This window comes from Watersipora subatra, chromosome 10 (assembly GCF_963576615.1).
Source record: "Watersipora subatra chromosome 10, tzWatSuba1.1, whole genome shotgun sequence".
NCBI lineage: Eukaryota > Metazoa > Bryozoa > Gymnolaemata > Cheilostomatida > Watersiporidae > Watersipora > Watersipora subatra.
In genome coordinates this window covers 22797472-22941650 of record NC_088717.1, presented here as the reverse complement: position 1 = coordinate 22941650, position 144179 = coordinate 22797472, and the positions used below count along the sequence as shown (strand labels likewise).

At 33.8% G+C, this 144179-nt stretch overlaps 5 protein-coding genes across 5 annotated transcripts; 1 reads left to right on the top strand and 4 right to left on the bottom strand.

Annotated features, from left to right (window-relative positions):
* Positions 1 to 43452: 43452 nt before the first annotated feature.
* Positions 43453 to 43995, bottom strand: LOC137406884 (zinc finger BED domain-containing protein 5-like). Its single transcript, XM_068093487.1, has one exon. It carries the CDS (start codon positions 43993 to 43995, stop codon positions 43453 to 43455), a length of 543 nt encoding a protein of 180 aa, XP_067949588.1.
* A 355-nt stretch (positions 43996 to 44350) lies between these two features.
* On the bottom strand, positions 44351 to 44803 carry LOC137406883 (protein FAM200C-like). Its single transcript, XM_068093486.1, has one exon. The coding sequence runs from the start codon at positions 44801 to 44803 to the stop codon at positions 44351 to 44353; it is 453 nt and encodes a 150-aa protein (XP_067949587.1).
* Positions 44804 to 44923: 120 nt separating this feature from the next.
* LOC137406882 (uncharacterized) lies at positions 44924 to 102752 on the bottom strand. Its single transcript, XM_068093485.1, has 5 exons — positions 102646 to 102752; positions 61292 to 61408; positions 52897 to 53025; positions 46122 to 46173; positions 44924 to 44961 (listed from the first exon to the last, which is right to left on the bottom strand). The coding sequence occupies exons 1-5, from the start codon at positions 102727 to 102729 to the stop codon at positions 44924 to 44926; spliced, it is 420 nt and encodes a 139-aa protein (XP_067949586.1). The 5' UTR covers positions 102730 to 102752.
* On the bottom strand, positions 63249 to 72138 carry LOC137406478 (uncharacterized). The gene is made up of 5 exons (XM_068093062.1): positions 72048 to 72138; positions 71171 to 71215; positions 70468 to 70533; positions 67456 to 67500; positions 63249 to 64297 (listed from the first exon to the last, which is right to left on the bottom strand). Exons 1-5 carry the CDS (start codon positions 72124 to 72126, stop codon positions 64110 to 64112), a joined length of 423 nt encoding a protein of 140 aa, XP_067949163.1. The 5' UTR covers positions 72127 to 72138; the 3' UTR covers positions 63249 to 64109.
* A 19278-nt stretch (positions 102753 to 122030) lies between the features above and the next one.
* On the top strand, positions 122031 to 125257 carry LOC137406881 (uncharacterized). The gene is made up of 4 exons (XM_068093484.1): positions 122031 to 122103; positions 122753 to 123874; positions 123987 to 124512; positions 124684 to 125257. Exons 1-4 carry the CDS (start codon positions 122031 to 122033, stop codon positions 125255 to 125257), a joined length of 2295 nt encoding a protein of 764 aa, XP_067949585.1.
* The last annotated feature ends 18922 nt before the right edge of the window (positions 125258 to 144179 follow it).

Genomic DNA, 144179 nt, shown 5'->3' with positions numbered 1-144179 from the left:
AGTTAAAACATCCATGGACAACTCCAAATAATGTTCATTTACATAACTAGGTAGTACAGTGATAACAATCTATGTACTTTAAACCATCTAATATTTCTGTTTTAGCATCTATATTCTATCTTCTTCTATATACATAAAATTAATGTGAATGTATATCTGACCCTCCAGCTATAGATCTTAAAATCTGGATATTAAAGTTCTGTTTCCTGATGGCTTTGAACTCTCTACGAATACATCATCAATGTTCATTTGCATACACTCTGCCACCGAGCCACCGGGACTTAGTGATCAGTGGCCCTATCATTATATACTAGCATATATTACATATAGCAATATTATAAATGATTTACAATGAGGGCCAGATTTGTTGTGTTGAAAATTAGGGGACCAACCTTGGCGGACATTTGTTACATTTAACAGCAATTAGTTTAGATAAACTTCACCGAGACAATCTGTGTTTCATATTTTTCATGCTTTTTCATTTTAATTTCAGCTATCCGAGGCATCTATTTTGGTTCGTTTGAAACATGCATAACAAAATGTCATTGAAATTATAACTGAAATTTAATGATCACCTAATTTCACTTATTCAACACTAAAGTTTTTGTAACAGTTGAACAGAAGTAATTGTACTTTTGCGTACAAATTACATTTGAAACATTAAAGAATAACTCATCATGGCAGTTTCATATTTATATAATTTTTAAACACAACTACAGAAAAATGAACAAGTACTAGGCATATCAACAAGTGCAGGGCTCATTTAAAATCGGACAGTAACTATAAAATTGATTGATTTTAAATGTTTAACACGCGGGTAACAGCACTTCTGCCCAATTTATTAACCTTTTGAACCCTGGTCGTTTTTTGTCATTGCGTATCAGTACACCTAAGCAATCTGTCCAACAATCCAATGTTTTTAAACTTTTATTAATTATAACTAAACATGCTCATAATACAATGATATTTGGTAAAACATTAGTAAAAGGTCGAGCAACCCACAGCAAATGCCATCAAACAGAAAAGATCAGTTTAATCAGTTCTTCTGGTTTTAAAGAAAAAAATGCTGGTGCAATGCAGAAAACTGCTAGCTAGCTAACGCTTGTAGAAGGATCCAGAAAAGTTGCTACACTAGTTTTTCTTGTATGAAATGTGCACAAGAATCAATGTGACCATACGTACAAAGTTTGTGCGTATTTATACCCTAGAAGACAGGGCTTTAACAAGAATCAGAAAGTAATGTGAATGCGTCAACTATCTTGAGTAGCTAGTTACATGAGTAACATACATACTATGACTTGTATTCATGTAGAAGATAACAAGCCCACCTGCAAATACATGGTTAAACCAGAAAAGAAAACATAAAATCAAAAGGAGTATAAATAATTATTAAAATTCTGAAGAAGAAGTTTCTTAAGGGAACGCTTTGTTGACATAGAAATCATTTTCCTTCGTTTTGTAACGTTTGTATCGGTCTCAGATTCCATAGCTAATAAATTAAATGTAGATACTTGTAGTTATATACGTATGCTGACTTAAAAGTTTATAGTAAAAGATATTATAACACTACAAATGAATATTTGCTCTCACTTGTGTATTTTACACAAATTTTTCTACGCGAATTGCTGACATGAGAGAAGTCGATTATCGTTGTCTCTTCAAACGTTCTGAAAATGTTTTCGGCAAACTATAAATTTGTGTCTTTTTTTATTTCGACGTGCGTTATGAGCACACCGACCACCAAATTTTAACTCGGACAAAACATTTCTCAGTCGTATGGTGAAATAAAATTCGTACAACGAGGTGAAAATGTCACGTTTGACTTTGTAAGGCAAAAAATCGTATATCAGGATAATCGTGTCTCGAGGGTGCACTATACTTTAAACCATCTAATATTTCTGTTGTAGTATCTACATGTATATTCTATCTTCTTCTTCTTCTATATACATGAAATTAATGTGTCTTAAAATCTGGATATTAAAGTTCTGTTTCCTGATGGCTTTGAACTCTCTACGAATGCATAATCAAAGTTAATTTGCATACGCTCTACCACTGAGCCACCAGGACTTAGTGATCAGTGGTGCTATCATATACCACATAATCCATGCGCGTGCTAATTATTTTAGCCTTATGTTTTCACCAAATATTTTGAGTTTGGTCATCTCGGAGCTTGAATATAAATTTGGCTCTCGACCAAACCAGAGCATGCGCATTTCAATTAACAAAGCTCCGGAAATGCATGGGAACATTCGCTAACAAACAGAGAAGCATTTTATGATGCGTAAATTCTTTACAAATTCTTTAAAATTCTTTGATGTCTCAAGAGCCAAACGTACAAAATGCTTACTTTTGTTTTCTATTTCCATCATCATAAAACACCTTTTATTAATAGTAAACACACTCTAAATTAGTGATGGGCCGGTATAGGGTTATTCGCTCTTACCGTTACCGAGGGATTCTCGGTATCCGAGGAAATCAATCATTTTCGGTGACAGCTATAGTTATCCGCGGCCGGTTTGATATGATCGGGATTTATCCGTAAAAGCCTATCGGTAAATGGTTATACGGATATCCGGTTAGATTTTTAAAACGCTTCTCTGACGAACATGCTAATCTCAGAGCGCATTGGCGAACAAATTCAACGAAAATTGCCACGCTTACCGTATCTGCTATTATATTATGTACATTGATAATGCCACCAGCCTCGAAGGTTTGTGAGTTCTCCAAAGACGGGAGGATGTATAAAGATTAAAGACTCTAACGGCACCGCACTCTAATTCGACTGCGTATAATTATGTGATTACATTACCTGATTACAATATGAGATAGTAAGATTTATGTAAACTGTTTCCATATATTTAACAAAGAGAGCCCCTTGCCATTATCTACCTGTACTCTATTATACTTAACGGTTGTATCAATAACTATATTTTTAATAGAATAAACAATAAAAACATATATCATGAAACTTATATTCCCATCTTTCTTTTCTTTTTTGGCTTGCTAAAACAAGGAGTCTCCTTGCTGTAACAATATACTGCTGACTAAAGAATGTTTTTTGCACAACGATAAAAGCTGTTCGAGACAGTTACGGTTTAAAGTTTAAACCATTAAACTTTAAACCATTTAAAGTTTATACACAGTTTTCTGTAGTCAAGCAGATTGTTTATAATATATCTGTATAGAAAGAATAGGATTATTAATAGTCAGTTGAAACACCCATGGACAACTCCAAATAACTTTCATTTAAATAACTAGGTAGTACAGTGATAACAATCAATGTACTTTAAACCATCTAATATTTCAGTTGTAGCATCTATATTCTATCTTCTTCTATATACATAAAATTAATATGAAAGTTTATCTGACCCTCCAGCTATAGATCTTAAAATCTGGATATTAAAGTTCTGTTTTTTGATGGCTTTGAACTCTCTACAAATGCATCATCAAAGTTCATTTGCATACGCTCCACCACTGAGCCACCAGGACTTAGTGATCAGTGACCCTATCATTATATACTAGCATATATTAGCTCGAATATAAATTTGGCTCTCGACTAAACCATAGCATGCGCATTTTGATTAACAAAGCTCCGGAAACGCATGGGAACATTCGCTAACAAACAGAGAAGCATTTTATGATGCATAAATTCTTTAGAAAAAGGGAGGAACCATCTGGGATGACGTCTCCTCTACCGAAGAAATTTGCTAAGAAGGTAACACCTCAAGTAGAGTTACCCTAAATTTTTTTGGAGGACGATTCTCTTTCAAAGATGTGAAGTAAACGTGCCATTGCTGTTTATATTTTCTTTTTCCTAGGATTTTTGATGTAACTGATCAGTTGCACTTTTTCCTGTTTCATTATAAACTCTTGCATTTTAGTATTGTATCTTAACCTTGTATCATTATATCATTATCATATCATTAAATCCTTATACACTAGCATATATTATATATGCAAGTATATATGTTGAATAGTATAGTATATAATGTAGTAGTAGTTAATAGTCGTATAGAATGTTGAAGAAATACATGGGATAAAATGTTTCGGATTTACAACAACTCGGTTTTCGAACAACCTTCCTACGCGTCGCTGGAAGTGATGAAATTTTTAATTTACAGTGGTTTGAAATTTTTAATTTAGTTGGCCTGCACGAAACCTTTTCTTCAAGACATGAAGTTTGAAAGCTACAGTTGTTTGAGAAAGTTTAAAAACCTTTACAGTTGTTTTTATTTTCTCTCCTAATTTATTTCAATTACACAAAACCCTTTTCTCATGGTATGTAGTTTAAATGTAAGAGTGGCAGAAGTTGTTATATGTTAAGTAAAAACAAATTATACTTGATGATACTAAATTATAATTACATGAAAATAAAACATACTTTTTCATTACCTTATTTATTAAATAATTTTCCATTGTAATCATAGCTAAACAGATTATATTTAGCCATTACTCGCTAATGAACTCACATTTTCATTTTAAACACATATATAGTTTTATTTTTCTTCCAAATTTATTTCAACAAAAACTTCTTCCATAATATAAAATTTAAAAGTTGTACGTAGTTGTTTGAAAAAGCTTGAAAATCTTTACACTTGTTTTCTTTTTCCTCTTAATTCATTTGATCTGCTTATAAATATTTTGTCATGATATGAAGCCTAAAAGTTAGAATGGTAAATGTTGTATACGGTATGTTATATAAAAATAAATTTTCTGTCCAAACACTTTTTTATTACTCGGGCAACGCCGGGTAGTACAGCTAGTCATAGCATAATTATATATTCCATAGATTTGACTGAACACTTGCAGTAAAGGCTCACATAATATGACTTACGTTGCAGGTAGTCCTGTGAGTTCACAGTTCCACAAATTAAGTGACTCCAAAAAGTTGAACTGGCTGACTACTTCTGGTAGACCATCAGTGAAAGGATTATTTACTAGATCTAGCACTTTCAGCCTAGTAAGAGTGTTCAACCTGTAAATCATATAATACCATGATACATTTATGTTAAACCTTTATTTCTAAGTTTATAATATCTGCTCACTAATCTATATATAAATCTCAAGGTTTGTCATCTGGATGTTATTATATGTCATTCACTGTCTATCCAGCCACTGCTATTAATATCTTGGAATGAAAATTTCACTTCACGCTGGATTTGAACTCCCGAAGATTGTAACCACTAGTTTGTAAATACGCACATCTAACCACAAAGCTACACAGTTCTTACCATTTGGTTGCTCTTACGTTATACTGTATACCCATTTCATACTTGTACACTCTAAATCATGTAGTGATTATTACATTGCACCCACGAGTTACGATGCCCATATTATAAAATAGTTATACAATATCCAGAGTAAATATTGTATACGGTATATACAATAAATACTGTATACAATATATAATGACAGCTTCAATATATGTTCAGTCTGACAGCTGTCTAGTTGGTGTATTTCCTGTTAGCATATACAGTAGACGCTCCTATAACGTAATCCACCTATAATGTAAAATCCACATAATGTAAATAATTTATGTAAAGATTTTGCTTCATACAAAATCAGCAAATGGTCAGGTCTGTGCAAGTTCTTAAAGTCAATTTTATTACCGAGAACATTGTAGTTAGACTGCAAAATATAGCTTTATCTGTCAGCTCAGTTAAGAGAAAACTGATGTACATATAGCACTATCTCCATTATATGCACAAGTTCCGTGACAGCCTAGTTTGGCATATTACACCGACATAATACAGAGGCTAAGTAGGTGTGCAATTAATCAAATTTACTGTGTGTTCTAAGTGTGTGTTTTAAGTGTGTTCACGGTAAGCCATTTCAAGGTCTAGCTTATCGTGGAGTTGGCTGCACGTGAAATTTATAGCCAAGACAAAAATGTTTCCTCATCACAGAGCAATGGTTCCACCATTTAAAACAGGTGCAACCACTGATTTAGGTGCTGACTTCACTTTTTGCTACTATGACCAGCTGACTTGGACAAGCTAACATCAGAATCTTGCAAGTAGTTATTGCTATTACAAGGGGTCTGTAGCTGACAATAAAGTTGCTGCCAGTTTCTGACAGCGTTACGTGTATAAAATTACACATTAATTTAGCAGGGCAGTTAACAACTTTAAACATTTAATATTCCATGTGCAATGAATGAGTCAGGTACCATACAGAGTACCTACAATAGCTGCCAATAATCAGGGCTGGTTGAAATGATTTGTGCCCAATAATTGACCCATGAGGTGACAACTTCTAGTAACTGTAACAATCCAAGTATAGCAAATAATAAACAAATAATAAAGAAACCAGTTTGGTACTGGATGGAAATCAAACAGAACTTTTATCAGATTTCTCGAAAAAGTTGCTATGAATTTTTTTCTGTAGTCAAGCAGATTGTTTATAATATATCTGTACAGAAAGAATAGGATTATTATTAGTCAGTTAAAAAATCCATGGACAACTCCAAATAACGTTCATTTACATAACTAGGTAGTACAGCGATAACAATCAAAGTACTTTAAACCATCTAATATTTCTGTTGTAGCATCTATATTCTATCTTCTTCTATATACATAAATATAATATGAAAGTATGTCTGACCCTCCAGCTATAGGTCTCAAAATCTGGATATTAAAGTTCTGTTACCTGATGGCTTTGAACTCTCTACGGATGCATCATCAATGTTCATTTGCATACACTCTGCCACCGAGCCACCGGGACTTAGTGATCAGTGGCCCTATCATTATATACTAGCATATATTACATATAGCAATATTATAAATGATTTACAATGAGGGCCAGATTTGTTGTGTTGAAAATTAGGGGACCAACCTTGGCGGACATTTGTTACATTTAACAGCAATTAGTTTAGATAAACTTCACCGAGACAATCTGTGTTTCATATTTTTCATGCTTTTTCATTTTAATTTCAGCTATCCGAGGCATCTATTTTGGTTCGTTTGAAACATGCAAAACAAAATGTCATTGAAATTATAATAGAAATTTAATGATCACTTAATTTCACTTATTTAACACTAAAGTTTTTGTAACAGTTCAACAGAAGTAATGGTACTTTTGCGTACAAATTACATTTGAAACATAAAAAATATCTCAACATGGCAGTTTAATATTTATAGAATTTCTAAACACAATTACAGAAAAATGAACAAGTACTAGGCATATCAACAAGTGCAGGGCTCATTTAAAATCGGACAGTAACTATAAAATTGATTGATTTTAAATGTTTAACACGCAGGTAACAGCACTTCTGCCCAATTTATTAACCTTTTGAACCCTGGTCGTTTTTGTCATTGCGTATCAGTACACCTAAGCAATCTGTCCAACAATCCAATGTTTTTAAACTTTTATTAATTATAACTAAACATGCTCATAATACAATGATATTTGGTAAAACATTAGTAAAAGGTCGAGCAACCCACAGCAAATGCCATCAAACAGAAAAAGATCAGTTTAATCAGTTCTTCTGGTTTAAAAGAAAAAAATGCTGGTGCAATGCAGAAAACTGCTAGCTAGCTAACGCTTGTAGAAGGATCCAGAAAAGTTGCTACACTAGTTTTTCTTGTATGAAATGTGCACAAGAATCAATGTGACCATACGTACAAAGTTTGTGCGTATTTATACCCTAGAAGACAGGGCTTTAACAAGAATCAGAAAGTAATGTGAATGCATCAACTATCTTGAGTAGCTAGTTACATGAGTTACATACATACTATGACTTGTATTCATGCAGAAGATAACAAGCCCACCTGCAAAGACATGGTTAAACCAGAAAAGAAAACATAAAATCAAAAGGAGTATAAATAATTATTAAAATTCTGAGGAAGAAGTTTCTTAAGGGAACACTACAGCCAAATTGTCATTCGTTAAATTGCTACTTTGTTGATCACATGCAGCAATTCCGGAGGTTGGAGTTGTCTCCAACCTCCAGAAAATGAATAAAATATGAAAAACATGCCACACAAGAGATAACAAATATATACTATACATGCATTGTTTTAATGTTCCAGTCCAAATCAGTAAATTAAACACTTGAAATATTTCTGCCAATGTGGGGTTTTTTGTATCTTCTACTTTCTGGCCCTTACTAAATGGTTGCTCCTTTTGAATGCTGATCGCGTGCATGGCCTTCTAACTCCTTTAAATCTTCAGTCGTAAGCTCCTTCGTGTGCTTGTTTTAATGGAGTTCTTGTTTTAATAATAATTGTAAATGCTGATTGGTCGCGATCGTATTCTTTGACAATGGTAATAATACGGGTGCCATCTTCTTATTTTTGACATCAAACTTTGTTGACATAGAAATCATTTTCCTTCGTTTTGTAACATTTGTATCGGTCTCAGATTCCATAGCTAACGAATTAAATGTAGATACTTGTAGTTATATACGTATGCTGACTTAAAAGTTTATAGTAAAATATATTACAACACTACAAATGAATATTTGCTCTCACTTGTGTATTTTAAACAAATTTTTCTACGCGGATTGCTGACATGAGAGAAGTCGATCATCGTGTCTCTTCTAACGTTCTGAAAATGTTTTCGGCAAACTATATTTTGGTGTCTTTTTTTATTTCGACGTGCGTTATGAGCACACCAACCACCAAATTTTAACTCGGACAAAACTTTTCTCAGTCGTATGGTGAAATAAAATTCGTACAACGAGGTGAAAATCTCACGTTTGACTTCATAAGGCGAAAAATCGTATATCAGGGTAGTCGTATCTCGAGTGTGCACTGTACTGGGTCCAATCACAGTATTGTGAAACCAAAGATGTGATTTTTAAATTTTATCATAGAACCAAGTTTTACACATCATTAGAAAGCTAAAAGTCCAAACTTTCCATAACTAATAATGATTTTTAAAAATAATGAACGATTTTCATGAAATTGAGAAAATTAAGCAGCAAGAGACGATTATGTGATCATACAGGGGACATTGATTTTTTTGGATTTTTTTAGATGCATATTTTAAATTGCAAATTGTGTCACCAGGAACCTCTTAATCCAATTAAGTTTCTATGACTGGAAAAGTTTCCAAAGTTCTAACCTTAATAAATCTTGCTTATGAGGCGTTCCAAATACATGCGTGTCCCTTGTATGATAATTTGGGCACCATTTTTTGGTTTATTTGAAAACAAATCATGTGAAAAAATTTCTAGTTAGGATTTTCCGATAGTACCATGAGAGGTTCATGGTGGCATGTTTAGTTTTTTTAAATAATTTAATTACTTGAGAAATTTGAAGAAAATAAATTATCAAACAAGGGACAATTTTATCATACAAGGGACATCTACTCTTTCATTCCCTTACTATACCTCATGAAAATTGTCTAAAGTAACATGGCCATCTTTGCAATGCTACTATTATGTCATGAATATTCATGACACAATAGTAGCGTTGAAAAGATGGCCATGTTATTTTAGACAATTTTCATGAGGTATAGTTAACATACATACAAAAGTTATTATACTCGGCAGTCTGTAACTTAATTTTAAATGGTTAGTGGTTTCTTAACCATTGTTGGTGGAGGAAGGCCATAATCTTTTCTGTACCCAACATATTCCCAGCCTAATTGCACTTAATCCCATTATGTCGAAATTTAGTTTCTCGCGATCTGAATAGTGATGGCTTCATGAGTTGGCATTGTAGGCAACTAAACATAACTAGTTGAGTTAATTAGTTCCAATACAATTAATGTGGCTGTCTCTAAATATTTTCTCAAAGCATTGTCGGCTTGTGATTGCCTGACTGGCTACCTTAATAAATAATCCCGTCAAGACACTGCTGCTGGTCAATGCAATAGAACAATTACTATTCACCAGCTGCCAGTCTCAACCAGAATGTCGACGGTAAAGGTTGTCAAAGACAGGCCTGCAGCTCATTGTGCCGCGCAAAGGAAATATATAGCTAAAAAGAAATCGGAAAATCTAGAGCTGTACAAGGCTAAGCATTCGCAACAAGTACGCGAGGCATGGGCAAAAGTAACAGCCAGCCTTACAGAGGAGCAAAGGGCTACTCGAAGAGAGAAGGAACGGCTCAAGAAGGCTGCTCAGCGTCAGAAGGCTCGTGAGCTGAAAGCAAGCACCAGTAATCAGTCAACACCAGGATACACAACTACTCAAGCATTTGCTAAGTTATAACAAAATCAATCAGTTCAATTGCATTGGTTTTAATTAATAAGAATTGTGTTATAAAATTTTGACTGCGATCACTTTGTAGCAAGTACAAGTATCAAAGGTTAATAACCAAGTGCTCTAATTTTTTACAGGAAAAGCATCACGGAAGGTACAGAAGGCAAAATCCCCTACTAAGCGAGCAATAGTTCTGTAGAAATAGAAATGGAGAGAAATGGATGTGGCCCACCCCAAGAAATATCGAAGTCACCCACTCTAACTTTATCCTCGATATTAACCCAGAGCTCATTCCATGCGACAACAATTGTCGAGCCTATCGGCTGCTGAATGCTGAGGCAGTCAAAGCTGCTTACAGTCAATATAAACGTAAATACATGTAAATTTGCAAGGTGCATGTCCTTGTGATCTTATTTGTCATTTCTTTATCTAATTTCCAATATTTATCTAAGATATTAATTATTTATCGTTTTTTGACATGTCTGGTCACTTCCTGTAAACTCAACATTTTTTAGCTCTATAGTTTTAGTTTTGGTTTCAGTGCATGCTAGTTTTAGATGTAGTATTCCATTAAAATGGTTGTAGTTTCTTTTAGCTAGATACTTTACTGTCTATTAATAAAATATGTGGAAAAATCAAGTGATCCGAAATGTCCCTTGTATGATGTCCCTTGTATGATCAAACTTAGTGGTAAATAATCTGTGGTTTAATGAGAACCATTAATGGAATCTGTTAGTTCTTTCACACTGAACATTGAAACATACATAGCAAACATCAGCTAAAAGGAATTTAAAATGTGATCATATACTTCACAGAGTTTTCAGCCTAAAATTGAAGTTTCGCTCTTAGCGATTTTTCTGCGTCCCTTGTATGATGGGCCTTAATTACCTTATAATTATGGATTGACTTAAGCAATTTTAAAGTTTTTTGTCTTAAACTGTTCATCCTACTGAACTGCTTCAGCATGAGAAAATTGGTTACCAAAATCCAAAAACTCAAAGCACAATTCTAGTTTAAGTGCTTCAGGATGTCCCTTGTATGATAACGGAATTACTGTGACTTTACCCTACTTTAAGCCATCTAATACTTCTGTTGTAGTATCTATATTCTGTCTATACATGAAATTAATGTGTCTTAAAATCTGAATAATAAAGCTCTGTTTCCTGATGGCTTTGAACTCTCTACGAATACATCATCAAAGTTCATTTACATACGCTCTACCACTGAGCCACCGGACTTAGTGATCAGTGGTGCTATCATATACCACATAATCCATGCGCGTGCTAATTATTTTAGCCTTATGTTTTCACCAAATATTTTGAGTTTGGTCATCTCGGAGCTCGAATATAAATTTGGCTCTCGACCAAACCAGAGCATGCGCATTTCAATTAACAAAGCTCCGAAAACGCATAGAAACATTTGCTAACAAACAGAGAAGCGTTTTATAATGCATAAATTCTTTACAAAAATTGCAGAACCATCTGGGATGACATCTCGTCTACCGAAGAAATTTGCTAAGAAGATAATCCCTCCAGTTGAGTTACCCTAAATCTTTTTGGAGGATGATTATCCTTTAAACATGTGAAGTAGACGTGCCATTGTTGTTCATATTTTCTTTATCCTAAGATTTTTGATGTAACTGATCAGTTGCACTTTTTCCTGTTTCATTATAAACTTTTGCATTTTAGTATTGTATCTTAACCTTTAATGTTTTTGATGTTTTAAGAGCCAAACGTACAAAACAGTTCCTTTTGTTTTCTATTTCCATCATCATAAATAGAACACCATTTATTAAAATTAAACACGGTCTAAGTCTACCCCTTTCTATTTATAGCAGGGGTGTCCAAACTTTTTACGAAGTGGGCCAGAATTGTTGTGTTAAAAATTTAGGGGACCAACCTTGGCGGCCGTTTTTTACATTTAACAGCAATTAATTTAGATAAATTTTACCAAGACAATCTGTGTTTCATATTTGCTTTTTCATTTTAATTTCAGCTATGTGAGGCATCTGTTTTGGTTTGTTTAAAACAAGCATATCAAAATTGCATTGAAATTATAATTGAAATTTAATAATCACTAAACTTCACTTTTGTAACACTAAATTTTTTGTAACAGTTCAACAGAAGTAATTGTACTTTTGCGTACAAAACACATTTGAAACATATACTAGAAATTCCCCTGTCATACAGCCCACGACCAAAGAGATGGCCAGAGATATTGGCAAAAAAAGAAAGGGTACTGATGGTTGAGAAATGCAATATTAGCAATCAAATGGCTCTGCAGTGCAATAGGATAACTGCAATGGTAGCTGTAATGTACTGGGTGTGGGTGTTATTATATACAACAATAAGCAATAATGAATGGAAAAGATGTTTATATTTTCCCCCTGCAATAGGAAAAATGCAATATTGGCCAATATTAGAAGTAAAATGCACTGATATTCTTAGAATAATCAATTTTATTAATATAGTAATAATAGAAAACCAATACACAATTTTGTTTACATTTCAAAACGTCATAGGTAGCACTATCGAGAAGTTGTGGTATTTATATAGGTTTTTAGAAAATTTATTTAAAAAGTGTTTGGTCATGACAAACAACAACATTGAAAGGAAAATATTACACGTTTATATATCTCCCTTGCAATAGGAGAAATGCAATGTTGGCCAATATTATAAGTAAAATGCACTGATATTATTAAAATAACCAATATTGTTAATATAGTAATACAGCAATAATAGAAAACCTATGAGCGTTCACGCGTCTGGAAGATTTCTGCAAACTGCAGCAAAATAAAAGCTGTTATAAAAGTGTTATAAAGCTGTAGGCCTAATTTACTGTAATGTATGTAATTCAACAACAAGAAAGAAATATGTTTATTATAACTCTGAAATGCAAAATTAGAAGCAAAATGGCAAGCTACTGTGTACTATACACAGTTTGAAAGTTGGCTGCGTTGAATGTAGAATGGTTTTGATAAGCGATCTTTAACAAAAAGCGAGTTGGAGCATTTACGCGTCTAAAACTGTAGCAAAATAAAAAATGTTTTCGTCATGAAGGGGCGTTGTAGTTCGGCCCTAGCTAGTACATAAGTTGTAAAGAATGTCGGCTAACGTTTTAAATAATGAAACCTTCGGTGATTGGACAAAAAACACAGGCTGATAAACTGTGTACCACAATTTCGTACCTGTAAATCGGTCTACACCTCAAACGGTCTACGTTTATTACAGAAACCTTCGAATAAATTCGATTACAAGTACAAAATACCATAGACTGATGAAATGAGCACAGTTTTCTCGTGAAATGCGCACTGCTAAATAGTTCTACTATCTGTCGCACGGCTTTATTGGCGTTTCAATTTTCGGTCTTGACTTTTATTAAACCGAGCTTTTCAAGCGTTTTGTAGTAATTTTCATCCAAATTAATCTGTCTATTTGGGTATAATCCAATTAGATGGGTAAGTTTAAAGATAATACCGACGGTTTACAAAGACTTGGTAACATATTCAAATAGGTTTAAATGTGTTTTGTATCGTTAATATACTTTAACGACTTTACATTCCGATGCTTAAATTTGTTGATGAAATTTTTAGCCAAGGGTTCGTCTCATTGTTGATGAATAATTTTCGTAAGTTGTGTGCACATGCATTTATCATAAAAACTCCCACACTTTGCTCCGCTCGTTTGCTCGTGGGATTATAGTTTATAGTATAGTTATAGTATATACTTTAAACCATCTAATATTTCTGTTGTAGCATCTATATTCTATCTTCTTCTATATACATAAAATTAATGTGAAAGTTTGTCTGACCCTCCAGCTATAGATCTTAAAATCTGGATATTAAAGTTCTGTTTCCTGATGGCCTTGAACTCTCTACGAACGCATCGTAAAAGTTCATTTGCATAGGCTCCACCACTGAGCCACCAGGACTTAGTGATCAGTGGCCCTATCATTATATACTAGCATATATTATATATGCTAGTATATATGTTGAATAGTATAGTATATAATGTAGTAGAAATTAATAGTCGTATAAAATGTTGAAGAAATACATGGGATAAAATGTTTCGGATTTACAACAACTCGGTTTTCGAACAACCTTCTTACGCGTCGCTGAAAGTGATGAAATTTTTAATTTACAGTGGTTTGAAATTTTTAATTTAGTTGGCCTGCACGAAACCTTTTCTTCAAGACATGAAGTTTGAAAGTTACAGTTGTTTGAAAAAGTTTAAAAACCTTTACAGTTGTTTTTATTTTCTCTCCTAATTTATTTCAATTACACAAAACCCTCTTCTCATGGTATGTAGTTTAGATGTAAGAGTGGCAAATTTTGTTATATGTTAAGTAAAAACAAATTATACTTGATTATACTAAATTATAATTACATGAAAATAAAACATACTTTTTTATTACTTTATTTATTAAATAATTTTTCATTGTAATCATAGCTAAACAGATTATATTTAGCCATTACTCGCTAATAAACTCACATTTTCATTTTAAACACAAATACAGCTTTATTTTTCTTCCTAATTTGTTTCAACAAAAACTTCTTTCATAATATGAAATTTAAAAGTTGTAGTTGTTTGAAAAAGCTTGAAAACCTTTACAGTGGTTTTCTTTTGTTTCTTCATTCACTTCAACTGCTTAAAAATATTTTCTCATGATATGAAGTTTAAAAGTTAGGTTGGTAAATGTTGTATACCTAGCTGTACTACCCGGTGTTGCTCGAGTAATAAAAAAGTCTTTGGACAGAATATTTATTTTTATATAATATACCGAATACAACATTAACCATTTTAACTTTTAAACTACATATCATAAGAAAATATTTGTAAGCAGTTCAAATGAGTAAGAGAAGAAAAAACTACTGTAAAGGTTTTCAAGCTTTTTCAAACAACTACAACTTTTAAATATTATATCATGAAAGAATTGTTTTGTTGGAATAATTTAGGAAGAAAAATAAAACTGTAATTGTGCTTAAATGTAAATGTGAAATAATTAGCAAGTAATGGCTAAATATAAATTGTTTAGCTATGACTACAATAAAAGATTATTTAATCAATGAGGTAATAAAATGGTCCATTTTATTTTTATATAGTTATAATTTTGTATAATTAAGTATAATTTATTTTTATTTAACATATAACAAAATTTGTCACTCTAACATTCAAACTACATATCATGAAAAAAGTGTTTTGTGTAATTGAAATAAATTAAGAGAGAAAATAAAAACAACTGCAAAGGTCTTAAACTTTTTCAAACAACTGTAACTTTCAAACTTCGTGTCATGAGGAAAAGGTTTTGTACAGGACCACTAAATTAAAACTAAATGAAACGACTGTAAAGTTTTCAAACCACTGTAAATTAAATTTCATAACTTTCAGCGACGTGTAAGAAAGTTGTTCGAAAACCGAGTTTCATTTTCTCATGATATGAAGTTTAAAAGTTAGAATAGTAAATGTTGTATACGGTATGTTATATAAAAAAATTTTTTCTGTCCAAATACTTTTTTATTACTCGAGAAATGCCGGGTAGTACAGCTAGTCACAGCATATTTATATATTCCATAGATTTGACTGAACACTTGCAGTAAGGGCTTATATAATATGACTTACATTGCAGGCAGTCCTGGGAGGTCACAGTCAGACAAGTTAAGTGACTCCAATAAGATGAGCTGGCTGACTACTTCTGGTAGACCATCAGTGAAAGAGTTATATGATAGATTAAGTCCTTTCAGCCTAGTAAGAGTGTTCAACCTGCAAATCATATAATCCCATGATACCTTAATGTTAAACCTTTACTTCTAAGTTTATAATATCTGCTCACTAATCTATATATAAATCTCAAAGTTTGTCATCTTGCTGTTATTATATGTCATTCCCTGTCTGTCCAGCCATAGCTATTAATATCTTGGAATGAAATTTTCACTTCATGCTGGATTTGAACTCCCGAAGATTGCAACCACTAGTTTGTAAATACGCGCATCTAACCACAAAGCTACACATTTCTTACCATTTAGTTGCTCTTAAGTTATACTGTATACTCTTTTCCCACTTGTACACTCTAAATTATGTATTAATTATTTTAGCGCATCCATGAGTTACGATTTAATGTTATAAAATAGTTCTACAATATCCACAGTAGATATTATTTACGGCATATACAATATATACTGTATACGATATATAATGACAGCTTTAATATATGTTCAATCCGACAGCTGTCTAGTTGGTGTATTTGCTGTTAGCATATACAGTAGATGCTCCTAGAACGTAAGCCACCTATAATGTGAAGTCCACATATAGTAAATAATTTATGTAAAGTTTTTGCTTCGTAAAAATCAGCAAATTGTCAGGTCTGTGCAAGTTCCCAAAGTCGATTTTAATAACGAGAACATTGTAGTTAGACTGCAAAATATAGCTTTATCTGTCAGCTCAGTTAAGAGAAAACTGATGTACATATAGCGCTATCTCCATTATATGCACAAGTTCCGTGACAGCCTAGTTTGGCATGACAGACCGACATAATACAGAGGCTAAGCAGGTATGCAATTATTCAAATTTACTGTGTGTTCTAAGTGTGTGTTTTAAGTGTGTGTTTTAAGTGTGTGTTTTAAGTGTGTTCACGGTAAGCCATTGCAAGGCCTGGCTTATCGTGGAGTTGGCTGCTCGTGACATTTATAGCCAAGACAAAATGTTTCCTCATCACAGAGCAATGGCTCCATCATTTAGAACAGGTGCAACCACTGATTTAGGTGCTGACTTCACTTTTTACTACTATGAGCAGCTGACTTGGACAAGCTAACATCTAACCATTGCAAGTAGTTATTGCTATTACTAGGGGGCTGTAGCTGCCAATAAAGTTGCAGCCAGTTCTGGCAGCACTACATGTATAAAAATACACAGTGATTTGGCAGGGCAGTTGCCAACTTTAAACATATAATATTCCATGTGCAATGAATGAGTCAGGTACCATACAGAGTACCTGCAATAACTGCCAGTAATCAGGGCTGGTTGAAATGATTTGTGACCAATAATTGACCCATGAGGTGACAACTTCTAGTGATTGTTACAATCCAAGTATAGCAAATAATAAACAAATAAAAAAGAAACCAGTTTGGTAATGAATGGAAATCAAACAGAACTTTTATCAGATATCTTGAGAAAGTTGCTATAAATGGTTTTCTGCAGTCAAACAGATTGTTTATAATATATCTGTACAAAAAGAATATGATTATTAATAGTCAGTTAAAACATCCATGGACAACCCAAATAACTTTCATTTAAATAACTAGGTAGTACAGTGATAACAATCAAAGTACTCTAAACCATCTAATATTTCTGTTGTAGCATCTATATTCTATCTTCTTCTATATACATGAAATTAATATGAAAGTTTGTCTGAACCTCCAGCTACAGATCTTAAAACCTGGATATTAAAGTCCTGTTTCCTGATGTCTTTGAACTCTCTACGAATGCATCATCAAAGTTCGTTCGCATACGCTCTACAACCGAGCCACCAGGACTTAGTCATCAGCGGTGCTATCATATACCACATAATCCATGCGCGTGCTAATTATTTTAGCCTTAGGTTTTTTACTAAATATTTTGAGATTCGGTCGTTTCGGAGCTCGAATATTAATTCAGCTCTCGACCAAACAGCATGCGCAAGCATGCTGTTCGCTCGAGCAAACAAGCATGCGCATTGCAATTAACAAGGCTCCAGAAACACATGGAAACAATCGCTAACAAACGGAGAGGCATTCTATGATGCATAAATTCTTTACAAAAAGGGAGGAACCATCTGGGATGATGTCTCCTCTACCGAAGAGATTTGCTAAGAAGATAACCCCTCCAGTTGAGGTACCCTAAATCTTTTTGGAGGAGGATTCTCCTTCAAAGATGTGAAGTAAACGTGCCATTGTTGTTTATACTTTCTTTTTCCTAGGATTTTTGATGTGACTGACCAGTTGCATTTTTTGCAGTTTCATTATAAACTTTTGCATCTTAGTATTGTATGCTAACCTTTAATGTTTTTGAAGTTTTAAGAGCCAAACGTACAAAATTTTTACTTTTGTTTTCTATTTCCATCATCATAAATAGAACACCTTTTATTAAAATTAAACACGCTCTAAATCTACCCATTTCTATTTGTAGCAGGGGTGTCCATACTTTTTACAGAGGGGGCCAGAATTGTTGTGTTTGAAATTTAGGGGACCAGCCTTGGCGGACATTTTTTACATTTAACAGCAATTAATTTAGATAAATTTTACCGAGACAATCTGTGTTTCATATTTGCTTTTTCATTTTAATTTCAGCTATCCGAGGCATCTATTTTGGTTCGTTTGAAACATGCAAAACAAAATGGCTTTGAAACTATAACTGAAATTTAATGATCACTTAACTTCACTTATTTAACACTAAGGTTTTTGTAACAGTTCAACAGAAGTAATTGTACTTTTGCGTACAAATTACATTTGAAACATAAAAAATATCTCAACATGGCAGTTTAATATTTATATAGTTTTTAAACACAATTACAGAAAAATGAACACGTACTAAGCATATCAGTGAGTGCAGGGCTCATTTAAAATCGGACAGTAGCTATAAAATTGATTGGATTTTAAACGTTTAACACACAGATAACAGCACTTCTGCCCAATTTATTAACCTTTTGAACCCTGGTCCTTTTTGTCAGTGCGTGTCAGTAAACCTAAGCAAACTGTCCAACAATCTGAAGTTTTTAAACTTTTATTAATTATAACTAAACATGCTCATAATAGGGGGTCCTCCCATGTTTTGTGACAATTCTGACGACCCGACGACAGGGATATTTAAAAAGTGACAGACGAGACAACCATTTGTCAATGTAGGTGACGATGATTGTGTAAGTAGCATTACTGAAGGTACGGCTACACGTAACAAATTTTTCGTTGGTTCTGAGTTCTGGCCGAAATCACGAAAAACGCAGAATTAATCGGTCGAAATTCACAGAATTATTTGAGCTGTGCATGCCCACCGAGTTCGTCGACGAAACACTTTTAACAGATTAAACAAATTATTAGTGAGCACGATTCTAGCAGCTTTAGCAATTAGTATAGTCCAAGACATATATCGCGACACACAATAAAAGTACGAAACCAATTCAACATAGAACACACAATGTAACTGTTTAAGTTGCGCTATAGTTGGTTAACGAGCACGACTCTAGCAAATTTTAAGATATATGTAGTCCGACAACATAATGCTACACACAAGAAAAATATTACGGAAATTCACCATAGTAAATACTATGCAACCGACTTGATTGCACTAAAGATGGCAACATTTTCTACTACAAAACTTTTGCTGCTAAAAAGGAAATATAATTACAAAATGAACAATTTATAGCTATAGCGTCCAAACAATAAATACATACAGTAACGCAATCTAAGCAGTTGCATTGTGTGTACTATGTTGAATTGCACTTATACCTTTATTGTGTGTCATGATACGTCTCTTGGACTATACTAATTGCAAAAGCTGCTGGAATCAAGCTCGCTAGCACGATTCTAGCAGTGCAGAATAATTCTGTGTGTTTCAATCATTTCGTGATTTTGGTTAGAAGCAATGAAAAATTTGTTACGTGTAGCCGTACCTTTACTAATTTATTATTTGTCCATAAATCAACACGTTCAACCGAAACTTTACTAGTTTGTGTTTGAAGCATCTGGCCCAGCATTTATAGACTGCCATATAATTAAAGTAGACAGCAATTAAATGCCACGACATTTACAGCAAATCCGTTTCCAAGTCTGTGTCTGACAGTGATTATGAAAGACAATCTCGGTCTATTTTCAGTACAAGAAATGTAGCCCTAAAAACCTAAGACGGCTGTCACTCTTCGCGGAGTAATCAGCAACGCTCCCAAACATCACTCATAAGTTTGTGAAGGTCACTGGTTGAGCCATGCTTTTGGTTAGCAGAAGTTCAAACTGAGCAAGTTTCAGGTTTTTAACGCAACCCAGTGCCACCAGAATGGATATTTGTATTCAAATAACGAATGTGAAGAAAGAGGTTGTTTTGGTTACCAACTTGAAAAAGGTGACAGTGATTTTAAAAGTGACGACAGTGATTTTAAAAGTGACTATTCTGACGACAACTTTGTGTGGTGGGACCCCCATAATACAATGATATTTGGTAAAACATTAGTAAAAAGGTCGAGCAACCCACAGCACATTCCATCAAACAGAAAAAAACAGTGCGTCACCATTATTCGGGCTAAAACTATAAAAGCTCATAAGATTTTCAAAAGCTTGTAAAAGCATTTACTGTAACATCATATCCATTGAGTAAATGTTCATCATCATTTCATGAAAATGAAATGATGATGAACATTTACTTGATGAACATAAATGGTGACGAATGTAAATGATGAACATTTACATTCGTCACCATTGTTCTGGCTGAAACTATAAAAGTTTGTAAGATTTAAAAAAAACTCGTGAAAACATTTACAGTAGCATCATATCCATTGAGTACATGTTCATCATTATTTTATGACTCAAAATATACTGGTAAATTATTTAGTTAGTATAATAATTTTTTTATTTGCATCACACATTTATGACCTACCAACAAATGAGTCGTATCAATTTTTTCAGGATACCGCTCTAATAAAATTTGTTAATAAATCGAAGAAAGTAAAGATATTTGAAAACTGTTACAAATGGATGAGGCACTTCTGGTCAAACATCCTGTGCAAGAATTAATTCGATTGGTTTACGCTGTTACTTAGAAACTGCTTTTGTAAACAAAGCCAAGAGAATGTCAGAACTCCGGCCGTTAGGGACTTTGACACACCCTATGCAATGCTGAAAAATTGGCCATTACGGTTCAAAGGGTTAATTCTACAGGCGGGCGAGACGTCATTGATTTTATGACAGAGGATGCGAGTTGCATAAAAATTGCCCGCGGGCCGGATTTTGGACATGTCTGATTTATAGTATACAGTATGTTGTGTGTGTGCTCATTGTTGGTTGCTCGTAAGTACAGATCAGAAAAAGGAAAGGGAACACGCAGCGAGAAGAAATGGAACTTTATTAAATTTGTAACCGGAAGAAGGAGACAGGAAACTTTCAGTGTAATAATAACACGAATAGAAAATATTGCCGCATTACTTCTACGCAAATATAATATTGTAAACATAATATATTTTTGGATTGTTATTCAACACCCCCCCCTTCAATCCAACATACATTATCGTGGCCATTATGTCGGTGAGGGTAGCGTTGGTGTATCAAGCATCTGTATTTTGTGTCGGGATACTGGTTTGGTCATAGAGTCCGCTGGATTACACTGAATCGCAATATAGTTGTAGGTGATATTCGTCTGTTCCTTTACGAAATAATAGCGTACATCTATGTGTTTTGTTCTCGAGTGTTTAGCACCGTCCTTTGTGAGTGCGATGGCTCCTTGATTTTCGGTGTCGAGTGTTGTCTGTGCCGATTTTCCGATACCTAGTGGTGCACATAAACCTCGTAGAAATAGTGTTTCTTTAGTTGCTTCAGCTAGTGTCAAGTATTTTGCTTCGCAAGAAGATAGCGCTACTGTGTGTTGTTTTCTTGTCTTCCAGCTGATAGGTGCGCTTCCGAGGTCGAATACATATCCGGTTGTTGATCGTCTGCCGTTGATGTCTCTAGCCACGTCCGAGTCCGTATGTCCTGTTAGCGTTCCAGGTGTCTTGGTGAAATGAAAGTTGTGTGTGAGAGTTCCTTTGATGTATCTGAAAACCCGTTTAACAGATGTGGTGTGTGCCGGTTCAGGTGTTCCAGAAATTGTGACAGTTGAGATACTACCCAACTTATATCGGGACGTGTTGCAGTCATCAAGTATATCAGGCTTCCTATGGCTTGTCTGTAGGGGAATTTTGTGTCTAGGAAAGCGTTATGTTCTTTGTCGGTTGGGTTGGTAAGTTGAAGTCCCATTGCAGCTGGTGTATAGCTATCCTTCTTTGATGATGTTGAAGTGTACGCCGTGTGAAATGAGTTTGGAGTATTTAGGTGTGAATGTGATCTTGGCGCCCGAGTCAGTTGCTGCCCGTACAGAGAAGAGATTAGTAGGAAATGTCGGAGCAAGTAGGGTGTCTTTGAGTTTGATCTGTCGTTCAGTACCGTGGTTGTCAGTGACTGTGAACACAGCCACTCCTCGTGCAGTAGCCAGTTGGTTGCTCCTTCGTTCATCGGCTAGTTCGAGGTAGTGTTTGTCTGGTACAAAGTTGGTGTCAAATGTAATGAATTTGTCAGGATCGTTGACAATGTGTGAGGTTGCGCCACAGTCGACTAGTAGTTTGTCTGTCATGTGACTGGTCTTGTCAGTAGCAGTGCAGGTCTTAGAAATGAATGTGAAGTCAGGTTGATTGGATTGTGCAGTAGCCGTTTTGTGTTCAGTAGTAGGTTTGGAGTCGCCCCGCTTCTTTTTGAAGCAAACTTTAGCAATGTGCCTTTTTGGAGGCAGTAGTTGCAGTTCAGGTTAGTTTTAGAGTAGCGGTCTTTTGTTGTGAGAGTAGTGTTGCCACAGGCCAAACACATTTTGTTGTTGTTGTTGTTGTTGTTTGATGTAGGTCTGCTTGGTAGATGATGAGGTTGATGTCTTCTAGTATGAGATGTTTTTGTCTTCATGGTGGTAGTAGTAGTAGGTCATAGATTGTCTGTATTGGCAAAGTTGTGTAGTGCTGCTTTAAAGTCCGATAGAGATTTGTGTTGGTTCAGTTGAGTGTGTACGACTATAAATGGTTTGAATGAGTCTGGTAGTCCTTTTAAATCATAGCTATTAATAAGTTGTCAGAGACTGTCTTGCCTGCTGTCTTGAGTCCAGTCGATGCTCTTTCGGCCCTAATAATGTAGTCAGTAATGTGTTCAGTTTCAGTTATTTTTAGTGTAGTCAGTTCTTCACATAGAGTTAGTACACGTGGTGTTTCAGTGCTTACGTGGTGTCGTCAGAGTGTGGCCAGGGCAGCTCTGCCATTATTCTTATTGTCATTCATTATTAGTTCCAGCGATTTTTCGTCTAGTACCTGAGTAAGTTCGGCGTATGCTCTTCGGTTCCTGCTGGCGAAGTCCGTGTCGCCTTCTTCATTCTCTTCTTTTGGCTCGATGGCCTTAACCAGCTTTTCGTCTATGGTGTATAGGTAGTTGATGAATCTTGTCTCCCATATGTTGTATGAGTCAATATTACCATTGAAAACTGCCCTCCTGGGCCCATAACCTGTTGTGTGTGTGCTCATTGATGGTTGCTCATAAGTACAGATCAAAAAAAGGAAAGGGAACACGCAGCGAGAAGAAATGGAAATTTACTAAATTTGTAACCGGAAGGAGACAGGAAACTTTCAGTGTAGTAATAACACGAATAGAAAATATTGCCGCATTACTTCTTCGCAAATATAATATTGTAAACATAATATATTTTTGGATTGTTATTCAACACAGTACAGCTTATGGTGTAAAATGTTGAAGAAATACTCTACCGAAGTTGATTTCTTGCCTTGGAACGGATCACATAATTTAGTTTTATTTTTTAATGGGATAAAATGTTTCGGATTTACAGCAACTCGGTTTTTGAACAATCTTCTTACACGTCACTGAAAGTGATGAAATTTTAAATTTACAGTGGTTTGAAATTTTTAATTTAGTTGTTCTGCACAAAACCTTTTCTTCATGACATGAAGTTTGAAAGTTACCGTTGTTTGAAAAAGTTTAAAAACCTTTACAGTTGTTTTTATTTTCTTTCTCAATTTAATTCAATTACACAAAACCCTTTTGTCATGGTATGTAGTTTGAATGTAAGAGTGGCAAATTTTACGTAAAAACCTTTACAGTTGTTTTTATTTTCTTTCTCAATTTAATTCAATTACACAAAACCCTTTTGTCATGGTATGTAGTTTGAATGTAAGAGTGGCATATTTTGTTATATCTTACGTGAAAAGAAATTATACTTTATTATACTAAATTATAATCACATGAAAATAAAACCTGCTTTTTTATTACCTTATTTATTAAATAATTTTTCATTGTAATCATAGCTAAACAGATTATATTTAGCCATTACTTGCTAATGAACTCACATTTTCAATTTAAACACATATATACAGTTTTATTTTTTCCCTAATTTATTTCAACAAAAAACTTATTTCATAATATGAAATTTAAAAGTTGTAGTTCTTTGAAAAAGCTTGCAAAATCTTTACAGTGGTTTTCTTTTGTCTCTTCATTCATTCGAACTGCTTAAACAATTTAACATTCCAACTTCTTTCATGATATGAAATTTAAAAGTTGTAGTTGTTTGAACAATCTTGAAAACCTTTACAGTTGTTTTCTTTTTCCTCTTCATTCATTTGAACTGCTTACAAATATTTTCTCATGATATGAAGTTTAAAAGTTAGGATGGTAAATGTTGTATACGGTATGTTATATAAAAGAATAAATTTTCTGTCCAAACACCTTTTTATTACTTGGGCAACGCCGGGTAGTACAGCTAGTCATAGCATATTTATATATTCCATAGATATGAACACTTGCAGTAAAGGCTCATATAATATGACTTACGTTGCAGGTAGTCCTGTGAGTTCACAGTTAGCCAATTTAAGTGACTGCAATAAGTTGAGCTGGCTGACTACTTCTGGTAGACCATCAGAGAAACGGTTTAATGATAGATCTAGCACTTTCAGCCTAGTAAGAGTGTTCAACCTGCAAATCATATAATCTCATGATAATCTCAGATCTTACCATTTAGTTGCTCTTATGTTGTACTGTATACCCTTTTACCACTTGTACACTCTAAATTATGTATTAATTATTACAGTGCACCAACGAGTTACGATGCCCATGTTATAAAATAGTTCTACAATACCCACAGTAGATATTGTATACGGCACATACAATATATACTGTATACAATATATACTCTCTACAGTACATACTGTACATAGTCCATTAGAGTGTTACATTGTCTTGCAGATCGTAACCACTAAATAAACTAAAGCTACTGTATACTGACCTTTTTATCCACACACTCCTAAGCAATAATTGTTATTATTAAGTCAACAAATTCATAATATTTTCCTTTGGGTTTTCCAGTTTTAATAATTGCATCATTACCAAATCATGTTTTGCTACAATTACAATGAAAACCATGTTTTCATCGTAGCATTGTAGTTTACATACTCGCTATTTATTTCACATTTACATCCATGTGTTTTTTTAATTTATTTCAGTAGCTCAAAAAACTTTTTTCCAAATAATTTAAGCTTTTTTTAATTCTGATTATAACACATTAATTTATATAGAGTTCCTGGTTGTTACCTTGCACTCCACAATCATTAAATATGAACAAAATCTGTTTCTCTTATTATTTACAGCTTTAAAATTATTTCTTTCAGTAAAAATTAAATCTCTACTCGGTTTTATTTAAAGCATCTTTGTATGAATGTTACCTATTTTTTATTCTATGTATATTGTAATATAGATATAGTACATATTAACATGGGCCATTTCCTTTCTTCAACAGACAAATATTCAGTTCGTCACACCTGTGTTTCCCGGGAGTTCATTACAGTGCTCGCTTTCTGCATTAGCTTACACATATTTCCTTGCAACCTAACAAATTAGTAACCCGTGATTGATTTCACATTTTATAACAAACGTGGTTACAATACTACTTTACTGTACTATCATGTAAAATTAAAAGTATCAACTATTCCTCACCCTTTTATATTCAAAAGATAATTATTGCATTTGTAAAGGTTTTTTTATTTTTGAAGTTTATAAAATGTTTTTAAAGTTGTTTAATTATTATTATTTCAAAGTTGCGTTATTTGAACATAAATCAAATATAGTGTTTTAATAGCTGCTGGGTTATTTGTTATGTAAATTATTTAGATCTGCACAAAAGGCCATTCTCATGAACCGTTTTACAGAATTTTTATTTTTATTAACAAATTGTTCACATAAAAAATTTCGTGTACAAGAACCAAATGTTTGAGATACTCCTAATTGCATACAATTTTAGTGGTTGATATGCCTACTAAGGAATCCATCACCCTAAAAATGGTTAATGAGTCATTTGTCTACCTCTTGGGTGGTCTGGGAATGACGCATATCCACAATTATTAAAATCTATAAATAAACAGTTTCATATAAAAGTTAAAATAATAAATGTTACATAACTATGTTACCTTTATTTAACATAGTTAAATAAAGTTAACTATTTGTGCAAAGACCTTTTTATTACTCGAGCAACGCCTGGTATTCACCTAGTAATTATACAGAATATAAAACATGTTGTGATTATATATTTCTATTTACTATATGAAGATTACAGATCAATTTACTGATTAAATTTGGTAATACTACAAGCTTAAAAACCCTGTTATGACAATTACCATCTGATATGGTTACACTATAAATATAATAGTAGGAAATATTCATGAATGAAATAGACTTGTGAGCCATTGGTCAATCAAGCCAACTAACACGCTCTCCTATAACAATCACTGCGTTTTAATTGATTTAATCCCTGGAAGTATAGAACAGTCAAATTGGGCCTAACAATCATTGCTCTGAGAATTCCAAACCAGTCCCTCGGACGTGTAGATTAGTTTTAGCATGAAATAATTACACGCATCTATTATTTCGCAATATTTCGCTAGTTTGCTAGTTCAGCTCAGTTTTGTTGTTCTCCCACTTAGCTTCCTTATTCAGACTCATCTTTAACGCTGTTTAGATTTTTTTTATCTATAGCGAATAAATGGAATCAATTAAATTAATCATCAATCTCGGTTATCATTTGGAATTTTCTACAAATTATATCCTACAAGTTACATCATTTATCCTATACACAGTTATGTTATTATTTTGTATAATATGCATTATGATTATTATATTAATCATAAAAATAATCATAGATATGATAATAGATGGGTAGAAAAATCAAATCAAAAGTTATTGCTTTTTTTTCTTACAGCAAGAGCAGCACGGTCAAGTTATTCTTTTTAAAATTATTGCTGTAGTAAATTTACAGTTTGTTAATAGTGACGATAATCATGAAAATCAACTGAATGCTGCAGTAGGTACACAGTAGAAAGAAGATGAATGAACAAAAATTCCCATTCCTATTTCTTATTCTAAAACAAACTGCTAATCACGGATATCGTATAATATAGCTGCTAGTGCTAGATAGTGCTAGATAACACTGATGTGTTATACATGCTAGATAGCAGTGATGTGTTACACATGCTAGATAGCAGTGATGGGTTACACAGGCAAGATAGCAATGATATTAGACATGCTAGATAGCAGTGATTTGTTACACATGCTAGATAGCAGTGATGTGTTACAAAGGCTAGATATCAGTGATGTGTTGCACATGCTAGATAGCATTGATGAGTTACACAGGCTAGATAGCAGTGATGTGTTACACATGCTAGATTCTCAGAATAGACAGCAGCACTCATCAGGCTAACAGTTATAGACCTTTTAAGCATCAACCCTCAAAGTATGCATAAATTTTATGCAATCAATTGTAAGCATCAAAATCTACATAAATACAGTCAAACATGGATAACTCGCCCTCGGATATCTCGAACACATGGTTAACTCGAATGGTTTCTTTGGTCCATTCCCACGTAATGATAAATTGCTTTAGATAACTCGACCTCAACTCTGTTAACTCGAACAGTTTTTTGCCCAACGGCTACCAAAACGGTTGTTATCGCTTTAGAAAATCACTTTATTCCAAGCCATAGAGGTAAACCTCAACTTTTCGTAATTCATAGGCGTCGTTATTACCACCATCGGCAAAATATTTTTTGTCAACGACTTTTCTAAAGGTTTGGTGAAATTTGATTTTTACAAAACATCCGCTTAGCGATGGCCCATCGAAAGCAAGAAAATGTGAGGTAACCTTCGCATAAACTTCAAGAAAAATCGGCAAAATTGATCTTGGTTAATATGCTCAAAAGAAAAAGATGTCTTTTTTCTGAGGGTTCGATCAAGTTTTGCCATTTTTAATCTAAAAAAACCTCCTGGCAATAACATCACCTCAAACGACAAACCAATCTCAAGTGATAGAAAAATATCTATACTTTTTGATTAAAAAGTTATACACTTTACATTAGAAGAATTAATTTGAAACAAGCCAATTATGCTTTTGATTTTTATTTTAGTTTGTATATGTACATGTATCTACTAATAAATAAATAAATACATGGACTTGTGACAGTGCTCTGATAACTTGAACGGTCTGATAACGCGAACACTTTCGCTCAGTCCCGTGAAGTTCGAGTTATCCATGTTTGACTGTATATTGTTTAAGGTTCATGGTAGGCAAAACTTTTTCTTTATTCAACGAACGATATAAAACTCATGACACTACAGATTTCTGTAAGGGACATTGACATAACAAGAGCTATTACTTCTTTATTGCAATAGCTTTTGTTCTGTCAATGTGTCCATGGCAGAAATCTTTCACAGCTGATTCTGTATCTATTTCAACATCTTTATATTTGTATAATGTTAGAAGATTATTTAGACAGCCTGCCCCATGGTGCTCCTCATCAATGTTTTGATCCGCTTCAATGCAGAAAAGGATCACTCACTCAGTGCATTAGTGGCAGGCGAAACTAATACTAACCTAGTGAGCCTCTCCACCTAGTCGCTAGTTGCGATAGACTAGCGATGAAGCGGAGCGATGAGCTAAGAGCGATGAAGATGAAGCGAGATCGATGAAGCGAGCAATGAACTAATTAACGCTATTTTACTAGCAACTATAGCGTTAGTTGCTAATTGTTGAAATTCTAAGTGAATGCGCTTAAACTGCAATTCTTAGTACTTAGCCGCCGAAAATCATTAAAAAGTTGGGGCGCCTCAGCCGTCCAGCCGATCCAGGGAATACAGGCCTGTCAGCGCTTCATATAAATGGGCCATGGATAGCAATAATGTAAAATGATTTTGCGGGCCAGATAAGATTACAAGGCGGGTCGGATGTGAGTTTGACCCATGTGAGTCTGAAGTATGTCCTGCACATTTCAATGTTACATTTTACTGCGAATCATAACCAACAAATGTTAATATACAATGGGAATTACCCTCTCCTGTACATATACATATTTACTCCACAATATTATTATCATAGCGACAACATACTCTATGAAGACAATCGTCCTTGCTGGATAACAACATTTATACTAACCAATTATACTCAACGGAATAATATTAACCAATTAGAAATATTATACCTAACTACATCCTTTCTTTCACACACATGCACAGAGGAATGGCGCCACAATAATATACTGCATTTATTATATCCTGGATTATATGGTTTAATCACACTACTTCACATCATCATGGCTGAAGGTGAGCAAACATCAATAATAAATACACTTATGTTTCCTAATAACTTGAAGTTTATAATATGGTTATTTCGACAGTTTTAAATCCTGAGTCTTTCCAGCGCCTGAATAACAATAGTAGTTTATCTGTAACTTGAGATCAGACTGATGAGTAAAGAAAGTGATTTCCTTTATATAGCAATTTGTTAGCTTTATAGCTATAAAAAGCATACATGTATGTATGAAAAAGCTTTAGTAAAGGACAAAGATATAGCATTTAGCTTTTCAATGATAGAATAATTGATTTCTTTGCTTTCAAGTATCTTAACAGCTTCTGGCCAGGCAAAAGGCCTGTATTAGGTCTGATCTCAAATTACAAATAAACTACTATTTTACTATTTATTATTCAAACACTGGAATAACTCAGTATATCAAACCTTTGAAATTACCACATTATAAACTTCAAGTTATTGAGAAACAAAACAGAAGTTTATTGGCCACAAAGATGGGGTTTCAAAGTCATTATATTAAAACCATTCAAATAGCTCAGGAGATAAAAGAAGCAGCCAGAGTTGCCAAGGAAACCGTTTATGGAAAGCAGCCAAGACTGATCAACGTTTTCAAACCATCAACACAACAGCACAACCGACAGGAAGCAACTAGACCATTACCTTGTTGGGATACTTGAAGGCAAAAAAATCGAGTATTATATTATTAAAAAGCTAAATGCTATATTTTTATCATTCATTAAAGCTTTTTGATACTTATGCTTTTTCTAGCTATAAAGCTAGCAAACTGCTATATAAATGGAATCACATTATGTACTCATCAGTCTGATCTCAAGTTACAAATAAACTATTACTGTTATTCAAACACTGAAACGACTCAGCATTTCAAACCTTTGAAACAACCACATTATAAACTTCAAATTATTGAGAAACATCACACACACACACACACACACACACACACACACACACGCACACACACGCACACACACGCACACACACGCACACACACGCACACACACGCACACACACGCACACACACGCACACACACGCACACACACGCACACACACGCACACACACGCACACACACGCACACACACGCACACACACACACTAAATATACTAAAGTTACTGTAGGTAACTATAGCTACTAAGGTCAACATACTATTTTGTTACTAGTGTTTATTATCTACAGCAGTTGTATAAAAGTTTGATGATTTTTATCAGGGGACGTTTGCATTATCGAATTACTATGGTTTCTGTACCCCTACATATGGTTTTTCAATCATACAATGCAAACTTTGGAACAGATTAAAACCATCTCCTGATGATGCACTGTAAGAACATGTTTTCCACCAATTACAAGTACGAACACAGTGATTTTGCTGTCAATCTCTGCAGTTGCAGCCATCTATCTAGGGGTTATATTCTCTCAAGTGGAGAGAACTTTTCATTCACTACTTAAACAGGGAATCGCAATCATTTATTGCTAATCGTTTTTGACCAGTGCTGACAATAAAAATGCTGCCCACCGAGACGAGTTGTTTGTGTCAAAGTATAACAAATTAAAAAGCTACAACAAGACAGTTAACAGTTTTAAACATAAAATATTCGACATATAATGTATGAGTCACCACCTGAAGCTATGACTAGACCACCCAGAAAACTCATCAAAGAGCAGGTGGCAACCATATACATATCACGGCCAAGTTATAGATAGAGATGCCCCGATTCTAATTTCACCAGCCGATTCAGATACCGATCCGATACACCGATTCTTATTGAAAAATAATCCGATTCAGATACCGATTCAGATCTTGTGTTTTGCATATATATTTGCTAATTTTATTATGCAAACATAATGCAAAGAAAATATAAATATTGATGTATTTGTTTTTACTCATGAAAAAAAGATATACACGTATATATAGTCACATACTGACATTATGACAAACCATGCATCTAGTAACAAAACAGTCCATGTATCTTGTAATCTGCTATTAATAATGGTAATTAATGTTAGTGGTACAGCTTTCTCTGTGATAATGAAGTCTCTCTTCTACTGCTGAACAAACTGCTGCACCTGTACAAGGTTAGAGCCAATAAATGTTTCTCTTAATCACCGTTGGTGACTTAATTATCTCAGCGAAACGTCTTTATCTTTCATAGCTATCGATGTAGCCAGTCGTACTGAAGAAGGACTCACTTGCCACAGATGATGGAGGACAGGCTAAATACCGATAGGCTACTGAGTTTATTTTATGCGATGCAAACGATACATCATATCATCAGGATCAAAAGAGTTAGATAACTTTATGCATTGACTGCTCAAATTACTTTCGTAATGCTAGTACATAGAAATATTACGCCATATTCTTGTTTCCCATCATTGTGTTTCTGTTTGTGATTGGCTGCAATAAATCATATAGCTGTAATTGGGAAATACCGCACTCGGTGATTACGTCCTGACTAAAGCAAAAAGACTCCTCAGCTGTGTTGATGTTTATTAGGCTATAGACATGAAATAGATTGTGTGACAGGCCCGGAATTCATTAGGTAAAAGTAGGAAACTTGCAGCTGATGATCTTGATTAGTGTAGCAGGCTAAAATACTGTTTTCTGCTAAATAGTTGATCTGTAAAAAGTATCTGAAGTTTCCGATTTTTTAGGAAAAGATCGGCGGATACCGATTTAGATACTTAACACCCATATCGGCACCGATACCGATTCCGATATTAAAATCGGGGCAACTCTAGTTATAGAGCAATCTAACAACTGGAGAGCATAGCCACCAAATACTATGACATACTATATAACCCACAACTACGAAAAAGCTACCAGATGTTATGTTAAACTATATAATCAATAACTAGCAGGGATCTACCAGATACTAGGTTAGACTATATAATCCGCAATTACCAAAGGGCTACCAGATTCTATGTTAGACTATATAATTCACAACTACCAGAGAGCTACCAGATACTATGTTAGACTATATAATCCACAATTACCAGAGAGCTACCAGATTCTATGTTAGACTATATAATCCACAACTACCAGAGAGGTACCAGATGCGCTGTCAGACTATATAATCCACAACTACCAGAGAGCTACCAGATACTATGTCAGACTAAATAATCCACAACTACCAGAGAGCTACCAGATACTATGTTAGACTATATAATTCACAACTACCAAAGAGCTACCAGGTACTATGTTAGACTATATAATCCACAACTACCAGAGAGCTACCAGATGCTATGTTAGACTATATAATCCACAACTACCAAAGAGCTACCAGATACTATGTCAGACTATATAATCCACAACTACCGAAGAGCTACCAGATACTATGTTAGACTATATAATCCACAACTACCGAAGAGCTACCAGATGCTATGTTAGACTATATAATCCACAACTACCAAAGAGCTACCAGATACTATGTCAGACTATATAATCCACATCTACTAGAGAGCTAACAGATGTTATGTCTTATATTTCAGGGACCAATAACTCTGAACCGGTGGTAGAAACTTCATGTAATCTTTCAGTATTGAATCATGTATTTTTATCTCTACATCTTTTTCATACCTCCACAAGATACGACAAATTGATAATATCACTATTAGATGGACCTCCTGAAAATGATCCATACTGGAGAGCACACCAATCATGAACTGCTAATGTGTTTGTAATGTTAATGATATAGAGATGTAATAACAAATTAAATAACTTTGAAGTGAATAGCGAATAATAGAATCTTAACCCCCAAGTCTTGCACTTAAAAGTTAGATAGCTAGCTGAGGAAGATGGCTCAGCTCAAAGTGAGACAACCTAAGTGACTCTAGTGATCTCAGCTGCCTAATTGAAGAGGGTAGACCTTGGGAGAAGTTATTGTATGATAAGTCCAATGACTTGAGCTCAGTCAGTGTTTTCAACCTACATATAGCATAGGGTGAGCATTTTATCAAACAGGGGAGAATACACAGCTGTACCTAGCAATAAAATTCATTTTTAATTTGTTTTAATACTAAAACAAGTATCTGCTTTAATAATAAAAAGTATTTCAATTATTATCCCTGAATTTATTAAAATAAAATATATTCAAGCTAAACAAACTATATTAACTTGTCCCTGCAAGTACAAACATACAAGTGTTGGACAAACAGTAATTATATTAGTGTTTGGAAAACTTAGTTACTTTTAATACAAAATAACTTTTTACACATGAATCCAATTTTAAATCATTTTCCCTCACTCACTGTAACCTTCGAGGGTCAATGAGACATTGTCAGGGGTAGATAAATCCTACTTTACAAATGGATTTGCCTGACCGCTATTCGTAGAGACACACTTGCTCTAGTAAGCTTAAAGACTCATCTACCAAATGAAATGAATGAACTCTCTGGTATCATCTACTTACTGTAGACCCGAACTGACTCAGCACATCCTACCAGTAAGAATTGAATCGTCTCTATTTCCAACAAGCAAAATGACTCGAGTCAAAATATTTTGAAAGTTTTATAAATAGTTAACACACTCATTTCAGATCAGAATTTACAAACAATAAATAATTTTAAATACAAAGCAGTAAACTTTAGGAATGGATACAGTTTATATCAAAAATTCAAAAACTATGAAATGAACTTTCACAAAATCTTGTAACTAAAAGTCTAACACACATATTGTGAAGACAAAAATCTCCCAATAATAAATTCCACTACAATTGTTTATGATAGTCTAAACAATGTTGTAATAATTGATAATAAAAATCTGAACCATATATCCTATCAACGTCAACAGTCAAGAACTTTTCATAAAAACTATTAATGAACACCATATTTGACAAGAATATGATGAATATAAGAATCCAGACTGATAGAGCAATGGCAAATGGTACAATTAACTTGATTCTTGACCTATGTAGGCATATTTTAGTTTGTGATGAATTCCAAGAAAATTGGAGTCGTAAGGAGTTGTGAACTGAAAATGAGAGTGTTAACACATTTATAAACTGTTAATAATGAGACAGAGCTATGGTTAAAAGTGTTATTAATTTATTCTGTAGTCAGCCCACTAAACAAGCATCAGATGAATTAATACGCTGTATAATAGTTATCTGTAAATACCTCAAGGGAAAAGATTCCTCTGGAAGGTCACACAGGGTGAGGTGAGTCAGTTTTGGAGCAACTTGACTAAGGTCAGGAAAAGGCACACATTTTACAATCATATGGGTTATATAATTCTCCCCCAGCTCCTTTAGGATGTATTCATTAGTGAGTCTGTGTGGGAGCTGCCCTGAATTCTCAGAAGGAATATCATCCCCAGTGTGCCGATACCAGATACCTACAGAGAGTATCACAATTCACGAAGTCATCAAATCTATTTAATAAAATACATTATATACACATGTAACCTTTAGAACCTATAATTGTTACATCATCTCTTTACAAATTACAATAAGATTTCAACAGCTGGTTACTCAAGAAAGAGCATGTAAATATTAAATATCTAAATATTAAAAATTGGTATAATATGGTATGCCAACTGGTAATGCAAGAAAACTTGCGATGCAAGAAAATTCAGGAAATTTAAAAGTGGCTCACACCGTCTAAAATTTTCATAGTTGATCATTTTTAATAGAAATATGTTCATGAAATTGTATTTTTATATGATGCAGTTGACATAACAAGCATCTAACTGACTCCCATGATTACACAGCTAGTTAATAAAACCAGAGAGAGCACAACTATGTAGAGAGCAGAATATCTAGAAGCTTCTCACAGGGTAGTCTTTTCGTCAAGATTAAGAAAGATAATTCCATATTACCGATCATATTGCCTGATCTAATTCTTCTCAAACCCAGTTCACACTAAGTGATGTTTGAATCCAATTAGAACTACGTTGTTGTTGTAATACCTGTAATTGAACGCCACCTTTAATTGAACGCCACTTCTATTTAAGCGCCACTATGGAAGACTTGTTGAAAAATAGAGTGCCATCATTTAATTGAATGCCACTTCTATTTAATCTCCGCGTCTATTTGACTGACACTATTTGACATTCTTAACCTTTACGAACCCATAACAGCAAGTGATCAGTAAAAAAGTGTCCACAGCAATGTGCTAACAATGGCTCGAATATATTAATAACAATTAATTCGTTTGTCATTTCTGTTCCAATACAAGTCTGTTTTCCAACTCCAAGTCTTTACGTTATAACGTTAAAAACTTTGATTGCAGCACCATAGAAACAATTAGTACATGTATCAGGCTAATAGTTATTAGCTTAACACGGTCTTGATACTTTGACGGATACAAAAAAGTTTTTAAAAACTACGATGCTTTGAACGACTTCCTCCAAACACGATTGCAACATCCGGTTAAAAGTTATTCATTATTTTCGCAAAAGGTTTTTAAGATAGAAACTCGTAAAAAGTTCTGCCTGCTAAAAAAGTGTTTGAACACTAATATTGACAAGTTCAGCAGTGCAGAAAAGTTCAGGTCAGCAGACACTGTGGAAGCTATTGAACAGCTAGAAGATAATGAAATGATTACATATGAAAGCAAAAATCAGAACGCAACTGGCCGAGCAAATGATGTAAATATTTTTGAAAGAAAAATTTATATTTATAGTTCTGCATGTCTTATAATTATGGTTTGCTTATGTCACTTGTTCTTGAATATATATTTGTAGCATTTGATAGACTACTATTATAAAATTATAAATTGAAAGATTTATGGCATATTGATTGATAGAAGTGAAGAGTTGAAAAATAAAGCACCGAATAAAGGTGTTCAAATAAAGGTTTTACGGTAACTATGCAATCATAAAGTTATATTCACAGACACACATGTAAGGTTTTCTCATGACTACTTAGTCTCAGTACTGAACTAGACTTTATACCTATTACAATAGACTCTACCTATAACAATAGTCTCTACTTATAACATTAAACTGTACCTATAACAATAGACTCTACCTATGACAATAGACTACCTATAACATTAAACTCTACCTATAACAATAGACTCTACCTATAACAATAGACTCTACCTATAACAATAGACTCTACCTACCCTACAGGATGAAAATATTCGTTGGTTATAAAATTCGCGATTTCGCGAACAGTCAATTCCGCGAATTATTAACTTCCGTGAACTAATTAGTTCTATTTTTAATCACAAGGGAGAATAACTACTGCATCAAATTAAAAACAAGCCGCTAGGCTAGTTTTTAATATAAATACTAAACGTAGTTGAGTTCTAAAACATTTTTTAAAATCATTGCCTGGGCTTTGAGCAAACACCATTGCCAATGCATCACATTTCTTTACAAAATTATTCAAGGTTGTCACAAAATATGCAGAATGGCGTCATCGCAAAAATAGCTGCTAGGAAAAAGTCATTGAACTCAAAACCCCTGGAATGGTAGCGGTCAGTCGTGAGTACGAAAATCCCACCGATGCCATTTTCACCTACCGTTTGAGTTAATTTAATTGTGTTCAATGTGAGAAAAAAATCTAATTTCAGATTTAGCAGCTATGGAAGATCACGAATACACCGCTAAATCAAAGGAACAGACTACTGAGATTACTCGTAATAATTTATGTAAGAGAGAAAAGGGTGTAGGTGCACAGTGCTATTGCTATTCCATGAACTGCAAAAACTGTACGAATGGACTTTCAAAGAAAAGGGCATGACATTTGACAAGTGAGTCACTTCTACTACTAGTTATATTACTATTGCTAAAGTCTATGGCTACTACTAGCTGTGCTACTACTAGTTAGTACTGCCACTAGTTAGTTCTACTACATTAGTTACTGGGTGAGTGAGAGTCGATCAGTGTCACTACTGAGTTTACGAGTTTGACTTTATTTTGTCGGTGATTAGATAAATTTATAAGCTAGTGAGTGAAATGTTCTTCCTTCAGAACGAAGGTTTTTTATTATTTAAACTTGGAATTCTTTTTATATTAATATTTTGGAACTACAAATCATTAGGTTATTTCTAAATATTTATATTTGAAAAAAATGTTTGTAGTGCCTATAATATTATTTATTGTTGTACCTGGATATAGCTAGCCGTAATGAGAAAAGAGTAATAATACTATTGTTATTACTACTGTTGCTAACTAACTACTACAGTTTCATTTTAATTTTTAGATTTCCAAACAAAGCAACTGAGAACTCTTGTTATTTACAATGGTATCGCAACCGCAGAAGAGTGAATAAGCCTGATCCTTGGGCACTTATCTGCAACAAACATTTCAATGATCCATGTTTTGACAACAGGTTAAAACGTTCGACTGAAGTCATTTAAAGGTAATACTTTTCAATGTTGAATGATGCTTTCCAATGATTGAATTTAAAACCATATTGTCAAGCACAGTGCTGCAAGGTTGTTCGACTTAAAGTAGTTTAACCAAACTGTAATGACTACGTCAGATAAATAAACCGATTCCAATCTATGGCGGCTTTTTGTTTTTGAGCTTTTAAGAGCTTGTAATCACTTGTATTTTTGCTTATTTTATTAGTTGTTTTGTTGTATATTAAGGGTACGATGTTTATGTGAATAAGCCATTCATTTTTGTTGATTAATGTAATTGTTATAATTGATGCTTTTGTTTAGGTGGTTGAAATAATAATCCTACTGTTACTCAGTTTAAGACTGCCTTTCGCAAACTTATCAGCAAATGTGGTGCAAAATCAGATGCTGGTAAGACAGGTAACGTTACTGCTCAAAACGAGATTCTCATCATACAGGCTACTCCAGAAGTTTATCAGTTTGTGGAACTCAATGATTTCAGATGTCAAATTTCTGTTATAGGTAACACTATAGTCTATATAGCTGGCTATATTGTGCAAAAGCTAACTAAAGTGCTGTCGTGACATTGGCCGTCAGTCGCTAGTTACCACTAAGTCAAGTATCCAGTACCGACATCTCTATAATTTACTCGAGCTACAAAACAATGGAGGATTGATGCGTCCATCAGACGGTGTCATCAGGATCCTGCTAGTTGCAGATCAATACTTTCGTATTGATACAAAGCCAGATCCACTCCATTGTGTGGTGTATTTTATCGGTAGTGTAAGATCTAGTGATATGTTATGCCTTGGGAAACACCTTACGGATACAGCAGATGGCATATTCAACCACTGCATCATTGATGAAAAACCTTATTCAGTCCTTTTATGATCTCTGACAGCATCATTTTGCTAAAATACTACACTGAAACTGCAATGTGCATCTTTGTGGCATACAATACTAAAGTAGTACTTTTTAAAGGCCAGTAACAATGTAATCACTGTAATATTCATCTGCAGCTGTTGTTGCGCTGTTATTCCTAATCTGATTTGGTTCTAAGAAACTCTGATGACCCTTGGCTCAATATTCAGTGGTATACAAATGTCCTTTTACACAGTTTCTGTAACGCGTATGTTGACATTTAGTGATCTGATTACACTAACTCCTGTATTTCTTTGTTTGCATTATTTTGATTATCCTCTATTACAACTGTTTTTAATTTTTGTTTAGTTGTTGCAGTAGTTCATTTCATCTTTTACAGATACTGTATTATACATATCATACATTCATAAGTTATCATCACTTAAATCTTGAAAACAGTTTCTGTTTTGGCAGCATACATATGTGTTGTTTTTATCGAAATACTCCATGTGCTAAGTTTTTCTATTTGCATTTATGCATATGTAATATAAATTTTAATATAATGGAACAGTTTTTATTTGCCTGAGTATATCATTTGCTGGGTTTATGCATCTGTAATACAACAGTTTGCATGAAAAACATGGTCCATGAAAATCTATTTTACATATACAATGTACTTATCATTTGATATATCCCACTCCATATGTTATAAATAGGTTTTCTTTTATCAGAGTACTCTAAACGTTGTATAGGAGGAGTTTTCATTAATACCCAACTGGAAAATAACTATTCATTATGTACATTTCTGTCATTTTTCACTGTTTGTTTACAAACGGAATTAGCATTAGATTAGCTCTCCAATATGGCGCATACGTTACGTATTACTATCAACGTAACAGTCACGTGATTGCCATTCCAGGGGTTTTAAGTTCAATGGCAGAAGTACTAAACGTAGCCGAGTTCCAAAACTTCATTAAAATCATCGCCGGGCTTCGAGTTTTATTGCCACTGCATCGAACTTTACAAAATTATTCAAGGTTTTCACAAGTTATTCGGCATGGCTTCGTTATCGCAAAAAATCTCTCCTAGTCTTTTTACACTGACATCAACTCCATCAATTTCTAATACCAAAGTTGAGGACAATCATGATTCTGATCTGGACATTATGGTATGTATTTGATTTGCAGCGCAAATACGTTTTTCCATATTAAACTGCATTAGTTAATTCTTTTGTTTCATAACTGATCGCTTTCATCAAATACTTCAGCTATTGTTTTTGTACTTCCTTAAAACTTATTAATATTTTTACTTTTTGTGTTTACTGCAGATTGAGAATGGAACAACCTACTCCAATTACAAAAACTAGAGACAAGTAGTAATATTTATCAAGGCAGGAATATTGGCAGAGAAGCAACCAGTCAACCTAGACACCTTCATTGACAACAACTCCTTAATATCGCCGCATGCAAATATGATTAAATTATATATTTTTTTCATGTATAGATATAGTATAATTTATTACAAACTTGAGTGTACAAATAAAATATTTCAAAAACAAATAAAATTTTACAAACGATGAATGGAGTAAATATATACACTTTAGTCCATATGGCGGTTGTCTAGCAATAAAATTAAACTGATACTCTTGATAAGTGAATACTAGCGTGTAATGGTGCTCTCTGACTAGTTATTTTGGTAATAGCAGCTCTGTCGCTGTCACTGTCTTGGGTAGATGTTAAAGGTGATTATCTCGCTAATACATGACTGGTAAAAATGTTATCATCAGAACTTTCCTCGTGGCTTACTATTGCAAAGTTCTGCCGGTTGACCAAAGATTTGTGCTTGTAAAGGCGCTTTTGTTCTTTTTTCAAAAACAGATATATTCTCCTCCATAGCAGCTGTGGTTACTTCTACCTCATTTTCAAGATCTCCCTGAATGATTGGTGATCTTCTAAGAATGACATCTACCACCCTTGCAGTCATTGTGCTTCCGTGTATGATGAAATATCCCTCTCTCACACTAAAACAAATAACGAAGTGGTAGGGATGGAAAAAATAAATATTGCGTTTTACCGAAGAACCGAAGTAAGATTCAACTAATTTCGAAAATGGTTTTAAAAAAGCTCATTACTTACCACAAATGGTTGGTTCATCAAAGGCCTCAAAATCGATGAATATTCGTGAAAACATCAGAACGCAGCAAAAAACTTATAGCTGAGCACGATCGACTCGTAGTTGTAAGCTAAACAGAAACCGAAATGCGCAATGAGCGCATGAGTAGGCTTAACTCTATTGTTATCCGTAATAAAGTTAACTATTCCTAAAGAGTGACAGTTTTCAGCCGCGAATAAATTAATCCGCGAATATGCAAGAGATTTCAATTTTTGCAAAATAAAACTCAGCGAATAAATTCATCCTGTAGGGTATAACAATATACTCTGCCTATAACAACAGACTACCTATAACAATAGACTCTACCTATAACAATAGACTCTACCTATAACAATAAACTCTACCTAAAACAGTAGACTCTACATATAACCATAGACTCTACCTATAACAATAGACTCTACCTATAACAAGAAACTATACCTATAACAATAGACTTTACCTATAACAAGAAACTATACCTAGAACAATAGACTCTACCTATAACAATAGACTCTACCTATAACAATAGAATCTACCTATAACAATAGACTATACCTATAACAATAGACTACACCTATAACCATAGACTCCCCTTATAACAATAGAGTCTACCTATAACAATGGACTCTACTTATAATGATAGACTCTACCTATAACAAAAGACTCCACCTATAACAAAAGACTACCTATAACAATAGACTCTACGAATAACAACAGACTCTACCTATAATGATAGACTCTACCTATAACAAAAGACTCTACCTATAACAAGAGACTCTACCTATAACAAGAAACTATACCTATAACAATAGACTCTACCTATAACAAGAAACTATACCTATAACAATAGACTCTACCTATAACAATAGACTCTACATATAACAATAGACTATCTATAACAATAGACTACCTATAACAATAGACTCTACCTATAATAATAGACTCTACCTAAGACAATAGAGTCTACCTATAACAATAGACTCTACCTATAACAATAGACTCTACCTATAACAATAGACTCTACCTATAACAATAGACGCTACCTATAACAATAGACTCCACTTATAACAATAGAGTCTACCTATAACAATGGACTTTACCTATAATGATAGATTCTACCTATAACAAAAGACTCTACATATAACAATAGACTCTACGCATAACAACAGACTCTACCTATAATAATAGACTCTACCTTTAACGATAGACTCTACCTATTGCAATAGATTATACCTATAATGATAGACTCTACCTATAACAATACGCTCTACCTAAAACAACAGACTATGTATAACAATAGACTCTAACTATAACGATAAACTCTACCTGTGACAATAGACTCTACCTATAACAATAGACACTACCTATAACAATATACTTTATCTATAACAATAGAATCTACCTATAACGATATACTCTACCTATAACAATAGACTCTACCTATAACGATAGCCTCTACCTATAATGTTAAACTACCTATAACGATAGCCTCTAACTATAATAATAGACTCTACATATAACAATTGACTTTACCTATAACAATAGACTACCTATAACAATGAGCCCTACCTATAACGATAGACTCTACCTATAACAATAGACTCTACCTATAATAATAGACTACCTATAACAATAGACCCTACCTATAACAATACACTCTACATATAACCATAGACTCTACCTATAACATTAGACTCTACCTATAACAATAAAATCTACTTATAACAATACACTCTACCTATAACAATAGACTCTACCCAATAACAATAGACTCTATCCAATAACAATAGACTACTGATAACAGTAGACTCTACCTATAACAATAGACTATACCTATAACAACAGACTCTACCCCAGTGGTTCTTAACCAGAGAAGAATTCCCCGAATTTCAATCTTAGCTTTCAGTTATGAAACTGCAATGCTTTGAGAAACTTTTCAAGTCAAATCCTAAAATCACTCCGGCTATGGAGTTAAATAAGGACCTAAATTTTAAGTCATATGCTACAATATTTTTATTTGATGGCAATCATCACCAGAAGTTAGATCATGGTTTCTATAACAGTGGAAGAGTGATCAATCAACCACAAAAATCAATAAGCTTCCTGTAACCTTCACCTCTATACTTCAGTTCAGTGGTTCTTAGCCTTTTTTGCCCGATTCCCCTTTTTCCCAACCTAAAGACAGAAATTCCCTGCCTCTCCCAACTCCTTCAAATAATGCACTGTAACTAGATAGTGAACTTTATTTACATATATAACTTATATACATATATATACATCTATAGATGCATTTATTACAGTCATATTTACATGGAATATCAAAAATGAATATATACTGGAACTCAATATATCTATCAATGTAAGACAGTCAGCAGACTAGTGCGATTTCTGTGTTTGTTTGGAGCTGACCAGAATTTTGATGTTAAGAGCTGTTGTGGATAGGGCACACAATAGGTCAGCTTCTACTTTCAGACGGTTTCTAGATTTGCTATTTATGGTTAACATTGCTGAAAATGCTGACTCGCAAAGATATGTAGAAGCAAATGGTATGAGCATCTTGAAAGTGGCCAGGCTTATGTTGAGACACAATATTTGGGCCTGAACTCAAAAGTGCTCTATTAATAGCTTCTTGAAGTTGTCTTTCAATGCGGAGTTGTTTGTCAGTTCCAAAAACTCCTCCTGAAACTGTTCCGGAATCTCGTGGATATTGCGCCTGAAAGGGTCTCGAGTCAGGCTCATCAATTGCTCTGTCTTAGGATCTATTTTTGGAAAATATCTCTCAAACTCTGCTATCAAGCTGTTTAAGTGATGCTTTATGTCGGTTAGCAAAGAAGCAGAAGGAGCTTTCTTGTCAACTAATGAATGCAGAACTGGAAATGAAACTCTTACATTCCCAGTAGCCAGTCTTTTCACCCAGAGTTTGAGCTTGTCCTTGAGTGCATTGAAACTATCACTTACATTCAACACATTTCCGTCTCTACCTTGCATCTTCATGTTCACTTCATTGATTGAACCAAATATGTCAACCAGGTAAGCAAGACACTGATGGAAGCCTTCCACCTGTATTGAAGCCAGTAGTTTGGGTTTGTTATGAGTTTTCAAGAACTCATTGACCTCTGCTCGTAGATTGAAGAAACGCAGAAGCATGTTACTCTTTGATAACCATCGAACTTCGGTGTGGAACCATAGTGACGAGTGCCAGCATTCATATCTTCGCATAACTTGTGGAAGAGACGTTTTTGCAAGGCAGAGCCTTTGTTAAAGTTTACTACTTTAATCACTGAAGAATAGTGTTCTTGCAATCCTTTGGGAAGAGTTATTGCAATGGGTACTCACCACTAAATGATTCTTTTCTTATACCAACTGCGCAAATCCAGCATGACAGCCAAGCATAGCTGGAGCACCATCAGTGCAAACTTCAATTAGTTTGCCCAGTCCAGATGTTCTTTGCTGAAGAAGTTGGAAACCAGGTTCATAACATCAGCAGCTGTGGTGGTCTCTGTTAGAGGACTGCAGAACAGAAATTCTTCCTCAATTGTCTCTCTGTGTACATAGAGTGCAAACACCACCAGCTGTGAAATGCTAGCAACATCAGTGGACTCATCAAGTTGAATGGCAAAATGGGAGATGACTTGATCTTTTCAATTACTTGCCTCTTTATTTCCTCAGACATATCATCGATCCTCGATTTCACTGTGCTGTCTGAGAGGGATAAATCAGCTATCTTTTGAGCGGTTGTGTCTCCGAGAATAATCTTAGTACACTCCAGCAGACAAGGTTTAACTAATGTTTCACCAATGGTAGGTGGCTTCTTATCTCTGGCGATACGGTAAGACAGAGCATAGGATGCTTCGGTAATGGCCTGTGCTTGGATATGAAAGCTGCCAGTGGAATCCAGTTTTGCCCGCTTGAGTTCTCTCTCTTTAGCTTCAAAGAACGGCTTTAATTTATCCATGTGTTCTGCATGTTTATTTCTTAAGTTTTGTGGTATTATTGTGTAGTATTGTTGAAGTATTGTGGTACTTCGATGCCAGTTTTGATCATACAAGTGAATCCATAGTTAAAGTAGGAATCATCATATGTTCGTCTTTTTGTCTTTGACATTTCTAACACCTACAATATAGGATATGCAATCAAAATATTTAAGTATGTTCAATATCTACATGAGCAAAACGTCATACATATGTTAGGCTACAGAGCAAATTGTCAAAATGTTATAAGTTTATGCAAACCAAATCGGTAACTGAACAATTAATATTTTAGGTATGTATATGCATGTGGTGTAGCAATCCTTACCTTTTCCGCAGTTTTAGATCTTGGCTTTGTTGAAACAACCGAAATTCATTCACTTCTCGCTGCCCTTTATATAAAAAAATTGGTGCCACGCAAATCCCCTTTGGCAAACTGTCAAATTCCCCCTTAAAATCCCAAAATTCCCCCTGGGGGGATTCCTCCCTGGTTAAGAACCACTGCAGTCTAGTTCATTGAAAAAGCCCTGCTATGAATGAAATATAAATCTTTACTTTACAGATTTACTCATCTTTAAAAATATCAACACAACCCCAATGCTTCTTACCTGGTTGTCTCAAGTATGAGAGTTTATAATAGTTGAACTACTCTCTAATCAACTGTTCGTACAATAACTGTTATACCACAACTTACAAATGTATTCAGCAATGTTTAAAATATTGTATTAGTAGTAATTGTCAGTAATAAAAGAGATTTGATGATTTTTTGATGTCTGGTAGACAAGCTTCAACACAAATAAGTTACCACTATTTAATCTTCTTAGAAGCGAACCTGATGGTGGTTCTTTACGAAATGAAAGTACATTCATTGGCTGATGAAGTTCTTTTTGATTGTTATCGGCTAGAGAAGATCAATTGGTTATGGAACTGTTTGAAATTCAGCCAACTGTTTGTCAACATTCTTATATAAGATTGTTCTGAATTACCAGCTGATCAAGTTTCACCAAAATCTAATGTAATCGCAACTTAAAACAATAAAATGGTGGGCTTTGTTGAACAATGATGCCCAAAACATGAAACATCAAAATTCAGTAGGAAAGAGTAAGGAACGTGCAGCTGGTGAATTTTACTAGTGTAGCAGGCTAAAATACTGTTTTCTGCTAAGTAGTTGATCTGTAAAAAGTATCTGAAGTTTCAGATTTTTTAAGAAAGGATCAGCCAATACCGATTCAGATACTTAACACCCATATCGGCACTGATACCCATTTCGATACAAAAATTGGTGCAACTCTACTTCTAACTCACCTTGACCATCCTCATAATCATCATCATAAAGACAGAAAGGATCATCATATGCCTGCAAACATATGATTATACTTGTGAAATGTTCATTTCATAAACATTTCACAATTGTAAATGTTCACCAGCTTTTGTTGCTAAAACCAAAGTTTAGTTATATTTACGTTAATGTTTGTGGAATATATCACAAATATTTAATATTTACCTATTACACAGAGTTAACCACTATGATGATTTAAAATAATGCTTCATAACATTTAGGTCATCGTTATTCACATTTTAGTTACATTTGTCAGCAAGTGATTACCTAATCAATGACCAACTGCTGCCATATTCAGTCAATAAGGTCAGAATAACTGTCAATGCTAAATGAAGGTGAAAGATTAGAGTTCCTAGACTGTGATTCAACAAATATAAAGCAATGTTGTCTGGTTGTAATAACTAATATTAATGATTAAAATGAGCATACTCTGCAGCATGTTAAAGTTGACACGCATCACACCTGGCAAAGAGCGGATGATTCCGGATTTGTATACACATCACACGGGACATTAAAAATACTAAAGGAGATACAAAATGAGACACAATACAAAATTGAATGCTTGTTATGTATGTTATGTTTGTCGTAATATGTTGCATTAGTCTGGTGGCCACAGGGCATTATCGTGTCAACAGGTGGCAGAAGATGGGGTCTATGGTAGCTTGACACTTTTAACGTGTTTCTAATTTATTCATTACTAATTTAGTTTCCTACCGCTATTTTAGTTGATAAGCTAAGAGTAATTGGCCATTAAATGGTGAGTAGTTATACAAAAATAAATTCAGTCAGAATTTGCAGTCAGTCGGACCAGCTAATCAGAGCCGTAGACCAACATTTACGTCATATTGTAGTACGGGGTATTAAATTACCCCGATATCATTTAGGTTTGTAGTCAGTTTCCTGTGTCGCCGAGTGACCGTCGGCGTTTGTAGTAATGATCGAAAAGTTTAATTTACTAATTCTAATAGATAAAAGGTTGTTCAACGCACTAACATGTTCAACACTGCATCTTTATGGCAAGTCTGATTCTACAAGTGAAGCCGATGCCAGATACAGGCTGTTAATATATAACCAAATGATAATGCATGTAATGTAAAACCATATGTTGTGCATGTACTATGAAACCATATGATTGTGCATGTAATGTAAAACCATATGATAGTGCATGTAATATATAACCATATGATATTGCATGTAATGTATAACCATATGATAGTGCATATAATGTAAAGCCATATGATAATGCATGTAATATAAAACCATTTGATAGTGCATGTAATATAAAACCATATGATAATGCATGTAATATAAAACCATATGACAGTGTATGTAATATAAAACCATATGATATTGCATGTAGTATAAAACCATTTGATAGTGCATGTAATATAAAACCTTATAATATTGCATGTAATATATAACCATATGATAGTGCATGTAATATATAACCATATGATATTGCATGTAATATATAACCATATGATAGTGCATGTAATTTAAAACCCTAGGATAATGCACGTAATATTAAACCATATGATTGTGCATGTAATGTAAAACTATATGATATTGCATGTAATATAAAACCATATGATTGTGCATATAATGTAAAGCCATATGATTATGCATGTAATGTAAAACCATGTGATAATGCATGTAATTTAAAACCCTAGAATAATGCACGTAATATTAAACCATATGATTGTGCATGTAATGTAAAACTATATGATATTGCATGTAATATTAAACCATATGATTGTGCATATAATGTAAAACCATATGATTACGCATGTAATGTAAAACCATGTGATAATGCATGTAATGTAAAACTATATGATATTGCATGTAATATAAAACCATATGATAATGCATGTAATGTAAAACCATATGATATTACATGTAATATATAACCATATGATAGCGCATATAATGTAAAACCATATGATAATGCATGTAATGTAAAACCGTATGACAATGCATGTAATGTAAAACTATATGATAATGCATGTAATTTAAAACCCTAGGATAATGCTCGTAATATTAAACCATATGATTGTGCATGTAATGTAAAACTATATGATATTGCATGTAATATAAAACCATATGATAGTGCATATAATGCAAAACCATATGATAATGCATGTAATGTAAAACCATATGATAGTGCATGTAATGTAAAACCATATGATAGTGCATGTAATGTAAAACCCTATGATAATGCATGTAATTTAAAACCCTAGGATAATGCACGTAATATTAAACCATATGATTGTGCATGTAATGTAAAACTATATGATATTGCATGTAATATAAAACCATATGATAGTGCATAAAATGTAAAACCATATGATAATGCATGTAATGTAAAACCATATGATAGTGCATGTAATGTAAAACCATATGATAGTGCATGTAATTTAAAACCCTAGGATAATGCACGTAATATTAAACCATATGATTGTGCATGTAATGTAAAACTATATGATATTACATGTAATATATAACCATATGATAGCACATATAATGTAAAACCATATGATAATGCATGTAATGTAAAACCGTATGATAATGCATGTAATGTAAAACTATATGATAATGCATGTAATTTAAAACCCTAGGATAATGCACATAATATTAAACCATATGATTGTGCATGTAATGTAAAACTATATGATATTGCATGTAATACAAAACCATATGATAGTGCATATAATGTAAAACCATATGATAATGCATGTAATGTAAAACCATATGATAGTGCATGTAATGTAAAACCATATGATAGTGCATGTAATGTATAACCATATGATAATGCATGTAATTTAAAACCCTATGATAGTGCATATAATGTAAAACCATATGATAATGCATGTAATGTAAAACCATATGATAGTGCATGTAATGTAAAACCATATGATAGTGCATGTAATGTAAAACCATATGATAATGCATGTAATTTAAAACCCTAGGATAATGCACGTAATATTAAGCCATATGATTGTGCATGTAATGTAAAACTATATGATATTACATGTAATATATAACCATATGATAGCGCATATAATGTAAAACCATATGATAATGCATGTAATGTAAAACCATATGATATTACATGTAATATATAACCATATGATAGCGCATATAATGTAAAACCATATGATAATGCATGTAATGTAAAACCGTATGATAAGGCATGTAATGTAAAACTATATGATAATGCATGTAATTTAAAACCCTAGGATAATGCACGTAATATTAAACCATATGATAGTGCATATAATGTAAAACCATATGATAATGCATGTAATGTAAAACCATATGATAGTGCATGTAATGTAAAACCATATGATAGTGCATGTAATGTATAACCATATGATAATGCATGTAATATATAACCATATGATAGTGCATATAATGTAAAACCCTAGGATAATGCACGTAATATTAAACCATATGATTGCGCATGTAATGTAAAACCATGTGATAATGCATGTAATGTAAAACCATGTGATAATGCATGTCATGTAAAACTATATGATATTGCATGTAATATAAAACCATATGATAGTGCATGTAATTTAAAACCCTAGGATAATGCATGTAATATAAAACCATATGATTGTGCATATAATGTAAAACCGTATGATAGTGTATGTAATATAAAACCATATGATAGTGCATATAATGTAAAACCATATGATAATGCATGTAATGTAAAACCATATGATAGTGCATGTAATGTAAAACCATATGATAATGCATGTAATTTAAAACCCTAGGATAATGCATGTAATATAAAACCATATGATTGTGCGTGTAATGTAAAACCATGTGATAATGCATGTAATGTAAAACCATATGATAGTGCATGTAATGTAAAACCATATGATAGTGCATGTAATATAAAACTATATGATATTGCATGTAATATATAACTGTATGATTGTGCATGTAATGTAAAACCATATGATAATGCATGTAATTTAAAACCCTAGGATAATGCATGTAATTTTAAACCCTAGGATAATGCATGTAATGTAAAACCATATGGTTGTGCATGTAATGTAAAACCATATGATAATGCATGTAATATAAAACCATATGATTGTGCATGTAATGTAAAACCATATGATAGTGCATGTAATGTAAAACCATATGATAGTGCATGTAATGTAAAACCATATGATAGTGCATGTAATATAAAACCATATGATAATGCATGTAATGTAAAACCATATGATAATGCATGTAATTTAAAACCCTAGGATAATGCATGTAATTTTAAACCCTAGGATAATGCATGTAATTTTAAACCCTAGGATAATGCATGTAATATAAAACCATATGATCGTGCATGTAATGTAAAACCATATGATAATGCATGTAATATAAAACCATATGATTGTGCATGTAATGTATAACCATATGATAGTGTATGTAATGTAAAGCCATATGATTGTGCATGTAATGTAAAACCATATGATGGTGCATGTAATGTAAAGCCATATGATAGTGCATGTAATGTATAACTGTGCTGACTTTCAAACTTCTTCAAAGGCAAAATAATATAGCCCAGATTCATGGACAGTGACACGCAGGCAACTTAATTACTGCAAGTCTAATATAATAAATGCTGTTGTCGTGAGGTTTGTTCTGGAAATGAATATTAGGGTCACTTGAAGGTTAATTGACAGAATTTTAAAATATCTCAATATTTACGCATGTAATCATGATACTACATTGTGCAGGAAATATTTTACATGTATGAAAAAAGTATTGCTAGAAACACACAGACAATCAGTTTTATAGACAAAAGCAATGAAAATGATCACTCGGAGCCCAATGTATCAAACGCAGGTCATCAAACTGAGTTTGGCCTGCAGGGTAATTATAATTTACTCACAAGACCATACCAAATGAGCATTAGAACTTGCCCGCTGTACATACTGTGCCCCTAGTACTATAAATCCCACAATGCATTGCTAGTAACACATCGAGTAATAGTCAGCTTTATTTCAATATTCACTAGTACCCAAGCAGTTTAGTGTTCTGTGAAAGATTATCAGGTGTGGTGATAAAGTACAAGGAATAAGTATCTGCACAGTTATTCTGGAATACTAGAGACCATTTTGATTGGTGCAGGAGTTAGTGTGTCCGGCTAGTAAGCTGAATGTTACCAGTTCAAATCCTGTGGAAATTAATATTTTATTCCAACCTCCAGCCGTGGCTTCTTACAAATGATGGAACAGACATGGTTCCCATTATAGTAAAGACTACCGCAGCAGCCGTCAGAACTACTGTAGTTGGTGTTCAGATACCCATAAGAAATAGCATAAGGAAGACGGATGATGAGAACTGGGAAAATAAGATATCGAACAAGGAGCAAGGCTGGAGTTGGAGTACATGTTTACGGAGGTAGCTAGAGAACTTGTGTGAAGAAATTGCTATTAGTATTTTCTTTTCTGAAGTAAATGTAGCCTACCTTTGCTAAATAAGAAAATACAGGTTACTTACCACTTTATTTATCTGATTTTAAGGGAATATACTTGTTAGGTTGTTGGTAGATTCTGTTGAGTTCACTTGACTATCTGCGGTACTTTTACAAGCTTTTAATGAACTTTGTAGCAGTTGGGCTCTTAGCTTGTAGCTATATTATTTATTTGAACCCCAGCCAGTTAATTTTGATACCAAAAATGAATTATGAATTACGATGTAAAAATAGCCGATGTTTGAACGCAAGACAACAGCACTTCTGTTGGCCCTAATTCGTATATGTTTTCTCCTATCTAGTCGACATACTATGTTGTTATGGTTACCCAATATGGTAAATATTTATAATACGAAGTATTATTACAATTTATACATCCTACATTAACATTCTATCTGCGGTCATTGAATTACACCCATCGGCATGTACGTATATCTTGCGGATAAAGAAGGAAATTTGTAAGAAGAAAGTATTTCTTCCCTCTCACAAACCGGAAAGTTAAAAAAGTGTCCATATAAATTAGCTATTATTGTAAGTCATCTGTTTAAACCTAATTAAATTAAAAATAAAACCTGCTTAAATCAGAGAATATCCAGCTTGCATGTGCAACACGTAGTGTTTGCTAGCTAGAAGTTCTCACCTCACATAATTATGAATTTTAAAAAGTTAATCATAAAAATTAGCTAATATCGGAAGTCTTCTCTTTAAAACTTATTAATGTATGCTATGCTTTTATGGATGAGGAACTTTAAGGGACAGTTTTTATATTTTAATACAAGTATGTACATGTAGCGTAGCGGTTGTTTCCGGTCGTAATAAATTTTTTCGCGATATCGTCCTAACAAAGATTTGTTATTATAACGAAGATGTAGACAAAAATTTTTAAAAACTTGCAAATGGAAGTGAAATGTTGGTTCTAACATCCTGTGCAAAAATTTATTTGACTGGTTTACGCTGTTACTTAGAAACTTTTTTTTGTAAACAGTGCCATGGGTATGCCGGAACTTCGGCCGTTAGGGTTCAAAGGGTTAAAAATAAAGGTTTTGTAAAAAAACCATTGCTAGTCAAGTTGTACGGAATTCAAATAGAGGTTTTGTGCTCATAAAACAAAAAATTATCTGTTACTATTTATAGTTGTAAGTACACTCCTTGAGAACAAACAGAGAGCAGGATCTTTTACTGGTAAAACTAGAAAACCTAAAAAGGCAATAATGGGGATTCTGATAGTAACACAGTAGCACTTTTTTCCTCTGTACCTGAAAAGGGTTGGTAGATTCACTTGTAGAATCAACAGTCAATAACTGTGCAGCATCCTCAGACAAACTGGCAGTGGACTGTTGCTCTCCAAATGTATCTCTGGAACTTGCCCCATGAGTAGACCCAGCCTGAAACATGATCATATTCCTTCAGCATAACCCATTGTTAGAGTTTAGCTACCCTAAAAAGGTTTCCTTCCAGAATATTCTAAAGAGATGGACTCAGGTAGTTCAGAATAAACTTGAAGACTTATAAACTGTCACACTTGCTATATGTCCAATAATGTCTGCAATCTTTAAATTTGTTCACCTGCTGATTGGCTGCTGCAGGGCAGCAATCATCAATAAGTAATCAGTCAGTAAATAATCATAAGATGCTTCTAAATATTCTGTTGCTGACATTAACTAGGGTCGTCACAGAACAGTAACCAATCATCTAATAACCAGAGTTGTCACAGAAAAGTAACCAATCATCTATTAACTAGAGTTGTCACAGAACAGTAACCAATCATCTATTAACCAGAGTTGTCACAGAACAGTAACCAATCATCCAATAACCAGAGTTGTCACAGAACAGTAACCAATCATCTATTAACTAGAGTTGTCACAGAACAGTAACCAATCATCTATTAACCAGAGTTGTCACAGAACAGTAACCAATCATCTATTAACCAGAGTCGTCACAGAACAGTAACCAATGATCTATTAACCAGAGTCGTCACAGAACAGTAACCAATCATCTATTAACTAGAGTTGTCACAGAACAGTAACCAATCATCTATTAACCAGAGTCGTCACAGAACAGTAACCAATGATCTATTAACCAGCGTTGTCAAAGAACAGTAACCAATCATCTATTAACCAGAGTTGTTACAGAATAGCAACCAATCATATATTGACCTGAGTTGTCACAGAACAGTAACCAATCATCTATTAACCAGAGTTGTCAAAGAAAAATAACTAATCATCTATTAACCAGAGTGGTTACAGAATAGTAAGCAACCATCTAGTACCAGAATTGTCACAGAACAGTAACCAATCATCTATTAACCAGAACTGTCACAGAACAGTAGTCAATCATCTATTAACCAAAATTGTCACAGAACAGTAGTCAATCATCTATTAACCAGAGTTGTCACAGAACAGTAACCAATCATCAATTAACCGGAGAGGTCACAGAATCACTATGTTTCCATGGTGCGCAGTACTGCGAAGCAGCCCCCTCCGAAGTCGAGGGGATTGTACGTTTTCATGCTGCGCAGTGGTTTTCAGCAAATACGGCAAATTAGCCAGACAAGAGAAATTGTATAAATCGAATCGCCTGATGGATAAATAGAATCGATCACGGATACCGAACGTCATAAACGGTCTTTTTATGATTATGTCGTCATTATAGGCCATTATACTTTTATTTACAATACACATTCACAAGGTTTTACAAACCTCAACACACTTTTCACATTGTAATATATTTTTAATAAGTATTTTCAAGTAATACATTATTTAAACGTTAATTTAGGACTTGCCACCTATTTTTCGAAAAGCGTTGGCATCGATAACAAAGTCCAGGAAAGTAATCACCTCATCATCCTCGTGAATGCAGACCATAATTAAATTTAGGTAAAAGAAGATAGGAAGAATAGTAAAAAAACAAGATTAGCAGGACAACCTTTGTACTAGTTTATGGCCCTCGAAGAATCCGTATCCACGGCGTGAGAGCTATGCGCAGCCACTGGGCAGTCGCTGTTTCCTTGCTGCGAATTTGCACTGGCTTCGCACTGATCAGTGCGCAGTGATTTCAGTGCGAAGACGCCGTTTCCATGATTCGGAGATAGCGCAACTCTGAAGCACTGCGCATCATGGAAACATAGTGAATGGTAACCAATCATCTATTAACAAGAGTTGTCAAAGAACAATAACTAATCACTAGGGCAAACTTTTTATTGACCTCAAAATCAGAAAAATTTAACTTATTGTTTTGGGAAATTGACTTTTTTGACTTTAAATTTCAAATGCATAGTTTTCTAATTAATTAACAAATCGAGCTGTCCAAGTGTAGTTTGAAAACATAACATTAATACATGTAGCTACATATTGGATGCATTGCATGCTGCTCGTAAGAACTTTTGCATTGACTGGTTTGGCTGTTCCACTTGTTTCTTGTGCTTGGCAGTTTTCTGATGGCTTTCCACAAAAAGTCGTTTAGAAGACTACTACACAACTGCAAAGTTTACAATACAGCTCATTGCCTGGTGTCTTGGTGAACTCGGTAGAAAACTCTCCTATAATCTGAAGAACTTTCCTGATTGCTTAGCTTTTGGCATCTTTGCTAGTGTGAAACTGGCTAGTCATATAATTGGGCAGCGCATGCTATAAATTTCAACAAGTGGCTTGCGCAGATTTTAACATGCCATGCTGACTCATACTATACTTAACAAATAAAGCAAAAGGAAAAATCACACCAAATTTCCATTAGGAAAGGGAAATACCAAAATACTTTAGTAAGGGCAAATTCTGAATTCCCAGTATGCATAGAGTGAAAATTGACTCAGAGATATAAAGATTGACCTAAAAAATAAATCTTGACCTAAAAGATAAAAATTGACAACTTATTGACCTTATAACTTGGCTATTAATGTATCTAGGGCGCTCATATGTGGGATTTTTGTGTTTTAAAGTGATCCAAACATGTAAAAAAATTGACTTTATTGACAAAAGTTTGCCCTACTAATCACCTATTAACCAGAGTGGTCACAGAACAGTAACCAATCATCTAGTACCAGAGTTGTCATAGAACAGTAACCAATGATCTATTAATCAGAGTGGTTACAGAATAGTAAGCAATCATCTATTAACCAGAGTGGTCACAGAAACAGAACCAATCATCTAGTACCAGAGTTGTCATAGAACAGTAACCAATGATCTATTAACCAGAGTGGTTACAGAATAGTAAGCAATCATCTATTAACCAGGGTTGTCACAGAACAATGACCAATCATCTATTACCAGAATTGTCACAGAACAGTAACCAATCATCTATTAACTAGAGTTGTCCTAAAACGGTAACCAATCATCTACTACCAGATTTGTCACCAGAGAGTAACCATTTATCTATTAACCAGAGTTGGCACAGAACAGTAACCAATCATCTATCAAACAGAGTTGTCACAGAACAGTAACCAATCATCTATTAACCTGAGTTGTAACAGAACAGTAACCAATCATATACCGTACAGGATGAATTCATTCGCGGAGTTATATTTCACGAAAATTGTCTTTTCATGCATATTCGCGGATGAATTTATTCGCGGCTAAAAACTGCCACTTTCTACGAAAAGTTAACTCTATTGCGGCTAGTAATAGAGTTATTCCTACGCATGTGCACACCGCGTGTTCCGGTTTATATTTAGCTTATAACTGCGAGGCGATCTTGCTAAGCTACGGTAAACAATTTTTGCTGCGTCCAGTGGTTTTCACGAATATTCATCGTTTTGGAGGCCTTTGATAAGCCAACAACTTGTGGTAAGTAAGAGTTTTTTTTAAACCATTTACTAAATTAATAATTGAGTTTTACTTCAGTAAAACGCAATATTTATTTTTTCCATCCCTACCGCCTTGTTATGTGTTTTAGTGTGAGAAAGAGCCCAATAATCTACACGAACCATTGGCAGTAAAGCTAATAAACGCAGACTGCGCAACGGTTGGTCATCTACCCCATAAGTATAGTAAGCAGCTTTTTCATCATATCCGAAGGTACAATGACTGCAAGGGTGGTGGATGTTATTCCTAGAAGATCACCAATCATTCAGGGATGTCTTGAAATTGAAGTGACTGCAGCTGCTAACGAGGAGAATATATCTGTTTTAAAAAAGGAACAAGAACGCCTTTACGATCACAAGCTTTTGGCCAACCAGCAGAACGTTGCAATAGTAAGCCACGAGGAGATTTCTGATAACTGACTTACCAGCCACGTAGTAGTGAGAGAATTGCCTTTAACATCTGCCCAAGACAGTGACCGCGATATAGAGCTGATATTACCAAAATAACAAGTCAGAGAGCACCATTAGACGCTAGTATTCACTTATCAAGAGTATCAGTTTAATTTTATTGCTCTAGACAACCGCCATATGGACTAAACCGTTTATATTTACTCCATTCGTCGTTTGTAAAATTGTATTTGTATTTGAAACATTTTATTTGTACACTCAAGTTTGTTATAAATTATAATATATCTATACATGAAATAAAATATATAATTTAATCATGTTTGCTGCAGCGATATTAAGGAGTTGTTGTCGATGAAGGGGTCTAGGTTGACTGGTTGCTTATCTGCCAATATTTCTGCCACGGTGAATATTACTACTTGTCTTTAGTTTTCGTAATCGGAGTAGGTTGTTTCATTGTCAATCTGCAGTAAACACAAAAAAGAAAAATATTAATAAGTGTTAAGGAAGTACAAAAACAATAGCTGAAGTATTTAATGAAAGCGAGCAGTTTTTAAACAAAATAATTAACTAATGCAGTTAATTATGGAAAAACGTATCTGCAAAGCAAATACATACCATAATGTCTAGATCAGAATCATGATCGTCCTCAACTTCGGTATTAGAGATTGATGGAGTTGATTTCATTGTAAAAAGACTAGGAGAGATTTTTTGTGATGACGAAGCCACGCCGAATAACTTGTGAAAACCTTGAATAATTTTGTAAAGTTTGATGCAATGGCAATAAAGCTCGAAGCCCGGTGATGATTTTAAATAAATTTTGGAACTCGCCTACGTTTAGTACTTCTGCCTAGTGGCTATTTTTGCAATGACGCCATTCTGCATATATTGTGATAACCTTGAATAATTTTTTAAAGAAGTGTAATGGATTGGCAATGGTGTTAGCTCAAAGCCTAGGCAATTATTTTAAAAATGTTTTGAAACTCAACTACGTTTAGTATTTATATTGAAAACCAGCCTAGCGGCTTGTTTTTAATTTGATGCAGTAGTTATTCTCCCTTTCGATTAAAAATAGAACTAATTATTGACGGAATTTTATAATTCGCGGAGTTGCCTGTTCGCGAAATCGCGAATTTTTATAACCAACGAATATTTTCATCCTGTACGGTATTAACCTGAGTTGTCACAGAACAGTAACCAGTCGTATATTAACCTGAGTTGTCACTGAACAGTAACTAATAATTTATTAACCTGAGTTGTCACAGAACAGTAACCAAACATATATTAACCTGAGTTGTCACAGAGCAGTAACTAGTCATCTATTAACCAGAGTTGTCACAGAACAGTAACCAATCATCCATTAACAAGAGTTCACACAGAACAGTAATCAATCATCTATTAACCTGAGTTGTCACAGAACAGTAACCAATGATCTATTAACCTGATTTGTCACAGAACAGTAACCAATCATCCATTAACAAGAGTTCACACAGAACAGTAATCAATCATCTATTGACCTGAGTTGTCACAGAACAGTAACTAATATTTTATTAACCTGAGTTTTCACAGAACAGTAACCAAACATATATTAACCTGAGTTGTCACAGAGCAGTAACTAGTCATCTATTAACCAGAGTTGCCACAGAACAGTAACTAATCATCTATTAACCAGAGTTGTCACAGAACGGTAACCTATGATCTATTAACCTGAATAATCACAGAACAGTAACCAATCATCTATTAACCTGAGTTGTCACATAACAGTAACTAATCATCTATTGACCTGAGTTGTCACAGAGCAGTAACCAATCATCTATTAACTAGAGTTGTCACAGAACAGTAACCAATCATCTAGTAACCTGAGTTGTCACCGAACAGTAACTAATATTTTATTAACCTGATCTGTCACAGAACAGTAACCAAACATATATTAATCTGAGTTGTCACAGAGCAGTAACTAGCCATCTATTAATCAGAGTTGTCACAGAACAGTAACCAATCATCTATTAACCTGAGTTGTCACAGAACAGTAACTAATATTTTATTAACCTGAGTTTTCACAGAACAGTAACCAAACATATATTAACCTGAGTTGTCACAGAGCAGTAACTAGTCATCTATTAACCAGAGTTGCCACAGAACAGTAACTAATCATCTATTAACCAGAGTTGTCACAGAACGGTAACCTATGATCTATTAACCTGAATAATCACAGAACAGTAACCAATCATCTATTAACCTGAGTTGTCACATAACAGTAACTAATCATCTATTGACCTGAGTTGTCACAGAGCAGTAACCAATCATCTATTAACTAGAGTTGTCACAGAACAGTAACCAATCATCTAGTAACCTGAGTTGTCACCGAACCGTAACTAATATTTTATTAACCTGATCTGTCACAGAACAGTAACCAAACATATATTAACCTGAGTTGTCACAGAGCAGTAACTAGCCATCTATTAATCAGAGTTGTCACAGAACAGTAACCAATCATCTATTAACCTGAGTTGTCACAGAACAGTAACCAGTCATCTATTAACCAGAGTTGTCCCAGAACAGACACCAATCATCTATTAACCAGAGTTGACACAGAACAGTAACCAATCATCCATTAACAAGAGTTCACACAGAACAGTAATCAATCATCTATTGACCTGAGTTGTCACAGAACAGTAACTAATATTTTATTAACCTGAGTTTTCACAGAACAGTAACCAAACATATATTAACCTGAGTTGTCACAGAGCAGTAACTAGTCATCTATTAACCAGAGTTGCCACAGAACAGTAACTAATCATCTATTAACCAGAGTTGTCACAGAACGGTAACCTATGATCTATTAACCTGAATAATCACAGAACAGTAACCAATCATCTATTAACCTGAGTTGTCACATAACAGTAACTAATCATCTATTGACCTGAGTTGTCACAGAGCAGTAACCAATCATCTATTAACTAGAGTTGTCACAGAACAGTAACCAATCATCTAGTAACCTGAGTTGTCACCGAACAGTAACTAATATTTTATTAACCTGATCTGTCACAGAACAGTAACCAAACATATATTAATCTGAGTTGTCACAGAGCAGTAACTAGCCATCTATTAATCAGAGTTGTCACAGAACAGTAACCAATCATCTATTAACCTGAGTTGTCACAGAACAGTAACTAATATTTTATTAACCTGAGTTTTCACAGAACAGTAACCAAACATATATTAACCTGAGTTGTCACAGAGCAGTAACTAGTCATCTATTAACCAGAGTTGCCACAGAACAGTAACTAATCATCTATTAACCAGAGTTGTCACAGAACGGTAACCTATGATCTATTAACCTGAATAATCACAGAACAGTAACCAATCATCTATTAACCTGAGTTGTCACATAACAGTAACTAATCATCTATTGACCTGAGTTGTCACAGAGCAGTAACCAATCATCTATTAACTAGAGTTGTCACAGAACAGTAACCAATCATCTAGTAACCTGAGTTGTCACCGAACCATAACTAATATTTTATTAACCTGATCTGTCACAGAACAGTAACCAAACATATATTAACCTGAGTTGTCACAGAGCAGTAACTAGCCATCTATTAATCAGAGTTGTCACAGAACAGTAACCAATCATCTATTAACCTGAGTTGTCACAGAACAGTAACCAGTCATCTATTAACCAGAGTTGTCCCAGAACAGACACCAATCATCTATTAACCAGAGTTGACACAGAACAGTAAGCAATCGTCTATTAACCAGAGTTGTCACAGAACAGTAACCTATGATCTATTAACCTGAATAATCACAGAACAGTAACCAATCATCTATTAACCAGAGTTGTCACATATTAGTAACTAATCATCTATTAACACGAGTTTTCATATAAAAGTAACTAATAGTCTATCAACGTGGGTTGTTCACAGAACAGTAACCAATGATCTTTTAGTATGAGTTGTCACAGAGCAGTAAGCCATCATCTGTTAACCCGAGTTATCACGGAACAGTAACCAATCATCTATTAACCTGTGTTGTCACAGAACAGAAACCATTCACCTTTATGTGTACAATATACAACGTATACAATTATCGCAGCCTACAAACACTAAACTGTCTATAAAGAAGGGAACATGTCATTTAATTATACATTCCCTCATATGAGGTTATCCATCGTCAATAAACCCTAACTGTACCCAAATATGTACTCCGTACAACTAAAAGACAATTTTCACTATTTTCTTATAAAGAACAGCTAGACTCGCACCACTTTATTTTAATCATATATTCCTTTAGAGTTTACTCATTACTTCTTATAGCTTATAAATTGGTTTTTTCTAAATAATTAGCAGAATGCTAAACTTTCGACTAAAATAACTTTTTCTCTTCTCAAAAGTTACTGAAAATTTGAATAATTCATCTGGAACCCATCATATTATTAAATAAGAGCTCACTCTAAGAGTCTTCCGAGGCAGTGGTTTAGGTGGCTGAGCATGATCTCTAGAGGAAGTATTGACTGGATGCTGCTTCTCAGACACCACTGTAGAACCTTCGCTATGAGAAGACCTGACCTAAAATACATGTGTAGCCATCCCAGTATCGACATTATGATAATTTCTGAATATCAGTATTTAAAACACTAGTGAATATCGCTAACCTTCACTCTTATGAGTATTGCTGAGTATCGGTAACTTGAAAAATCGAGAAAATAGCTACCCCTCATCATATTATGAAATATCTCCTAGAATATTTTGGTTTATGTGTGTGTGTGTGTGTGTGTGTGTGTGTGTGTGTGTGTGTGTGTGTGTGTGTGTGTGTGTGTGTGTGTGTGTGTGTGTGTGTGTGTGTGTGTGTGTGTGTGTGTGTGTGTGTGTGTGTGTGTGTGTGTGTGTGTGTGTGTGTGTGTGTGTGTGTGTGTGTGTGTGTGTGTGTGTGTGTGTGTGTGTGTACTTGTAAATGCATGCAATTGGGGACTCACATCAGAATTTAACAGGCAAATTGGGGACGTTCGGAAATTGGGGACGTCCCCAATCTTTTAAACCCTTTTTTCTTATAGAAAACTAAAAAATAAATAGTTTAATCCAACTCCCAACAAAATCTAAGCATGGTCCCCAATTGCCTGCATTTGTACGAGAACATCTGTGAGTGTGGGTGTGTGAAAAAATATGTAAGTCCCCAAAAAGTTTGTTAAATTCTCACACACATTCGTCCTGTTTCCATTAGTTGATAGGCAACTGTTTGTGGAGTTTTCTTCCCATGGAATTTTTTTACCTAACAATTGGGGACATTTATTTCATTGGGGAGCTAATTTCATATTTGGAAAGTTTCTAGGTTTATACAATCTTTATACAAAATTTGCAAGTTCGACAAAAAACTTTTCATTATCCGCACATCATAAGTTTCAGTAATAGAATTTAAAATTAAATGTTTTGCATCACTTTATCATTAGTAATGCACAACATATGTTTTATTTTCACTAGACAAATATGAATCTAAATGAGATTCAAGTCAAGTGATTAGAAAATTTTAAAATAGCCAGAAATATTGTAACTGCTCATCATTACTGTAATAAATGCTTTGTCTTTTTTCTGTCTGAGTAAATTCTAAAAGTATTCGGAAAAATATAGTGCATTGCATAGGAATCATGGCCAAAGTCTTCAGATCCCCAGTCAAGCTAAATACCATCTAAACCACCTAGCAATCTTTTTACTTATGACAATGCTTGCATATTTGTCATTTTGGAACACTAGTAATAATGAACAATCAAAGACGATGAATGTGATTGCAATCGGTAGTCAATGTTTTACACCGATATTTATAACGCCACCTTTACTTGCTTTGATACTGGCAGCACCGAGTTCCAAACATCTTAACACAATCTTAAGCAGTCCTAGCCTCCATAGAACAAAATCAATGTACATTTGACGGTCAATTACAATGTTGGTCAGTGTGCATCTATGCAGTAGCTTTAGAAGCAAAGTCAGACTGTAAACTATGTTAGAACTTATATTTAGCTAATGGCTATATTTGCTCTGCTGCATTACAATTTCGTTCTGTAGTTTGGCTTTTGCAAAGTTTTTTTTTACAATATAATGTTTTCGGTCATCAGTTTTACAATCTCGGCAGACATTGGAATGTGTGTTTCATTTGCGTCCTTCAATAGTCAGGCTTTTAATAATTCTTGAGATATCTTGTACTTGTCTAAATATTCTGACAGATGCATCCTTCTTGACTTACTGGCTTTAATTTTTGGTATGGTTGTAGTTTATAATTAACTGGAAAATATTGCTCTTTATTATTCAAAAAATTTATTCGAGTTCATCACATACATTATTTACATAAATTACAGCTGCATAAAACTTCAGGTTAATTCAGGTTCAGTCAGCTTAAACCATAACTGACATGTACAGCTTTTATCATTTTTTCTATGTAAATCAGACAAGCTGATTCCAATTTCGTACATAAAATAAAGATTGGTTCACTAACTTTCAAAGTCATGAAAGCTTTTTAAAATGTTTCAATATCTGTCTCGAAAACTACACAGTCAGCACAACAAGCTCTGCCTATAAATATGGGATGTAATCAAGGTTTTAAGAAACGGAAGTTAAGGGTGTTTAGTCTGATTTAGAATGACAGAAATCGATGTCTTAAAACCCATTATTATTCAAATTCAGCTTTCAAAATAGTCTCAGTCTTTCATGAAAGGTAGATAATCTATTTAAAATTTCTCGTAGCTTGTTACAAGATGTTTAATAGGCGGCAGGCTCACAAAAATGAACTCTTAAAAGCGCGATAACAATGTTAGCTTGTGATAAAATTGTGATTTTTTGAGATCATTTTTTTGGCGTTCAGCCTATTAAACATCCTGTAACAAGTGACGAGCAATTTTAAATAGTTGATCTACCTTTCATAAAATACAGAGAAAACTTTGAAGACTGAATTTAGATAATAATGGGATGCAAGGCATCCATTTCTATCAATCAAATATGGAGTAAACATCCCAAATTTCCATTCCTAAAAAGCTAGCATACATCACATATTTATGGACGGAGCTTGTTGCGCCGATCGAGTTGTTTTCGAGCCCGATATAAAAATGCTATAAAAAAAACCTTTTTATTTTGAAAGTTAGTGAACCAATCTTTATTTTGAGTACAAAATAATAATCAGCGCGCCTGATTTACATAAAAAATATGATAAAAGTTGCATGTGGCGGTTATGGGTCAAACTTAGTTCAGGTTAACTCAGCATAAGAATATGTATTGAAATTCTGGTTCAATGCATAGTCTTAAGCATTAGGTCTCTGCATTTGTACTTTATCGACTTCCAATCTCGATCCATCGGATGTCTTTGCAGAAACTTGACTGCATCGTCCTTCCTTAATATTCTTTTGGACTGTATTTCATAAAGAAAAAAATCTTTTAAAGTCTTGACTTCTTCCATGGTCCAAAGGTTTCTGGCTTCTACAAAATTGAATGTTTAGAGCAATAGAACACAAAACGCATGTCGAACAATTTGTGCATTGAAAAGTTTGGTTGAACTATATCATTTCCTTTTTTTTGATACAGTTGAGGGTCTTCAGCTCGTAAATCTTGAAAACATTGCCAAATGCAGCCAGCTTTGACTGTTTAGCATTCTGCGTGTTTACTTAATGACATTTTTTATTAGTGAGCCATCAGTCAATAACATATATTTTGATTCTCGCTATTGGTGACAACTATGCGACAAGTATGTTTACACACAAAAATAAAGTTTGTGTAGTATGAGACCGGTAATGAAATTCCTATCGGACTATAAGGCAGTGAAATTTCTGTAAGTGTACAATAATAAGTTACATGTAAGTCATTTTATTGCATTTCATGAGCCATTAAATCTAGGTTGGTAAACCAGATGCGCTTGGCCAAGAGCTACGTGGTACAGCTTTTTTAAGCTTTATACAAAACACCATTGATTAGTGCCTAGTGGATTAATTAGTCTATTAATTTTGTGTTCAAATGAACGAAAACAATTTTTTACATAAAAAAATTGTTTCACTGTCCAGCACAAGCTTGGTATTGCTTTGTAAAAAAGCTAAATGCTTATATTTATTCCTTTTTTGCAAGTTTCAGCTGTGTCAGATGTGTTGCTGCAATCAACAGATCAAAAAACTTAGATCAATGGAACTCTGGGACTACCCAACTAACAATGGTATATTCCCAAAACTCTCCATGGATGTTCAACAAAAATTCAGAAGTGTTTCAGCAGAAAATTTCCACAAGATTATTTGTAGACACTTTCTAACGTTCGAGGAGCATTGTGGGAAATACATGGCTGGAACGTTCAGGAAATGATCTTAATATTCACAACACTCTCTCAATATTGGAAAAATGTTACATAACTTTTGACACAATTTATTTCTATGATGTTGCATCAAAGATATTAGCTAACATCCAGGGAATGTTACATTACAGACAAAACACTAATGGGATGTCAGTGTGTACACACATTTAAACAATTCGATAACGTTTCACAGAATGTTCCTCTGATGCTTTTAGAATGTACAGAGCTTAACCTTGACATAAAAGTTGATATTTATGCTATGATTAATGCTCTTAAACAAAAAGGTAATTGCACAAAAAGTAGCATTTTATTCTGTCTGCGCTGTTATTCCCAAATGACCTTTGCTGCACTATTTTATCTTGGCAAAATAGTACCTATATTAAATGACATACTAGCATATAACGTAAAAACATATAGATAAATTGTAACAAAACAAAGTTGTAACAATCAGTGGGGAAGTCTTTAACACATACAATTCAACTAACTTCAATACAAAACTTGTTCTAATAGAACCTAGTTGTTTTTGCCAATATTTGCAATGGAGTGCCAAAATCGAAATTTGCTACAATCCTATTTTTCGCAAAAGAAATCATTCAAATTTACCATAGTAAATCTTGGTTATTTTGGTTGCTTTTATATTTGTAATAAAAAGTCTATAAGGCTTTTGATTTGCTTCATTTTAAATAATTTTTCATTATCAAAGGACGACAACTTAAAAAAATACATCAAGCATTCCTGTAAAAATCTAGTTAGATTGTTACCGAAATAAACTTTGTTAACGCTATCATACCGTTGTTATAAAATGTTGTTATTGAATGTTCCAGCCATGTTCCAGGAAGATTACTTGAGAACGTTTTAGCTTAAACTACCATATAAAATTGACATGCATGATAACTGGAAAATTGTGGTGCAACATCATTTGCACCACAAATGAATGTTCCAGCAATGTTATAGGAAAATGACCTCAGAATGGTAGAGTCTAAACTTCCACATAGAAATAAATTGCAATGTAGCTGGGACACTGTTGTGCAACATAATTTTGAGGTTTAAATGATCTCTTAGGAATGCTTTAAAAAATTATCTCAAATTCTACAGCGTAACCATACACATAAAAATGGAAATAAAAAATTGTTTGTTTTGATATACAATGTTAGGATGATAGATTTCCATGAAATTGCGTAAACATTTTTTTGACATATTTTTAACAGAATAAAATGATGATCACCAGGTATCATTTGTAAGACATTCTATGCGTAACGTTACAGATCACCCCAGCAATATTCTTTTTATTTGAGATATATGTCGCACAATAATTTTTCAACTACATTGCAACTCAAAAAATATATACATGTTTACAATTGAACATTCAAAAGCAGCATTCTTTGACTATTGCTGGTACATGCAATAGCAATGTTCTCTTACAGCGTTATGATAATATTAACAATGTTTATTCCTATTAAATTTTGAAAAACTTTACTATAATAACTTTGTACAATATTCTGCAAAATATTATTTTAACATTGTTGTCACACTATACAATAATAATCATCGAAAAAAGTTGTTGTGTAGAAAATGATAAAAATGCTGGCTTGTAGCGTTATTTTACATGCAATGTTATGGCATGTCCCAGTAATGTTGTTAGTTAAAACGTAACGCTGTAACGTTCCAATTACATTGCAAGCCAGTGTTATATAGATATTTACACTCAAACATTCCAAAATAACATTTCTGTAACATTGCCAAGACATTAATTCAAAGTATGCTGATGCACCATAATGTTTCAACTAACTTGCAAGACAATTTTATATGTATGCTAACTGTCAAACAGTAATATTCTTGCAACACCACTTAGACATTCATTAGAAATTAAAAATGACGTCACACCACAATGTTCCAGTTACATTACATACCAATAAAATATCTATGTTTACACTTTAATGTTAATATGCAAAATTGTAAACTAGCATGATTAACCACATATTTATCTGCATTTTTAATAAATATATTTAATTTAGTAGCGAACGTGGTAAAAACTTAACAAAATCCAACAGCAAGCATCTATTAAGTGCATATAATTGATTTTCTGTGGTGGCCCAGATTTTTTTATAAAGGCAATAATGAAACCTACCACATAGGTTCATTTTTACCCATGTTTTAACCAAGCACTCGTGCATTTAAAATTGACTTGTAAACTTGGAGTTTGATTAAATTAAGCCGATCAGCGCATTTTAATTTAGGAATGATGGAAAAATTGAAAAAACCATCATGATTTGCCAAGTTGAATATTTGATATTGTACTCACTGAGATTCATCTTTTCCGCTATGTTTGGTGACTCTTTTGGTAAACCTGCAAAAAGAGGAGGAGCATTGATAGTAAACACTTGTTCATTGCGCTTTTGCTCGTAGAACACAATGTCAAACACTAAATACAAAATTCGGTGATAGTGACTATACCGCACAGATACAATTAGACAACTGATTTCCTGTGCAGCTTGTTCAACAGATACAGTAATAATGCTTAAAACAATCTACATACAGTGAAACTCGGATAAGTCGCCCTTGGATATATCGAACACATGGTTAACTCGAATGGATTTGCTTGGTTTGTTCCCACGCAATGATAAATGGCTTTAGATAACTCGACCAAAACTCCGTTAACTCGAACAGTTTTTTGCCAAATGGCTACCGAGACGGTTGTTACTATCGCTTTAGAATACCACTCTATTCTGAGCCATAGAGATAAACATCGACTTTTAGTAGTTCTTAGGCCTCGTCATTACCAACATCAGCAGATATTTTCATTAACGACTTTTCTAAAGGTTTGAAAAAATCAAATTTTACCAAACATCCGCTCAGCGATAAGCCCTTCAAAAGCAAGAAAAGCGAGGCAAAATTTGGATAACTTCAAAGTAATATCGGCAAAATTTATAATGGGTTTTTAATAGTAAAGCAATTTTGTAATAACTGAATTACTGCAAAGTTGATCTTGGTTAAAACGCTCGGTAGAAAAATACGTATGTATTTTTTCTGAGCGTTTTAACAGCGATCAAGTTTTGCCAATTTTAATCTGAGAACGTCCTGGCCGTCACATCTCCTAAAGCAACAAACAAATCTCAAGTGATAGAAAAATATCTATACTTTCTGATTAAAAATATTTAAAACTTCACATGAGAGACCCTTTAACTTGCAACAAGCAATCTATGCTTTTGATTGATATATAGTTTGTATATGTACATGTATCTACGGATAAATATATGCACTTATGACTGTCCTGATAACTTGAACACTCTAATAACTCGAACACTTTTGCTTGATCCCTTGAAGTTTGAGTTATCCGTGTTTCACTGTATATATATTTCTCAAAGTATGTGTGTATGTTTGTCCCTCCGGCTATAGCTATTAAATTCTTAGAATAAAGACTCCGTACCCAAGAACAAATGATCTCGGTCCTACCATTTACCAATTTGACTGGCGTAACCATTAGGCCAATGAGATTGAGTCGCAAGCTTGCGGATATAAGTCATTATATGAGAGCAAATATCCAACGGCTTTGTGTACTAAGCAGGGCGATTGCGTAAGAGATTGTTATTAGTTAACTTACTAACATTTTCCAATTGCATTCTGCCAGGCAATTCTCATTACACAAATGTCCTCACGATATGTACACAGTTTGAAAGTTAGAATGGCAAATGTTGTTATATGCTAAATACAAATCAATTTTCTGATCAAAGACTTTTTTATTAACTGCACAACGTCGGGTAGCACAGCTAGTCTAAAGATAAAAAAACCAATGTACTTGCATACTCGTTAGCAATACTCAGATCTTTTATATCATCGTTTTTTTCATTTGTTGCAAAATTGATAAAAAAGAGCTATAATATTAAGGTTTTAATGTTTATTAGCATATTACTCCACAGTAGTTGGTAACTTTTTTAAAAATTTACAATTTATTATACTTTTTTTCCTCATTTTCAAGTTATATCCATATTTTGATTGCAGCTTTCCCTAAAAAGCTAATAAAATTCATCAGCAAACAGACACAAACAAAAACCTTATTTAGTTATAAATATAAATTTTTAATCCTAAACTTTAAATAAAAGGCAATAGTCCTTAGCAAATATGTTGGTTATTTTGCAATTGATGCTAATTTTATTATAAACACAGTGAAAGTTGTCAATTTGTATATCCAGATTAAATTGCAGTTAAATATATCTGAGTTTAAATTGCATAAACAAGTTACAAAATTAACGGCCGGCTTGTGCGCACATAACTCTGATTACTCTCATATAAAAGCAGTTTCACCAACGCTAGTATTATTGCTCAACAGATAATCATATGAATTCTATTCATCCTACAATATGTGAATACTTCATGTTTGTTACGCGTCTAACACAGCTGGTTATCGCAAAGAAGGAATTACGTCAAAAATGAAGATTTATCTTAGCAAAACTGAAGCCAGACTAGAATGTAACCATGCTTTTCAGTTGCCTCCTTGTAAGTACGGCACTATAGACCAGTTGATTGATTGTTCATTAATCTGAAATGTTTTATGCAAACCATACAAAGGTCTGCAATGTTTTTCTGTGATAGGTCTGTTTAGTGTGTTGCATTTCTAGGTCTTCTTATATGCAAATTGTCATTAATTCGCCGTATTAAGAGTTTTTAGGTTTGATTTATTCATGAGAAAAATACATGTGAGAAAAAAACGATATCCAATGTTTTTACTGTAACAAACAATTGATAATAAATTAGACCATTTCGCAAAAGATTTGATTGTAAATTAATCAAATAAAGCCAATATTTTATTCAATCAGCAATAAGTACATAAACAGCTTTACATTGGAAGCATGAAAATGATTCTTTCATCTTTAAACCTACAGTTTTATTTTTTTTCACAAATAATAGGCCACCACACATGCTTTTTCAAATTGAAAAGTTTACACATGATTTTATTTATTTGTTATTAATAATGAATTTATGTGAAAACTCTCAATCTCAATGCATCTAGTTTTTTAAATACGTAGCATTGAGACAAAAATTGAGCTAAAAGTTTAATTTATTTATCACACATTTCACTTTTTGTACCGTTTTTAACCTTTGCCAAACAAAAGCTCAGTAATAAATATTCAAAAACTCACTCAGTTGTAAAGCATCGTCATTTTGAAGATTGCTTAAGATAATTAAGTATTTTCTCTGAAGACTGATTAAAATTGCCAACAGTCATTTTTAAATGGGGGAATGTACATTTAACAACCATGGCGAATATAAAATTTCAACAACCATGTTGTTAAAATGTTATATTCCCTAGTCTTACCTGAATCGTTCGGTACAATTGTATTGTCTGGTCCAGAGGGTTTTACATTTTGAACATTATCATTTCCTGCAACAAAAGGTTTAAGTTAGTTGAAGAATCTAATAAGCAATAAGAAGCATAGATGTAGTTTAACAATCGTTATTAGTAATCTGGTGAGCACTTTCCATCACAGCAACCAATGTCCACAATCCAAACTTAGACTTCCTATCAAGTTATAACTGATGTAAATTACACCGCAAGACTCTTCTGTTTCCTAACCAATTTGAGCCTTGCCTTTCTTAGGTTGTTTGAAATTTTGATGACAACAAAACGAGTGTGGTATGCATTCAATTATTGGGTCGTGCTTGTTATGCACTGAAGCGCTGAAGTAGCCAAGCGTCAAACCCAAATTTATTAAATGACATTATTTGGTTGCCCATTTGGATAGTTTTAAGATTCAATAAATTACCTTGTGGCTTCAATTTCACTGTTGTTTTCTTTTGCAAACAACAGCCAGTAATAGAACAACTGCACTACATAATTGTCTTTATTTGACAACTGTCTTTTAACAAATACGTATTTTATATAATCACAAAAAAGGTTTCAATTCAGTTTGCAAATGAATCTACAAAATGACCAGATGGATTTTTGTGGCTTACTTTCTAATTAAAAATAAAGACAGACAGCTTAATGTTACACTGTTTAAATGGCTTCACATACATACCATCCTTTCGTGACTCCATGGTTGGCTCCGTTACTTCTTCTGAAACTAAAAAGAAAAGGCTGCAATGAGTTAATTGATTGGTAATTTTCATCCTTTTTACCAATTAATTTAATTTCTCTTTTTACTTGTTCTATTATTTAAATAATAAATATAAAGCCAATTGACAGATATCTGAAACACAAAATTGTCTTGAAACCATCACTGTAATTGTTTGCAAATGGGTGACCTGTCTATCATGCCAAACTTCAACTCCATTGCATTACCTAGTTATTACTAATAATTAGCTAATAGATTTGTCAAACTTGCTGAACAAACGTTCATATACTTACTGTTATAAAAATTTTATTTTTTCAATATTCAGTGGAACGAATAAAACACCGAAAGTCTTCGAAATATTTATGAACAGTACATTAACTAAAATTGATAATAGTCGCTCAGGGCTGTTGAAATTAGGTAAAAAACTACCAAATCAACCAAATAATTAAGTCTCATGTATATAGGTTTTTAAATAAATTTAAAACTTGGTAATGCACAAGTTTGATTTGATATAAAGCTTTCCATTTTTAGTGTATGTGTTTTAAAAATTTGGCAAATCTATCAGTGGTAGTACATTTGGAAGTACGCTTATAAGAAAAAATTATTTAGTATTAAGTTTTGACTACGTTACTTATTTGCTGAAAAGCACAATGTCTGAAAGTGAACTTTTCAACAGATCACAAAATATAGGCATCTTAATTATAATGTACAACTCAAGCTGTTTCATGTGGTATCAGTTGGAAATACCTAGTTAGGTGCAGTTATTGGGTGATAACAGAGAAAGCTTTTATGAGATAAGACATGAATTACTGACTTTACAAAACTTGAATTCAATACTAACCTTCAAACTCATCATCGACGTTGATAGAGTCTAGCGACTGGCCGCAGTATGACGCCATGTTTCCACTGTCTGCAGCCATAAGAATTTTGGAAATTTTTGCAAGCTGTGTGGCTTCATCAGAGAGGCGATAATACTGTCGGTGTACCCTAATATCGTGCCCCATGAAGTTGGCAAGAGAATCAAGTTCGTTTTTTTTTAGGTTTAGTATTTGTGCCATGGTGGCTACCTGCTTTCGGAGACTTGTTGAGCGCAATCCAGTTCTAGAACCTATTTTCAAAATAATAAATAAAGCATGGATTAAAAAGTAATAATAGGAGTAAGGTCTATCAACAAGTTACTTAGTTCTGTGAACCCTCCATTTTTTCAAATATAATTTCAAAAACTTTAGTCAGATAAATTGGTGCATTGGGCATTTGAGATCTCTAAAGATGACAAGTTTTGTCCTTTCTATTTTGAAATATTTATATCACTTCCCAAAACAAAGTAAAACTGTGAAAATAGGAATGTGCAGAACTCAAGCATTAAAAAAACAGCTTAGGTTTTAACGAGTCAAATTTTAGTTAAAAGCAGAACAACAATTCACGCTTATTGATGAGCGAGAATTAAGAATTTTTCATTATTGTGCCCCTAGGTTGAAGTATTATTGTATAGCTGGAACAATTTATTACATATGTACATGCTTTGTGCATGGTTAAATATTTTCATTTTTTAAACTTTTGTTTTTGAATTGAAAAAAAAATGTATAGTAACTCGAAACTAAGTTGTAATTAACGTCCAAATGCACAACTAGTTATTCCTCGATATTCCCATTCTACAGGTTTTAATAGTAACCAAACTCAAAACCCTTTTTGAACTCAAAACCCTTTTCAAACTCAAAAGCCTTTTCGAACTCAAAAGCCTTTTTGTACTTCCAATTACAATATATCATGCTACAGTGGCTTTATAATTGTTTAAATCTTTGTGTAGCTTTGCAATTATGGATTAAAGTCATGGTACAACCAACAATAACTTTTGACACGATACTTATATTACATTACCGTTAATTAGCTCATGAGAAATGTTTCAAAAGTTTGCAGATATTCTATAGCTCTGGTTAATATTTCTGTATAATTATCAAGTGTTTTGGTCATTATTGTAAATGATCAAGCTTGTACAGTAAATAATCTCCAAGCTTGGCTATAATTTTGGTCACCATGCTGTAAACACATCGATATACAATGCCTAAAAAGTTGTGCTCAAAACATTCTTCACTGAACATATAGATTCTTCGAACTCACTTTTGAAAGGTTTCCATTCCACTTTGACAGCACTTTTTGGCATCTGCATCTGGTTCACTGGTGGTGCAGCTGTAAAATATTTCCCACAGACATGTTCCAGCTCTTTGAAATTATATCAATTAGATAAAGAATTAAGTATCAAACTTTTATGAAGTATTAGAGTAGTAAAAACATACCGTATCTTGTTAAACTTATTGGTGATGATGCGAAGAGAGGAGTATTCTGAGATTCCATGAATGTGTTCTTTTCAAGATCAGATTGTTCAACGTGTTCGACACTCAACCTTTCTATAACAAAACAGCCAAAATTCATAAAAATAGGTTATAACGATTTTCTTTTCAGCGTCTACTTTTTAAAAATCACAACATTTGTCTATGTATTCGTTCTAGGAAATCTTTTCTGTATTTTGTTTTTAGCAAGTTATTATATTACGTATTATGTTAAAAATTCGACTGAAAATTTTATATTACTAGAACCATATGTAGACGTTCCGGATAATTCTAGAAATATGACATTGCAACTTTGTCACAAGGTTATTTGGCGACACATTTTTAACATTGCAGCAACATTGTAAAAAATCATGCTGCATGAACATAATTTATATGGTGTTTCAGTAACGTTGTAGAAAATACGTTGCTGAACATTTACGAAATGTTATTGCACTACACTCCGACATTTGGGATAGAACACTATGTAATATTCTACCAGCATTCCTTCTATATCTTTGCCTCAGAAATATTAACTAACATCCCAAAAATAGTTAATGTGAACCATTCAAGGACACAAATTTTAAGAACTATTTCAGTAAATTTAAATTTGCACTCCAAACAGGTTAAAATTTTTAAGAGATGCAATATGGCATTGATGTAAGTCCAAATTACCAGCAAATATTGGTTTAACTTTACAACTGCATGTGATGGCAATTGCAATGCAAGGAATAAGTTATTGCAATTCCGCAAGTTTCCAACTAACAATTTTGCGTTCGCAGAACGTTCCAGGGATGTTCTGAAAAGTCCCAAAAACGTTTCATTAAAATTGTCACAATATTATTTGTAGACACATTTTCAAAGTTCCAGCAAAGTATGGAATGTTTTCAACGTTTCATACTTTGCTGGAATGTATTTCCCATAACATCCCAGCAAGATTGTGGGAAATACGTTGCTGGAATGTTTATCAAATAATATTGCATAACATTCTCACAATATCAGGAGAACATTGCATATTATTCCATAAACATTTCTTCCATGAGGTTGTCTAAAAGTTATTAGCTAACATTCCAGGTAGGTTACACCTAGAACTCTGATGGGATGCATTGTGAATGAGTAGAAATTCTCAAACATTGCCGAAGCTTATTAATGATATGTGCTAGGACATTATGTATATGCTAGTACATTATGTATATGCTGGTTCATTATGTATATGTTAGTACATTATGTATGTGCTAGTATATTATGTAAATGCTAGTACAATATGTATATGCTAGTTCATTATGTATATGCTAGTACATTATGTATATGCTAGTACATTATGTATGTGCTTGTACATTATCTATGTGCTAGTACAATATGTATATGCTAGTACATTATGTATATGCTAGTATATTATGTATGTGCTAGTATATTATGTATATGCTAGTACAATATGTATATGCTAGTACATTATGTATATGCTAGTACATTATGTATGTGCTAGTATATTATGTATATGCTAGTACAATATGTATGTGCTAGTATATTATGTATATGCTAGTACAATATGTATGTGCTAGTACAATATGTATATGCTAGTACATTATGTATATGCTAGTACATTATGTATATGCTAGTACATTATGTTTGTGCTTGTACATTATGTATGTGCTAGGACATTATGTATATGCTAGTACATTACGTATATGCTGGTTCATTATGTATATGTTAGTACATTATGTATGTGCTAGTATATTATGTAAATGCTAGTACAATATGTATATGCTAGTACATTATGTATATGCTAGTACATTATGTATATGCTAGTACATTATGTATGTGCTTGTACATTATCTATGTGCTAGTACATTATGCATATGCTGGTACCATATGTATATGTTTGTACATTATGTTTATGCTGGTACATTATGTATATGCTAGTACATTATGTATATGCTAGTACATTATGTATATGCTAGTACATTATGTATGTGCTTGTACATTATGTATGTGCTAGGACATTATGTATATGCTAGTACATTATGTATACGCTGGTTCATTATGTATATGTTAGTACATTATGTATGTGCTAGTATATTATGTAAATGCTAGTACAATATGTATATGCTAGTACATTATGTATATGCTAGTACATTATGTATATGGTAGTACATTATGTATGTGCTTGTACATTATGTATGTGCTAGGACATTATGTATATGCTAGTACAATATGTATATGCTAGTACATTATGTATATGTTAGTACATTATGTATGTGCTAGTATATTATGTAAATGCTAGTACATTATGTTTATGCTAGTACATTATGTATGTGCTTGTACATTATCTATGTGCTAGTACATTATGCATATGCTGGTACAATATGTATATGTTAGTACATTATGTATATGCTGGTACATTATGTATATGCTAGTACATTATGTATATGCTAGTACATTATGTATATGCTAGTACATTATGTATGTGCTTGTACATTATGTATGTGCTAGGACATTATGTATATGCTAGTACAATATGTATATGCTAGTACATTATGTATATGCTAGTACATTATGTATGTGCTAGTATATTATGTATATGCTAGTACAATATGTATATGCTAGTACATTATGTATATGCTAGTACATTATGTATGTGCTAGTATATTATGTATATGCTAGTACAATATGTATGTGCTAGTATATTATGTATATGCTAGTACAATATGTATGTGCTAGTACAATATGTATATGCTAGTACATTATGTATATGCTAGTACATTATGTATATGCTAGTACATTATGTTTGTGCTTGTACATTATGTATGTGCTAGGACATTATGTATATGCTAGTACAATATGTATGTGCTAGTACAATATGTATATGCTAGTACATTTTGCATATGCTAGTACAATATGTATGTGCTAGTACATTATGTATATGCTAGTACATTATGCATATGCTGGTACAATATGTATATGTTAGTACATTATGTATATGCTATATATATATTACGTATATGCTAGTACATTATGTCTCTGCAAAGAATAGCCATTCCTTAGCATTTTCTATAACACGGGCTGCAAACACATTATTCAAAAATTTAAAAACAGTTTTAAATAGATCTTTTAACAATTTAAAAATGTTATAGTACTGTAAATAGTTATGCAGTGTTAACCTTAGCTATTTAACTGCGCTTTATGAGGATAATAAGATTTAACACAAACATTTGTTAGCACTTTTTACCTGATGAGTTGGTGCGGCTGTTAACTAGCTTCTCACTGTCATCTAATTGTTCATCATCTGCAACAATGAGATTTACATTACTAAACAACATTTAATTATCAAATATGACTTACAGACTAGTAACATACTAGTAAATTGGGATCTGTGATATAGAATTGGATAATTAGAAAATTGGCTATTGTTTGATAGAAAAACTGTTTAGCATACCGTAATAAGTTATTCCAGGAGATAGAGGCAAAATTGCTTCAGGCCTTTCTCCAGTTCTAGAACCTATTTTCAAAATAATAAATAAAGCATGGATTAAAAAGTAATAATAGGAGTAAGGTCTATCAACAAGTTACTTAGTTCTGTGAACCCTCCATTTTTTCAAATATAATTTCAAAAACTTTAGTCAGATAAATTGGTGCATTGGGCATTTGAGATCTCTAAAGATGACAAGTTTTGTCCTTCCTATTTTGAAATATTTATATCATTTCCCAAAACAAAGTAAAACTGTGAAAATAGGAATGTGCAGAACTCAAGCATTAAAAAAACAGCTTAGGTTTTAACGAGTCTAATTTTAGTTAAAAGCAGAACAACAATTCACGCTTATTGATGAGCTAGAATTAAGAATTTTTCATTATTGTGCCCCTAGGTTGAAGTATTATTGTATAGCTGGAACAATTTATTACATATGTACATGCTTTGTGCATGGTTAAATATTTTCATTTTTTAAACTTTTATTTTTGAATGGAAAAAAAATGTATTCTAACTCGAATCTAAGTTGTGATTAACGTCCAAGTGCACAACTAGTTATTTCTCGATATTCCCATTCTACAGGTTTCAATAGTACCCAAACTCAAAACCCCTTTTGCACTCAAAACCCTTTTCGAACTCAAAAGCCATTTCGAACTCAAAAGCCTTTTCGTACTTCCAATTACAATATATCATGCTACAGTGGCTTTATAATTGTTTAAATCTGTGTGTAGCTTTGCAATTATGGATTAAAGTCATGGTACAACCAACAATAACTTTTGACACGATACTTATATTAGATTACCGTAATTAGCTCATGAGAAATGTTTCAAAAGTTTGCAGATATTTTAACGCGCTGGTTAATATTTCTTTATAATTTCCAAGTGTTTTGGTCGTTATAGTAAATGATCAAGCTTGTAAAGTAAATGATATTCAAGCTTGGCTATAATTTTGGTCACCATGCAGTGAACACAACAATATACAATTCTTTTTAAATTGTGCTCAAAACATTCTTCACTGAACATTATAACGACTTTTTGGACTCACTTTTTGAAGGTTTCCATTCCGCTTTGACAGGACTTTCTGGTGTCTGCATCTGGTTCACTCGTGGTGTAGCTGTAAAATATTTCCCATAGACATGTTCCAGCTCTTTGAAATTGTGTCAATCAAGTAAAGAATTAAGTATCAAACTTTTATGAAATGTTGGACTAGTAAAAGCATACCACATCTTGCTAAACTTATTGGTGATGATGCGAAGAGAGGAGTATTCTGAGATTCCATGAATGTGTTATTTTCAAGGTCAGATTGTTCAGCGAGTTCGACACCTATTTTTTCTGTAACAACATGACCGCAAATGTTAACAAAGTTTATTCCTATCAAACTCAACAGAACATTATTATAATATATTTGCACAACATTATGCAAAATTCTATATGTTTTAACTTGATTACCATTACCTGCATGAAACTTATTTGATGTTTCGTCCTCAGCTTGCCACTTAGTGTTTACTACAAAATATATTTGAAATACCTTAATAGCAACTAAGTTACAATTAACCTTTAATTTTGCTATTTGAAAAAGTCTATTGTTACTAAATCCATATTACTAAATTTTCTTGAAAGTTCATCATTGTGCATTTATGAGTATTTATTTTTGATCTGTTGTCACATTATTTTGCTCTAAGAAGGGGAGATCACAAACAATTCTAGGCCAGCGTATGGTAAGATTTGTGCTTTTGTGCTCCAACCAGCTAGTGTTAAATATAGCAGAGATAACTGCATATATAATTACCTGCGCTAACAACAGCCCTTTCTCTTGCCGCTGACAGGATCTCTAAAAGTTGAATCCAATTGTTATTGTTTTTGTACAATAAGTCACTGTATTTAATTAACAACATTATTGCAACATATTTCAAAAATGACAAACATGGAAACCTTACCTTGATACTCTACGCAATGAAGAGCCGAAGAAGCTATCACTTGGGCAAAGTAACAAGGGCTTTCAAAATTAGTGAGTAGTGGCGCCTGCAATTGAAAGGACCATCATTGTGTGTCTAAAAGTTTCTATGTTAAATACTCAACAGACCTATTAATTTTTTTAGATGTAAGTAGCAAGATACCCTAAAATAGTTTTTGGAGCCGCAAACCAATATTTAGCAAGGATTTCTGAAAAAAATTTATGAGCATTTCTATTCAACTTGAATCTTTGGGCAAATATTTTTAGCAGAGTTGTACTAGAACAAACAGCTTAAAAATAGAAATTTTTTAAATGGCTGTAATCTTCAAACCAGGAATACTTTTGATAGACTAGAACCTTAGAGGAATTCTAGCAGGCCTTTAGATTAATGACCTACATCAGGTTTGTCCAAGTTATTAATATTTTATGGATGTATCAGTCTGTTTATACGAAAGGGTTTGTCATCAAAATAATAGTTGACTTGTTAATCAGTTTTAGCATAGTTTTTGTCACACCAATGACATTAATAACAGTATTTTAGGGTAGCAAAATGCTACATACCGCAACACTTATATTTGAAAACTGTTTTTATTTGAACGACGACTCGGATTAAATGCCACTATAGGAAAAATTTTAAAAACATAGCGGCTCCCTTTAATTGAACATAAATTTAATTTACTGCCACTTTGACATTCAATAACCTTTGCAAAAATTATCATTGCAAGTAATCCATAAAAAAGTGTCCTCAAATCGCAATAATAAGGACTTTATTGCATCAACAACAATTAATTATTTAGTTCGCTATCAGTAAGACTTACATGGAATAGATTCTGTATCCACACTGTTTTTTTGAAAGCCTCACCATTTTGAGGTAGCTTGAGAGAGGATCCAGCTTGAGCTGCAATGATGCTATTTCGTTAAACCATGACAATCAACATGTCATATACTTGTTCTGTTGATTTTAAATCAGACATTCAAACTGAGAACAGAGTAACGCTTTGAAAAAGCAAATAGATTTCAGCAACCATGCTTAATATTTACCTGCAACTGGTAGACAGTCCGCCTCCTAAAATATTGAATCAGTTTAAATTATTTTGAAAGTTTCAACTTATTTCCGAAGTGATTTATGTAAATGCTTGCAAAAAATACCTTATGATAGTTGTTTTGAACAACTGCAATATTTTACTGTTTAATATTTTACACTGATATGCAGCAGCTTAACTATCGCTCCTTCAAAACCTATATCATTATACTCCTAGTGTTTTTTATACATCACTTCCAGGAACATGCCTAAAAACAAGCAATACCCTAGAAAATCAACAAAGAAAGACAGATGAGGCAAATTTCACTTACCCTTACAGAAATATCTTCTAATTTAACACTTTTTTTGTGCCCATCCTCAAGATATTTTATTTTCACCAACGCTGCAAAAAATATTTTGTATTAATTAGTTGACACAGGAACTGTTGTTGAACTTGAACCAAAAGTTGTTTTGTCAAGAGATATGAATCTAGGCTCGAAGCAGGAATGCGGAATCATTCTAGCATATTTTTATAGAATCTGTTTGTCATGGCTAGCAATTTTATAAGCAATTCAGTAGCTCCAATGTTGATAAAACAATCTGGTTTACTGACAAATCTTATAAATGCATGCTTTTAAATGAAATGAATCATTTAATTTATCATGAGCTAAAACATGTAAAGCATTGAGGAGTTTGATTTTCTGATGTTTTGTGTTATAATTTGAGCTCGAATTCTTGCATTAAAATTTTATAAAAAACATAACTTGAACATAAAATTTTTTTATTTAATATTCATATCAAATTGTTCAAAATAGTAAAAACTCAAATACAACTCACCCTTGTTGCGTGGAAAACCAATCACTACAGCTTCAAAAACTCCTTCATTTTGGTAGACAGCGTATACGTGATCGCCAATTGTAATCGGCTGTAATAAACATAACTATCTGGGTAACACAGCTGATAAGCTAAATATTTATAAAAGTAATTTTGTCATTGAAATTATTATTCATTAGATGAGAGGTAGCACTTACAGTTCCATTTGCAGTCATTCTTTGCTCTATATTATTCTTGCTCCGAAGCTGTAAGATACATCATATTGCATCTAGTGTTTGAAATTCTACACTTATTGTACACTTTTCAAAATCAACTAGAAAATGAATCTTTTGAAACTTTATTTAACTTTCTGCATTCTGATATCTGAATACCCTTAGGAAGTATTTTTCAGCTAGTCATAGTCTTATGCTGCTAGAAATCTTGGCGCGAGTTTTTAATGTCTAGAAACACCATTACACTAAGGGGAGGTTTACACATACTTCTGTTTTTCTACTAGATATTTTGAAATGGCGTGACAAAAACTGTTGAACTTGATGCGGTGAAAGATTTCCAACAGCGAAATATAGAGTATTACGTTTTAGTCATGGTCTGCCATACATTGAGCAGAAATGGACTTGCTACTGATTATGCAATACTACAGAAGCAGAATTTAGAGAACAAAGAAAACTATTTAATGGTGGTTTGGAATAACAAGATTATAAGGATTGCAGTCTTAACATGGTGTGAGCACTAAGAGCAGTGTCTAAGAAATAGTTTAATCTCATTTGACTGACACTCAAGAAATTACACAATAAATACATATTTTATAATTTCAATCTTTTCTGTCCATTCTGTTTCATTCTGATAATGGCGCAATTAAGATACGAAAACAATCAGGTACTGTGAGAAATGGAAATAAAGGGAGAAAGAGGGAGAGTGAGATCAAGAGATAGGGAAACTAATTGGTAGTAATATGTGGCATTCCAAGTAACACAAGCCATGCAGATAATTCGTAAAAGATAAAATTTGGAGCCTATTTTCTAAGTATGTTTATAACATGGCCTTTATTGCATCACATCGAAGATATTCAATTTGCATCTGACAGAATTTGGTGTCATGCAAGTTTTAGTGTGTTCCATGACTATTACTGCACTCATATCTTTAATAATGGATACACCTTTGCCTATCTAAACAACTGCCACATTTCCTGAAATCACTGCAACATAGTACACGCTTAAATTATGCAGTGTACAACAATTTAACTATGTCTCAAAGTATCAAAATATGCTATGCACCATCCTCCCACTTTTATCCCAAAGCATATATCAAGCAAATAAGATGCACCACTGCTAAAGTTTTAACTGTATCAAATTTTAGATATGTTTCAAATAAATGTTTGTAGTGTAGAGTTTTATATATCACAAGGTTTACTAACATAAACAACATAAGAATTTGTTCCACAGTGAAACAGTAAGGATAAATAGCATAAAGCATGAAACTCAAATAATTGCTTTATCTGAAATTCAAAGTTACAAGGATTTAGAGGTTTAACTTAAGAAAAATATGTCAAGTTGTTTTTTATTAATTTCTCTGGATTTTTTATTAGAAAATTTGTGTTCTCAGACTAGTACTAGTGCTAGTACTTCAGCTAAGAAAAGCGTTTTCCAGTCAGAAAGAAACTTTTGCGCAGTCAAAGACTTATACATAACCCTTGATTGTTTAAAGTTGAGTATTAACTGAATTCATTGTTTTGCTCATCAGAAAGTTTACTGAACTAAAATATTTTAAAAGAACAGATGGCTAAAAAGATGTCATGTTTCTAAGAGACCAACAACACAAAATTTTAGCTTTCTTAAATTGAAAAAAGTACATTAAAGTTGGAAATATACATTAAAATGTAGATACCTTAATTACTCAGGTGATTTTCAAAGAAAAGTCTAATTAACCGATAGTAGAATCTTACCTCCATTTTGAAGTATAACTAGCTGTACAAACTTTCAGATAAATCAAATGTCTTAGTAATGCTACTACGCTGCTTGAGAACATTAGCCAATTGCAGCACTCCTAGACCAATAGGAATGCAAATGGAGCTGAAACGCAATTTTGAATACTCAAACGGAATTTGCAACACAATGATTGCAAAGATGTGTAAAATCTGCCCTTTGATCTTTTTTATATTAACCATTGTGATTGGTAGATGTTAAAAATAATATTTCTATCATATCAAATATTGACTATCAGCGAACTATTGACTACCAGCTTGGTAGACCGACCCACAAACCAATGCACTAATCATTTGTAGAATTATTGTGCATATCATTTTTCTCAGTGTTTTATCGGCATATTTGATGATTTCTCCTTGCCTACTAGACTGCCATGGTATTTTTTGCTAAAATATTATACAAGTTTCCGGTGATATATTTACCATCCAATTTATTTAAATTGTTATTAATTTTTGTGTCAATTGGTTTAGATAGTTCATGATTTTGAGATCAGTAGAAATCATGCGGTCAATACAATTTTGCACAAAAACCATAAGTTAGTTTTATGCACAATTTGGTTAGTAAGAAAATTTATGTCACCTTATAACTAACAGCTAGATTGTGAGAGTCAAGTAAAAGAGATAGAGCTTGGGTTAATTTCAAAACCTAACCAAGACCTTGACCAAAAAACTATCAATTTCATATAATGAACATTCACTCTGGCGACTTTTGATGTAATTATTTGTACAATATAAAACATGAATATTTTTATTGTCAATGGATTAGCCCAATTTCTGTGAATGTTACAATTACCTTGAAACTTTAGCTTTTACATGTTGCTTTTTAATTAAGCAAATTGATATGTAAACATGTTTGGTTTTTTGCCATATGCAACTTTGACCAGAATACTGTCTAATAATAAGTCTATGGGTACAATTTCGGCAAACCCATTTTTGATATTTTACTTATTGTAATATTACTGTTGTAAATGCTATATTTCAATGAATACCATTTTATGTCTTTTAGAGCTGGGCATGGTTCTATGCTGTTTAAAAACCTTAACTATTCTAAGTATAGTTAAGGTTAGAGTTTCCTATACTTAATATACCTCAAATATGCTTACTAAATTTATAATATTTAAAAACACATTCATTGTCAAACTTGTTTTGCACATAGCACTTGTGTGTTTCTAAAAAGTTATTTCAAAAATCTTTGTGTTGTTGGTGAAATTGCAGAGCTGTTTGAGATTTCACTGAGCAAAGTAAGTGTTGTTAATTTCTTCTCTTTCTCTGCCGTAAATTAGGCAGCAAGGGTCTTTCTCATGATTATGCAACGCCATGAGATAACTAAGCCATACAATAAATTTGGTGAACAAAGAAAATATTGTTCAATGCTGTTGCTAGCAGGCAATAATAAGATTCTGAGGTCTGCAGATTTTAAACAGTCTCAAAGCCAGAGAAGTAATTTACTCTCATGAGATTTTTTACAAATAAAATGTAGAGATGAACAATGTTAGTAGTTTAAATTTGGTTTCCATTTCTACTTTGATTCTGCAAATGACTTAGAATAAATCAAAGCTGAGCAGGTGTAGTGAATGGGGTGCAATGGCAATAGTCAATGTGTCAATGTCAGTCAGTGGTCATTGTGCTAAAAATGATAGTTAAAATATTTCATACACATGAAATAATATTTTTGCTATTACGAAGAGGGTGAATTTGTATGATGTCATCTGTCATAATTGGTCACAGTGTAAAAGCTAGTGAATATAAAAACTAACTAACTAACTAAGCTTTGATGTTTGCAAAATGGATGAATGCTCGTTGACTAGGTTTGAGCTTTCATGAATTTGTTTATATTTTAAAAGTGACAGTTTTGGGTTCACCCACAGTTGAGAGGATATTTTTTTCATTCAGATTTCAGGCATCTGATCACAACAGATCTGATATGGTATATGAATGTGTGTTATCTTACAATAATTGGCCAATTCCCCCAATCAATTGTTTCAAATATCACAAGCTTGTGATGAGATTTCTACCATCTGTTTGACATACTGCCCAAACTGGCTTTCACATAGTTTATGACTATGTGCTCTCTTTAAATGACTGATTAGTGTGCCTAAACAACTGTTTGAAATATCATTTGCACCTGTGGTGATATTGTGTCATTAAACTTGAAACATCTCATACCATTTCTATTAGGATTGTTGATGACTGCAAATTCATTCATAAAACGCAAATATATATATAATATATAGTTAAAAAAAAAAATATATATATATACAAAGTTGCAAGGTTATTACATGAGCTTTTTTATAAAGAAAGTTCTCAGGCCAAAGTCTTTGTTTTTGTCTATTTTTAACTTTGTTTGAAAAACTTCGCAAGTATTTTTTATAGATTGCATTATAACAAACTAATTTTAGGTATCAATACAAATAGTGCAATAATTTACTTATGGTGCTATTGTTATTGTCATCGCTAATTTGAACTGAACAGTTTTTGAGAAAAATTCTATAGCCGGCCATTGACTACTTCTGTTGGAACGCTTACCTACAGTTTAGTGTTCAAATAAACCATCTCATTTAACTTTTTGTTGCTCATAGTCACTTTTTTTCTTAATAATTACTTTGAGAAAGTCTCACAACATTGGTAAATAGTAAGTGCCGGCTGATATTTGTCTGAGCCAACGTGTTATCACTTCTCACTCTTTGCCTGACATACATTGAGCATGTAGTGTCTTGCTTATAATTATGTAATATCGAAGAACCCCAAGTTAAATTTAGAGAACAAAGAAACTTGTTCAATACTGCTCCTCATCTGCATTAACAAGATTATAACATTTGCTGCTTATACACCAAATCAAAGACAAATAAGATGTTTACTTCCATGAAGTTTGAGCTCAGTAGCATATACAATTTACAAAATTTGTTAATATGATGGTAGTTACTAAATCTCACAGACACTGCAAACAGTTTGTCAAGAACCTACCCAGGTGCCAGGTTTTAAACTTTATTTGCAACATCACCTAATTAGCCTCAAACAGGAAATATAATATTTGTTTTGCATATCGAAGAAGCAGGAGTTAAATATAGACAACAAAGAAAATTATTCAGTACTGCTGGTCACCTGCAAAAACAAGATTATAACATTTGATGCTTTATACACCAAACCAAAGCAAAATCCGATGTTTACTCCAAATAAAGTTTGCGCTCGGTAGCATATACCATTTACAAATATTCAATGAATTTATTATTTTCTGTCTACTCCGCTCTCCAGTATTCTATTCTGCGCAAAGCTTTATGGTTAGCTAAAATGCAAGCAGATTTACCAAGCAAGACATGTTGTAAACATTATGGTGGCTTCAAAATGCCCCATACACTGCAAATAATTTTCAAGAATCTACCCAGATACCAGGTTTTAAACTTTATTTGCAACATCACCTAGTTAGCCTCAAACAGGAAATATTACATTGGTTTTGGATTAATGATAGTCATGCTCACGTTCATTTCAGATTACTCCACTATGCCCAAATTTTTAAGGAAATGCGTACATATTTGCCTATCTAAACAGCTTTCAAAATGCATCAAATCACTGCACAGTTGCCAAAGAGTTATCACATGTATCTTAAATAAAAAAAATTAAATAAACCAAAGCTAACGATCAAGACAAATCATATTTTTAAAATATTTCATCTAAATTGAGGTTGTTCCCATAGACTACTATTATCAGACGCTATACTGACATAGGGCAATATTGTCAAATATTTTATTTAAAAATATTATGAAAACAACACGGGTAATATGGAACACAAATTAATTCTTTAATCAGACTATCGAATTTACAAAGAGTTGAACAGTTATATTTTAAAACAAATATGAACGGTCTTTCTTATGAAATTTTTTCAATTTCTCAAGAAAAAGTTAGTATTTTGACCATTTATATATAATTCAACCATGAACAACTTAACCCAGAAGAATATTATGATAGACAATAGAATTATATCACCCCTAACCATGGCAGGTTTGAAGACATGTATTTACTGATTTGCTCTAGTTTTTAATTTAAATTGCAATTGGAAAAATCTTGTAAACCCAAAATGCCTGATTCTCAAAGTTGATTGTTTGACTATCACACTCACAAAGTTTTTTTTTCTTTCGCATCACATTAGATAGTTCGGTTGATGAACCGGCTTGCGCAGTAAGAACTCTAATAGTGAGTGAGTATTTATTGCAAAGTTATTTTCTAGTGCTGTTGTTTTTCTAATAATTATTTTTAATATTCGTCGTTTTGGTATACCTTCAGTGTTGTTAGAGAATCTCCTGAACCAAGTAGATATTATTACTTTCTACTTATTTTCTGCTAAACATTAAGAAGCAAGGGTCCAGGTAATCATGAAGCAACATCAAACAGCAAGAAGATCTATTAATAGAACAAAGCAAATTATGCAATACGGTTACTTGCAGGCAATAATAAGATCATATGGTTTGCGACTTTTACGCAGTCTCTCATCCAAAGAAGAAATTTTTTCTTTAAAGATATGCTCTCCATAACATACTACACTGAAAAATATTTAACGGTTTTAATTACAATGCTAATTTTATATGAAGCAAGAGAGGCTGATAATTGCTTATAAAATTCACAATAACAAAAAGTCTGCAGGAATGATACCAATTTGCAAAAATATTTCTGATAATTTAGACACGAAGTTAAACAAAAACTTGTGTTGAGCACCAATAATTACCAACTGGTTGATCTCTTGTTGAAAATTCGCAAAAGCACACTTGCAAAATTGCCTGAAGATCCTTGTCAACTGTTTTTTATTACTGCTGACAAAGTTATTACTTTTGGTCTTTTACTCAAGGAAAGTCACGAGCCAAAACTCCTGTTTTGTCAATTTGTAATTTTGTTTGAAAAACTACACAAGTCTTTTTAGAAATTGCATTGTAACAAAATAATTTTAGATATCAATAGCAATAGTGCAATAACCTACTTATTGTTCTATTGTGATTGCTAATTTGAACTAAACATTTTTTTTAGAATTATTCTATAGCTGGCCGTTGACTAATTTTGTTGGAAAGTGACCTATAGTTTTAATGATTGGAAAACTCATCTCACTTTACTTTGCGTAACTCATAGCCACTCATTTTTATTAATAATTCCTTTGAAAAAGTCTCGCAGCATTGGTAAACTTTCGGCGCTGTTTGCGATATTTCTGAGCCAACCTGTTTATAATTGTTGCCCCTTTGCCTGTCATACATTGAGCATGTCGTGTTCTGCTGATTATGTAATATTGAAGAAGCACCAAGTAAACTTAGAGAACAAAAAAACTTATTCAATACTGCAATCGGTAAAATTCAGTACTGGTCATGTGCAATAACAAGATAATAAAATTTTCAGCTTGTACACCAAATCAAAGACAACTAAGATGCTTACTCTCCTAAAATGTGTGCTCAATAGCATATAAAGTTTATGAATATTCCCTAAATTTAATATTTTTTGTCCACTCCGTTCTATAGGATTCTTTTCTGCGCAAGGCTTTGTAGTCAGCTAAAAACCAAGCAGATTTAGTGAGTGAGGCATGCTCATAATAAAATCGTAGCTTGTAAATATCAAAGACACTGCAAATAGTTTGTCAAAAATCTCCCATGGCACAAGATTTTAAACTTTATTTGCAACATCACCCGGTTAGCCTCAAACAGCAAATGTTATAATTGTTTTGCATTAACGATAGTTATGCTCACATTCACTTTTGATCACATGGTTTCCACTATGCCCATCTTGATAATGAAATACGTACATATCTGGATATCTAAACAGCTTTCACAATGCATCAAATTACTGCACAGTTGCCAAAGGGTTGTGCCATGCATCTTGAATCGAAAATTCAAACTAATGAATGCAATATCATTCACAGTTGTAGTAGTATTTTTGCAATCAAATTGGTGAAATCTTGGCACACATCCGCTTTAAGATGGTTGACAAATAAGTGTGCACTTACAACAATTGATCAATTTTTAAGCTCATCATTCAAATATAACACACACTTTGATATTTGTGCCATCAAACTAGAGAGAGTTTACGACAGCCCAAATGCTTTAAAATTATTAGTGACTGTGAGTGAACTTAAAACAATTTGTAATGTGGTATGCACATGTGATAATAGTTCTGTCATCAAATTGAGCGCTTATAAGAATTAGTCAATGTCTTCAAAAAAATGTTTAAAATATCATACAAACCTGTGATAATATTTCTACCATGAAATGGTGGACATATTTTTGCAATGGTGTTGACATTGTTTATGACTGTCTGTGCTCTTTTGGTATAATTGGTCAATGTGCTCAGAAAACTTCTTAAGAAGCATATTCATTAGGGGTTGATATTTTGGCATTAAATTTGGAACATCTTGCAGCGATGGTGTTATGAGTGACCATGACTGTTATTTCAAATAAAAAAATCAGTCAATTTCCCCAAATCAATGGTTAAAATATCATACACACCTGTGAGAATAATTTTACCATCAAATTGGGGACATATTGTTGCAATGGTGTTGACAAATTCTATGACTGACTGTGTTCTTTTGTTATAATTGGTCAATGTACTCAGAAAACTTCTTAAGAAGCATATTTATTGGGGGTTCATATTTTGACATTAAATTTGGAACATCTTGCAGCGATGGTGTTATGAATGACCTTGACTGTTATTTCAAATAAAAAAATCAGTCAATGTCCCCAAATCAATGGTTAAAATATCATACAGACCTGTGAGAATTATTTTGCCATCAAATTGGGGACATACTGTTGCAATGGTGTTGACATTGTCTATGACTGACTGTGTTCTTTTGTTATGATTGGTCAATGTGCTCAGAAAACTTCTTAAGAAGCATATTCATTGGGGGTTGATATTTTGGCATTAAATTTTGAACATCTTGCATTGATGGTGTTATGAATGACCATGACTGTTATTTCAAATAAAATAATCAGTCAGTGTCCCCAAATCAATGGTTAAAATATCATACACACCTGTGAGAATAATTTTACAATCAAATTGGGGACATATTGTTGCAATGGTGTTGACATATTCTATGACTGAATGAGTTATTTTGTTGTAATTGGTCAATGTGCTAGGGATAGGGCAATAATTTAATTATGGTGCTATTGTTATTGTGATTCCTAATTTGAAGTAAACAGTTTTATGAGAATTATTCTATAGCTGGCCATTGACTACTTCTGTTGGAAAGCTTACCTACATTTTAATGTTTGAAAAACCGACTTTTTAACTTTTTGTTGGTCATAGCTGCTTGTTTTTTTAATAGTTACTTTAAAAAACTCTCACAGCATTGGTAAAATTTTCGTGCTATCTGAGATTTGTTTGAGCCAACGTGTTATCGCTTCTCAACCTTTGCCTGCCATACATTTAGCCTGTAGTGTCTCGCTTATGATTATGTAACATCGCAGAACCACAAGTTAAATATAGAGAACAAAGAAACTTATTCAGTACTGCTGGTCATCTGTAATAACAAGATTATAACATTGGATGCTTTACACACCAAATCAAAGACAAATAAGATGTTTACTTCCATAAAATTTGTGCTCAATAGCATATACAATTTACAAATATTCAATGAGTTTATTATTTTCCATTTACTCCATTCTATAATATTCTATTGGCACAAGGCTTTATTGTTAATTAAAAACCAAGCAGGTGCAGTGAGTGAGACATGTTTTTAATAAAATAGTAGCTTGTAAATTTCACAGACACTGCAAATAATTTGTGAATAATTTACTTAGGCGCGAGATTTTGAACTTCATTTGCAATATCACCCAGTTAGCCTCAAACAGAACAAATTGTATTTGTTTTGTATTAATGATACTCATGTTCACGTTCACTTTAAATCACATTGTTTTTACTATGCCAATCCTTTTAAGAAAATGCGTACTTATTTGCCCATATAAATAGCTTTCAAAATGCATCAAATTACTGCTCAGGCGCCAAAGAGTAATGTTATATGTTTTAAATAGAGAAAATAAAGTGAACCACCTGTAATAATCAAGCCGGATCATATTTTCAAAATATTACATCTGAATTGATGTTGCACACAAAGATCACTGTTATCATAAACTATACAGACATAGATCAATGTTGTCAAATATTTCACATGGAAACATCCTATTTGACATTCGCAAGAATTTTTTATAGATTTCAGTGTAGCAAACTAATTTTAGATACCATTAGTGCAATAATTTACTTATTGTTCTATTGTTATTGCGATTGCTAATTTGAACTAATCAGTTTTATGAGAATTATTTTATAACTGGTCATTGACAACTTGGGTTGTAAATTTTATCTACAGTTTCAATGTTTGGAAAACCCATCTAATTGTACTTCGTGTTACTGATAGTTGCTCTTTTTTCCATAATTACTTTGAAAAAATCTCACGGCATTAGTGAAATTTTGATGCTGTTTGTGATTTGTCTGACCCAACATGTTATCGCTTCTCAATCTTTGCCTGTCATACCTTGAGCCTGTTACAGTAGTGTCTTGCTTATGATTATGTAATATCGATGAAGCAGGAGTTAAATCCGGAGAACAAAGAAACTTATTCAGTACTGCTGGTCATATACAATAACAAGATTATAACATTTGATGTTTTATACACCAATCAAAGACAAATCAAATGTTTACTCTCATAAAGTTTGCCCTTGGTAGCATATACAATTTACAAATATTCGATGAATTTAGTATTTTCTGTCTACTTTGCTCTACAGTATTCTATTCTGCGCAAAGCTTTATGGTTAGCTAAAATGCAAGCAGACTCAGCAAGTGAGACATGTTGTAAATGCTATGGTGGCTTCAAAATCCCCAGACACTGCAAATAGTTTTTAAGAATCTACCCAGGTGCCAGGTTTTAAACTTTATTTGCAACATCACCTAGCTAGCCTCAAACAGGAAATATTACATTTGTTTTGGATTAATGATAGTCATGCTCACGTTCATTTCAGATCACATGATTTTCACTAAGCCCATTTTTTTAAGGAAATGCGTACATATTTGCCTATCTAAAAAGCTTTTGCAGTGCATCAAATCACTGCATAGTTTCCAAAGAGTTATCACATGCATCTTAAATAGAAAAAATAAAATGAACATATTGTTGTCAATATTGTCACACCATTGCAACAATATTGACATATTGTTGCAATGGTGTTGACATTGTCTATGACTGACTTTGTTCTTTTGTTCTAATTGGTCAATGTGCTCAGAAAACCGCTTAAGAAGCATATTCATTGGGGTTGATATTTTGACATTAAATTTGGAACATCTTGCAGCGATGGTATTAGGAATGATGATGACTGTGATTTCAAATAAAATAATCAGTCAGTGTCCCCAAATCAATGGTTAAAATATCATACACACCTGTGAGAATAATTTTACAATCAAATTGGGGACATATTGTTGCAATGGTGTTGACATATTCTATGACTGACTGAGTTATTTTGTTGTAATTGGTCAATGTGCTCAGGAAACTGTTTAAGAAGCATACTTATTGGGATTGATATTTTGGCATTAAATTTGGAACATCGAGCAGCAATGGTATTAGGAATGATGATGACTGTGACTTCAAATAAAATAATCAGTCAATGTCCCCAAATCAATGGTTAAAATATCATACACACCTGTGAGAATAATTTTACCATCAAATTGGGGACATATTGTTGCAATGGTGTTGACATATTCTATGACTGACTGTGTTATTTTGTTATAATTGATCAATGTGCTCAGGAAACTGCTTAAGAAGCATAATTATTGGGATTGATATTTTGGCATTAAATTTGGAACATCGAGCAGCAATGGTATTAGGAATGATGATGACTGTGATTTCAAATAAAATAATCAGTCAATGTCCCCAAATCAATGGTTAAAATATCATACACACCTGTGAGAATAATTTTACCATCAAATTGGGGACATATTGTTGCAATGGTGTTGACATATTCTATGACTGACTGTGTTCATTTGTTATAATTGGTCAATGTGCTCAGGAAACTGCTTAAGAAGCATATTTATTGGGGTTGGTATTTTGGCATTAAATTTGGAACATATTGCAGCAATGGTATTAAGAATGATCATGACTGTTATCTCAAATAAAATAATCAGTCAATGTCCCCAAATCAATGGTTAAAATTTCATACACACCTGTGAGAATAATTTTACCATCAAATTGGGGACATATGGTTGCAATGGTGTTGACATATTCTATGACTGACTGTGTTATTTTGTTATAATTGATCAATGTGCTCAGGAAACTGCTTAAGAAGCATAATTATTGGGATTGATATTTTGGCATTAAATTTGGAACATCGAGCAGCAATGGTATTAGGAATGATGATGACTGTGATTTCAAATAAAATAATCAGTCAATGTCCCCAAATCAATGGTTAAAATATCATACACACCTGTGAGAATAATTTTACCATCAAATTGGGGACATATTGTTGCAATGGTGTTGACATATTCTATGACTGACTGAGTTATTTTGTTGTAATTGGTCAATGTGCTCAGGAAACTGTTTAAGAAGCATATTTATTGGGATTGATATTTTGGCATTAAATTTGGAACATCGAGCAGCAATGGTATTAGGAATGATCATGACTGTTATCTCAAATAAAATAATCAGTCAATGTCCCCAAATCAATGGTTAAAATTTCATACGCACCTGTGATAATAATTTTACCATCAAATTGGGGACATATGGTTGCAATGGTGTTGACATATTCTATGACTGACTGTGTTATTTTGTTATAATTGATCAATGTGCTCAGGAAACTGCTTAAGAAGCATAATTATTGGGATTGATATTTTGGCATTAAATTTGGAACATCGAGCAGCAATGGTATTAGGAATGATGATGACTGTGATTTCAAATAAAATAATCAGTCAATGTCCCCAAATCAATGGTTAAAATATCATACACACCTGTGAGAATAATTTTACCATCAAATTGGGGACATATTGTTGCAATGGTGTTGACATATTCTATGACTGACTGTGTTCTTTTGTTATAATTGGTCAATGTGCTCAGGAAACTGCTTAAGAAGCATATTTATTGGGGTTGGTATTTTGGCATTAAATTTGGAACATATTGCAGCAATGGTATTAAGAATGATCATGACTGTTATCTCAAATAAAATAATCAGTCAATGTCCCCAAATCAATGGTTAAAATTTCATACACACCTGTGAGAATAATTTTACCATCAAATTGGGGACATATGGTTGCAATGGTGTTGACATATTCTATGACTGACTGAGTTATTTTGTTGTAATTGGTCAATGCGCTCAGGAAACTGTTTAAGAAGCATATTTATTGGGATTGATATTTTGGCATTAAATTTGGAACATCGAGCAGCAATGGTATTAGGAATGATGATGACTGTGATTTCAAATAAAATAATCAGTCAATGTCCCCAAATCAATGGTTAAAATATCATACACACCTGTGAGAATAATTTTACCATCAAATTGGGGACATATTGTTGCAATGGTGTTGACATATTCTATGACTGACTGAGTTATTTTGTTGTAATTGGTCAATGTGCTCAGGAAACTGTTTAAGAAGCATATTTATTGGGATTGATATTTTGGCATTAAATTTGGAACATCGAGCAGCAATGGTATTAGGAATGATGATGACTGTGATTTCAAATAAAATAATCAGTCAATGTCCCCAAATCAATGGTTAAAATTTCATACACACCTGTGAGAATAATTTTACCATCAAATTGGGGACATATTGTTGCAATGGTGTTGACATATTCTATGACTGACTGTGTTATTTTGTTGTAATTGGTCAATGTGCTCAGGAAACTGTTTAAGAAGCATATTTATTGGGATTGATATTTTGGCATTAAATTTGGAACATCGAGCAGCAATGGTATTAGGAATGATCATGACTGTTATCTCAAATAAAATAATCAGTCAATGTCCCCAAATCAATGGTTAAAATTTCATACACACCTGTGAGAATAATTTTACCATCAAATTGGGGACATATGGTTGCAATGGTGTTGACATATTCTATGACTGACTGTGTTATTTTGTTATAATTGATCAATGTGCTCAGGAAACTGCTTAAGAAGCATAATTATTGGGATTGATATTTTGGCATTAAATTTGGAACATCGAGCAGCAATGGTATTAGGAATGATGATGACTGTGATTTCAAATAAAATAATCAGTCAATGTCCCCAAATCAATGGTTAAAATATCATACACACCTGTGAGAATAATTTTACCATCAAATTGGGAACATATTTTTGCAATGGTGTTGACATATTCTATGACTGACTGAGTTATTTTGTTGTAATTGGTCAATGCGCTCAGGAAACTGTTTAAGAAGCATATTTATTGGGATTGATATTTTGGCATTAAATTTGGAACATCGAGCAGCAATGGTATTAGGAATGATGATGACTGTGATTTCAAATAAAATAATCAGTCAATGTCCCCAAATCAATGGTTAAAATATCATACACACCTGTGAGAATAATTTTACCATCAAATTGGGGACATATTGTTGCAATGGTGTTGACATATTCTATGACTGACTGAGTTATTTTGTTGTAATTGGTCAATGTGCTCAGGAAACTGTTTAAGAAGCATATTTATTGGGATTGATATTTTGGCATTAAATTTGGAACATCGAGCAGCAATGGTATTAGGAATGATGATGACTGTGATTTCAAATAAAATAATCAGTCAATGTCCCCAAATCAATGGTTAAAATATCATGCACATCTGTGAGAATAATTTTACCATCAAGTTGGGGACATATCGTTGCAATGGTGTTGACATATTCTATGACTGACTGTGTTCTTTTGTTATAATTGGTCAATGTGCTCAGGAAACTGCTTAAGAAGTATATTCATTAGGGTTAATATTTTGGCATTAAATTTGGAACATCGAGCAGCAATGGTATTAGGAATGATGATGACTGTGATATCAAATAAAATAATCAGTCAGTGTCCCCAAATCAATGGTAAAAATATCATACACACCTGCGATAATTTTTCTACAACCAATATGGGGATATCTTTTCATGATAATATTTCTACTAATTTGTTAAACTAATGGTTACAAACTTGCTGATTAAAATACCAAACATTCCCTTGTGTTCATATTGCCCTCTAAATAGTTGATGGTGAAAAGTACAGACTCCCTATTAGACTAGCATTGAGCGAATTTATGATATCGTGTGCACTTGTAATAGTTTGTCAATTGTACCTAAATAACGAATATACTTGTATACTAATACAAACACACTTTTCTTTTATGTTTACATCATACGTCAGAAAAATTGTATGACAACATATTTGAGACTATTTTTGACGGTTTGCAGTTACAATAACTGGCCAATTACTTCAAAAAACATTGACTGTAGTATCATACATAATTTGGATGACGTGCACGCCTTCAAATGGAACAAAGTTTATCTCAATAGTACCGAGATAGCTCAAATCAGTGTGTGCAGTGATAGTATTTATTTAACACTCCCAAGCTAATGGTTAAAATATTTTGCATACTTTTGGTCATATCTGCACTAAAAATTGAGTCAATTTTGTTAATAAACATTTAAACATTTGAATAGATTACAATTAAATGTATGGTTTTTGCAAAGATGGGCAACTCAATATATTTTTAAGGAAATGTAATAGAAGGCCAATTTTTGGTACGGATAACACGTTTTATTAAACATAATGATATTTTTATTAGGTAAAAGTTATTGGGCTTACATTAGGCATATTGGAGATACCAATGCTTCATTTCCAAAGCTTGATTCTAATATGTCTCTGCCTATGCTTGGCTTTTCATGCATGGCTTACAAACAAAGGAATTGCGCAGAAGTTTAATTTAAAAGTGGTAATCATCGTGTGCAACAAAACAGAAAAGTACGACTAAAATTAACTGTATCCAAATTTATTTGGTTTCCTGATTTAAAAAAAATTATTCACATTTGCTTGCCTGGTTATTTTTACTTTTGTTTAAAAAAGTTAACTCATGATCGCGCAATGTAAATTTTCTGATGGCTGCTCTTGGTAGTGATAAAATGAGATGTAGCAAAATACTTTATTCAGGGCTTAAGAATTCTATGAAAACTATGTTAAAATGTTTACCTTGAACATACTCGCGTTAAATTTTGAAAAGTCTTAAATCTAGATAGACATCAGCCTGCAACCCAGGCCTGGCTGTTTGCAATTCAAAACCTTAACTTGAACAGATCACCGTAAATTCTGTGAAGCAATTGATTAAGGCTGAATTTATTACTAAACATAAAAGTCTAAGGTCGATTCAACCTTTGCGCACCATACATGTGTAGAATTAGTACTTTAAATAGGTTTAATAAAGAACTATTAAACTTCTAAGTTGACATTTGGGGAAAAATTAAGTGATGGATAACTTTTACAAGCACATTTACGAAACTGTGGGAAAAGTATCACATACCGACAACTCCAAAATGGTTGAAAAAAACAAAAATAAGCCAGAGTTATCTTCTCTACGCAAAAGTCCCCGTTTATTAGATAAAAAATTCATACATGTGTGTGATGTGATGTCCCCAAAGTTAGTGTTAAATTCTCATGAGCTATAACTGAAAAACGGATAAGATGACAGCTCCAAAAATTAGTGCATTTGTAAACCCAACAAAAAATGTTTTAATATGTTATTTTTTAAAGCTCTTAATGATAGATGAAAATTGTCCTCAAAGTGATGGTAAAAATATCGCGTCCCCAATTGCATGCGTTTACAAGACTGTGTGTGTGTGTGTGTGTGTGTGTGTGTGTGTGTGTGTGTGTGTGTGTGTGTGTGTGTGTGTGTGTGTGTGTGTGTGTGTGTGTGTGTGTGTGTGTGTGTGTGTGTGTGTGTGTGTGTGTGTGTGTGTGTGTGTGTGTGTGTGTGTGTGTGTGTGTGTGTGTGTGTGTGTGTGTGTGTGTGTGTGTGTGTGTGTGTGTGTGTGTGTGTGTGTGTGTGTGTGTGTGTGTGTGTGTGTGTGTGTGTGTGTGTGTGTGTGCTCGTATACATATCTAAAAACCGATAAACATATACCTGTAGATCCATATAAATACATATATATATATAATGTATATTATATATATGTAATATACATATAAATACCTATATATAATATACATGTATATACATATATATATACACAGTAAGTAAACGTTTATATGTACATCCATATATATACATAGATATGTACGTACATATTTTTAGTTTGTTTCCTCAGCCCGGATACCCCGTATGGGTGGTAATCTGCTCTAACTCAGGTCTCCTACCAGAGACCTGGGAGTTTGAGCACTCGCCTCAAGATCTTAGCTGTTCCCAATAGCGCATTTTTCTGCAACTCACCTGAGTTGATTGCTGTTGGTATTTGGGAAAGCCACATTTTATGCGCCAGTGTTATTGCACCCACTGCTCCAATGACTACTGGGATTACAGTTACCGCTCAGTGTATGCGTTTCCTGCTAGCTGCTTGCATCCACTGATGATGTGTTGAATGGTCTCAGGTGCATCTTTGCACAGTCTGCATCTAGGATCGCCTCCAGTGTGATAAATTTTTGTTTGGAGTTGCTTTGTTGGGAGCACTTGCTCCTGGGCTGCCATGATTAGCGACTCTGTATTGGCCGTTAGGTTTCCTTTGTTCGGCCACATATATGTCTGGTGAAGATCGCCAACCTTAGATATTTGTCAGTGGTAAGCACCATAAAAAGGTTCCGTGTGCCAGTCAATTTCCTCATCATCAGGGCGTAGGTCTGTTGTAAGAGCAGCCGATTGAAATTCAAATATATATATATATATTTTTTTTTTATATATATATATATATATGTCTATCCATGTAAACCACCTCTTCTACATGGATGACATCAAGCTGTACGCTAACAAAGAAAGGGACATCGATTCGCTAATACACCTCACTCAGGTACAGCAAGGACATCGGAATGACCTTTGGTATTGAGAAATGTGGAAGGCTAATTCTTAAGAGAGACCATTCTATGCTCACAGATGGCCTAAGAATGCCAAATGGTACCATCAAAGATATAGAAGAAGGGTACAAGTACTTGGGGATTATGCAAAGCAACATCAACCACAAACCATATATATATATATATATGTATATATATATATATAAATATATATATATAAATATATATATATATATATGGGTTGCCATAACCAAGTCATGGCAATAATTACCTACGCACTGCCAGTAATAAGATATCCAGCAGGCATAATAAAGTGGACTGAGGAAGCCATCAAGGAACAGATATAGCAACTCGTAAACTGCTGACCATGCATGAAGCACTCCACCCAAAATCTGGTACTACTAGATTGTATCTCGATAGGAAAGATGGCGGTAGGGGAATCAAAAGTGTACAGCAGACAGTGAAAGAGGAAGAGCAAAGCATCAAAGCCTATGCAGCCTCCATGGCCACTTCAGATAAGTTGCTAGCTGCTCTTACAATGGAGCTTCGCCCTGATGATGAGGAAATTGACTGGCACACGAAACCTCTTCATGGTGCTTACCACCGGCAAATATCTAAGGTTGGCGATCTTCACCAGACATATATGTGGCTGAACAAAGGAAACCTAACGGCCAATACAGAGTCGCTAATCATGGCAGGCCAGGAGCAAGTGCTCCCAACAAGGCAACTCCAAACAAAAATCTATCACACTAGAGACGATCCTAGATGCAGACTGTGCAAAGATGCACCTGAGACCATCCAACACATCATCAGTGGATGCAAGCAGCTAGCAGGAAATGCATACACTGAGCTTTTGGGGCTTTTTGGGTACTTAAAATAATTGAAGAAGGAAAATAAAACCACTGTAATAGTTTTCAAACTGTGTCAAACCACTGTAACTTTTAAACTTCACAACATGAGGAAAATGTTTTGCGCAGGTCGAATAAATTAAAAAAATGAAACAACTATGAAAAGGTTTAGATGTGAATGTGAAATAATTAGCAAGTAACAGCTAAATTAAGTCGGCTTTGCTATGATTACAATAAAATATTATTCGGTAATGATACAAATAATACGAACTGAAAAAACAAAATAAAAACTATGAATATGCAGAATAAACAATAACAATTCTTGCATAGAAGTGTGTGTGTACGAGTGAGCAAGCGAGCGAGTGTGTATATAGAAAAAAGGTTACTGTTCCACCAGAAGCTATCCATCAAAACTTTGAATACGGAGACACTCCTACTTTACGGAGACTCTTCTTACAGAGACAATGTAATTGCCTGTGCAAAAAGAATTGGCCTCGACCCCGGATATACTAATTAAATCTTAAGAAAAACATTTTTTAACAGGGGCATCATAACGCGTGGTCGCATAGGTAAAATAATCAGCGTGCGCTATAGCTACATCTATAGCCAGAATGACAGACGAAATACGACATACTTTGAAAAAAAGATAAATAAATACATGTATGTATACACACAGATATACATACATATACAGTACATATACATACATATACTGTAACAGTATGAATACATACAGTATGTATACCTACATACATACATGTATATATATATACCGTAAAACCTCTAATTGAGCGCCACGGCGCTCTATTTTTCAACGCTTCTTCTATAGTGGCAGTCAATTGGAGGCGGCGCTCCAATAGAAGTTCAAATGACTCGGCGGAATTTTCGGAAAATAAATTTAGTCATATTACAGGCGAAGCGAATGTCGCCTATATTTTGCTCTTTTTTCTGGTGGATAGATATTTAACCTTTTGGATGCAATAAATCTGCTAACTTACCTCTAACTTTTCAAAGATCTCTTAATAAATGTGCATCAAGAAACCGAGAAATATCTCTACCAGTTGATAATTATTGCTTGCAATTGATCTACTTTGATATTATAGCCTGCGTCCTTCTTTTTAATTTGCTGGCATTGTCAATTTTTATTTCATTCTAAATATGAAGACATATTTTTATTTATATCTATATTTAACATTGTAAGGCTCAATGCACTTATTGATATATTTCCTACAGCTTGCAGCCAAAACAAGCTTTTATGTGCAATAGAAGTGGAGGTTTGAGCATCGATCCATTGTAAGCCAAGCTACGATAGCTGCAAGGGTACTATTAAATAACATGCTATAAATATGCATACTTATAAGTTATATAATGATAATCTATTTATATATTCATGAACAATTGAAATAAATGAATCACACTTATGGGCAAGGTAAAGCATAGTGTCACACATATAGGCAATTCTTTGTCCACCATTTGTGATCATAATTTTCCATCAATTAGTGAGTAAACATGTATAGACATGCAGAAATATGAAAATTTTTAAAATGAAATCTTCTCCCACGAATATATGGTGGCATGAAAGTAGATTTTTCTGTTATGGTGCATGCCGCCGGGAAGGTAGCTCTTTTTTTTTTAAACTTTGCTCTTCATTCTAAAGAAAATTTTATTTTGTATTTTATCATCAGTACAAATATTACGTGCAAAAGTAAAAATTCATGATTTTAAAACAAAAATATTTTCATCGTTTGATCGGATAGCTGCGTTCTGATTCGTGATTTCCATGCAACAAACATCTTCTAGTTGTCCAATAACTTCCACAATATCTTCTGGCCTCAACTCTTATTCTCTACTGCTAAACTAGTTGATATTAGTGTCCAAACGATTTTTTAGCAGAGCAAAACTTTCACGTTCTGCATTTAGCTCTAATGCAGCGCGTAAAAGTTTGCTTAGCAAATGTAGCCTTTGGTCCAAAACTTGCAAAACGATTTTTATATGTGTGACTTTCGAAATATTAGGACCGCGTAAAAATGGAACTACAATGAGCCTGAGACAATTAGGAGTTATTTATGTGGCGTTGCTTTCAATGTTCCATCTACCAACGTAAATTTAAACCTTTTTTATTATATATGTACATGTATATCAAAGTATCAAGACTATCAGCCTGAGACATTTATTGGTTATTGCTACAGTGTTGCTTTTAAAGTTTTAACGAAAGAAACCTTGGAAATGGACAACAAAAGAATTAATTGTTATTGATATAAACGATTAATTATTAATAAGATTTTGTTGACACTTCTACTGATCAGTTAATATTATGGGCTTGTGGAGATCAAATAATGTTAAAGTGGCGGCCAAATGGAGGTGGCGTTCAATTGGAAAGTGGAGGTCTATGTTTCAACTCTTCTCTCAGGCAGGCGTTAAATTGGAGAGATGGCGTAAAGATATATGTATACATACATGTATACATACATATGTCTACATGTAGGTATACATATGTAATACACACGTGATACAAATGTATACATACATGTATACACGCATAGGTGATTGGCGTAAGCCAAAATCAATGATCACATAGATTAAAATTAAATAGTCTATCACATCGATAAACTCATAACCAAATTGGAGCAATCACTTTTAATGATTATATGTTATTTATGAATGCAATAACAGCTAAAAACAAACGTAGCAAATAATACAGTAAGATTTTTTATAGTTGGTAAATATACGGATATGACATTTATTCTTTGTTTTGTCTCTGAAAAATATTCATACCACTTAATCACAGTAATCAATAAATGCTATTTTTGGAAAGTACAAATAAGAAAACGATTTTCATGATGTTCCTCCAAAAACAGTTAAACTTTGACCTCTCTATTTTAATCATATATTTCTTTAACGTTTATTAATTACATATTATAGTTTAAAAACATTGTTTCTCAAGTTAATGACAGAAACCAAAATGCTCAACTAAACTAGATGATTATTTTGCCTGTTCTTGAAAACTTCAAAAAATTTATAATTTTTAGGATCCTACCATATTTTGAAATAAAAACTCACTGTAAGAGTCCTACGTGGCAGTGGTTTAGGCCGGTGACCATCATCTCTAGCGGAATGTTGGGCTGGCTGCTGTTTTTCAGACATTACTGAAGAACATCGGTTACGGAACGGCCTGGCCTAAAATATATTCATAGTCCATTGTGCATTATACACAGGTAAACTCTAGTTGCTTGAGTTTTCCTTTCAAAATATTCTCACGTGATTTACAGATTCTGGCTGGGAAAACCACTCAGTTACAGTATCTTATCCAACCTTAGTACTACTTGAGTTTAGGTAGAGTGATTTTTATTATTTACCATATAACTACTTTTACTATACCTTTGAGGATGACAAGTCCTAGTTCTGAGTGCTCCAAACCATCTTAGTCTATTTGGCATAGCCAGCGCCTGAAACACAGGCGAGTGTTGTTACCCCTCACCCTATTATGGGATATATATTAATATTATAATTTGCTTTTTGTGATGTAGTCAGTAAATTGTCCACTTCAATATTTTGACGTAGACTGCTCGGGAGAGACTCATTTTTTATCACTTTCTTGAGCAAGAAAAGCAAACATTTTTGGAGCCATTCACAAGAGAGTTACTTTTGGATGAGGTGTGTACCATAACGATTTAGTTTATAAAGCAGCTTTTGCTCGTCACATAGAGCTGAGTTTTTGTTTGTAAGTATAACCTTCCATTTGCAATCATCGACAAAATGAACAAACAGAAATCAAGAAATATCAAGCAAGTTGAACAAACATGTTTTGAAAGTTAGCAATCTAATAGTTTTGCAGAGAGGAGTCAAATAGGGATATGAAGGGTGTAATAACAGAAATTTCTGGAGCTGAAATACACGATGGCGGATGTAGTATGTTGCTGTCACTAAATAGAAAAACAAATGTCATATGTGATGACAGACAAATGCAAATATTCTGGGCACAGTTTATGTCGTATTTTGAAACTTGTGGCACAAAGGCATAAATTAGCAAGTTTTACATAAGGCAAAATGTTTAAAGATCTAGCGATGTGTTTGGTGGAAGTACGGTAGGCTGGAACACGTGATCGGTGGGACACAATTTTAGTGTAGATTTATCTAAGAGAAATATCATTTTCTGTTGTCGATGTTGTCAGACGGAATTATATATCTTACCATTTTCCTCATTGATAAGATGAAAATGTACAAATTGAAAATAAATCAACGTTCTGTCTTACTGTTTACAAGATATATATGCCCTGTGAATACCCTGATATAGTAGGGAACCATCACAGTTAAGTTGTGCGCTTTTCATCATGATCGTGTTTTCATTAACTGTGGCGTGATAAATAGTGAGTCGTGCTAATGAACTACCAAATAGAGTGCCAGATAAATTTTTACCATATTCTCTGTTCTGGGTTTGTTTCTCACCTGGATGGTAATACAAGAATTTTGTGATTTTAGTTTGTAAGGTGTTATTTTATGTTTATGTTGGTCTAAAATGGATGATGTTAGCTTTTTTGATTGTATTTAGATTGAAGTCATTAATTAGTGTTGCAGGTTGGCAGGGTTGGTGAGGGAGAAAATGATACATTGTTCTTGTTTGAAATTGATTTGTTTCTTGTTACGTTGCTTCATTCTGTGTTTGGTTGAATAGGTCTTATCTGAAGGTCAGGTGATGTGGTAGGGATATTTGAGGGATGTTTTACTTTATCTGAGTATGTGTTGCTTGGTGTTTGAGCGCTGGTTGTTGGAATTATGAAATTCTATTGTTGAATTCTAGTTCATTACTTTTCCTAAGGTTGTTGCGCGTTTCCAATAAAGTAGTGACAACATTCTGAAGGTTGGATATGGTCTTTGATCGATTTTTGATTCAATCTTCCGAGCATTCGATTTTTATCGTGTTACTCGATGTCACGCACAACAATCCTGAAGCTCGAGTTAAACAAACTTTCCTGCAGCATGGAAGGGTACAAAGAGTTAGAATAAAGATTGAATATCTCAGTGCAAGGCTATCCATATAATCAAATTCATATTTTTTATTGAACACTTCAGCAGAACTCAGTCATAAATACCCCTGTCAAACTCCACGTAAAGGCTAAAACCAATTTATTTGGCAAGGTTCATTGTTCCGCAGTGAGTAACAAACATGAGCATAGCAACTCACCAGACCTTTTCTTGGTGCCCAGAAATTAATCCAAATGTACTGACCCGCAATTTGTTGATTCTTTAATAATTGTAGACAACTGTTGTTATTCTTTTGGGATGCTGAATGTAAGGGCCCAGTCCACTTTGGAGTGCGCATAACAATGACACTTAAGTACTACCTGCAATTATGAGCATGGTTTGCATGATTTACACCGGTGCATCGTTGTTGGTTTTGTATTTTAGCACTAGTACAAAAAACTTATTTTATAGATTCCAGGAGAGTCCAGACCAATGGCATAGATGGGGCAAGTCCAGTTAGCTATTAGTCCACAGGTTGTAGCAGGTAAGAGTGGAGAAGTTACTGGCATAGGAGATGGACAGCAAAGACCATCTCATAAACTTAGGCTTGTAAAACTCATAAATGTTAGATGTGAATAGGTGGAGCTTAGTCTCAAACTCACGACTAACTGCCTTCACATGAAGAGACATTGATATGCCAATTTGTTACAGCTGAAATATTGATGGTCAGCCCATGATTTTGTGTATGATGACATCAAAAGCAGTGCTGGTGTTTGGTGGACCTATAGTGACAGCTCTTTTCACAGCTGAAGAGGTATATGGGTTCTTTTCTTTCACGACTTTATATCTCACCACTTCTTTAGGTGAATTTCCACACACAATCGTTGAATGAGCTTGTTCTCTTCTAGCTACCTTCCTGCTGCGGGCTTCTCTAGTTGACAGCTTCTAGTTGCTTCCTTCCGATTGGCTACTCTTGCACCACTGTATCTTCCTTTTTTGCTTGACTCACTGTTTCTATTTAACCCTCCGATATATCATCGATCAGCTTCTATTTTATCAGTATCATTAGTTGCTTGTGTTAATACACAGTTGATTTGAATATATCGCCTTAAAACTTGACAATTTTTTTCTGTTAGAATTCTTAAGCTTGCAGTTTGATGCTAGGATTCCCATGACGTCTTGCAAAATAATTAAAGTTTAACAAAGAAATATATTAAATTTAACATAACTCGAAAATTATTACTGATAGCAAAATAAAAGTGATTGCCTAGTACTCCTCAGTTTATGGCACCGCCAACTATAAAGCACTCGAGCAAAATTAGTGGTAGGCACCACTTTCTTAAGCTATTTCATCAGTATTTCTTGTCAGATCCACTAGATATATTTATTTATAATCCTATCACGGTCATACAACACACTATTATCCAAAATAAAACAATATTCTAAATATGACTAAAATATATCAAGTAGTAGTCGTAAATGTTTTTTTTTGTGATTGGCTATTTCTACATATGTGTATTGCAAGCTGCCACGCGATGATTAATCTATAAATAAATGATAATATATAAATAAATCCCACTTTGACGGTGTGAGCATCTGGTATCCGTGGAAACGCTTTGAATTTCAACATTTTATGGCCGACTTCATTCAAACTTCACACGCGCATCTTCTGCCTTTCGTCAGGTCACTAAAAAGATTTGGTTTCAAAACTCCATCTGGTTTCTGAAAAACAGCTTCTTAAACACCTACTTACAGGCTATCTGAATAAAAAGAATTCATTGGAACCGTTGGCGCCCAAAATTGAAAGGTTGTCAATCATTTTTTTCTTAGTGATATCCGTAGTTTAACAATATCTTATCTTTCAACATGTTCCCAATTTTTTATATCGATATTGTACCGCTCGATAATAAATATTAATAACAGAGTACAACACAGACAGGCTCGGTACTCATTGGAGATCAACTGACCTTATAACAACATCAAACACTATTATTTTGATTAAGAGTATCTGTAACTCTAGTTAGTACAAAGAAGTCTGATCTAACAATATTTTGATGATTTTCAATAGACCACCAAAATGACAGTATGTTATGTGTACTTGGTCTTATGTAGTTGCGATTTCTAGTCTCTGATTCAGTACTGAGAGTGCTTTCCTGCAGGCGCATAGTGGGTAGAGTGACAAGACTCGTTATGGATTAAGGGATTATTTATGGATGTCTCTTTTCAGGTTTTTTGGCTATTTGGTTTACTGCCCTTTCTAATAAATTTACCGGCTCTACGCTTCTTGTTGATTGTGCAGCCCTTTTGGCTGTCAGCGTTCTGTAGGCTTATTTGGCTGTCTTAGGTTCATTAGAGTTGCTCCTGAGTTTCCCATTTGCCTTTCGTTTCTGTCTGCACCTTTCCCTGTACCATCTGCTGCATCCTCCATTTGGTCTGTCTTTATTGCTGTCCTTGGACTAATATCAACTGTCATTGCATAGTTAATTTCAACATTTTTCCACAGAACTCAGCAACTGTTTGCATTTAAAATTTCTGAGGTTGTGATTTGATAATAAGATTTGCATTTGAAAAAAACTTGCTCGAAATGCTGCTCATATCTCGATCTGCTGGTATGTTGGTGCATTTGTATGTCAAGGTATGACTGTGTACACATTGAGAGACACAACTTAGCTTACTTACAGATTCGCTAGAGCTCAGTTATACAGTGTACCCTCGCCATGTGACCTTAATTTGTTCCAGTATTAACGTCATAAGGCAAAAATTTGGTATAGAGGGGTCTTGAAACCCATAGTAAATATCTAATGTGAACACCCCATAGTGAAAATCGTCAAGAATTCATATATGTACTGTACATATAAAAAATTAGCAAAAACTAATATGATAACTTTAGTTACGTGCAGTAACTATAGTGTTTAGTGACTATGATCTGCCATAAATATTAATGTTACAATTTAGTATGTGCAGTACATCCCATAGGGAGTTCATACCTTCGAGACAGACGTGTAACATAAATGTTGAACTTAACTAATATTAATCTAGGTTACTAAACACATGCTTGAGCCTGAGTTTTGGTATGTTTTTCTAACTTTTACACAACTTAAACTTGTTCATCACAATTTTTCACAATAACCAACAATGCCGATGTGAGCGTGATCGAGCATCGTATCCTTTTCATTCATTGTTAGAGATATTTTGGTAAATAGCATATCTGCCATATTTGCCAATATCAAATTTTGAAAGAGATTTTTGTTGGTAGTGTGGCAAAAAATATTCTGTATGAAGAGGGCAAAAAAAATCATATAAGAGTATCATCGTAACCTGCCAGCACACTGTCCATGTAATCATATAACGGGTGCAATGTATGTTTAGAGTAATCAGTAACTTGGCATATCACATTTTGTACATAACAGGCTGCTGTATGGAGATATCAGCAAAACCAGATACCAAAAGGAAGGAGGCCCCAAACTAAAAACACCGACAAATGTATGCAATATGTAGTATATCAAAGGTGCCTCGGCAAAACCAGATACCAAAAAGAATGAGGCCCTAAACCACAACAAATGTATGCAATACGTAGTATATCAAAGGTGCCTAAAGAAAACCAGATACCAAAAGGAAGGAGGCCCTAAACCATAACAAATGTATGCAATACGTAGTATATGAAAGGTTCCTCAGCAACACCAGATACTAAAAGGAATGAGGCCCTAAACCACACCAAATGTATGCAATAAGTAGTACACCAAAGGTGCCTCAAGAAAATCTATTTAAAAAGAGACATAAAATGGCAAGTTAGAAACTTCAAATAGGAAGAAATTAACCAGAGAAGATGTATCAACCAGCAGGCTAGAAAACCCATCAAAAGAAAAGAGAGGCGATGACACATAGACAGCAAATATCAGGGTTTGGCCATAATTTCAAACCATTACATTTCTATGATGTAATCAACACAATTCTACTCAAATACCTGCCCTCTACAATATAATGAACAAACCCTGAACACTTGAACATTTTCTCACCGGCAAACAAAGACATTTATAAAAATGGACAACGCTCATGGTTCCACCATTTTCTCTTTCAACCGTCAAACCTTTTTCATCAATTAATGGGTTAGGCTCTAATTCTTTGGACTGTCACGGTTTGCTTATGACTGTCGACACTCATAGACACATGAGAGTGAGCAAAAGAACTTCGACAGTTTTTATGGCCTAGTTTTAAGTTTTTGTCACAATTATTATTGCTTTAGAATTTTATAAAAATGGACAACGCTCATGGTTCCACCATTTTCTCTTTCAACCGTCAAACCTTTTTCATCAATTAATGGGTTAGGCTCTAATTCTTTGGACTGTCACGGTTTGCTTATGACTGTCGACACTCATAGACACATGAGAGTGAGCAAAAGAACTTCGACAGTTTTTATGGCCTAGTTTTAAGTTTTTGTCACAATTATTATTGCTTTAGAATTTTTTTAGTTCTGTATTTATAGCGCTGGACTTGAAGAAATAAAGATGTATCCTTTACTGGCAAATATAGGCATGGTCTATAGCAGGGGTCGGCAACTTTTTCCACTCAAAAAGCCATTTGGACTCATTTTCCACAGGAAAGAACATAGTGAGAGCCACGAACCACTTTTCATATTTCGCAATAAAAAATAAATAAAAACCACATGTAACTTTTTCTTTAGCTTTTAATGTTTTTATACAATTTTTGCATCATAAAACATAAAGTTTTGACATTTATAATGATCTAACTGCTGAGAAAACAAAATTACACTTTTGCAAAAACAATAAAATAATTTCAGTGGTTTTATTGGTACATAAATTGTTATAAAGTGTACTAGCTGTATTAGTGTTGTTGTTTGTCAGTAGTGTTGTTGACGATATTGCAGACCTAAGTGTCTGGCCAACCTTACTAGATTTATAGGTGTTTAATTAACCCAATTCGTTGACATGATATCAGAAGGTATTTCCCAGTGATCTGGCCTTCCGCGCGAATCCGTTAGTACGTTTTTGCGCGAATCCGTCAGTACGTTTTTCGGTACTTTAATGTTATAGTCACGTGACGATCATGTGATAAGGTACTAATAATACAACATGATGTACATAATGATGCATAGCAAGCGACAATGTTTGATTTATCACCATACTTACAACTTTTAAAATTATATTTCAAAATCTAGTAATAAAATTTCTATATTTTTATGAATTACTTGGCATATGGTAATAAAAGGAGAAAATTCCAAAGTCAGAGGGAGCCGCAGCGAAAGGATGAAAGAGCCGCATGCAGCTCCAAAGCCGCAGGTTGCCAACCCCTGGTCTATAGCTTAACACTTTCACTAGTGTCTGAACCACTATTGATCAAATTGTTTCACACAACTTAAGAAAAGCCCGCAATTGAACTAAACATCCTGTGATAGATTAGCCAAGCCCAGATTAGATGATCAGCTGTGATACAAAAGCTAGCTGACATGAAAAGCTATACCAATGGACTAACCAACAAAACTCACTACATAAGCAACTGTGATCCAGTGTTATGGAATGAAAACCTAGTGAATTAGAATACAGAGCTTGTGAACAATGAAAGAACTACTTTCTGCATCACAGTAAAGAACAGCATGGTGGAATTGATTAAGCCCTGTTCAGCTGGGTGTTAGTATAGCAAAATCATTTCAGAGTTACCCTTGATTGTATTAAACTGAGTTTGATTCTGAGTTCTGAGTTCTCTGCGTTTGCATGCTTATAGAACTGGAGTAATAAAAGCTTTACTGAGCAAGCAGTGACATCGCTTGTGGCGATTACAGTCGTGTATGTGAGCTATTACTTGTCCAGTATAAGACAACTTCTACATAGAACTCACTCGCAAGTGGCTAGTCAATGTTGACTTTTACATCAATAGCAGAAATAAAATAAGATGAAAAAGCAAATACAACACTGATGTATGGGTATGGATGAGGAGCAATATTGTACAACTACAAATTTTAAAGAGTGATGTAACAGGGCTATTGCATTATTATATTCAAACTTGCCCAATATGCCTGAAGGCATCACATGGGCATAAAATTAAACACATGTATTAGTAATGCAATAATAGTAACAATAATAATGGTAGTAGTAATCGCTGCATTTGTATTGTATTGAATATTTGTACTGCACATGTATTTGTTTGTAATCACTGCAATGCAGAAGTACCTGCGAACATGCCTTTTGATTAATGTATTTTAAAATCTGGGTTCAATATGCCGTGCCATTTTTAGTGGAAGGAGTTGAAGATATATAATTAAAGTGGTTAAACGCATAGGGACTAAACTCTGATCTCTTTAAATCTTACTCGTCCCTCCCTCTCTCAAGTTATGGATGTTATTTTTTCCATACAACCCGTAACATTATCCATGAGACTTGGTCTAAACATACACCTGACAACCCCTCCTCTAAATGGTGGCTAACTGAACTGTCAGACACTTAGTGTGAGGTGACCATACGTGGCTGGCATACTCGAATAATGGTGTAACAATTGTGTTGAAAGCAACTATTTTGGTTGAAGTACCTGCATTCAAAAGGCACATTCGGATTATTCCGAGTGTGTTACTGTGTTGTATGGAGATACTGCGAAAACAAGATACCAACAGGGAATGTAGTCAAACCACAGGATAAGTATAGAATACCTACAAGCAGCATGACACCTAAAAGAAATCAAATGATTTGATAATTTGAAATGTCAAAAGAAAATTATGAACTTCAGAATTGGAAGAAATCAATCATAGAAACTGCGTCAACACCAGATGGAGAACATGCCAAAGGGAAGTCGAAGCAAGTAAACCTACCGACCACCAACATCAAAAAGCCACCAGAGAAACATTAGAGATGAGTCAAATGAGTCACATACAGATCTGCCACTCCTGTCAAACATTACCTAGATATGGAGCCTCCTTCTCTTTCATCAGCTGAGCCTCGTCTACACCGCTAACTTAACTGCTGACACTTTCTACATATGGCCTCTCACGACTCTTGTTTGACTGTCAAAACTCACAGCTATACAGGACTGATCAACAAGCATAGACGACCGTTCGAGTAAGGATGTAATTTTTATTAACTCTTCTAATTGCTTGTCAATAATATTATTGTTTTAGAATGCTGTTAGTTGTGTATTTCATCGTTTGACTTATAGAATAAAGAAGTAAGTTTGACTGGTAGATATTAGCATCGCTTACAACAGCTTAACAACTTGCACTTGTACCTGTACTTAACTTTCACCTGTAACTGTGTCAGTAATAAGTAAATCAGTTCCCACAAGCTAAGCAAAAGTGCATAAACTAAACATAGTCAAAATAGAATAATAAGACAAGCAATTTAACACTGATGTTGTGTGTGAATTCGGATTAGTTATGCATAACATAACTTCTCCACAACCACACATAACAACTGCTTTTCTTAGCAGTGTTTAAAATATGTTCATGCCATTTAAAGTGACGAAAAGGTGTCTGAGACGGCCATCAAATATCTTATGTTATTTTGCAACATATATATGGCTACCTTTGTAATATTGTAAACCAGAAAGGCATTTTGAAAATTCCATTCAACAGCATAAACATTCGTTTGAAAAGCGCACAAATTTAGTAAAACAGTAACAACGAGTCAACTTCTCACCACCTGACTTTTAATTTGGTAAAAAAACAGGTTTTTTACACCTACAGTTCTTAGCCAGCTTAATATATGATCCTAAAATTAACACCAAACCCACGAAAATAAAAGTTTTGCTGGTGTCGACGAAAATCCAGCATTGAAACAGCTAAACTAGCATAGGTATGTACCGTGTGGTTCTTTGTGTATATATTTATTTATTATTTTCAGTAGTACTATTCTCGCATTTAATCTTGCATTTTATTTCTTCTGTAATCTTATTGCCAAAATTTGATACTCGCTTTTAATACTAATCAAATATATGATATAGGTGGTGGCTCTATTTTTTATCTTCTACTAACGCCCTCGGTGGGTTGGCTAAAAAAAACCGTTTTTAAACATTATATGATAGTAAAAATACAAACTCACACAGCAAAACAAGAACAGAAAATAAGTGATCCAATGGTACCAATGACATGAAAATTAGAACAACGACCGCCGAGTTACGAATGTTTGAAGATCGCCATTATAACTCTATATACCAGTAACTCAAGGGTAGCCGCGTCACGCACCCGTTACTAACCAAAAACATCACCTACATTTCCTGTTTAAGAACCAGTTGTATCCTGTTTTCAGCATTCTCCTGATTGGCTGTTTTTATAAATACTGTTATCTGATTAGTCAATACGGCTTCCGTTCATGTTGTGGCTGTACGTCCACTTGCGTACTCACGGTCAGGTATAATTGCAGTGGCTCAAAACCTGGTCAGTTTCGGGGTCGTTTTGTAGAGGTGGAGCTTAATCCGGAAGTGCAAATGTTTTGTCGGCACTAAGCGACTAGGTTTTAAGCATGTGCCAATGTTTAGTCGGTTAGAAATTGAGTCTGTAATCTTTTTATTTTTTGTAACAAAATAAAGCATAAACATCGTTTTAGGCAAATCCTTAATCAAAAATATGAGATATTTCATCAAACTAGCATAACGTATTCACATAGTTGTTTATCGTAGTTTTGTCGTGTTAAGACGAAATAGTAACAGGCTCACGAAACGGAAAAAAATCTTCTCAAAAATACATCATTAATTATTCTGTATTCGTTTATACAGTGTGAATGAAGAATATTTTACTACGTTGTAATATGATTGCACTTACATGTATGTAACGCGGTATTACACAAGTTATTGAATATTTGTGATTATGTTCTAACTAAATAAAATGCACATCGAAACCATTGTCTACTTTGCTACCATTCTGCGAGCTAAAGAAGATTCTATTTCATTTTAGTGTAACTATTTATGTTAGCATATCATAAGACAAAGATTGTGAAAAGGCAACAGAAGACATTAGTCTATCTTATCTTTACTGCAAACACTGACTTCTCCAACAACTAACTTTATTTAGATTTTGAACATGACCGCACTCTGTAGTATTCATTTGTCAATTTGCTTATATATTTATTATTTATGTACAGCATTGTGTGACCAAAAGATTTTTTTTATTTGTTGGGCAAAAAATATTTTTTACTGTTGGCATGATGATGTATTTTCTTGCTCCAATATAAATAATGCATGTGGCAATTGTTGTGCACCATTGTTATCAGCTTTCCCGTTACCTCCACAAGCACAATGTAGCCAATTCTGGAAAATCAGAGGGCAGCACACACAAAACCTTTAGCATAATGTATGTCTATTGGGGTTGCTGACGTTGTACAACATATATTGTTTGAAAAGTCGATGCGCAATGACAAAATGTCTGGTGATGGACCACTTGAACAATGATGGGAAGTAGGTTGTTTCAGTTATCGGATGAATCTATCATGATAAATTGTAAAGTTTAATATATTTACTTTATTTGATATGAAAAGAAAATGTTGCACATAACGTAATTACTATCACATCAGCACCAAAGCCATAAAGGCCTTTAATAAGCACAAATGAGAACAGAATAACGCAGTAGAAAAGGGCTACATATACTACATGTAGATGTGTGAAAATAAGTGAATATAAGTCTGGGTTATTTTTAAAAAAAAAGCGTCGAAAATCCTGAATGTTTTATGTATGCAGGTATGTTTTAATTTGATCAATATATTCACTCAAAATTGAGCACAGTACAAGCTGAAACAGTTCGAGTTTTTGCATATAAAAGTATTCCTATCTAGAACAAGTTTGTTCTCTATGGCTGCAGATGAACTGGCAATGAGGTAGAGGGCACGCCAGATGCCCTCTGGCTTGCCCTCACTTCATTGCCAGTTTACCCACAGCTATAGGGAACAAACTTGTTCTATGCCTATCTAGATATTGCATGTATTAGAAAGCCTCAGGAAGCATTTATGCTCTGTCATTTCTTACTCCCTGCAAACTCCTCTTGGAGATCGTTGATCTAAAAAAAAACAATCATAGCATGTGTATTTACATCTCCTTGAACTTGTAAAGTACTGTGAATGCAGTATTCAAGTGGCATTATTTGCGACGATTTTTGACTTTGACAGGAATATTATTTGTTAATTTAATGAAGTAGATTGGAAAGTTACATTGGACATTATGATTAGCTGGAAGTTAATTTGGCGATCTCAAAGAACCGGGCAAATCTGCTTTTGCTAGTTCCTGACTTAATTACTGTTTTTACAGTAGTTTTATTTCACAATTAGTTCCTGGCTTCATATATCTTCTCCGATCCTCCATTGCTCAACCGACTTAGCCCATAGAGTTGACTTGTAGAAGACAACAGCGACATTAGTCCAAGTACTCAGTCTATGAATCGGATGGTGTTGTGGCACCTTGTTATCAATCTCTCAAGAGTTCATAACAACTCCAAAGATGCTCCCAAATCCTGATTAGAAATTTGCAAATCACATTAAATCACCAATCATGAGATTGGCACCAAAGCACCATAAAAATGGATTACCCAGCTTGTAAATTAAATCAAAACCATCAATTACATAGTGGATGACGGTTTTAATTTCATTTTATTTGAAAGCTGAGCAGTCACCCTTCTAAGTGATTTGATTTGGAGCAAAACGCATGCCAGCGATTTGATATGCTTTACAAATCTGGAATCAAAGATTTGGGAGCATCGTTGCACAACTCTCTCCAATTCAGACACTGAGTACTTACACTAAAGTGACACGAAAGCATCATGCAACAGGGTTCTAATTTTAAAATTGAGTTACTGAATATTACCACTCACCGGATTGTTAGGTATGAAAGTAACATCAGGTGTCTGATTTACAGCTATAATGCTGTCGTTTGTGGCATTTCGTAGATTCTCCCCACATCTATGGAAGCTTGCATAGCCTCTGCTCTTACTCCTACCCGTCCTGAGCAAGCACTGTGTTTCCTCCTTATCTTGAGCTATAAATCAGAATGCTCGAGGCATTGAACGTTTGGCTGGGTGTGAACAGGCAACTTAATAAATATCACAGTTGGCAGCAAATAATTTGTTTCTAAAACCTAATCCTGCCTACACAAGGGGTTTTTCTGCATTATCCTACTATAACTTCACGTTTTTCTAGCTACTAATCTTGGGCTATAAATGGCTTGAAGATCCGCCTACCAATGAAATTCCACATTTAACCATAATTAATATTGCCCGATTTGCCTAAAAGGTTTTTTGCTGGTTATGTGAGTGAGTACCTCCGTGTTACTATCAGATGTATTGTCTTGAGGATGCGGTCTCTTTGTTGGATTCTGTGACTAAAAATGTAAACAATACGTAAATTATGTATATCGACACCATGTGACAACATATATGAATTTATGCACATGCATAGCATATTTATATTTGTGGGCACAATCTAACTAAATTCAAATTGGCAAAAGAGTCCAAACAAAGGCCTTGTTGCCAGAGCTCCGAAATAAGCATTCATTTTATCTTGCTTTTAATGATTGTTTTTGCAAATTTTAGGTGTGAAATATTAAATGTAAAATAAAATATTACGTCCAAGTTTAACCAAAGGTGTGAACTGAGATATAACACTATCTGGCACATGTGTGAGGCCTCGGGATGAGAAATTCTCAAGGAAAATGAGACAGATTGCCATAAACTTCACTGGCTACTGGGTCAAGGATATGGTATCTGAGCATTCCAATCAAGTCCTTGTTTCTTTGCAATTCTACAGAATTTCTATGAGAGTGTAGATGAATTAAAATGAGAAAATGTTTTTGAACTTTGATGTACTGTGAGACCGAAGGCAAAGTATCGAATACAGCTTAGACATGTCGCAACCCTCACAGTAGTGTAGACTTAGATTTACTGCATTCTCTGATTTCCGGCTTACAAGAATATAAATGTGCACATGTGCTTTTGTTACAAGATAGCTATTTCAGAAATAAGACAAATTAAAATCCATAAAAGTAATAAATATTATTTATCATCTTTATTTAAAATCCATACTATACTATCTGTGCATTTGCAAAGACATGGAAGGATAGCCCTGTCTAAATATATTGGACATACAAAGACTGAGTTTTGCTGTCAAAAAATATCCCTTATAATAGGCTGAGTAAAATATTCTTGGTGTACCGGTAACTTACCCTCCGCTGTTCTTTGTACTTTTCCTTCTGGGTTTGCTGTCTTTCAGGGCCGTACATGCAACCATACTCTTTTTCTTCGCCATACTCTTTTTCTTCGCCATACATACATAAATAGCCTTGACTGTCATGAATGACGTTCTTACCTCTCCAAATATCTTCACCTTGCTAAACTAGAGCAGATAAAATTTTAAAATTAAGAAACGTGGTACAGATTTTTTAGATTCATTGGCTGAAGACGTTGTAGGTTTTTAGCCTTACTTGATTGCTAACACTCAATTGAGAACTAACTGCTGCGTGTATATGACGCTTGATACATTTATTGCTTGCTTGATTGTAGTTATTAGTATATACAATGATTTTTAATGTCATTTCAATTGCATGCCAATGCTTGTACATTGAAGCCTATGTATATCTTCTAATCAAGGCTGCACTACAAGCTTGATTGTAATCCGCTGCATGTCTGTATATACACGAATATCCACTTCGTTAAATTAAGCTTAAGAGTTGAGTGTCTATAGAGAGTAATCCTTTATTGCTGAGAGGTAGATGGTGTGTATCCAGTGTGAGTTGCTAGTGAACTGATGAAAATTGTGTCAATTCTGCTTCAAGTAGGGCCTGTGACGTCATAGATCACATGGTACAAAAACAAACCAAAAAGGGCTTCATAAAACTGCAGCAGAAAAAACATATAAGCTACTATTGACAAGTACTTCTATTGCACAACAACCAAGCATAGGCCTACATTTTACAATCAAGGTTACACTTCACAATCAAGGTTACACTAAAATATCCGAGGTATAAAATGTTCATTTTTAACACAAGATCACAAATTAGGCAGTGGAGAAAAAGTGCGAGATTACCTTCAAAAAGTATTTCATGCTTGTTGAATATGCCGTCCTTATGGTATGTGTAAAACTTGTTGCCATATTCGATTTCATGGGCTTTGATGGCTTGCTCAGCCTCATCTAACGATGAGGCAAGAACAAGTGGCATAATGCTTAAATGCACTGCAATTAAAAATATATTTGGTAGGCCCTCAGGTTCTTCGTAGAAGTTGACTGTTGTCAGCAATCATTTCATTCAGCTATCGAGGCTTCGATAACCTACCGACACGATTGCCGACTACAGGCACGGGAGGCTTGTAGGTAGGCCTATATAGAAGATGAAATGACGAATACAAATAGTCAGTTACGAATACATGATGACCCACTGAGGTCTTATTTTAGGGTTGAAGCAATATGAATACATAGTGCATTTCAATTAATTTTTTAAGACAAATTGCAAGCAGTGACCGACTCTGACTACTGGGGACTACTGATCACAGGCAGGCTGTTTAGTCCAAAAATATAACTGCCCTGCATTGCAGAAGACTACAAAAATTTGCTTTACCTTGCCTCCTCTCTTACATTTCTTGTGAACCAAACAGATGAGATACAGCCTAGGCCTGGCAGTGCTACTTACAACGCACCATTGTAGAAACAAGTTCAAATAAACTTTGAGATACACAATTAAATGGTTGTTCCTTAGGTAGCTATATACTGTCGTTGTTTCAAGAGGTGCTACAGTTGAGACTTAGGAGTAATACAAAGTTAGTTGTTAAAGTGTGTGCTTGCAGCAAATACAGTAAAGATAAAAAACTGTTGTCTTCTGTTGCCTTCATTTTACAATCAATGCCTAACGAGATGCTAATATTAATATTTACAGTGAAATTAAATCTAATCATTTTAGGCTCTCAGAATGGTAACAAAGTGGACAATCGTTTAAATGTGCATTTTATTTGTTCAGAACATAGGTAATCGTAACTTTTCAATATTTCATGTAATACCGCTTTACAAAAGTGTACTTATATTAAAAAAACATAAAACTATTTTTCAAATATAAACGAATACAGAATAATTAATGGTGTATTTTTGAGAAGATTTTTTTCCGTTTCATGAGCATGTTACCATTTATTTTCAACAAGAAAAAACTACGATAAACCGCTATGTAAATACTTTATTTTAATTTGCTAATATAACTCATATTTGTATTTAAAGATTTGCTTGAAAAAGATGCTAACGTGATATTAAGCTTACGTGATAAAAGATAACTCGATTTCTCAACAACTAAACGTTTGTAGTGGCTGAAAACGACAAACTGTGGCTCAGTACGACTAACTTTAAAGCTTTTGTATTTTCGGATTAAGCTCCACCCCTACAAAACTACCCAGAAACTGACCAGGTTTTGAGCCACTGCAATTATACCTGACCCGTACTCACAAACATTGAACTTAAAACCCCTGGAATGGCAATCACGTGACTTGTACGTTAATAATAATACATAAGGTTTGCGCCATATTGGAGAGCTAATCGAATGCTAGTTCCGTTTGTAAACAAACGGTGTAAAATGACAGAAATGTACATGTTGAATAGTTATTTTCCAGCTGGGTGTTAATGAAAGCTACTCCTACACAACGTTTAGAGTGCCCTGATAGAAGAAAACCTATTTATAACATATGGAGTGGGATATATCAAATGAAGAGTAGATGTAAAATAGATTTTCGTGGACCATGTTATTCATACAAACTGTTGTATTACAGATGCATAAACCCAGCAAATGATATATTCAGGCAAACAACAACTGTTCCATTATATTAATTATAATGGATATATATATTAATTCCAAAACAGAAACTGTTTTCAAGATTTACGTGATAATAGCTTACGAATGTATGATATGTATAATACTGTATCTGTAAAAGATGGAATGAACTACTGCAACAACTAAACGGAAATTAAAAACAGTTGTAATAAAGGAAAATCAAAATAATGCTAACAAGGAAATGCAGGAATTTGTGTAATCAGATGATTAAACTTATACATACACGTTACAAAAAACTGTGTAAAAGGAGATTTGCATAGCACTGGATATTGAGCCAAGGTGCATCAGAGTTTCTTAGAACTAAATCAGATTAGGAATAACAGCACAACAACAGCTGCAGATGAATATTACTTTGATTAAATTGTTACTGGCCTTTAAAAAGTACTACTTTAATATTGTATGCCACAAAGATGCACCTTGCAGTTTGAGTGTAGGATTTTAGCATAATGATGCTGTCGGAGATCATAAAACGACTGAATAAGGTTTGTCATCAATGACGCAATGGTTAGATATGCCATCTACCGTATCCGTAAGGTGTTTCCCAAGGCATAGCACATCACTAGATCCTACGCTACTGATAACATACACCACACAATGGAGTGGATCTGGCTTTGTATTAATACGAAAGTATCAATCTGCAACTAGCAGAATCCTGATGACATCGTCTGATGGACGCACCAATCATCCATTGTTTAGTAGCTTGAGTAGAGCATAGAGATGTCGGTACTGGATACTTGACTTAGTGGTAACCAGCGACTGACGGCCAATGTCACGTGACAGCACTTTAGTTAGCTTTTGCAAAGTGTAGCCAGCTATATAGACTATACTGTTACATATAACAGAAATTTGACATCTGAAAGCATTGAGTTCCACAAACTGATTAACTTCTGGAGTAGCCTGTATGATGAAAAACCGGTTTTGAGCAGTAACATTACCTGTCTTACTAGCATCTGATTTTGGACCACATTTGCTGATAAGTTTGCGAAAGGTAGCCTTAAAATGAGTAACAGTAGGATTATTATTCCAATCACCTAAACAAAAGCATCAATTATAACCATTACATAAAATCAACAAAAATGAGTCTCTTATTCACATAAACATAGTACCCTTAATATACAACAATACAACTAATAAAATAAGCGAAAATAAAACAGCTCAAAATGCTACCATATCGCTATGTAAAATGAAAATGTGGCAATTTTCACTGGAATTCATTCACACCCATATTAGGCATAAAACTTAAAGGTTGACTTGCAACAAAATTCCCATAACGGTTATTTAGTATCAAAGGATTCACCATGGCTTACTCTGTTGTGTTGTAGGCAGGGTGGTTAAAAATCGATGATTTTTTTAAATCAAAAAATTCTATTGATTTCTAAAAGATTTCTATTGATTTTTTTTGATTTAAATTGATTTTCTTTGTTTCAAAAAGATGTTTTGTGTTCTAAATTGCAAGTTATTGCTATCAATTTGGAATTTATGATTTGCAGGGGTATTATGTAGTTTTATTACAACAATTAGGAAATGAAAAAAACATTTACACAGTTAACACACGACAAAAAGGACAGCATATTTTATGCACTGGAGATTAAATCCCAGAAACTAAGATGAAGAATCGCAGAGAGCAGAGCACACAACTGTTAAGCTGCAAACATATTCATAAGCACTTGCTGTGGCAGCTGTCACAGTTTTGTGTGCTGTTTGAGGTTTCTATATTTTTTTAGATATATCTACTTTAAGTAGAACAACCTTGCAGCACTGCGCTTGACAATATGGTTCTAAATTCAAACATTGAAAAGCATCATTCAACATTGAAATTTTTTTACCTTTAAATGACTTCAGTCGAACGTTTTAACCTGTTGTCAAAACATGAATCATTTAAATGTTTGTTGCAGATAAGTGCCCAAGAATCAGGCTTATTCACTCTTCTGTGGTTGCGATACCGTTGTAAATAACAAGAGTTCTCAGTTGCTTTGTTTGTGAAGTCTATGTATATACATGTATAGTAACCTATGCGTGCATGTCTTATTTTATAAGCCTACATGTATATCATTTACTCTTGCTACTGCATGTAATACTATTACTCATTCTGTGTAAAAGTAATTGCTGTCTCATGGATTGCTGTCTTTGTGTTTCTTACCTAGTGGTTACGCCATTTGTTATGTCATTCGTTATGTTATACCTATTATTGTGTCATTCGAATACAAGCAGTCTTGGTGTCAAGTTAGCTGGTGCACTATACAAGGATAAAAGTACTTATTATAAGCTATTTCGGCTATAAGAAACAATGGTAGTAAAACTATCTGATTTAATCAAATCTTATGAGGACAATAATATCAGTGGAGAGTTCGGCACTTGGATCAGCAAACTAGAACTGGTGGCTGAACTACAAAAAATAGAACATCTTAAAACATTTGTATCGCTAATCTTAAATGGCCCAGCATTTGCTTTGTATGAGCAGCTGTCTGAGGATGTGAAGGGTGACTATGTTAAGCTGAAGAAAGAACTACTGACGGCATTCAGCATAAATATATACAGTGCCTACAGTCAACTACGTGAGCGAGCCTTGCAAGATAACAAAACAGCAGACGTGCAGATTGAAAAGGCTTGTAAAATCTACGGGACAAACTAATCCAGAACCCCTTCTCAAATGTGCATATATGTCAGGGCTGCCATCAGAGGTAGCATGCCAGCTTAAAGCTATGGCTGCCGTAGAGGAGATGGGGTTAAGGGAAATTGTAACTAGAGCTCGAGCAATTATTTCTTCAAATTCAGGTGCGTCATCTTATGTATGCAGTGCTGCTACACATGACACACTTAATCAACCAGCAAAGGGTGTTCAATGCTATGCTTGCTCAGGTTTTGGACATATTTCCAGACATTGTCTTACAGGAAAAAAATGAAAAGTTTTTCCAGTAAGCCAACTTGTGGTTACAACCGCAATAACATCGGTCATATAAGCAAAAACTGGACAGCTAAGGAGCAGCAGGGAAACGAGGATGGGGGAGCCTCAGCGTCGCATGCTCTTCCCAACAACCAACTCTAGAGACGACGCTGCCAATTATATTTGTGAGGCTTCATAGACTGTCCATAAAAACTCTAATTTATAGTGGATGTGACCAGTCGGTAATCTCAGTTAGTGTTGTTCGTAAATTAGGTCTTGGCATAAGAGGGCAACAAAGGACAGTAAAGATGTTAAATGGAAATAGCACGCAATGCTGTGAAGAAGCTGACATCAATGTAGCTATAAATCATTGTGACACTATTCAGTTACGTTGCTTGGTAGTACCTGAGTTAGTATGTGGGTGCGGGTTGAGTCTTGGTGCCGAAGAAATCTACAAACATAAAGGTGTGACAATACATGCATGAGAAAGGGTAACATTTGGATGTGCATCACAACCTGTGGTTGCTATGTTATATGAAGATAACTCCGAGTTAAAAAAGCCTGAGACAGACTGTTTGACTATCGAAGATACTGACTTTAAAGCTGTATTTGATGGAACTAAGTGGACGGTAGTATGGAAATGGAAAAGCCACGAACCAGAGTTGAAAAATCAATGCGCTGAGTATGGTATAAACACAGACTATAAAGAACAATACAGCTGTGAGATTGAGCAGCGGATCTCTAATGGCTGGCTAGAGCTACATGGTGTGAAGATTCATGGCAACGTAAGTGGCATAATTCCACTGATGGCAGTCTTTCAGTCAAACAAAGGTAGAAAGGTGAGACCAGTGATGGACTATAGCAGGGAGTTAAACCAGCATGTGAACAGCAATCCTGGAAATGACGTAGCTATATGTCAAGAAAAACTGAGGCAGTGGAGAACATTAGGGGACAATGTGTGTATGTTAGATCTGAAAAAGGCATACCTACAACTTCATGTGGACAGTTCACTACAACGGTTTCAAGCTGTTCGATTCAATGGTCAGTTATATGTGATGACAAGGTTAGGGTCTGGCTTGAATGTGGCACCTAAGATAATGTCTCCTATCTTAGCAAAGGTTTTGTCAATGCATGAGAAGATAGCCAAAGGCACAGATCAATACATAGATGATATTGTGGTAAATGAAGATGTTGTGTCAGCGTTGAAAGTGAAGAATCATCTGCAGAAGTACGGCTTACTGTCAAAAGAACCAGAAAGTCTGTCAAGCGCACGAGTACTGGGTTTGAGAGTAGAGGCTTCTAATAGCGGTACTCTCAAGTGGAGTAGAGACTTTGAGCTGCCAGAAGTGCATTCCACTGTGACCAATCGAGAACTGTACTCAATATGTGGAAAGTATATTGGTCACTATCCAGTAGCAATGTGGTTGCGAGTAGCATGTAGCTATCTCAAAAGAGAAATTAACGCTTATGGGTGGGACGATGAGGTACTCAGTAATGTCAAGAAAAAAATAGAGGAGATTGATAACAGTATGCACCGCCATGACCCTGTAACTGGCCAATGGAAAGTACCTGCATCTGAGAATGATAAAGTGTGGTGCGATGCTAGCAGCTTGGCAATAGGAGCATGTGTAGAGATTGATAATCGGATAGTAGAGGATGCAAGTTGGTTTAGAGGTGTCAATGATGGGGCCCATATCAACATGGCAAAGTTAGAAGGAGTTGTCAAAGCAATCAATATGGCTATGAAATCTCAAAAATGTGACATTTTTGACAGACTCTGCCACAGTATTTGGATGGGTGAAATTTGTATTACAGGACTGTAAAAGACCAAAGTTGAGCGGCCTCAGTGAAATTCTGGTGAAACGACGCCTCAATCTACTAAATGATCTAATCAGTGAGTATCAGTTGGTCTTACAAATAACTGTCATAAAGTCTGAAGACAATAAAGCTGATGAACTGACTAGAGTTCCCCACAAATTGTTGCAGAAACGAGTATGTGCTGTCAATCTAACAATTTCTGGCAGTATAGAAGGGAAACTGCATGATCTACATGAAGCTCATCACCTAGGCGCTGATCGTACATGGTATCTAGCCACAGAAAGGTGGGGGCCTACTGTAAAAAAGAAAGACATTGAAAAAGTAGTGAAGCACTGTCATGTGTGCAAACGAGTCGATCCTGCACCAGCTCATTGGGAAACTGGTCAAGTAGAGGCGGAAAGTGATTGGTATCGTTTAGCAACTGATGTAACACACTACCAGGGAATCCCGTACTTGACTGTTATTGACTGTAGACCGAGCAGGTTTGCAATTTGAAGAAAGTTAAGAAACGAAACTTCTCCCGCCGTCATGGAACAGTTAGACCACATATTTTGTGAGCGTGGGTCTCCAGTGGAAATATTGTCAGATAATGGACCTTGCTATAGATCGTTCAAGCCCCTTCTTGACAAATAGGGTGTAAATCTTATCTACAGCTGTGCTTATAGAGCTTCTGGCAATGGAGTGATAGAACGCAATCATCGTACTATTAAACGCATGCTTGCCCGCTCCGGTGGCACTGTCAATGACATGCTATATTGGTACAACAATGATCCTAATGCCGATGGTGTTGTGCCATTTCAGAGATTGTTTAATTACAATCCTCAGAAACAAGAAACTACTAGAATATCGGCTGAACGGGACATTAGTTTAAACCCTTACAAAATGGGTGACCAGGTATATGTAAAACCAAGTAATGCCAAGTGCACATCAGTGTGGAAAACTGGTAAGGTAACTTCCTTGGTCTCCAACACAGCAGTTAAAGTGGATGACATGGCTCGCCATATAGGAGACATAAGATTTTGTTGGAGAGTTGATAAACAGCCAGCTACTTTAGACTGTGAGTTACACATAGCTAATACTAATGAGTCAACTGAGGGTTTAACAAACGTTGAAACTCCACCTGTAACTAAAGACAGTCACAACAATCATTCAACTGCAGCTAACAATGCCACTAGACCAGCTAGGGCTAGGAAACCCCCAGATTTTTATGTAGCTGGTTTTAATTGATCTTGAAGATCAGGGGGAGGTGTAGTCTATGTATATACATGTATAGTAACCTATGCGTGCATGTCTTATTTTATAAGCCTACATGTATATCATTTACTCTTACTACTGCATGTAATACTATTACTCATTCTGTGTACAAGTAATTGCTGTCTCATAGATTGCCGTTTTCGTGTTTCCTACCTAGTAGTTACGCCATTCGTTACGTCATTCGTTATGTTATACCTATTATTGTGTCATTCGAATACAAGCGGTTTTGGTGTCAAGTTAGCTGGTACACTATACAAGGATAAAAGTACTTATTACAGTTTGGAAATCTAAAAATTAAAATGAAATTGTAGTAGTTAGTTAGCAACAGTAGTAATAACAATAGTATTATTACTGTTATCTCCTTACTGCTAGCTATATCCAGGTACAACAATAAATGATATTATAGACACGGCAAACTTTTTTTTCAAGTATAAATATTTAGAAATAACCTAATGGTTTATAGTTCAAAAATCTTAATAGAAAAAAAATTCCAAATTGAAATAATAAAAAACCTTTGTTCTGAAGGAAGAACATTTCACTCACTAGCTTATAAATTTATCTAATCACCGACAAAATACAGTCAAACTCGTACACTCAGTAGTGACACTGATCGACTCTCACTCACCCAGTGACTAGTGTAGTAGAATTAACTGGTAGCAGTACCAATGATATACAGCCCCCAAGGATAGCCGACGGCACTCATATGGGCGGGGTTTAATGATGAAGCTCTGTTGGGATTAACCCGAACACGGCACCCGAACAAACAAATATGCTGAATAAAGCACCTTGTAAATTTACGAATATTATGAACTATCGTGGTTATTTTATTTATCTGTTGCATTCATTTTGTTGTCAAATAAATATAGTATCCCAATATAGTCACTGTTATGATCAGTCAGTTGCCATTCACAAGCATTCGTGATATTAATAGTCACAATCGTAAAATAGCTCAAATTCGGTTTTGCATTTAGATTTTGAGTATGAAAACTACACTGCACAGCTTTGCCTGCTGTCCCATTTTATTGGCAAGGTAAAACAATGTGAAACCGATGAAAGACTTTGTCATTTTATATTAGGGGTGGCAAAATATTAATCAAAAACTAAAAAGAAAATGCCGTTGTTCGGGTAATTATATTCAACTTTAGGCATATACTACGACCTTTACTAATTTTAAAATTACTAAAAGTAGGTAATTTGAAATGTTTTATTTTGAATAAATACATTATTTTGGTTAGGTATTACCCCTACATTGCAGAAAAGCAAAGTTTGCTATTGTGACCTGTGGGGTCTACTGGCTGAATAAGCTAATGAAACGATAACAGCGATTCGTGTTTTCTAAAACCTAACAAGGCAACGCGACCGCCCCGCGAGAGTTGTGTTTGCTCCGAAACCCAGGCTAGCACAATCCTAATAGAGCTCCATCATTAAACCCCGCCCATATGATAGCCGTCGGCTATCCTTGGGGGGCTGTATATCATTGGCAGTACTAACTAGTAGTAGGACAACTAGTAGTAGTATTAGACTTTAGCAATAGTAATATAACTAGTAGTAAAAGTGACTCACTTGTGAAATGTCATGCCCTTTCCTTTGAAAGTCCATTCTTGCGGTTTTTGCAGTTCATGGAATAGCAATGGCACTGCGCACCTAGACCCTTCTCTCTCTTACATAAATTATTAGTGTTAATCTCAGTAGTCTGTTCCTTTGATTTAGCAGTGTGTTCGTGATCTTCCATAGCTGTTAAATCTGAAATTAGATTTCTTTCTCACATTGAACACAATGAAATTAATTCAAACAATACCTGAACATGGCGTCGGCCAGATTTCCGTACTCGCGAATAACCTCTGCCATTCCAGGGGTTTTGAGTTCAATGAGTCACGCAGTCCCCGCTTTTGGTTTCCTGCTTGGTCACAAAACAAGGGTAAAAGCTAGTTCCCATCAGAAAAGTCGTGCGCTCTAGGCATGCAGTATATACGGTAGAGAAAAACCCGTTCCCATCAGAAAAGGCTCGCTGTTGTATAAGCAGGCATCTCTCGCGTACCTGACAACATTACAGAAACTTAGGTTAAGGAAGGCAGCTAGGCTTCGGAAGAAAGTCTCACACAGGCTTGCAAGATTATACAGCTTTCACACTTTATTGTAGTTTTTCAGCTTATTGAGGTCCTTAAGTATATATATGTATATGCAAGAGTGAATTGGAGAGCATTCTTCTTCCTGCTTCAAGCTAGTGAAGACGTGGTGAGTACTTAGAAATAATAAAGCGGGTTGTTGCGAGTGTTTACTTGCAGCAACCCGCGCTATTATTTCTCACTCCTATCTTGCTTGTAGTTGGTTGAGAAATAATAAATAACTACGATCTATTTGGAATAGTGCATCATCAACTGTTATGCTACTAGCTCAAGCTGAGGTTAGCAGATGCTGAGTGGAGTCTTGTTGTAAATTGATGAAACGACAACAACATCCTGTGCATCACTAGCCTGTATATAAACCGCTGTTCGGTTTGTATAGAGGCTAGTACATCGCAGACAAAGAACGCAAAGTTCAGCAACAATTATTATTGAACTTTGTGTTCTCCTTCGTGATGGGCTAGTTTTTCTGTGTTGTTTATTTGTTTATTTGTTCTATTTACCACAGGAATTATTTATTATGAAATAATTGCGTTAATTTCCCAAACCCCCACCCCTTTATCTCTTGGTTAATATTGTCATTTGTTGTGTGAGAGGAGAGTGTGATGAAAAACTGTTGATTGTGACTGCCTAGATTTATGAAGACGGAAGGTTAGCTTAAATCTCAGTCAACCAATAATTATCACAGGCCTAGCCAAAACAAGGAATAATATTATTACTAGCTAAAAGTGAGTACAGTCAGGCCCGTATTCCCTGGGGCGGCTGGCCGGCTGAGCCAGCCCAACTTTTTTAGGAATTTTTGGCGGCGAAGTACAGTCAAACTAGGATAACTCGCCCTGGGATAAAATGTAAAATTTTATCATTAACACTTGGTTAACTCGAACGGATTGGTTTGGTCTGTTCCCATGCAATGATAAATTGCCTTAAATAACTTGACCTCAACAGCATTAACTCGAACAGTTATTTGCCCAACGGCTAAGGGAACCGTTTTGATCGCTGTAGAGTATCACTTTATTCCAAGCTATATAGATAACCGTCAACTTTTAATAGTTATTGGGCATCATTATTATGATCATCGGCAAAATATTCTTGTTAACGACTTTTATAAATGTTTGCAAAAAGTCAAGTTTTAACAAACATCTGCTTAACAATTCCCCCACGAAAGCGTAAAAACCTTAGGATGAACATCAATAAAATCGGCAAAATTGATCTTTGTTGAAACGCTCAAAAGAAAAAGATGTTTTTTTTCTGAGCATTTCCACTGCGGTCAAATTTAGCCTATTTTAATCTGAAAACGTCCTGGCAGTCACATCACCTAAAACAAACGAATCTCTAATAATAGAACAAATGTTTATACTTTCCGATAAAAAATTTTTAAAACTTTACATGAGATGCCCAGTTGTGGCCCTACATAAAAGAAACTGTTGAGGGGAGCTGACATGGCCCCTCCAAACTCCCAGATGCTCATAACTCGTCGCCTAACATTAGCCGCCCCAATTTGCTTAGCCGCCCCAACTTGCAACCAGGGAATATAGGCCTGAGTACAGTGTATCATATTTATACCATGCACACCACTACTAATTTACTTGAAACAACTGCAGCTGTACTTGGTGCCTTTTTTCTTGTCAGCATCACCCTTAAAACAAGATGGCACGGGTCAGTAGATATGCAGTAGGCCTAGATGCTTCTTAGTAGCAGTCGGAACCAATTACCGGTATTACTTCCTAGAGTTTTGTTACAGTACTCATACTGTTTATTTACAGCTTAAACACTGTAGCTACTGCATTACGATGTATACTGTATGTGTATTCGGCAATTCAGGTGATCTCCAAAAATACATAAAAGAATATGAGCTGAGACACACAGTTTACGGTCCTACTCAATCCCGGTATGCTCTGAGACTGTGGTTACTTACAAGTTTAAATGTATATACACATACATGTATATATATAATTGTCATTCAGGCCTACACAGGCTATCATTGGGTCTTGAGTTACATATTTTATTTTGTTCTGTTTTTATTTAATGATATTACACTAGGTTTTTCAGTTTAGGTACTAATAGCATATGAATCATTGGGCCCTTGAAAGATGACACAAAGTATGTATAAATTAAATATATATATATATATATATACATATATATATATTTATATATATTTATATATATATATATATATATATATATATATATATATATATATGTATATATATATATATATATATATATAGAACTATATTTCCCAACTAGGAGGCTTCTATCAATATATAATCCATGTTAGGAGGCTCTGAAAAATTAGGAGGCGTCCAGGGAGCCTCCTAATTCTAGCAGTGCTTATAGTGCTTAACAACCCTATAGAAGTATTTTAAACATGATTCCCATAGTTGCCTTATATATCTATATTCATATATATGGAAAAGAGGAGACAACTCCAACAAAAATGTGTAATTTTCTATCAATAAATTATAAACTCTAGGAGGCTCTTATATATCGAACTAGGAGGCATATATCAATTTTAAAATATTCTTACTTTTAATTGTTTTGGTATCGTTTCAGTTAATAGCACAATCTATTTAAAAACACATTGCAATAAGCTTATGACTAAGCATCAACCAATACAAGGAATTAGCAGCTATGTTGGATACAGTCAGTTTTGCTAATATTCATGATAGCTTTATTAGATTTGAGAAATGAAGTTGTATATTAACAAACTACAATACATTACAATTTATTTGCTGACCCTCTTTATGGTTTTCAAGACTGCCATTTAAGCACTCCCTTTTTTTGCAAGGTTTCTCATTGATCTGCTCTTTTTTGTGAAAATTCACAATAATTGCACATTATGGTTTCAACTGATGTTTAAGCATGGCTGTAGTAAAAGTTTTTAATAAGTCTATAATCAGTACAATTCATATTTTCGCTGCCGTTGCATCCAGCCACAAAATAAATCTTTTTTTGAAACTTTGCATCCGAACGCAATACCTGAGAGATGGTTTTTTAGTCAAAGAATTGATTTTTTAAATTTATTGAAGTAAAGCGGCAAAAGTATAACCACAGTATATAACAGCTAGAGAGATGTGGCTGTTATAATGTTGCTGTGGCTGTTAGGACTGTTAGCTCTTCACCCATGTAGTCTACTAGAGCTTGGTAGCAGCAGAATAACTACATGTAAGGGAGCACGTCACATTTGGTAAGTTGATGATGTTATTTTAATCAATTTACAGTTTATTTACTTGAAACATACAGTTGTAGAAAAACAGTATAAATTTTATTTAATATTGAAATAGGACTAGCGTGAAAAAAGTATGTTTCAATTTTTATAGCTTTTAAGGAATGTAGCATAGAACACGTTTGATATATATTTTTACTCCCGTTTATGTCATCCAACTGCTGATATTGTTCTGCATAGAAAAGTCAAAAAAGGTCAGCATTATAATACCATAAAGGAGAATATCAAAACTTTTTGTAAAATCCTAATTTTGAACTTTATTATTGTTACACAAATGTTCAGTTTTGTAACATCAACACAGACACGCCAGCTGACAATTAATAGTTATTTTAGTGAATCAGTTAAGTCTCCAACTTTAATCTATTTTCAGTTATTATTATAATAATTTTTGATGCTTTTTTATAATGATAAGTAAAATTATTAATGTGGTTCTACCAAAAGTCAAAACTGTTATTAGAATAACATGATCATTATGTTATTGTATTATTGTTATCATTAATAGTGAGAGTTTGCGTATTTCAGTTATGATTTTGTAAGTAATAGTAGTACATGCATAGGCATAAGCAAGTAAGTGGGGTATATGCAGCCTTTGAATTTTAAAACTTTTAGTATTTAGTTTGAATCTTGTGTAGTAATTGTGTAGTAATTAGGAGCTTAGCTGTTTTATAGAGCTTCAGTAGTAGGAGGCAGATATTCAAGTTTGCCAAAAAAACCTAACCAGTGAACTAAGATGTGTATTTTGCATTCATTTTGGTTTTTATATCTGTTTATGCTATTTGAATTATCTTTTCATTTTTTGTAGAAACTTGGTAAGCATTATTGCCAGTATATTCATCAGATGGCAGAGAGTATTAGACAAAGTTGGATGTTATTTCTAGAAAAGGTATGTTGCTAATTACACGTTGGTTTGCATAAAAAATATGTCAAAATAATCAAGGTTTCATCTACCAAATTTTATAATATTTTTGAACATATACATAATTATAGATTAAAAACTATAAACATTATATCAGTAAGGTTGTATTTTGAAATGTAGTAATGTTTGACGTTTTGGCAAAGTTACTATGATAAGCAAAACTTTAAATTCACCAACACAAAATATACTGTACAAAGTTTTACTGTAACTAGCAAATGTATACCTGACGTAAGAATGTAACAACATGCCCAAAAGTAGTTTTTCTTTGTATAGTTGCAAATAATCAATGACGCTTTAGTTATAGATAACTGCTGGATGAGAAGCATTGATGGCCCACACCAAAGACTGATTTGCAGACATCAAATTAAAGGTATGCAATAATGCAATAAGTTGCTGTAAAATAGCACATTATACATGCGAGCCAAAAAGTAGTGTGATAATTTGATATAGCCATAGCTTCAGTAAGAAAAGTTGTCAATTTTTATAGGCATTGTATTATTTCAAACGCTTACATAAACCATTATGCCACTTTTGTGTTCTATTCATCTATTATTGGCAGGTTACATAATACAGATAGTGCAAACCAATCAAAGGAATGTAGCATAGCATAGAGATTTAGTATTACTCTTCTTAGTCTTTATGAGTCATGGTAGCAATTGCTTAGCAATTGCTTAGCAATTGCATAATTATAATTATATAAAATGAATAGTTTTCTATGGTTACCCATTACCACTTTTAGTTACTCAGCCAACACTGAGAGTAATTATCAGATTTGAGATATCATGTTTAGAGGCAGGAGATTGACAAATATTTTGTTTGTTTTTACTCTTACCCTACAGTATGCGAATTTATGCTAAATCTATCAGCGACTGCCGTATGCACATTTATGCGAATTTTCCAACAATTACATGGTCACCTAATTTTATTATCCGATGAAAACATAACTGATGATTTAAAAACTTTTATGGTATTGTCAGTGTGGTCCGAAGATTTTTCTAAAAGATTAGTCTAAGATAACCAAGCAGTTTCAAATTTTTTTTGGGACTTTTCAAAATAGAAATGGACATTTTTTGTGTAAGTTTTGTTAAGTATCGCGCAAGTCAGAAAACAGATAATTACTTATGTTGATGACATTATATCCAATTCAAATTCAGATTTTTGTGATTACACAGATAATTAAAGTAGCAGCAGTGACTCTGATGATAGTGAAAGTAATAGTTTTGTAAGTGTAAGGGACATTGTAGAGGATCGTTTTAGCTTTGTAGCGATCGTAGCTTCACATAGCTTTAGCAATGCACAAAGTGAAGGTACATTGATTTTTGCATAGCACTATAATAGCTACTAGCATTGAAATATGTTAAAATTTTAGCAAAATAAAGTATATTACAAAAAGTTTCTAGATAAACTTTGAAGTTGAAACAAAATTGTATACATATCATGAAGCTAAATTGGCAATTTTCGGTGAAATGGCTGGCGGTAGGCCGGTAGCTTAATTTGTACATGGGTGGCAGTAAAAGGGTAAAGCTATAGAAGAATTAGAGATACAAATGTATGTATTTCCCTTTGAATGATTTAGTGAACTTTGATGATTCAAGACAATGAGTTTGGCGAATGATATATATATATATAAGATGCTGCTGAAGTTGCGCAATGACTTGCATTTAATAGTTTGTTAGAAATTCAACTCATGGCTTTTAATTATTACCTCAAAATGTTGAAAACACGCGATAGGAAGGGTCAGAACACTACTAAAAGTCATAGTTGCTCAAACCTGAAATACAGTTGGTTTTATACAATTTGCTATACAATAACAAAACTGCAAAACTATTGGTAAAAATATAAATAGCAATATATATTATTATTTTTGGCCTTCGGTATCGGGCAGCATGTATGCAGTTTGTTTGCTGATGTTAACAAAAGTTTTACTAATAAGCTACATAATTTGCTCAGTTATTGGTGTCAACTTTAAAATTTAAAACAAATGTAGTGTTAGCACTTTTAGAATATACTACAAACAATGCAGAGGAATTTTTTGTGGCATATGACTTGAATTGAAGAGTTCTCTGAAAATGCAACTTGTATTTGCCCATTTTAATACTTTAAAATGTCAAAGGGAGCTCATAATGAAAGCAACTTTAATATAATTTCAAGATGCTCAAAGCGGTATGGAGGTTATGTTGACAAACATTAAAAGGTCACTCTGTACTATGGCTAGTAAGTATTTATATGTATTTAGATTTTGCATTGATGCTTTCAATTAGGTAGTGTAGGAAATCTATTTACATTAGCTAAACTACCAGCATGTGCAATACCCAGCTTTGTTTTCTATCCATCACAAACATTTTGCCAACGCTTATAATAATTCATTGCTCTTTTTAAATCTGATTTCTGAACCAAAGGTAGTTTCAGCGGTATAAGAACATATACTTCTCTTCCTATGGGTCTACTCACTGTTTTGTAGCAGCAAAGGCCATTGTTTTTAAAAGGTCTGTAAGAATTGTATTACTTATTTTGACTTTCATCGGTGCTCGTAGCAAATATAATTTCAGTACCACTTGCATCAATAAAGTTATTATTACTTGTTTCGTAAAGTATTTAGAGCAAAACAATATTTTATGTGCACAACAAACATTTTTGCTGCAAGCTTACCAAAACTAACTAAAACGTTTATTTTGATGTTACATTTTAATTAAAGAGCATGTTCTATTCAGTTATTGCTGTCAGTACTATGCAGTTATTGCTGTCAACGTTCTTTGTGCATTCTTGGCACACTTTTATGTTAAACTGCCAATGCATTAAACACTTTAGAAATAAAGTGTCCAAACAAGGATGCATAACATGAAATTTGTCACTGGCTTGTTTTGACCTATATCTAGCACTTTTTAGCCAAAGGTGTCTAGCTTTACTAAAAAGTTTGGTAGTAAAATTGTACATAAATTCATTGCCTGCATACACGTCAATCATGATGCCTATGCTCTTATTATGTGTGTTCTACTATTGCCTGCTTAGCTAATTCACTTTCTACTTCTCAATAGCCTCAGCCTCCGAATGAAAGCTATTGTTGTTATTCCTATTCTTTGTAACTTTATAATGAAGGAGGTTGTGGTTGGGCAGCTCATTTGCTTTTCACTCTATTAGAAGTATTGCAGCACAATTATAACTGCAGTAATAAAATCTGCACAGAATTGCATAATGTGGTCTTATTCTCCAAGGTCTTCTCACTAGCAGAAATCACCTATGTACTTATGCAATTGTGGTTTGTGCTTAAAGTGACTCATTATCCTAATGTGGCATGGCTTGCTACCCCTTCTTGCATGCTAGTCAATTGATTAAATAGATTGTAAGAAATCAGTCAACCTCTCATTCCTACACAACCTAAAGACTCACCACATAAGTTCAACCTTCTAGCGAGATTGTAGCTGCTAAAATTTTTGCTTTTTTCACGCGTCTAGCCATTTAGGGTTTTGCAGCAGCAGAAGAACAGACTAAGCATGTCACAATTGGTATATTTGTTTGTCACAATTGTTTTATATTACTTTTGCCAATTTTGTCACTGAATTAATTGTACCATATTATGGTGAAAAGTCCTCGTGAAAAGTATTTTACTTCGCCTCAATACCAATGCAAAAGGTTAGACCGGTAGTGGCCTATTTTGACCTTTAGGGCGAGCCACTTAAAATACTATTTCTAAGCAACTTACTCATGTCATCAAATTGCGATGGCAAACAACAATGCATAGGTTTTCGCAGCTATTTTCGATTTGGATTTTACTGCCTTAATTGCAGGATCGTAATATTGTCAAGTTAAAAAGGTCAAGAAACCCCAACTTTATAATGCTAAAAGAATGAAATTATTACTAATTTTCATAAAATGATAAAATTGTAATTATACACGAGGGTAGCTTTGTGAGATTAACCGACACACGTTAAAATAATTATGGTAACATATAGCATGGTAGCCAGCAATTGATGAATATCTGTGACTCTATCGATGCTCCTAACTTTTGTAACTTTTTAAAAAGCATTAAAAAATTATGGATGCTTTTTATTCTGATTAGTAGTGTTAGCTGATTGATAGCACCAAACAGGCAGAATTATTAGTACATTATACTGCCCTGAGCAAGCAAAACGCCGTATCTTGATATTTGTAAATTGTTCAGCACAAGCAAAAACGCGTTTTGGTCGAGCCTGACATCAGTATTAGCAGTATTTTAGTTGTGTTTTTATTTATAATGGTGAGATATCCAACAATCTTTAGCGAAAAACTTTTTTCGTGAAACTTTAAAATCAAAGGAGTTATTTCACTTAGGGTATTTTGTTTGCTTAAATTGACAATTTACTAAGCTGGCACTAGGCAATCAAACGCCCTATCACAGCAGATAGGGCATTTTGATTGCTTAATTGGACTGGTTTCTCATTGTTAGTTTGCCACAAGACCATTTGCCATGACTGGATTATCAAAGGATTACAAGTTTAAATTCTGATATTAATCCGCAATTAGTCAAAAAAATGATATATGTTGCAATTACTATTACTCATCCAGTCAACACATGGATTAAAGCCCTGTAATAGCCATATTCAGCTCAAAAGTTAAGAGATGATCAAAGATCATGGTATCCTTCAAACCTGATGTTATGAAATGAAAGGAATAAGTAAAATAGTAGTTTAAAAAAGATCAAACGCTTTTATTGAAAATAATTTAAAACAAACAACTGAGTGCAATAATGTCAGTATTTTAAAAAAGCAAAACCTTCCAATGGACATGTAATTAAAACAAATTTTTCATCAATTCTCTGAGTCGGATTTTTAAATCGAGACTTTTGTCACATAGATATCGTTCTGTCATAATAAATATATTATGATGAAAAATATAGCAATAATATTGAGCACTTAGAAGTGCACTAGCTTGTATGAGCTGCCTTAAAACAACCAATTATATATGCTTCAGTTTCGCTTCCCTTTGTTTATATACTCTTTGATTACATAATGCTGTTCATAATGTCCAACTTTGTGTATGTTCAGGCCAATCAAAACGCTGTATCTGCAGATAGAGCGCTTTGATTGCCACTTTATGTGTGGTAAATGTGGATAGGGCGTTTTGCACATTGTGAAAAGTGCTATTTCTGGTGCTCTCAGATATATGAAATTTCGAGACATGTTAGATCTCAACCTAACTTACATTAAAGCACAAAAAAGTGAATTTTGAAAAACTTGTATGATAGGGCGTTTTGCTTGCTTAGGGCAGTATAAAGTTATGATAATGTATTATTTTCATTGTAATTAACAAGTTGATGCATTTTAGTTGTAATTTGATACGGATTGAAACTAGAGGCTGAGTCATAAGTAAGTGACTGGAGTAAATGAAACCCTTTAAATTGTTGAAGCTTTAAAATCTATGTTTCAATTTTGTAGAAGAATATCGCATGAGATAATTTATTACTGCTTCATGGAATTTTAGTAATGGGAAGTAGGGACACGGATTTGCTGAAAAATCTAAAAACATCAGGCATCTTTTCCATCAATTTTTAATCTGCATAACATCTGTTTGGGCTATTCAAATTGTTTTGCTTGTTTTGGTAGAAACCTGGTCACCGCATCCAAGAACTATATCCACCAAATGGAAAATGGTACGAAGCACAGCTGGACGCTTTCTTGAAGGGGGTATGTTGCTGATTAACGGTTAATTTACACAAAAGCGCGCCACATTAATAAAAGTTTTATTTCACAAAGTTTATAAGAAATAAGATTACTGTGAAACCTTTGTTTGAATGCCATGGCACTGCAGTTTTTAACCCTTCTAATTATAGTGGCAAAAATTGTCGATTGCGCTTCATAGTATATGTTCAACTTTTATTAGCTTCAAATTTTATCTAAAACACTTTTGTTATAGATTATATTTTTCCAACACGTTTAAAAATAGTACTATTCAAAAAACTTAATGCATTCCTATTTCGTGCATTGCTAAAGCTATGTGAAGCTACGATCACTTCGAAGCTCGAAAGCCGATGCTTTGCCATGTTCCTTACTCTTACGAAACTATTACTTTGACCACCATTGGAGTCACTATTGGGGCTGCTACTTTTATTATATGTGTAATCACTAAAATCTGAATCGGTCATCAACAATCATCAATACTGTCATCAAAATAAGTAATTCTCTGTTTTTCAATTCTGGATGTACTTGCGAAAGCTATAATAGCACTAACTAATTTGAGAATCAGAAAGAATCTCAAATAAGTAAATCAAGAAACCTAAATGTTTCTTTTCAGGTTGAAAAGTCCTAAACAAAAATTTCAAATTGCTTTGTGAGTTTCGAGTAATTTTATAGGGAAATCTTCGAACAACACTGTCAATACCATAAAAAGTCTTGTACTACAACATAATATTATTATGCTTTACTATTTATCTTGAGGTGTTGACTGATGTTCTAAAAAAGAATCAAGGAGATTGACCAATCAGAAGCTGAGATATAGCCTGCCAAACCCAAGTCTACCAAAAAACAAGCGTTTTGGTAATCATCATTACATGACGTATGAAATCGACTTGTGTGCCATTAGTCAATTAAACCAACTAATGTGCTCTCCTATAACAATCACGACCTTTAAATTGGTTTAATCCCTGGAAGTATAGAACAATCCAATTAGGCCTAACAATCATTGCTCTGAGAACTCCGAACCAGTCCCTCTGACGTGTAGATTAGTTTTAGCATAAAATGATTACACGGATCTATCGTTTTGCAACATTTTGCTATCTTGCTAGTTCAGCTCAGTTTTGTTGTTCTCCCACTTAGCTTCCTTATTCAGACTCATCTTTAGCGCTGTTCAGATTTTTTTAACTATAGCTAATAAATGGAATCAATTAAATCAATCATTAATCTCGGTTATCAATTGGACTTTTGTACAAATTATATTAGTTACATCATTTATTCCATACGCAGTTATATTATTATTTTGTATAATATACATTATGATTATTATATTAATCATAAAAATAATTACAGGTAAGATAATAGATAAATAGAAAAATCAAATTAAAAACTATCGTTTTCTTTTCATACAGCAAGAGCAGCACGGTCAAGATATTCTTTTTTTTAAATTATAGCTGTAGTGAACTTACCGTCTGTTAATAGTGACGATAGTCATGATAATCTACTGAATGCTGCAGTAGGTACACAGTAGAAAAATGATGAATGAACAAAAATCCACAATTCTCTTTCTTATTCTAAACAAACTGCAAATCGCGGATGTCGCATGTACACTATACACAGGCTGTTCGTTGAACAGAGGATCTTCGGAGCAGATCCGAAGAGATCGAGTTAAAATTTGAAGCACAATAGTCAAGATCTGCTCTTCTGTTTTGAAAAATCATGGCGAGGGGTTGTGGGCAAATGCCTTTACCACACAATGTTTGCTTGATTTTTCTGAGAAACCAGAGCTAGTCTGTAAATTCTTTACTATCGCGAGAAGCGTTTCACATCTCGTAGCCTAAAACAATCATTATACGTAACAGTGGTAAGGGTGCGCAACACCGGCACATGACCAATAAGTCGATTTCATATCTCATATATCTCCGGATTTTTGAAGGGTTTTCCTCTGATTCGTTATTAGGCAGACCTGTGTTTGGCTGGCTATATCTCAGCTCCTAGTGGGTCAGTCTCCTTGATTCTTTTTTTAGAACATTAGTCAACGCCTCAAGAAAATTAATAAAACATAATAATATTATGTTTTCTCTATTCTTTAAGCTATAGAATAATTAGCGATACAAATATTTGTATTTCTTTTTGAATGATTTGGTGAACTTTGATGATTCAAGACAATGAGTTTGGCGAATGATATATATAAGATGCTGCTGAAGTTGCGCAATAGTTTGTTAGAAATTCCACTCATGGCTTTTCATTGTTACCTCAAAATGTTGAAACCACCTGATAGGAAGGGTCAGAACACTACTAAAACTCATATTTGCTCAAACCTGAAATACAATAGGTTGCATATAAATTGCAATACAAAGACAAAACTGCAAAACTATTGGTAAAAACATAAATAGCAATATATATTATTATTTTTGGCCTTCGGTATTGGGCAGCATTTATGCGGTTTGTTTGCCGATGTTAACAAAAGTTTTACTAATAAGCTACATAATTTGCTAAATTACTGGTGTCAACTTTAAAAATAAAAACAAATGTAATGTTAGCACTTATAGAATATTCTACCAACAACGTAGAGAAATTTTTGTGGCATATGGCTTCAATTGAATAGTTCCCTAAAATTGCAATTTGTATTTGCCCATTTTAGTACTTTGAAATGTCAAAGGAACTCAAAATGAAATCCACTTTAATAGAATTTAAAGATGCTCAAAGCGGACGGATGCTATGTGGACCAACAATAAAAGGTCACTCTGTACTATGGCTAGTAAGTAGTTACATGTATTTAGATTTTGCATTGATGCTTTCAATTAGATAGTGTAGGAAATCTATTTACATTAGCTAAATTACCCTCATGTGCAAGACCCAGCTTTGTTTCCTAGCCATCACAACATTATGCCAATGCATATTTTAATTCATTGCTTTGTTCAAAACTGATTTCTGAGCCAAAGGTAGTTTTAGCAGTATAAGAACATGTACTTCTTTTCCTATGGGTCTACTCACTGTTTTGTAGCAGCAAAGACAATTGTTTTTTAAAAGGTCTGTAAGAATTTTATTACTTATTTTGATTTCCATTGGTGCTCGTAGCAAATATAATTTCAGTACAATTTGCATCAATAAAGTTATTACCACTTGTTTCGTAAAGTATTTGGAGCAAAATAATTTTTTAGGTGCAAAACAAACATTTTTGCTGCAAGCTTACCAAAACAAAATAAAACATCTTTTATGTTACATTTTAATTAAACAGCATGTTCTATTCAGTTATTGCTGTCAGTACTCTGGCCTATGTTGGTAAAAATAGTTAGCAAACCAAATTTTAGTTTTTCCGCTCGCCGCTCCAGAGTATTTAATCAACTGAGCTAGTTTTTACAACAGACCTGTATTACAAGACAAAGAATGTTCATATTTACTTTGAATGATCAAAGTAAAACCTAATCCTCAATAATCCCATTGAACTAGCTATGCAAGCAAAATGTTGAGTAATTATGCCAGGTATTCATTATTATTATTGGTAAAATGTGAATAATAGGACTCAGTATTACTATTGATCAATAAAATCACCCAAAGTCGAGAGATCTAAAGTTAGAAAAAATTTGGTGCCGTGCTAGGTTCAGCCCGACTGATCATCGCTAACAATAAATTGCAGTCAAAAAGAAGTTTTGAACAGCGAAAATGCCCTCAAGATAGAATGTTATTGTATTTTTATTGGCTCTCTATGTGACATTAATTTTTTCCCTGGGTTCTTCATAGACACAATGGGCTTGTTTGGAATCTACCCAATTTGTGGTGTTGTGGTATTGTGCCGGTTTTGCAACCTGACTCTCCAGGTTCCATCCCCGAGTGGGAAAATGTTTTTTCTTAACGTTCTAAGAGTGGCTTAAGATGAATAGAAAGAAATTGCTGTTATTGTATGTTAGATTGAGTAACTAAGTATGTTGTACAAGTAAATCATATTATTACTGTAGATAATATGCACAGCAAGGAAAAATGTATGAGTTTCATTTTAGCAATCACAGTAACTGAGTTGTGTCCATGCATTGTTTCCAACTAATTTGTTTAAGTTTTTGTATGCAGTGCAGCAGCGATATGTGACTGAATAAGAAACTATAACATAGATCATATTTATAAATATTGAGTTACATTATTTGTTTATTTTAGTGAGTAGAAAGTTATGCAGCCTAAAAGAAAATGGAGCGTTCAAAAAGCCATGATCGGATGATTTATGCAAACTACCAACAATGTCAGAGCTGTATACTGTTAAAAGAAATTGGTGTTTGAAAATTATAATGATGCCTTATGCCCGAGCCCACAACTTACTCAAGAAGCTGCAAAATTAAACTGGCAGCAGGGTCTTCTTGTCGTTGAGGCTTTTGTAATATCGCATTAAACTTGACGTCTGAATAAATTTACTCCGTTTGGCGACTAAGCAACAACCATTCTATGGTACTTGACTAGTTGAATTTTTTGGTATCAAGCATGGTGGCTGTTGTTGTTTTATATACACAATTATGGAATCCTACCTTAAAGTTTAACATACTATACAATATGTAAGTTTTAACAACAATTAAACTATTTCAGAAAAAAATACTTGGAAATGTGCAACAGAGGCCGGTTTGCAGAGGCCCACAACTCATGATCGCACCAATAGGCAAAAAGATATAGTAGATTCTATAGTAAAATTTTGTGAGTGTTTTTAGATAATTTTGTTACTTTCTGATATGTCATAAGTCAGAGAAGTCATTATGCGTATTAGTTGCTAAAAGAGAACAAGGTTTTATGGCCTCTTAGCTAATGTGTGCAAGTTATGTTACCTTCTTAACATAGTACATACTCGATCATAGCCTTTTTGAAGAATGTACACTGTATACGTCATAGGTACCTCTAGAACCTATATTTAAGTTAAATAGCTTTTTACAAATGTGAAAGGTATATCGCTATAAGACACAAGTTGTATAGTTTCATGCAACCTTCTGACTAGTACATAAATAATGTTTAAGTAATAATAACAGATAAATAAGTTATAGCAACCTACTAAATGATATATAAATAGCAGCAACCTCTTAAATAATATACATCTCATAGCAGCCTCCTAACTGATATAGAAATAGTAGCTACCAACTAAATGAAATTCAAATTATAGCAAACTCTTACGTGATCTATAAGTCATAGCAACATCCTAAATTCTATGTAACCCATAGCAACCTCTGCAATGATATGTAAGTTATAGCAACCTCCTAAATGATATATAAATAGCAGCAGCCTCCTAATTAATATATAAGTCATAGCAGCCTACTAACTGATATGTAAATAATTGCTATCAACTATGGAAAATTCAAATTATAGCAAGGTCTTAGGTGATCTATAAGTCATAGCAACATCCTAAATTCTATGTAACCCATAGCAACCTCTGCAATGATATGTAAGTTATAGCAACCTCCTAAATGATATATAAATAGCAGCAGCCTCCTAATTAATATATAATTCATAGCAGCCTACTAACTGATATATAAGTAATTGCTATCTACTATGGAAATTCAAATTATAGCAAGGTCTTAAGTGATCTATAAGTGATAGCAACATCCTAAATTATATGTAACTCATAGCAGCATCTGCAATGATATGTAAGTTCTAGCAACCTCCTAAACGATATATAAATATCAGCAGCCTCCTAATTAATATATAATTCATAGCAGCCTCCTAACTGATATATAAATAATAGCTATAAACTATGAAAAATCAAATTATAGCAAGGTCTTAGGTGATCTATAAGTGATTGCATCATCCTAAACTATATGTAACTCATAGCAGCCTCTGCAATGATATGTAAGTTATAGCAACCTCCTAAATGATATATAAATATCAGCAGCCTCTTAATTAATATATAATTCATAGCAGTCTCCTAACTGATATATAAATAATAGCTATCAACGATGGAAAATTCAAAATATAGCAAGGTCTTAGGTGATCTATAAGTGATAGCATCATCCTAAATTATATGAAACTCATAGCAGCCTCTGCAATGATATGTAAGTTATAGCAACCTCCTAAATGATATATAAATATCAGCAGCCTCCTAATTAATATATAATCCATAGCAGCCTCCTAACTGATATATAAATAATAGCTATCAACTATGGAAAATTCAAAATATAGCAAGGTCTTAGGTGATCTATAAGTGATAGCATCATCCTAAATTATATGTAACTCATAGCAGCCTCTGCAATGATATGTAAGTTATAGCAACCTCCTAAATGATATATAAATATCAGCAGCCTCCTAATTAATATATAATCCATAGCAGCCTCCTAACTGATATATAAATAATAGCTATCAACTATGGAAAATTCAAATTATAGCAAGGTCTTAGGTGATCTATAAGTGATAGCAACATCCTAAATTATATGTAACTCATAGCAGCATCTGCAATGATATGTAAGTTATAGCAACCCCTAAATGATATATGAATATCAGCTGCCTCCTAATTAATATATAATACATAGCAGCCTCCTAACTGATATATTAATAATAGCTATCAACTATGGAAAATTCAAATTATAGCAAGGTCTTAGGTGATCTATAAGTGATAGCAACATCCTAAATTATATGTAACTCATAGCAGCCTCTGCAATGATATGTAAGTTATAGCAACCTCCTAAATGATATATAAATATCAGCAGCCTCCTAATTAAAATATAACCCATAGCAGCCTCCTAACTGATATATAAATAATAGCTATCAACTATGGAAAATTCAAATTATAGCAAGGTCTTAGGTGATCTATAAGTGATAGCAACATCCTAAATTATATGTAACTCATAGCAGCATCTGCAATGATATGTAAGTTATAGCAACCTCCAAAACAATTTATAAATAGCAGCAGCCTCCTAAATAATATATAACTTATAGCAGCCTCGTCACTGATATATAGATAATTGCTACCAACTATGTGAAATTCAAATTATAGCAATTTCTCAAATGATCTATAAGT

Coding starts and splice junctions, on each gene's coding strand:
- LOC137406881 (XM_068093484.1), top strand. CDS start 122,031: ATGGCTGCCGTAGAGGAGATGGGGTTAAGGGAAATTGTAACTAGAGCT. Junction 122,104..122,752: donor AATTATTTCTTCAAATTCAG/GTGCGTCATCTT, acceptor TGTTATATGAAG/ATAACTCCGAGTTAAAAAAG. Junction 124,513..124,683: donor ATTGACTGTAGACCGAGCAG/GTTTGCAATTTG, acceptor TCTTATCTACAG/CTGTGCTTATAGAGCTTCTG.
- LOC137406883 (XM_068093486.1), bottom strand. CDS start 44,803: ATGGATAAATTAAAGCCGTTCTTTGAAGCTAAAGAGAGAGAACTCAAG.
- LOC137406884 (XM_068093487.1), bottom strand. CDS start 43,995: ATGCTTCTGCGTTTCTTCAATCTACGAGCAGAGGTCAATGAGTTCTTG.
- LOC137406882 (XM_068093485.1), bottom strand. CDS start 102,729: ATGTCTGAAAAACAGCAGCCAGCCCAACATTCCGCTAGAGATGATGGT. Junction 61,409..102,645: donor TGCCACGTAGGACTCTTACA/GTGAGTTTTTAT, acceptor CATGTATTTTAG/GTCAGGTCTTCTCATAGCGA. Junction 53,026..61,291: donor TGCCTCGGAAGACTCTTAGA/GTGAGCTCTTAT, acceptor ATCATGTTTCAG/GCTGGGTCTACTCATGGGGC.
- LOC137406478 (XM_068093062.1), bottom strand. CDS start 72,126: ATGGCTGCAGACAGTGGAAACATGGCGTCATACTGCGGCCAGTCGCTA. Junction 67,501..70,467: donor AATTGTACCGAACGATTCAG/GTAAGACTAGGG, acceptor CTCTTTTTGCAG/GTTTACCAAAAGAGTCACCA. Junction 64,298..67,455: donor AGCGGAAAAGATGAATCTCA/GTGAGTACAATA, acceptor TCAATTTTGTAG/AAGCCAGAAACCTTTGGACC.